Genomic DNA, 144,179 nt, shown 5'->3' on the forward strand with positions numbered 1-144,179 from the left:
TGAGATTATCTTTCTGAGAAGTGGGAAAAGCTTGATGGGCAAAGGTCAAGTATACAAAGCTTAATTTTGACAGCTGAAATTTTGTTTTAAGTTGGAATAAGCACTAAACCCAGAAACGTATTATTATGAATAGGAGTGGGTAGAGGGTAACCTCTTCTCACAGAAATGTTTCTCCCAAACACAGAAAAAGAAAAATGACAGTGGTTGTTTAATCAGCGTGTTTTGTTCAGAATGACATTCACACAAAATGTCTCCTCTGAAGTAACCTGGACCTCTGAAAATAAGTATATGTCATTTTATGTTATTGCAGTTACTTTTAACATTTCTCCAAAGCCACTCAAATTCAGTAGCACTAAGCTTTATATAAAAAGTTCATAAGTTGTTTAAATATTTTACTTTGTATCTATCAAGTGTGAGAGATAAATACATTTTCAGGGTAGTAACTTAAAAAAAAAGGACAACACTGTAATGTACTGCTGAAGTGTCTGACCTTTTCACAGCTTGAAGAAATTATTGACTTTGTCTGTCTATAACATAGAAAAAGAGTCTGACAACCTAAGGGCAGTAAATTAACTGTTAGGTATCCAACAACAGGTTATGCAATGTATGGCTATTTACTGATGTAAAAAATGGTTTATCTGTACATGCAACCATCCTTGACATAGCAGACTATCTCTGATTTTTGCCTCATGTTTTTGTCCTGACCATCATAAAATATTTGATTTTCTTTTAAATCACTGAGGATTAAATTCCATCAATAATGACAGACATTAGAGTTACATACTTTCTGTTGATCAGATAATGCAGAAAATTGATGTCAAACATGTTGTTGTATTAACTTTATAAGTGAATTAAAAAATTTCCCTGAATTTGTTCCCCAATAATTTTTGGCTTTGTCACAATTCTGGAACAAAGAAGTTGAGAGCTATGTGCTTGTGTATTCTTTTATATGGACATTACTTTTAAATTATAAATTTCTAAAAAGACAGGAACTATAGGAAGTATGACTGACTACTGTTTAAGGCTGGTGAACCTTAGCACTTGAAGACATCGGCAATTGAGAAAGACTGATTATGCACTACCTCTTGATGTTGAGATCCAATACTCATAGGATCATAGGCAGGACTGGCCTTAGGTCAGCTGGACCCTAGGCAAAAGGGCTCCACAATGCCCCCTCCCCACACCATCTGGTGCCTCCATCCCTATCTACTACACCAAATAAATACTGGAAAAGCGCCCCTGCTAGAGTGGCGCCCTAGGCGGCCGCCTAGTTGGCCTATGCCTAAGGCCGGCTATGATCATAGGATCATGGGGGGTTACTAGGCTAATGGCCCTGGGGCCCTTACAAGCCTAGTCAAGAGTTTATTCCCAAAAAGAACTCAGTCAGCACTTGTCACCGGAGGAAACCCGAGACAAATTTGTGGTTTCCCATCCACTCATCAAGTTTGCACTTGAACAGGGTCAGCAAAGTACTCTGTTTGACATGTATGGGAAGTCTATTCCAGAGACAGGACAGCCTCTGGGATACAAACCTGTCTCTCCAGCAGGTTTTGTTGATGTCACATATTAGATTCATTAGATTCAGGCCTTTCGGGTGGGTAATGGCAAGGAGTTAAACTTACAGATATGGAGCATCTCTGGTAGGGCAGGGTCTGAGATTGCCTTGCAGGCGTGACACAGATCACCTTTGAGCAATCTGTACAATACCGAGTAGAGTTATATTGATTTGAGCCTATCCACATAGGACAGGTGTTGGAGGTCATGGAGTCTCTTTGTGAGGCATTTCTGTGGCCTTTCCAGTTGGTGCAGATATTTGGAGAGGTACATACCAAACAGGGAGTTATACTCAATTATTAGTCTAATGAGGGAGGAGTACAGAAAGGTAATAACCTTCTTTTTCTGGACGCAATCCCTTTACTTATGAGATGAACCAATTAAAAGGCTTTCTGACCACTGCCGCTACATGATGGTCGAATGTGAGATTGTTATCAGCCTGAGTAGCCAGGTCTCTCACCACAGGTTGTGTGCTTAGGTGGTTGCCATTGATGTGGTAATCAGTAGGGGCCATGTTTCTGCTGAATGGTATGATGATACCTTTTTTCGCGTTTAGCTTGAGGCCATGACTTTGGCACCAGTCATTAGTTGCTGTGAGACCCTCTTGCAGTATGTTAACATCATTTGGGGAATTAATGACAGCACCCACCTTACAGTTGTCCTCAAACTTGGTCAGCCACAGGCCTTTTGTCTTTGCCTGAACCTCTGAGAACTAGATGCCAAACAGTAGGGGTCCCAGGACAGATCCCTGAGGAACTCCACTAGTGACAGGTCTGCTATTGGAGGTGGAGGTGCCTATTTTGACCTTGAGGGTCCTGTCGATGAGCCAGTTGGCCACCCACTTGATGAGATAGGGATTTATGTCAATTTATGTTAGCTTTTCAATGATGCCCAAGTGGGGGATTGTGTCAAAGGCCTTGACCAAGTCAAGGTAAAAGCTGTATATACTGACTTTGTGCTTAACCATCCATCTGTGTATGTGACTATCCTTCATTTTAGGACAGAATTGCTCAAAAAGTAGAGAAGATAGTGAGGAAAGTGTGGGTATCATAAAGGCCTTCTACAGTGGATGATGCCTGTTTTGTCTTGTTGCAGTCCTAAAAAGTCTGTCTAAAGAGGACCGCTTCTCAGAATGGGTTGTCCTGAATAGCATGTGTCACTTCCTCTGCTATTCCTTAAAGAGCTGAGACACTAAGATACAAAATTGAATGCACTCAACTGAAATTTCTTCACAAAACGTCACAGAATCTTGAAGACTAAGAAAAGATTACAGATTCTATAACTGATGGATCATCTTACATACAAAAGGTACTGATAAATATTGTAAGCTTTTTGCTCATGGCTTCTTCTAAGACATAAACCATTTTGTAGACTGAAATGGTGCACATGCATACAATGGCACCCATACTAACGTTGACCACTTTTATATTGGTCCAGGAAGTTTTAAAAATTATGCTGACAACAGAAATAAGGAACAACTCTTAATGTTTATACAGATGTGTTGTTATTCATGCTGAACATTATTGTGTCTCAGGTTCTTATAAAAGAACTATGTCTGCAGGAGATGGTACCACTGAAAATGTGATGGAACAAATGGGAATACTTTTGGCAGAATAGACAATGAATGCAACTATCAGAGTTTTAAATTATGTTGTTTATTTAAGTCTTTAATAAATAGTGGGACTCTGATTTATTTTGTCACAAGTAATCTTATACAATAGTGCTTTTAATTGTTTTCATTTAAACTTAACTCTGTGATTGGTTCTTCTATATTATAGATATATGCATTTCATGTTTGTCAGTTTGTCTGCTGAGATAACACAGTATGGCACACCACTCTCCACTCTTTGAATGCACCTTTTAGAGCCATTGCATTCCATTTGAATCTTATATTCCTCAGTATATTTTTAAAGATCATCATCATTTTCAGAACAAAGTTTGCGCATTTTAACTTCTTTTAATTTATTTTCTTCAAATGAATTCTCATGTCTTGACTTAATATCTAGCCTTTCTGATAAGGAAGTTCTTGCTCTGCCATCAAATTTTGTGTATTTTTAGAAAGTTTTGCTTTTTCAGCACTTTTATGTAATATTTCTCTGTTCTCTGCTTTGTCCTTTAAAATGCCTCTTTCTCTGAAAAAGGCTGCTGTGAGAATACATTACTACTTCCTTCTCTGAAAGATGCATTGAGAATTTGCTTCACCCAGGTTTTAATTGGCTTCACCAGGTGCCTATAGTGAGACAGTTAATGCTGCTGCTATGTATCCCTAATTTGCATGACACAGTGTTTACAATCCAGTCTTAGTTGCACATAAAGGGGTTGCATATATATTAGAAAGAGTTGTTTGGCAAAATATTTCTTTCTGATGCCTTTAGTCCAATTAAGTGCTGTTAGAATAGGATTACAAACATCATCTCAGCTCATTAGTACTTCATGCTGGTACTAGCTGATTTTGAATGCACCCATTGTGTTTAAATTCTCAAAATTTTCTAACAGTACTATATTTATTCTGAGAGCTCATAATTTTTAACTGGCAGTTTAGTGCAGGAGATTTGAACTGTGATCTGCTAATGTATTTTACCCAGCAGTCCTTGTTATTCATTTATTTATTTTTACTTATTTGTTGCTATTATTATTTGTTGTATTCCCTGAAGAGACCCTTTGCTTATTCATTTATACTATATACTGCACCCAAGTTATCCCTGAAAAGTTATTTCTGCCTAGACAGTTGGCATAGTTATCTAATAAAAAAAGTATAAAACAATTAAAAAGAAAAGTCTTTTTATGCCAGAAATATAACACTGAGTTTTACTGATAGCCGCCTAAAATATTTGCTCATTTGATCTTTTTATGGTGCAGCTCTTTTTCTTAACTGATCACTTCTAGTGGCTTGTAGATTATTGCTGTCTGTGCCCACCGTACAATTTGCAGTGGCCATTTTGTCCAGATGTATGCTTGTTTTATTTTTTTCATTTTCAAGAGCTTTTAGATTTAGTAACAACTGGTTCTTAATGTTCAGAAAGGCATCCCTATCATCCCTTTCTGTAATCAAGTTCTGCTTCTGTGCAATAATGATCTTCTCCAAACAGGCCTTCATTTCTTGTGTTTTCATTTTAAATGTTTCCAGTGCGAACTGGAGTCCAGTGTTACTGAGATTCAAATCATTTATTTCAGTGATCAGTTTCTGGTTTTTATTGACAACCACTTGCAAAGATGCATTGATTTTTTCTCTGTCCTTTTTAACTGTTTGCAATTCCAACACCAAGGTACTGACTATATGTTTTAATTCATTTCTTTCTATGATCAAACTTTTTTTTTCATCGGTTATCATCTGCAAATTTGTCTTCATATTTTCTTTTTGTAATTTAAATGTTTCTAACATTAACATCAGCTCATTGTTATGGTGCTGCAAACCATCCTTTTCCATGATTAGCTTTTCTTTTTCATTAATCATAGGCTGTAAGTATATGTCTGTTTCTTTCTTTCCTTCTGTTATTACTTGCAATGCCATATTTGTATTGCTGTTATTCTTTTTGAAATCATTCAATGCTTTGATCAGGCTTTCCTTTTCTTCAAGGATTATAAGCAAATGTGACTTCATGTCTTCTCTTTCTTTTTGAAATGATTTCTCCATCACCAGCAGCTCACTGTGTTTGTGTTGTAAATCATCCATTCCCACAATCAGTGCTTTTTTATCACCGATGCTTGTCTGTAACTGTCTTTGTAGCACTTCATTTTGTCTGTTAAGTGTTTCTACTATAAAAAACAGTTCAGAATTAGCATGTTGTAAGTTCTCTTTTTCGGCAATCAAACTGTGTTTTTCATCAGCAATTTTCTGTAAATGTGTCTTGATGCTTTCATTTTCATTTTTAAAAGATGCCAGTGAGAACAATAAGTTTTGTACATACTTTTCAACTTTTTCATTCTTTCTCTTCAGGGCTTCCATTTCTAATGACAGTTTGTTACAATCACGTTGCAACTTCTCCTTCTCCATAGTCAGAATTTGGTTTTCATTATGTTTTTCACAAACAACACTCTCTAATAAAGCACATAGTTTTTCTTTTTCTTTTTTAATCTTTTCTGTGTACAGCAGAAGTTCACAATATTTATGTAAAATGTATTGCTGTAAAATGTAGGAAAGTAAAAAAAAGGAAACACAAGGTTAAAGGGGCCATTGCATTTAGTGTGAATTAAAGGTAAACAGTATTTATATGCATAAATAAACCCTGCATAAAATGACACATATAACCACAGTAATTAAAAGGAGTGTATAACTGTAGTGTCATACTAGGGGATGGCTGTATTGTTGTGTACACTCCTTGCTGAAACATACATCAGTTTTGTGGAATTCAAAATAAAACGTTCTGTGAGCAGGTTATTTTGTTAGAAATGTTACTGCAATGGAATTGCTGCTTCCGTTTCAGGAAGAAGTTGCTGTTGAAAAACCTGACAAATACCATTTTATTGGGATAATTCACCTCTTTTAACCATAAGATAAATACTTTCATTGTGCCAATAATAGTTTTGTTGTATTTTTGAAAGTCTTCTTCAGTCAGATTTCCTGTGTCATTTAAAGAATAATTAACAGTATATGCTGTAGAGCTCATTAATGTTTTAGAAATCTGAAAAAAAATAATGCACATTATCTCTTTGTTCTTTTTTATTTTTGCTACTTTATTCTTTGGAAGTTTGTTATATTCTTACTGCAGTCTCTCCTTTTGAATTGTATTATCTAGCATTAAACCAGACCTCAATAATAAAAAAAGGTTCCATTATTTCATGAAGTCTGAAATGCTGATGTTTCAACTGGACAAAAAATCTGCTTCAGGAACTTTACCAAAAATTATTGCTTTGCAAGGCAGCAAGCCTCCATGTACCCTCTCATGTGGGCAAATCTTAATATAACTCCATGGTGGTACAACTGCAGAGAAAGGAAAAAGCTCCCAAACACTGCTACCTACTGAGGTAGTGATTTCCAACAGGAAAAAGTGATTTTGGAGTTTAATATTAGAGAACTGTATAAAATATGTTTATGAGTTTAACCATCATCAACTACACTTGACAGTAGTAAATGTCCTGACTGATAGAAAATACTGCATTTAAAAATGGTGGTGGTGGTGGTGGTGGTGGTGGTGGTGAGGGATCTTCTAAATAAGGCTACATGAGCTAACAGTATGAAATGCAGGGATATGACAATATATTGACATTTGTGCATGTTTGATTGCATCTATCAAAACTTTTTTCTGCTATAACATTTTACATGATAGAGGAAATCATCATGGCATGGTCCTTTTCCAGCTACCATTTAGCATATTTGCTATGCCAAAGCTGCACCAGTGGCCATTACTGGCTTTTAATACAAATGCACCCATGGTCAGCTTTTCTTTTTCATTAATCACAGCATTGAGAGAGCATGGTTTGCTCACACAAGCCCTGTAATATGCCACCAACAATATGTGAGTAGTTCATCAGGCTTTACTGAAGTGAAACCTGATTTTGCTGTGTCAAAACGGGTTCTAAGAAGCAAAAGGAAATCATTGCATTTCCTTCTCAATGTAACTGTTTGAATATATTTTTGTTGTCAACCTTTACATTTGCTTAGCAGAGCTGAGCTAGTCAATAGCATTAGAGTGTATAATACCTTTGTTAGTCATGGCACAGCCAGAATTAAACATTTAAGGTTAGGTCTGTGTGTTTATTGTGCTTTAAAACTTTCAGTGGAAGGTTTATGTTACACAGAGAATGCTTGCTCTTGTGGAGGGAGTGTGAGTTAAATGGGAAGTTCTAGTGCCTTGATTAAATTGACTTTTCTTGTATGGTACATTAAAGGCACTAATTTGTTATTTATGCAGTGTTATTTGACTGGTGAAAACAAAAGAGTCAAATGCAAAGTTTTGGCAAGCTAACATAGTGGTTTATGGCTCCTAGAGAGCAATAGTCTGATCAGAGATGAAGGTAATTAGCAAAACATTAAGCACTTTCTAAAATAGTAGGCAGCTTGAAGTACATTAGGCTACTACCAACACAAGTTCAATAACAATATTCCAAACGAATCCCTGGATACACTTGCAGATACCTATCATCTCCTTGGCTATCCAGAGTAGATCTGCAGGTTTCTGTTGATAAGTGTTGATACCAATATACATAATCTATTAAAAAAGCAGATGCTAGATCCCTGAAAGTCATGTCTGCCTCACTAGTGCACGTATTTTAAGCTATATAGTATCTATGGCACTGCCATTATGTTTGTGGATAAGACAAAGTGCACTTTCTTATCCAAGCACCAATGTATAACAGAAATGCAGACACACACAAGGCTGTAATTCTTGAGTGACTGAGTAATAAGGTTTCCTGAGGGAAGCCCAATCAAATAATTTTTGGATAAGAAGGCAGTCTGCAGTCTCTATCCAACAACATATGACCTACATCAAAACATAATGATGGTTTTATACCTACTCTTATAGGTTCATAGGTAGGTACTAGGCTATTGGCCCTAGGGCCTATATAAGCCTAGCCAAAAATGTACCCTGGCTTTCACCACCCAATAAAATTATTTTCCTGTGTCCCTGTCGAGCAGAGCCACAGAAGTAATCCCCGGGGTGAATTTCCCATTTCCCATCCAATCATCAAGATTTTTCTTAAAGAGTGCTAATGAGGAGCTCTGTTTGATATAGATAGGTAGTCTGTTCCAGAGTATGGGAAGTCTCTGGGACAGGAATCTATCCCTCCAGCATGTCCTGTATATTGTGGTGACAAGGTTTACGTCCCTAGAGCGTGTAGCTCGGAGGGATTGGGATTTCTTTAAGTGGAGCATGTCCAACAGTTCTGGGCTTGACATAGATTTGTATGTTAGGCAGAGATCGCCTCTGAGTAGGTGATATGCGACAGAGTAAAGCTGGAGTTTTTTGAGACGGTCTGCGTAGGGCATCTGTTTGAGGCCAGTAATCCTCTTTGTGAGGTATTTCTGTGGCCTTTCCAGTTGTTGTAGATGTCTTGTGAGGTACATACCAAAAGAGGCACTGTACTCTATAATGGGTCTAATGAGTGATGAGTAGAGGGGAACAATTACCTCTTTTTTTCTGAATGAGAAACCTTTTGTGATGAGGTGAGCCACGTAGAAGGATTTCCTGACCACTGTGACAATGTGATTATCAAAGGAGAGACTACTGTCCACCTGTGTCCCAAGATCTCTTATCACATTTTCAGCATTAAGTAGACTACCATCTATGTGGTAGTTCATGGGTACAGAGTTTTTACCAAAGGGGATGACAATACACTTTTTAGCATTGAGCTTCAGGCCATGGCTTTGACACTAGGCATCTGTCTCAGTCAGGCCCTTTTGTAGTATGTCCACTTCGTTAGGAGCTTCGATTATGGCTCCTAGTTTGCAGTCATCTGCAAACTTTGTTAGCCAAAGACCTTCTGTGTTAGCCTGTACTTCAGAGAAGTAGATACCAAACAGGAGAGGATCCAGGACTGAACCCTGTGGTACTCCACTTGTAACTGGTCTGAAGTCAGATTTGGAGTCTGCTACTTTCACAGTGTGGGTTCTGTCCATGACCCAGTTGGCAACCCATCTTGTGACATAGGGATTTATACCTAGTTTAGTGAGCTTATCTATAATTCCAGAGTGGGGGATGGTGTCAAAAGTCTTGGCGAGATCTAGATAAGCTGTGTGAACCACCTTACCCTCATCTATGATTTTGGTGACTGCTTCAAAGAAGTCAATCAGGTTTAGGAGACATGATCTGACTTTTACAAATCTGAACTGGGTAGGGTCCAGAGTTTGGAGATTACCAATGTCTTTGTTTATGAGTTCCATGATGATATGTTCCATGGCCTTGCAGACCAGGCTCATCAGACTAATGGGATGGTAGTTCCCGGGTCCGTCGTGGCTCCCCCTTTGTGGAGTGGGATAACTGTCGTGGTGTGCCAGTCAGTGGGCACAAAGCCTCAAGGAGGCTATGATTAAACATGGTACTTAGGTAGGGTACCAGTTCATTCTGTAGTTCATGTAGAATGCAGCCTGGGATATTGTCAGGTCCCATGGATGCTGTGTTTTTGGCTTTGGAGAGTGTGTTTTTTACCTGTGCAGCCATGATTACAGGAACTTTACATTCTTCCGGTATAGAGATGGGCCCTCTAGAGGGTGAGGGGGGGGGGATTACAGTTAGTACTGAACCTATCTGCCAGGATGTTGGCAATATCAGTTGGTTCTGTATATTTAGTGCCATTGTGCTGTAACTCAGAGCAGATCTGAGTGTTGCCATTGAGATTCTTGACATAGCTATAGAATGCTTTGTGGTTGTCTTTAGAGTCAGTGGCAATTTTGTTTTCATAACTAGTTTTGGAGGATTTTATGAGGGATTTCAGCTTCTTACTGAGGTTTACCAGGGAGTTCCTCCAGTCATGGGATTTTACTCTTTTTTGCAACAGTTTCTTTTTTCTGTTGTAGAGTTTGTTTATGGCAGAGGACCACCAGATTGGCTTCCTTTTTTGGGGGATAGCCTCTTGGTTCTGTTAGGGATAGCATGATCCATGCACTCGTGTAAGTGCTTATAAAGTGCATTTGTGTAGGATTCAGCAGTTGTACCTCTATTGTCTGTCTGCATGGGTGTCATGAAGTTTGCCACTTCTGTCTTAAGAAGTGTGAAGTTGACTTTGGAGAAGTTTTTTATGGTGGTTTCCCTAATTGGGGGTGGGGGCTGGATGTGGACGTCTAGGATGATTTGCTTGTGGTCAGATCTGACCAATGAGGAATTGCCCTCTGGTGTGGAACACTGGTTGCCCATGCTGGTAATGACCAGGTCTAGGATATTGCTACCGCTGGTGGGGGTGTGAATACATTGATCCAAGGCATTGGAATTTATGAATTCCAGAAAACATTGAGCAAAAGAGTTGGTACATGAGTAGTTTTCCCAGTTAATGGTGGGGTAGTTGAAATCGCCCATTACTAGGGTGTTGGGTTCTATCCTAATACTTTCCAGTGTATCAAGAAATGAGGAGTGGGAAGCCTGGGGGATGGTGGAGGGTCTGCTGTAAGCTACAATTTGGTTTGCGGTCTTGCCCAGAGTTAGTTGCACTTGGATAATTTTGGATGCATTATGCTGTGCAACTAGCCTGGAGGTGTGGATATCCTTAATGAATATAGACACACCTCCACCTTTAGTGCTTCGTTCTGGGTTAGGTGGCCAAAAGGTGTGGTATGAATTATAGCCTGGTAATGCAGGGGTGCTCTCTGGAGCTTTGAACCACGTCTCTGTCACTGCACAGATATCGATGTTCTCCATTTTAAGGAGTGCCTCGAGTGAGTGTATTTTGAGGTTTAGACTTCTAGCATTGAGTAGCATTACCCTCAGATTTTGCTTGCTTGTACCTGTTACGGTGGTGAATTTGTCATTTGAACCTTTCCTAAAAAGGCACTATAGGGGTGGCAGGAGCCTTAGCCAGTATCCGGAATCCCAAGGGTGACAGGTGCAGGCCATCTCTGGCAAAGCATCGTGGTCTGTCGATCATGTCATCCCAGGCAGACAAATACTGGATCCCCTTAGAATGACACCAGAAGCTTAGCCAATTGTTGAAGTCAGTCATGTTATCCTTGTACTGTGGTATCATTCTGGGTGATGGCAGGATGCTACTCAGGGCTAGGGTCATACCTGCCTGGGCTACAAGATTGGAGAGCTCCTCCATGTCTCTTTTCATGTAGTCCAGGGAGGTACATCTCAGGTCATTCACACCAACATGGACAATGACAGTGTCATATTTGTACTTGTTGTGGAGTGACCTGAGTGCATGCGTTATGTGGCGGATTCTGGCATCTGACAGGTAGCTGACAGTAACTTTCTCCTTGTTTAGCCTGGTGATCAGTCTGTTTAGCCTGGTGAGTGGAACATCAGTGTGCCTGACTATAGAGTCACCTATGACTAGAGTGTTGGGTATGTTGTTATGCCTTATGGGCTGTGGTTGAGTGGCACACTGAGTTTGTGGGCTATGTGTCATTTGGGTTGTGTTGGGGGGTGGAGTTTGCTTGCGTTTCTGCTTTGGAGGTCCCTGATGCTTGGGCAGGTTTTTATTGAGAGCCTCCGTGAATGTAGGTGTGTGTTTTGTGTTTCTATGTGTGTGTTTCGGTTGTGTAGGTTTTGAGGGACTATGTGATGAGTGTGGTGTGGTGCAAGTGTTTACCTTCTCCTCTTGACTGTCTAGTCCAGTCTTGGGTGAAGAGAGCTTTGGTTCCAGTCTGGCTATATAAGTGCATCTCTCACAGGTTGTAGTATTGGGTGGTAGGAGGAGAGGGTTGTCTGTGTACATGAGGCAATTGCTGCACTGCCCCAAGATGCCCAGATTCTTCAGGTAGACAGGAGAAATCACAGGGAGCTGACCCTTAGACATGCCTGGATAGGTGCTTATTTATTAAGTACTAAAAACTGCTTTCCTCTAGACAAGTGAGGAAAGTTGAGTGCTGTAGTAATTTGCAGCTTATTTAGTGCTTACAACGAGTTCTGAACAAGTGCTGAGTTCAAAGAAAGAGATTTGAGTGCTGAAACTAGAAAATTGGCTAGTTCTAAGAAACAACACTTAGCTAGAAGGCTTCCCTCCAACACAGAAAGGCTTGGGATCTCAAAAGCCTACAAACAGTCTAGACCACTTACAGGAAAGGTAGGAAACAAGCTTAATTTTTTTTCTTTCCCGACAGACTCTTTGCTGACAGACCTACAGAAGGCATGCCCATCATGTTGGGTTGGGTGTGTCCATGGAAAGATGATGCCTTAGAATAAATGGTTAATCACTTTTGTATTGTCTGCAACTCTGTGAGATTCCCATTGGATTATGGCTACTTTACATTTCTTCACATTAAAAAACAGTGTCTTTGGGCATATGCAGTAACTTTAGCAACATGAAGAAGACTCAACAAATGTGCTATGAAGATGACTGCAGTAACCACCTGCACATGGTCTATCATTAGACTACCACTGGATAACATTGGATGCAGAGCCACATGGTGAAACAGCTTTAGCAAGAGGAGTGTCAGGAACTGTGTGGAAAGGTGGCATCATCATGCGATGAGACAAAACTGTGTGGAGAGGTGCCATCCCTGTGAGAATAGACAAAACTGCATAGGGAAGTGCCATCACCATGAGAAGAGACAAAACTGTGTGGAGAGGTGTCATCCTCTTTGAGAATAGACAAAACTGTATAGGAAAGTGCCATCACCATGATAAGAGACAAAACTCTGTGGAGAGGTGTCATCCCCTGTGAGAACAGACAAAACTGTATAGGGAAGTGCCATCACCATGAGAAGAGACAAAACTGTGTGGAGAGGTGTCATCCTCTATGAGAATAGACAAAACTGTATAGGGAAGTGCCATCACCATGAGAAGAGACAAAACTGTGTGGAGAGGTGTCATCCCCTGTGAGAATAGACAAAACCATATAGGGAAGTGCCATCACCATGAGAAGAGACAAAACTATGTGGAGAGGTGTCATCCCCTGTGAGAATAGACAAAACTGTATAGGGAAGTGCCATCACCATGAGAAGAGACAAAACTGTGTGGAGAGGTGTCATCCCCTGTGAGAATAGACAAAACTGTATAGGGAAGTGCCATCACCATGAGAAGAGACAAAACTGTGTGGAAGGAGAGCATCATCATGAGAAGATACAGACCAATTTGAGGAAGTGGCATCTTCACGTAAAGACAGAGAGCTGTGTCGAAGGGCAGCACTAGTACTGTGTAATATATATGCCTTCAGCATACCCATGTTTTGATGTAAGTTCTGGCTTAGCAAAGTCGGCAACATTTTTTTACTTTTTTAGTTCCTTAGTTCTCAGTCTGTTGTGGACAGATTTTTTGAGACTGAGCTGCCACTTGTTACTGTCCCAAATGTTTTGCAAGCTTGTTAGCATTGGGTTTTAGTAATAGCTTTGGCTGCTTTCTGACACTGCAGTTTGTACCATTGTTTTTTATACTATAACTGAGACCATATGGGTTGTGCAATTTTCATCTGCCTTTTCTAAGAGAGAAGCCCACCCAAGGCTTCCATGGCCTTCCTGTAGATATTACATATAGAGGGCTATTTGGGTACTGGTTGTCCTGCCATATGAGCGAGTGGGTCTGTGGGGGACATACTTGGGGAGGGACTATGCAGTGTTGATGAACGATGGTCACATAAATAATTATTCTACAGCTTTCTACAATATCAGATTACATGCATTCAGTGATGTTACTCTACTATGTGGCAATGACCATGTCTACTGTTTGCAAAGCTATTTCCCGGATAAGCTCTCAGACCTTGTTCTAACTTTCAGTACCTAGTTTATAATACAAGAAGTAAAATAAAATGACACATTTATCTCAAAAATCCCCTGAATGAGAAAACAACTAACCACATCTAATTCTAACTTTCAGAAATGCTGACATCAGTAGTATGTTTTGTTATCATGTGTGAAATAGTCTAGTCCACCATCTTTGTCTGTACTAACATCAGCCATACTTAACTGCTTAGTATATCATTCTAAACAGCAGGGTTCAGTAAGGTCATTTATTAAAGACATTAAAATTTTTTTGCGTCTCAGGATACTTCTCTGTTGTATCAAGTGTTCTTCATATGTTAAGTGGTCTGAGCACTTATGATGCAGTTCCCATACAATAAAATGACAATATGGTGGCTCACCATGTTGACAGTTTGTGACTCCATTTTCTAGAACATGGACTGTGTAAAACACCTCGAAGGCAAGATGCAAAACTATACTCAGCGATATTCCATATCAGAAGTGTACCAATCTCAAGAGTCAGAATATTAAAGATTGACATGATCCCACAGATCACAAAGTGTAATGTACAGATTTCTGATTTGGGTCAGGTCAATGCCATTGGGGAAACTGTACTCACTGAATGTGGAGTCAACAAACAATTAAAAAACAGATGTAACTGCCTCATACTATGTATCTGAGAAAACAAGGTTATTGCTTAATATTCCATTTGTGCATGTGGAAAAAATGACATTCCAAGATCACAGAGAACACCAAGTAAAAGCTGAGGTTCCTACCTTTGGAAGGTTGTTTTTACTCAATTTGGACATGACCGCTTTCTCCAGGCTGGTCACTCCAGCATCTTGAGCTTGCATTTGGCTCTGCTGTTTGAGGTGTATGTCAGAACACTTATTTCTTGTGCAGCAAGTTGTTCCTGTTAACTGAAAAGATATAAAATGTGGAAACGTTTCAAATGAAAACTATGAAATTATTACTGAATGTTCCCTGTTTTTGTCTAGATGAGAATAAGACTTGCATTCTCAATTTCATGGGAGAGGAAGATTAGGTACAAGAGAAATTATAGCACAATACTAAGGGGAGGGCACTAGAATATCAGAGAAACTACAACTTTTCTAAAGGTGACATGTAAACACTGAGATGTGCAACATATAGAAGGTTGAGTTACATTTTTCAAAGTTAAGCATAAGCAATAATTTACTTTATTACTCTATATCTCCAAAATCCCATAAATCAGGCTTTGGAAAATGGGAAGTATCATGTCACAAAATATTTTTAAGTCTTTACTGTTTATTCCTGTGACAGTTTTGCATTTAAAATCTAACACTTTATTAACTTATCTGTTTGTTTGGCTAATTAACAGAGTTGTAGCAATGAATTCAAAGTGCTGAATTTCTTTTTATACTGCAAAACATACACCTAGTAATTTACCACAAATATTACTGCAGCTGACATTTACTGTTTCAGACCAACATAACAGCAGAAAACAAAAACAACTCAGATTATTCATAGACAAATCTAAGTCGGGAATGTTAAATTGACAGATTGTTCATAACTGTAGTTAGGAAACATGAATTTCACCATGAGAGTTAATTTCAGTAACCCTGTTTACTTTCTTTCCAAAATGTAAATGCCCTCTTCCCTTTAGAGTTTGTGGTGTAATGTTCTCCCAAAGCTTTGGCTAGTTTTAATTACTGCAGTAAACATTTTAAAGTTGTAATTTTGAATTAGTGAATGATGAATAGCTTTCTGTAAAATGTTGTAACAATGCCAATTCAAATGCACCTTCCAAACAAAATTAGGACCAATAAGGAAGGCTTTGAGAACACTTTTGGAACATCTTGATGGTGTTGGGGAAAGGGTGTAAAGGCTTCTGTCAGTAGACAATTACATGACTGAGCATACCAGAGAAATATAGGGTCACTGCAATCATTGCCAATATACCTGACTTTAGGAAAGACAAATGAGTGGCAGATGAAAACGCTAAGTAAGAATTATGAGCACTGTATACTGTACACTGCATTTATTTCATTTACATTTCTAAATACTCTACACTAATTTTTAGATAATATGTCCAGTGAATGTGGTCAAGGCCCAGCAAGAGTTAAACAGTCAAAACAGAATAAAAACAGGCAAATAAATGTGATAATGACACCAATGACTTTCTCAAGTTTATGAACAGGAATGGAAAGTCAGAGGGGCTGGCAGGGAAGGTAAGCAGAAAATCCGATGACCTTCCCCTTTTTCATAGGAGGAAGATGAGAAAGTCCTAAAGTGGACTTACCTCATAGCAGTGGGCAGAAAATAAACACTATTATTTTCAATTTCATGCAAGTGTGGATACATTGTGGGTGTACAGGTGTGCGTGCAAGAATGCACCAGCAAGGCACCACAGCATACAAAGCATGCTAGGATGATGACACACCTTCCAATGACCGCCCCGCCCATTACCTTCAAAACAGCCTATCACCAACAGATCAGAAAACCAAAGGAAGAGTAAGATGGTGTTTGGGGCGCTCTGGTTTCCTGCTCCCCTCCATTCACTGGAGATGCTGTCTGACATCAGATGGACAAACTAGGCTTTTTCTAGTATGTTATATCTACAGCTGGTGTGCTGAAAATAAGCAAGATTCTCTAAGGAAGGAGTAGAAGGCTTAGAAACTCAGATCAGTGGACTCCATGAACATGCTAATCCTGTGAAAAAATAATTAGGAAAACAGCCACGAGTTCTCCATAAGGCATCAAACTAGGTAAAATTCTGCATTTTTTAAATTTATTTATTTATTCTTTGAAGACCAGGTTAGTCCCACTAACTAGACTAGTGACCTCTTTTCAGGAGAGGCCTGAGATGGTATTTCTACTATGACAGGAATTTGGTTAGCTACTATATGTAGTCTTTTCGGTAGGTGCTGTGGGATCTTTTACATCTACAGGAGTTACCACCATCTCAGGCAGATGGGACCTCCGTTTATCATCTCATCCAAAGGACAACACAGTCAGGAGTGCAGCACCCCCTAATGCTGCACTGCAATACCAACAATGTGAAAAATAATCCAGTCCAGAAGAGTGGGAATAGAACTCATATCCTTCTGATCCTCCAGCACCAAAGACAATCATATTAACTGTTAAGCCTCTGAAGCATGATAGCTGCATACAGTTCTCTCTGACTTTAGCTTATTGCCTGTAGAACTACAGCATATTTTTAAATGTATTTATAGAAATATATTCCAGTAAACAATAATTGGAAAAGGTCTCACTTTTGCCAGTGATGGACTCTCTCCCCACTTCAGTCAATAAGTAAAGACAATCATACTAACTGTTAAGCCTCTGAAACATGATAGTTGCATACAGTTCTATCTGACTTTAGCTTATTGATTGTAGAACTACAGCATATTTTTAAATGTATTTATAGAAATATGTTCCAGTAAACAATAAATAGAAAAGGTCTCACTTTTGCCATTAATGAACTCTCGCCTGACTTCAGTCAATACGTATTATACTGCTTGGCATTGCTGATGTTCTTACAAGGTTCTGTCATTTTGTTTAAGGTTTAACTGCAACACTTTCTTCTACTTTGGCAAGCTTAATATCATACTTTTAGGTATCCCATTACTTGCTTGATCCTGTTCTATGGCAGATGGTGCATCCATCCATCCATCCATCTATCCGTCCATCCATCCATCCATCCATCCATCCATCCATCCATCCATCCATCCATCCATCCATCCATCCATCCATCCATCCATCCATCCATCCATCCATCCATCCATCCATTTCCCTATAACTTCCTATGTCTTTTTCAAAGCAGCAGGGATGCTGGTACCCCTGCAGCAGCCAGTGAGCACAATGCAATGAAACCTGTTAGAGCACATATTTTCATTCACTCGCACAGTATATGCACACCTAGATTCACCTACTGCATAATTTTGACAGGTGGAAGGGAACTGGACTACTCAGGGAAGAACTATACAGGCAAGCAAAAACTGAGGGTAATGCTACTTAATGCTAGAAGTCTAAATCTCAAAATGCACTCCCTCGAGGCACTCCTTAAAATGGAGAACATCGATATCTGTGCAGTGATTGAGACCTGGTAAAAGGCTCCAGAGAGCACCCCTGCATTACCCAGCTATAACTCATACCACACATTTTGGCCATCTAACCTGGACCAGAACACCAAAGGCGGAGGTGTGTCCATATTCATTAAGAATATACACACCTGCAGGCTAGTTGCTCAGCATAATGCATCAGAAGTTATCCAAGTGCAACTAAATCTGGGCAAAACTGCAATCCAAATGGTAGCTTACTAAAGCCCCCCCACCATGCCCCAGGATTTTCACTCCTCTTTTCTTGATATACTGGAAAACATTAGGGTTCAACCAAACACCTTAATAATGGGTGATTTCAACTACCCCACCATTAACTGGGAAAACTACTCATGTACCAACACCTTCGCTCAACACTTCCTGGAATTCATAAATTCCAATGCCCTGGATTAACTTAATCACACCCCCACCAGGGGCAAAAATATCCAAGACCTAGTTATTACCAACATGAGTGACCGGTGTTCCACACCTGAAGTCAACTCTTCATTGGTCAGATCCGGCCATAAGCTAATCACCCTAGATATCCACATCCCGCCCCCACCCCCCATTAAGGAAACCATGGTAAAAAATTTCTCCAAAGCTAACTTAATGCTTCTTAAGACAGAAGTGGTGAACTTCATGACAACCATGCAGATGGACAATACAGTTACGACTGCTGAATCCCACACAAATGCACTCTATAAGCACTTACACGAGTGCATGGATTGTACTACCCAAACAGAACCAAGATGCTATCCTTCAAAAAAAAGGAAGCTAATCTGGTGGTCCACTACCATAAACAAACTCTACAACACAAGGAAGAAACTGCTGCAAAACAGAATAAAATCCCATGAGTGGAGGAACTCCCTGGTCAGCCTCAGTAAGAAGCTGAGATCCCTTATAAGATCCTCCAAAGCTAGCTACGAAAACAAAATTGCCACTGATTCTAGGGACAACCACAAAGCATTCTATAGCTATGCCAAGAATCTCAATGGCAACAAACAGATCTGCTCTGAGTTACAGCACAATGGCACAAAAATTAAAGAACCAACTGATATTGCCAACATCGTGGCAGATAGGTTCAGTGCTAACTTTACCACCCCTCATCCCCTACAGGGTCCATATGTATACAGGAAGAATGCAGAGTCCTTGTAATCACAACTGCGTGGGTAAAAGCTGCACTCTCTAAAGCCAAAAACACAGCATCCATGAGACTGGACAACATCCCAGGTTGTATTTTACATGAACTTCAGAATGAATTGGTTCCCCACCTAAGCACCATGTTCAGTCATAGCCTCATGTCAGCTTTGTGCCCACTGAATGGTGCACAGCAATAGTTATCCCACTCCACAAAGTGGGAGCCTCCACTGATCCCGGGAACTATCGCCCTATTAGCCTGATGAGCCTGGTCTGTAAGGCCATGGAAAGTATCATCATGGAACTCATAAACAAAGACTTTGGTAACCTCCAATATCTGGACCCCACCCAGTTTGGGTTGGTGAAAGGCAGATCATGCCTCCTGAACCTGATCGATTTCTTTGAGGCAGTCACTAAAGCCATAGATGAGGGTAAGGTGGTTCACACAGCCTATCTTGACCTCACAAAGGCTTTCAACACCATCCCCCATTCTGGAATTATACCTAAACTCACTAAATTAGGTATAAATCCCTACATCACAAGATGGGTTGCCAACTGGCTCACTGATAGAACCCAAACTGTAAATGTTGCAGACTCCAAATCTGACAGGATTCAGTCCTGGGACCTCTCCAGTTTGGTGTCTACTTCTCTGAAGTACAGGCTAACACAAAAGGCCTTTGGCTAATGAAGTTCACAGATGACTGCAAACTAGGAGCCATAGTCAAGTCCCCAAATGATGTAGACATCCTAGAGAAGGGCCTCACTGAGACAGATGCCTGGTGTCAGAGCCATGGCCTCAAGCTCAGTGCCAAAAAGTGAGTTGTCATCCCCTTTGGTAAAAACTCTGTACTCATGAACTACCACATAGGCGGCAGTCTACTTAATGCCGAATGTGTGATAAAAGACCTTGGGACCCAGGTGGACAGTAGTCTCTTCTTTGATAATCACATCACCACAGTAGTCAGGAAATCCTTCTACGTGGCACACCTCATCACAAAAGGGTTCTCATCCAGGAAAAGGAAGTCATTGTTCCCTTCTACTTGACACTCATTAGACCCATTATAGAGTACAACGGTCCTTTTTGAATGTACCTCACAAGACATCTGCAGCAGCTGGAAAGGCCACAGAAGTACCTCACAAAGAGGATTACAGGTCTCAAATAGATGCCCTATACTGACCGTCTCAAAAAACTCCAGCTTTACTACATAGCATATCGCCTACTCAGAGGCGATCTCTGCCTAACATATAAAGCTATGTCAAACCCAGAGCTGTTGGACATGCTACACCTAAAGAAATCCCAATCCCTCCAAGTTACATGCTCTAGGGACCTAAACCTTGTCACCACAATAAACAGGACATGCTGGAGGGATAGATTCCTGGCCCAGAGACTTCCCATACTCTGGAACAAGCTACCCATCTATGTTAAGCAAAGTTCCTCATTAGCACTCTTCAAGAAAAATCTTGATGAGTGGATGGGAAATCGGAACTACATCCCGGGGATCACTTCTGTGGCTCTGCTCGACAGGGGCACAGGAAAATAACTTTCTTGGGTGGCATACACCAAGGAACCTCGTTGGCTAGGCTTACTTAGGCCCTTGGGCTGATAGCCTAGTACCTACCTACAAACCTATGAACCTATGTGGGGAGGATATAGAGGTTCTACACAGAGGGTACCCCAGTTGAAAATCAAACTAGAAAACTTTTACTGTGAGGCATCAACTCTACTTGCTGTGTCACTGTGCCATTTTGGTTTTATACTTTGTATTATAAAACACCTTTGAATTGTTTGTTATATTAGAGAGGCATCTGCCAATGCCTTATGTTGATATGTGGTATTAGAAGAATGTATCAGTAACAGAAATTATAACTCATCAACAAGTAGTGAAAGAATGGACCTCTGAAAAAAAAGATATGAATATTATATTTTATTTTTATTTCATTCAAAACATTTTATTGGATAACGTTTTGCTTGATGGTGTGGTCACTTGCCAAAATATAGCACTGGAGCTGTGATATCACTAGAGGACCTATGGCTCATCTTTCTTTTTAAATTACTGTGGTTGATATCTTACCTTAGGTTCTTAGGTTTTAAATAGGTATAACTGTAGCAACATATGTTTGAGTTGTGTAAGGCTTTGGAATTAGAACTCATGCCAAGCTATTCATGAAACCTCTCGCTCATTTCCTGTCTGTGTAGCTCTGAGAAAATTCAAGGTTTCTTTGCTGCAGCCACAGTTGCTGTTGTTGCTTGGAGCTCAAATTATTTATTAATGCTTTCGAATCATATATATATAGTGCTAGACATTTATTTCAAAGTACAACAGTTGGCAAACTTTTTCTCATTGTTTTGCTGATCTGCGGTTGTTGGGGTAGCCTTTGGACTTTGCATTTCAAAGACCATAGAAACCTCATCACATTACACAGTTGCTCAGTCAAGTGCAAATTTTTACTGCTATCACCATTAGTCAGGTCAAGGTGATATTGGACTAACTCTCCTACTAAAACTGTGCCCTAGAGCAACAAAATCAAGGCTTTCATCTAATAGCTCAGAAGCCTTTTAAACTGCATTGTTTCTTTTGCTTATCTCTCTCAGCAGATTTGGGTCTAAGTTGCCACTGACTGTTTTTTCTCTGTCACTTTGTCAAGTTTTTAACTCACTTTGTTCCCCTTCACCAACAATTGGGCTCACTCTTCTCCCCTAACCTATCCCCAATTCCCACCCACCCCCTCTTACTCTGCATTTATACCTCCATAGCAATACCCACATATTCTTCAAACCAATACCATCAGTTCCCTCTAGAAGAAAATCAATCAATAGAATTGCTTCCAAAAGTAACACCCACTCTTGTTTACCACCCAAGACTCTCTCTCAACCTGGTTTAATCCTTTGCCCCTGTAACTATTAAATTATATCTCCACAACCAAGCCAGTACCCTCCTAACACTTTCTAATTCTAATTTGCAACAAAGATAACACCTAAGTTAAATAAGATGATTTTACTCCACTACCTACCTTGCTCATAAGAGTAATTTCGTGGTGGTACAGCGGTAGCATTGTTACTTCACAGCAAGAGGTTCTCCTGTTCAATTCTCGGCTTGGCTTGGGAGTGCCTTCTGTGTGGAGTCTGCATGTCCTCCCCGCAGTTGGGTAGCGTTCGAAATACATGTGTGGGTAAATGGGCGTGCCTTCGTTGAAGGTTGGGCATCGAGCTGGCACCTCGGCGTTTTGTAAAAATCTACTGCCAATCATTAGCAGATTGGAGTTCCGCTGTGGCGACCCCTTACCAGGAAAAAGCCTAAAAGACAAACAACAACCTACCTAGCTCATAAGGAAGTTGATCCTTAAACTAAAAACTACTTTCATAGCTGTAGACCAGCTACAATCACACTAGCTAAAAATGGCTGCAGAAGTAATAGCCTTCCCTGTGTCTATACTACTTAATAGGTTCATAGCAGAAAGACATTTCCCATTACTGCGGAAAAAATCCTACATCATACCACTGCACAAGGGTGGCACATCTACAGAGTTTAATTACTACAGACCGATAGCAATTCTCTCCCCCCTCTCCAAAATATTAGAAAAATCCATCCATATGTAGCTGATGCAATACCTAACCTCAAATAATTTGTTCTCAGAAACACAACATGTCTTTAGACTCCAGCACAGCAAAGTACTGCTCTACTACATTTTACCAGTATAATAAACCAACATAGAAACAATGATCTGCTTGTGTCTACCATGTCCTTAAACTTATCAAAGGCATTTGATACTGCCTCGCACCATCAACTGGTCATTCAACTCACCTCAGTAGGACTTTCATAATACTCCTTGTTGTGGTTTCTTAGTTACCTATCTGGAAGGCAACAAGCCGTCAAATGGCAATAAACCTACTCATCCTTTCAGCCAGTTACTCCAGGTGTCCTTCAGAGCTCTATCCTGGGTCCTGTTCTATATATTTAATATAATATATTTATTTATTTTATATATAATATATTTATTAATGACCTCAACACCTCGACTCACTGTGTTAGTTCAGTTCAGTATACAGATGACTCAACATTAATATGTGCAGCATCAACAATAAATAAGCTCCAAGATATTACCAAAATATCTTTCTCCTCTAAGAATCAAACCACCTCCTCAACCCCAATAAAACTAAGTTAATGCTTTTTACCTCAAAACATTACCAAAATCAAAAGCAATCTTTTTACCATAAAGTCAGTAAATAATACTGTCATTGAAACTGTAAATCAGAGTAAGCTTCTAGGCATTGTAATAGATGACAGTCTGAAATATGCACTTTCTTGTCTGTTTGAAATGTTGCAGAGAAACAGCTTATTTGTTTATGTATTTATTGTCTTTGTTTACCAGGGAAAGTCCAGCTGGGTAATATCCATTTTCAGTGTGTGATCCCCAGGCAGATATTACCATGGAGCTTGTGCTCAGGCATGCACTCCCCATTCCTTGCCCTGAAAAGAGGTGAACAGGCTTATGATTTGTCCTTCTTTTCCTCCCCACCCCCAACAGGCACCTAAGCCATTCATCATACTGAGGTCTCCTTTGTTGTAGTCAGGTAATTCTTGCTCTGCTTCACTGGAGTGGACATTAAAGTCATACAAACACCTTTAAAAACATTAATGTTATACAGCATCAGCTAAAATAAACATAATTCAAACCACACACTGAATAATGCAGGGTCTTGTCTGCAATCTAACTGACTCACAAGTAAATCAGTTTGTTTTCACTGAAGACATTGGAGAAAATACATAGCACTAAATAGAAATTAGATGCAATTCACTTACTAGTGGTACAGAATCACCAGTGCTGAGATTGCTTCTTACAGTTTCCAGAATACTACATGGACTTTTGTCTTTAGAATGAAGTGGAAAGGAGTTTAGAGGTCTAGTCTCATCTCTTGATGCAGTTTTTGGCTCTGTGCAAGTAAAGAAAGGAGGATTTTAGAAGACTGTGTAATAATGCACGTCTATCTAATCTGTGTCAACCAGGATGTTCCATCTTGACTGAGTCTGCTTACATGAAATAATGCTCTATAAACTCAGTTCAAATAAAAAAAAAAAATCAGAATACATATTAGCCAAAAGATAAGATATTCAGTGATATCATATAACAATAATACTGACTGTACTGATATTAGTGTTATGATTAATGTACTGCTGAGACAAATTTATATATTTATTAGCAAGTGTAAACAGATATGTGATCCAAACATTGTGTAAGGAACATGTTAAGAGCTATTTACAACTTTTACCACAGAATAGTCAGATTATGCAAAATGTTAATTCAAGGAACTGGGAAAAAGGGCAGAAACAGGATGGGAGGCTCTGGAAGGGAACATTGAAGGGAAAGAGAGCAAAGGGAGTGAACAGCAACGGGAGCAGATGACAGAAAAGGAAAGAAAGAATGAGAAAAAAGAAACAGGAAGAAGGTGAAGATGGAGGTGAAGGAAATTAGAGGAAGGGCCACAGCTGGAAGGATGAAGAAGGGAGGTCATTTAGGCAGGAGGGAGGGAGGTCATTTAGGCAGGAGGGAGGGAGGGGAGAATATTCAAACAGAAGGAAAAGCTGGGAGCATGGAGAAAAATTAATGATAGAATGTAAATCATGTGATGCAACAGTTACAGGCTATTTTTCAGAAGGATTAAGTTGAAGGCCTTCTTGAAGGTTAGCTTGGAAGAATTTTGGTTGTTTAATTTTAGAGAGCTTGTTCTATATCTTTCTTTAAACATGAATAAAAAAGCTGAGTCATGAAGATGGCACATGTGTCAAGGAGACAACAGAGTTAAGACTGCAAGACTGGATATACCATTCCAGACCTTTATTGAGTCCTAACTAAAGAATAACCAGATTTAAATGATGGTGGAGTTCAAGGCAGTAGGCTGTATGCAGAGCAGAGCTTCACAGTGGTGAAACCTGACGCCATCCCAGTTGCAGATTTCCGAGTTTTGTTGTAGCTTTGTTTTAACTTATTAGTGGTGGTTGTGGTTGTGATAGGTCCCTACTCCAGGCCAGCAATCAAGGAGACTCAAACCTCAACACTGACTCCGGGGAGAGGGATGGTCACTAAGACAAAATATGGATTCATACAGATTTTCAATTGTAACTCCCTGTACCAAGCACAATTGGAAGAGGGACACAGAGCTCCAGACCTGGGGCTGGACTCTCCTTCTCTCTCCAGACCCACCTAAAACTGTACAGTGACCACTTTGGAGCTCTGTGTCCCTGTTCCAAGTAGCTGACACACACATTTGGATATTTGAGTTTCACATACTGTACACACACACACACACACACACACAGACACACACACACACACACACACACACACACACACACACACACACACACACACACACACACACACACACACACACACACACACACACACACACACACATCTACATGCAAATGAGGGGGATTTTTCCACCAATTACACACTTACACAGAAACACACCCGTCACTATGAGTCCAGTCAAGCCAACTGACTAGCTTATGCCCCACACCCACTATAGGATTTAAAAACTACTGCTTGATCAGAAAAAGTCTTGCAATTAATAAATGCTCTCATCACGATTACTTTCAATAAAGATCTGAAAAATCTGAAAAATAAAATTTGTGTCCAAGCATATTTCTTTTTAATTTTGCCTTTTCATCATGAAGGTGAATCTTTTGTAAACAAACAAAAGGCTACATATAACTGATGCCATTATGGCATAAGCATTTACTGACATAATTTTTGGCAAAATGGCAGGAGTGTTTAAAGTAGACTATACAAAGATGAAAACATGATGAGCAAGATTGAAAGAATTTAAAGCAGCACTTAGAATTCAGTGTGGTTGGTATTCTTTTATATATATATATATATATATATATATATATATATATATATATATATATATATACATATATACATCAAATAGTCACCTGGAATGTAGAAACCCAGAGCTTAGAAATCCAAACCTAGTGGGTTATCATAGTAGTCCACCAAGACAAAACTAAAAGTGGAAGTAGGATATGACAGATAGTAGACGTCAGATGAAAGATAATGCCCAGACATTCAATTCTGAATGAGGAGCATAAGCTTCCTGAGTACAAGTTTAAAAGAAAACTCCACAGCAAAGAAGACTCCTTTTTCAGATCTTTATTAAAAGTAATTGTGACAAACGAGTTTATCAATTACAAGACTTCTTCAGATCAAACAGTAGTTTTTAAATCCTATAGTGGGGGTGGGGCATAAGCTAGTCAGTTGACTTGACTGGACTCATAGTGAGGATGTGTGTTTCTGTGTAAGTTTGTGATTGGTATTAAACATTCACCTCATTTGCATGTAGGTGTGTGTGTGTGTGTGTGTGTGTGTGTGTGTGTGTGTGTGTGTGTGTGTGTGTGTGTGTGTGTGTGTGTCATTGGTCGAAGAAATTCATGTAATTTTCATGTACAGTCCTGGACTGTCCTCTGTCCCTAGTACCCCTTGTTTTTAAAAGCTTTAATAATTGCACACTAAAATATAGATTTGTTTCAAGTCATTATTTATGAAAAATCATCAGTTTCTTTCTTTTCTCTTCTTACAGAAAGTAAGCAAGGAGATAAGTCTTTTATGGAGCAATAGGGATTGGTTGGTGCCCTTTTTACAGGGCATCTCACATCAGAATGTTCCAATAATATTTGTGCTATGAGGATTGTGCTGTCTTTTACTGGGCTCTCATAGTCATAGTACTAGAGTTTGAATGGGAGAGAGGTGTTTTCTGTGACATTAAATGCTGACAGAACGAACACTTTACCTCATTGCTAGTGAGCTCCTTCAGATCTCTCTGACGGTAAGCTAATTTAGTAATTGGATAATAAACCAGAAACAAGAATCAAGCAAGTAAACATTCAATTGAAAAACACAGGTGAAAAATAGAAAATTATTCTACGCCAAATCCTTTTCAGTAGACAAAAAATCCCAATTCCTTTACAGTTAGTCAAGTGTGTCCCTGTAGTTAGCTGGCTGGTGCCTACAGGTGGTGGTTCAGGATGCTACAAAAGTGTATGTCCTGGCTTGTTGGAAACCCTACCTATCAGTTCCTTGGATGCTATGGTCACTTCCCTCCATTTGTGGTTGTGTGCCACCCAAGCAACATGTTCATTGAATCTATATTTGGGTAAAAAGCTAGCATATTTGTAAGTAGAGATTTGGAGAAGAGATATTTGAAGCTGAGATTAATAGCTATGGCCCTGATACTAAATTGGACCATGTCAAAAAATAATGCAATTCTATAACATATTACATAATAACAACTACAAAAAAATACTCCTTGAAGGTCTTGTGGCCGAGGCACTAGAGATAATACATTTCTTTTATTTCCTTGGATCTTTAGCCAGTTGTTTATTTATAACATGTTATATGCATTTCTTCTGTATATATTTTATATATTTATATTTACTTATATTTATATATTTATATTTTATACGTTGTGGTGTACAGCACATTCTCTATATTGGGGTGTAATGGGCATTGTTATCTGGAAATTACAACTACTATTTATAATGTACATGTATCCATATTATTTATTTAAATAGGAGATATGCTGTTACTCACTATTAACATGATTCGCCATAGGTGTGAGTGTGCATGCGTGTGTATGGTATGGAAGTACAATCATGGCGGGCTAGCCACCTGGTGGAGAGAGCATTGACTCTAGATGATGGTCATGCCAACCTTATGTGCAAAAATGGGAAAAAGGGAATTGTGGATGGATGGATGGATGGATGGATGGATGGATGGATGGATGGATGGATGCATGGATGGATGGATGGATGGATATGCATGCTATTTTAGCACCTTAACAGATTTAACATATTTACAAAATTAATATTTTTATAGGTAGAAATCTTTAACTACAATGCAGATTTCTTATATGCATTTGCAAATATATCTACAATGGTATGCAAGGGATATACACCTATATTCTTGCTACAAGTACATGCTATATCTTTTATACCTACAGTAGTATTTCCTTGTATTTCTTGCTGGACTATATAGCTGTGCATCTATATCTATATCTATATCTATATCTATATCTATATCTATATCTATATATATATATATATATGTATCTGTATCTATCTAAATCTATTTGCTTTATACAGTTAATTCTAGTGATATTAAGGGTGCTGTGAGACATTAGAATATTTTTCATGTTTATCCTGAAGTTGTATATATTATTTACGGTGGCACAGTGGACAGAGGCTAGTGCTGTCACGTCACAGCAAGAGGTTCTCCTGTTTGATTCTCAGCTGGGGTACCTTCTGTGCATAGCCTGCATGCTCTCCCTGTGTTCCTGTTGGTTTCCTCTGGGTGCTCCTGTTTCCTCCCACATTCCCAAGACATTCAGTAGGTGGATTGGACACTCAAAATTGGTGAGTGTGCACATGTGCGTGTGTAGTATGTGAAAACAACAGGGCTAGCCACCTGGAGGTGTGATCCTTGGCTCTAGATGATTGTCACTGTTGAAATGATACTCTGACCCCATGTGGAAATATGTAAAAAGAAGTTCTGGATGGATGGATATATTACAAAACAGATACTGGAACATGGAGTCTAGCTCCTTTGTCCAGTACCTAAAAAATGGACTTCATCCTGTAACTTAATTTGCATTAGTACTACCATTATATATATCACAAATTACAAACAGTTAAGCAATTAATAGTCAAATCACATACTCATTAAACATTGAAAGTGCCAGTGTTATATTTCAGTGCCCTGGATTTTAAAGCTGGTTTAATAGAAATGTTATACCTCATATCATGCGTTCCGGCCCCAAAATCTGGACCGAACCACAAAAGGAGGGGGAGTATCCATATTCATAAAGGATACCCACACCTCCAGGTTAGTGGCAACAGCATCGGAGACCATCCAGGTGCAATTAACCATAGGTAAAACTGCCCTACAGTTTGTAACATGCTACAGACCACCTTCTCAAACTCAGGAAACCCACACAGCCTTCCTGAAGACACTGGAAAGTATGAATGTCTCTCCAAACACCATCATATTGGGTGACTTCAACTACCCAAACATAGACTGGGAACATTACTCAAGCCCCAACACCCTAGCCCAAAGGTTCCTGGAGTTCATAAACTCAAATGCTATGGAACAACTAGTCACCATTCCCACAAGAGGAGAAAATATACTAGACCTGATCATCACAAACATGGGGACAAAATGCTCCACACCAGAAGTATATCCCTCATTGGTGAGATCAGACCATAAATTAATCTCACTGGAGATCCACATCCCGCCCCACCCCAGCAAAAGACCACAGTGAAGAACTTCTCAAAAGCAAACTTCACACTTCTTAAGACTGGAGTGGTATCCTTCAAGGCCCCGAGCCAGTGGAAACCACAACCCACGCTGCTGAAACCCTTACAAATGCCTTCTACGAGCACCTCCAGGAATGTATGGATCAAGCAATCCCTAATAAAATCAAGACCCTTTCCACCAAAGGCAGGTGCCCAGTCTGGTGGACCCCAGCCATAAACAAACTCTACAACAAGAGGAGAAAGCTACTACATGACAGAGCAAAATCCCTAAAAGGGAAGGCATCTCTGATCAATACTAGCAAAAACTACGATCACTCATAAAATCATCCAAGGCCAACTTTGAGAGAAAAATCGCTAATGACACAAAAGACAATCATAAGGCCTTCTTTAGCTATGTTAGAAACCTGGGTGGAAACTCCCAGATATGCTCAGAATTAGTCCAAAATGACAAAAAAATCACTGAACCCACAGACATTGCCAACATACTGGCAGACAGACTCCCCCCCAAAAGGAGAAATATCTATCCCACCAGAGTCTAGCCTCCCAAACATCTCAGATGCCCAGGTGAGAGCTGCTCTCTCTAAAGCAAAAAACACAGCATCAATGGGACCGGACGGTGTCCCCGGCTGTGTGCTACACAAACTCAATGAGGAACTAAACCCACACATAAGGCTGCTGTTTAATCTTAGCCTTACTACAGGATCACGTGCCAGAGAATGGCGTACGGCAACTGTGGTCTCACTCCACAAAGGCGGTGCTTCTACGGACCCTGGAAATTACCACCCCATAAGCTTGACGAGCCTTGTCTGCAAAGCTATGGAGAGGATCATAATGGAACTCATAAATAAAGACATTGGGGACCTACAGACACTGGATCCTACCCAATTTGGCTTTGTCAAGGGCAGATCCTGCCTCTTGAACTTGGTCGACTTTCAAACAGTCACTAAGGCCATTGATGAGGGTAAGGCAGTTCACACAGCCTACCTTGACCTAGCAAAAGCGTTACACAATACCCCACTCGGGCATCATAGAAAAGCTCACCAGCTTAGATGTAAACCCATATGTCACAAGATGGGTTGCAAACTGGCTCAAGGACAGAACACACAGGGTTAGAGTTGCTGGTGCCATGTCAGACTCTAAGCCGGTCGCGGTGTCCCACAGGGCTCAGTCCTGGACCCCTCTTGTTCGGCATTTATTTTTCTGAAGTGCAGGCAAACATAGGGGATTGTGGCTGACAAAATTTGCAGATGACTGCAAACTGGGCACCATAATTGACACTCCATCAGACACAGACATCCTCCAGAGAGGTCTCATAGAAATGGATAACTGGTGCCAGAGCCATGGCCTTAAGCTAAATGCCAAAAATGTATAGTCATACCCTTTGGGAAAAACAAGGTAACCTAATTACCACATAGGTGGTAATCCATTAAACACGGAAGAAGTTATCAGGGACCTGGGGACCCAAGTTGACAGTAACCTCTCTTTTGACACTCACATTGGCAAAGTGGTTAGGAAGACCTTCTACATTGCCCACCTGATCATGAAGGGATTCACATCCAGATCAGGAGAGGTCATTGTACCCCTGTACTCTTCACTTATCAGACCAATGATTGAGTACAACGCCCCATTCAGAATGTACCTTACCCGACACCTGCAGCAGTTGGAAAGACCCCAAAAGTTCCTCACCAAAAGGATAAAGGCTCAAACATATGTCATCGATGCCCGACTGAAGAAACTCCAGCTCTATTCAGTCGCATACCGTCTGCTCAGAGGTGATCTGTGCCTGACATACAAGGCCATGTCCAACCCGGAATTAATGGACATGCTCCACCTCAAATAATCCAAATCCACCAGAGCCACGAGAGCAAGAGACTTAAACCTCAACACGGATATAAATAGGACGTGCTGGAGGGACAGATTCATCACCCAGAGACTCCCTACACTATGGAACAGAATCCCAGTCCATGTGAGGCAGAGCCCCTCACTGACTCTGTTCAAGAGAAATCTTGACGAGTGGATGGGAGATCGTAGGTTTACCCCGGGAATCATCTCTGTATCACTGCTGGACAGAGGCACAGCAAACTAATGGGTATAGTATTCTCATCCTAAGGGGTGGTGAAAGCCACACACACTCTGGCTAGGCTTATAAATGCCCTAGGGCAGATAGCCTAGTATGAACCTATGAACCTATGAACCTATGAACTTCATTTAAATCAGGACATAAACTAGCAGTCAATTCAGTCTGCCAATGTAATTCCTTTACATCCAGTACTAAATCTAAATCACCTCCCCATTTATCTAAGACTTAATTGAATATGAAAAATAAAACCTTTTTGTATCCAATATACTGTGTGCTATGTGTGTAACACATTATAGACTTATTTTCTCTTTATAGAATATAAATGCTCTTTAATCCTCTCCTGTATTTTTCCTACTAGTTTTTCCTACATATAATGAGCTTCAACAACCACATAAAGACACATATATTACATTTTGGGACTTACATGTACAACTGTTCTGAGCCCCTTACATTCTTCCAGAAATTATATACAAAACATAGGGGCTACTACTCATACACCTACATAATTTACATGTAACACAAGAAAATGTGCCCTTATTATTTGTGGTAATAACCAAATGAAGAAGAAAGAGTTGACTGGGGGCTTCAAAAAGCCCACCATGAAACAGTAAAACAGAATAAACAGATGAATATAAAAAAGTAACAGTCAATCAAGAAACTGCAATACACAAGAACCAAATGACACTAAAAATCTACCAGACCTTTCCTCTTGTCAGAAATCCACCAACATATTTTCCCTAAAACCAATACCTACCAACTATATTAAATCTCTGCTTTGCAAACTAAAACTCTGCTCTACAACTGCTGATAATCTACCTCCAGCAGCAGAAAATCTATGCCCTCCCAATCTCTATACTGATAAATCGTTCCATCTCTAAATCAAAAGTTCCCTCCATCTGCAAAGAATTCTATACCCTACGTATACACAAAGGAAGAAACTCCACAGAAATCTCCAATTTCAGACTCATAGCCATCCTACAATCTCTTTCTAAAATATTAGAAAAATGCATGCATAACCAAGTCATGGAACACATACTTCAAGAAAATTTGCTCACCGTCACACAGCATGGCTTTCTTCCACAACACAGCACCACAATCACCCTCCTATCCTTTATTAATGCTATTTCTGTGTCCAGAGATAACAATAAATTATTGTTATGCCTATTCCTAGATCTCTCAAAAGCATTTGATACAGTCTGTCATTCCCTTCTCCTGGAAAAAGTCAGTAATCTTAATTTCACCATCTCTATCATAGCCTGGTTTACTAGTTACCTCACAGACTGACTACAATTGGTAAAATGTCTCTCTGCTCTCTCTCCTCCTCTCCCTAACAAAATGGGTGTCCCCCAAGGATCTAGTCTTGGTCCATTACTCTTCAGTATCTTTAATAATCTTCTCCATACCTCTTGCCCTCACTCATCCCTTGTCAAGTATGCTGATGACTCGACAGTCATCACCATAGCAGACTGACTGTGACTTAAATTCTATTATCCAGAAATCATTCAACTCCACTGAAACTTGGCTCTCTAACAATCAGCTAATTCTGAACCCCCCAAAAACAAACTCTTACTTTTTCTTCCCAAAAACCTAAATAACTTTAAATCCACTTTTGCTATCCACTCCCTAAATAAAACTCCTATTATAGTTGAACACAGCACAAAACTTCTCGGAGTCATGATTGATGACCAACTGAAATTCGATTTACATGTTAATAATTTAGAGAAGGTTGGGTGCCAGGCTGGCAACTCGACAGCGTAAAACTCCACTGCCAATCAGGAGCGGACAGGTGATCCACTGTGGTGACCCCTAATCGGGAAAAGCTGAAAGAAGAAGAAGATGTTAATAATTTAGATTCTGATGAAGTCCAACTTAAATGGATGAAAGTGCTTAATCTTTGTTATTGAAGTTTACTTATTTTAGTGGACATGGTTTTATTTTACATAGAACTCCTTGGCTCCTTGTGCAATCATATTTTGTGTTTATTAGTCTTCATTTATAGCACTATACCAACAGCTACCAGTAGTAATTGTATTAAGAAAACCCATCAAAACTTGGCCTCTCATATAGAAATAAAAAATTCTTATCTAACAAAGCTGAAGTCTCCCTCTCTCATGCCTATCTCTTACCAAGCCTATTGTACAGCTCTCAGATCCTCCCCAACCACCAAACCTTTCTCTCTCTCTTAACTATGCTTGAGAATACCTGTAACAAAGTGGCCAGATTTGCTGCAAATCAGACCTATAGATCTCATCACTGTCTCTCTTTAAACACCTAAACTGGCTCGAATTATCCCACCAGATTCTCCTCTCTCAGCTTCAGATTTTCCACCCCATCTTGTATCAACCATCTTTCTGTCCAAACAAAATATGAACTAACTATAATGACTATTTTTTAGGCTTTATGTTCATGGTGGTTTGGTGTGAGTATTATTGTAAATTAATTTTCCTTTAGTGAGGTTATTTTATTTTATTTTAATTTTAATATTAGGTAAGAATTTGATGTAACAGGAAATGTAGTTTGTCCATCACTATAAATAAAGCACTGGAAATTTGTTTTTTATTCTGATGAAGTCTCTATTATGAGATGAAAGTGTTCCATCAATAAATTCATTTTTGGTATACTTATATTTGAAGTTTGTCAAGCTTATGTTGGAAGCCATTACCAAGGCATTTATTAGATCATTGGTTCTTTTGTGTGGCTTTTGGTCAGCCAACATCTTTTCTGGTTAATTTTGTGTGTGTCTGTGTGTGTGTGTGTGTGTGTGTGTGTGTGTGTGTGTGTGTGTGTGTGTGTGTGTGTGTGTGTGTGTGTGTGCGCGCGTGTGTGTGGCTGCTGGTGTTATGGCAACCTACTATGGGGAAAATAATGTGATGTTCTCCAAGCAAAAAGGGCAGTTATTAGGGAACTTATTAAACTAATCAATCTCTTTTCACAAAATAATACATTATGAGAAACTGCAATAGGTGATTATGCTGGACAAAAAGAGGAAACTGGTATACCAATTCCCTGCTTTTAAATCCCTAATGAGCTTCAAGAAGAGCCCTTTTCTCAGTGACAGGTAATTGGCTAACAGTTTACATCTATTCAATGGACAGGCAATGTGAGAGTTTCACCATCCAACAACAATGGAGTCATTTTATTTATGGAATTGTCTGACAGTAGTTGGAACAGCATATTTTCTAAATATCATTAAATGGATATTAAGACTTGGTTAAATGATTTTGATATTCATGGAGCCAATGCTGGTTCATATCAAAGTATGTTACATAAACTCAAAAATAAGATGCTAAAATACAGGGCTCTTATATTAGATAATGCAGTCCTGAAAGAGAGTATTGTTAAAAAACAAGTCCCTAGGGTACTTAGAACTTGTAAGTATCCTAATGATGTTGAGCTGGGCTCTGATTTCCACAGAGAACTGATTGAGATTTTTAACAAGTGTGGACTTGATATCATGAAAGCAATTATTAAGAACAATGAGAAGGTGTTGGATACTTTATATAATGAGATTATAGTTTTGAATACTTCTGTATAAAATGATTTATCGCTTACTTTAAATGAACATAAAAAAATGTTACTGTTTTAAAGGGGATGAAAAAAATGGAAATAGGTAAACTGCATTGAGACAGGCAAGAATGTTTTGAAGGTAGGCCTACCTGCATCAAATATAAGGTTCTTAAGGGTGACCCTTATGGTAACACTTTTATTAATTCTGATAATTTTGAATACAATGGGCCTGCCTTGGGTAATAATATTTGTAGGCAAATTGATACTAATGGTAAACCCCAGGTTTGTGAATCAATATTTAACCTCCAAGATCCTTTAGAGCTCCCCCCTGAGGAGATCAAACAGCTTGAAGAATTGGCAGATGACCGGGAACAAATACATATGGAGTATGAGAGAAGATTCAGGATTCCCCAAGGGGAGGGGTCAGAGAAGGAGAAGGACAAACTGAATCTCACAACTGACCACCATATTGGTGGTCAGCTGTCTGATGAGATAAACATAGATGGGGTTGTTTCTTCTTTTAATCATTTTAAAGTGTTGAATTACAGTAGTTTGTAATTAAATTTGAACCACTTTTCTATCTTTCAAAAAGCGTTCACTTTTGTTCCCACTGCCAGAACTGAAATAAGTGAGGTCCTTATCGATATTAAATTGTTTTTGCAGAAGATTAATATAGAACTCATATATGACAACAATGGGAAAGGTGAACTAATTTCTTTATTTTGGAAGAACAGCATATTTAATCCCCCTTTACACCCCAAGCTCTCCAATTTTGAAGCATTAGTCGAGATATTAGACAATATGCTATGAAAAAGAAATTGAGGGTTTCCAATTTAAACCCTGAAGAGAGGAAAGTATTGAGGGAAATTAGTGCAAAGACATCAGGTTTATGAAACTGGATAAGGGGGGTAGGGTGGTTATTATGGAATACTGGAATTATGCAGCTAAAATCTGGGATTGTTAAATAATGATTCTAAGTATATCCAGGTTTCAAGGAATGAAATACATATGGCTTATAGGAAATTTTATATGATTTTAGAAGATGATTTCTTGCAAGGTATTACAGATAAGAACTTCTATGATTTCCTTATGGTACCAAAACCAATCATTCCATCTATTTTTGGTATATCTGAGATATGCAAAAAATGTTATGGATCTGCCTTTTAGATCTATAGTAGCTGCTGCTGATTCCAAAACCCACCACCTTGCTGTGTTTGTGAATAGGAAACTCAAACCATTTCCTGGATTATACAATGATATATTAGTAGATTCATAAGACTATTTGGGTGAGGTAGCCAAGGATTTTTTTCAAATCCATTATCTGTTGGTAACCATCAATCCCACAAATAAACAAATAAATAAAAAGTGTATAGGATGAAATAAGACAGATAGAACATATAGGAATTTTATTAGTAGGTAAGCGCTTTCACACCCATTTAAAGGTGCTTCATCAGACCATTTAAAATCACCAAATAAATCCTTATATAATACAAGCTCATCTGTTACAGCATCAATTCAACCAATCACAGAAAAGTATCATACATAAGTAATATTTAATGTTGATTACTTACATTTCTAAAAACAACATGGAATTCAATCAAATAAAAACTGTCAAAGCATAAACAATCAATAAAACAAGATGAATCATAAACAAATAAAAGTACAAAATATAAAGATACAAAAGTGTCTGAACATTTCATTAAAACAGTCATGGAATCTATCTAATTGGTCGTGCTTGTAAATATGGTTTTAAAGACACATTTACATTAAGCCCAGAGGACTTATCTGCATGTAGTCTAATAATCCACCAGGTTTCACATTGCTCCAAAAAATTATTAAGGTCACCCAAGCATGGATTAGTATTATTAATACCAATAACCAAAAAAACAAAGGAATGATCAGCTCCTTTATCAGTGACATGTTTCACTAGAGCACTTCTTTCAGCATCCTTATTTCTAATGGCATTTAAATGTTCCCTTATGCATTCACATAGTGTATGAACAGTTTTTCCAACATAAAATGAGGAACAAGAATTACATAAAGCAAGATAGACCACACATGGAGTATTACAAGTGGCAGATATGACAAATTCGAACCACTCTTTAGTTACTAGATGGCAAGAATTAAAACTTCTTAGCAATACGTGACAGTAATTACACCTACCACAAGGTAATGTTCCAACTTGATGCTTAGAATCCCCCCTGTTACTTTAATAGCAAAGAAGACGCTTCAAGTTCTTCTTGTTCTTAAACTGAAACCTGGGCTTGGCACCAACTACTTTCTTTATTTTTTCATCAGAAGAGAGAATGAACCAATTTTGTTCAGTTATATGTTTAATTTTTTATTTATTGATTTATTTGGGGGACTGTTTGTGTGTTTTAGGACATTTATCCAGTGAGTTGTATCACTTTACTTGTTCTACAATTGGCAACTATCAATGTCAAAAGTTGTTTTCTGTTATTCCTCACTCTCTTGGATTACAATGGTGTGAAAATGTTTTAACTGGGTGTGAATTTTTGAACACCAGTATTTAAAATTGGTAATAAAATGTTTAGAATTGGTATTGGCCAATAATTTGATGTATTTTGATGGGGAGTATTATAAACAAATGAGTGGGGTAGCCATGGGGACCACTTGTGCCCCTTTGATTTCCAATACTGTGTTATTATGCTGGGAGAAAATTTTTGTGTTCAGATCTGAATACTTTAGATCCATTGTCCTGTATCTGCATTTTTTGGATGATATTTTTGTAATATGTAATGGGAACAAAGGATGAACTGGATGAATGTATTGGTTATATTAACACTACAACTGATTTCTTGAAATTTATCTGTAACATTGGATGTGATGAAATTCACTACTTCGATGTTATCTTGATTAAGAATTTGAACAATAGTAGGTTCATATCCAAGCTTTACAGAAAAGAGAATTTTTCAGATTTTTATTTGTTTAATAGTAACCATCCGTTCCATCAGAAGAGGAATATAGTAAAGGGGCAGATGGTTTGAGCTGCCTGCTTGATGTCTATATATGAAGATCTTGTGGCGGAGAGTTAAGTTATATTGAAGTGCTTTTCCTGGAACAAGGTTACACCGAATATAAATTATAATGAGTGAAGTTGGGATGGAAGAAATCAACTATAATAGGTCCCTCACATTGAAATTTAATCAGGACACAGTTAATATTCAAAACATTGTTGCAAAATATTGGGATCTTTTTTCAAACATTCCCAACAGTTAAAATATTCTTTCTAACCCACTAGTCTTCTGTTACAAAAGGGGACATAATATTAAGAATATTTTGGAAAAAGACACCAAAGAGAAATTGGCTATTAACTGTCATAGGAACAAAGGAACATGCAAATGTGGCATGTGCAACCAGTGTAAAGATATAGCTCATTGTGAGGAACTGGTACGTCCTAGTATTGGGATTACCCTTAAGACCAACAGGCATTTTAATTGCACTTTCAGAGGGGTTGTGTACCTAGCTTGTTGTCATGGGAAAACCGAAAAAACTTTAAAAGCTAGGATTTATGATCACTGTTATGAAACCAAGAAGATGGTTGAAACCAACATTTTATATTGTCAGAACTGTGCACACAGTAGTTTCCTTTTTTTGGGTATTGGAATGGGTTGACCCTAACCCATGTGGTGGGCAATGGGAGACGTTTGAATATTGGAAACTATTCTGGCAGTTACTCCTGAATGCACATGTTCACCCAGGTCTTAATAGTCAATTTTCCCTAGGTCCAGTTTTGAAAATGAGAGCAGCTAAATTGTAATTTTATGATTGCTTTAATTTGCAACAATATTAAAGTCTACATGAACACGCACACATAAGTATGAATTAGCATAAATTATTTCATTTGTTAGATTCATAACCTTTTATTAACAAAAAAAATATGAACTAATTATAATGACTTTTTTAGGCATTAAGTGTATGGTGGTTTGGTGTGATTATTATTGTAAATTAATTTTTATTTAGTGTGGTTATTTTATTTTATTTTAATGATATTAGGTAAGAATTTGATGTAACAGGAAATGATACAGTTTGTACATCATTATAAATAAAGTGTTGGACATTCATTTGTTATTCTGATGAAGTCTCTATTATGAGACAAAAGTGTTCAATCAATAAATTCACTTTTGGATATACTTGTATTTGAAGTTTGTCAAGTTTAGGTGGGAAGCCAGTGCCGAGGCATTTTTTAGATTGTTGGTTCTTTTGTGTGGTTTTCGGTTAGTCAACAGCTTTTCAGGTTAACTACTCGTTTAAAATTTTAGAAGCGTTTGCATTTCCAGAACAGCTTATTGGAATATTAAAAGAACTGGATACAGACTTCAATGCATATGTTAAAATTGGATCTTACATTTCTCAAGGATTCACTTTAAACAAAGGCACAAAGCAAGGATGTCCCTTGTCCCTCTATTATTTGCATTAGATATCGAAGCCTTAGCTAATAGTATAAGAAGCAATGAAAAAAACTGATGGATTCTCAATTAACAGAGATTGTCAAGCTAAAATACAGCTTTTTGCAGATGATATTTTACTGACTCTGGGGGATTTAAATTATTGAAATGAAGAAATAGAAGAGAAAATTGACAAGTTTTAAGACGTATTGTTGCTGAAATTTAATAATAATAAAACTGAAACTTTAGTGTTAAATAAATTACTAGATAGTAAGTTTAAAGATAAATCTAAGGAGGGGCTGACACAGGCAAACACTGGTGTCAGAGCCATGGACTAAAACTAAATGCCAAGAAATGCGTAATAGTATCCTTTGTGAAGTCATCCATCCCTCGTAACTATCATATTGACAAAACACCCCTTAGAGCTGACCCAGTAGTCAGGGACTTAGGGACACACACATAGATAGCAATCTAGCCTTTGACCATCATGTGTCTACAGTGGTGAGGAAATCATTCTATGTTGAGCAACTTATAAACAAAGGTATGGCATCTAAGTCCAAGGAAATCATTGTTCCATTGCATTTGGCATTCATCAGACCTATCATTGAGTACAATGCCCCTTTCGGTATGCACCTAACCAGGCATATCCAACAACTGGAACATCCACAGAGGTTCCTCACTAAAAGAATACAGGGTATAAGTAAAATGTATTATGCAGACTGCCTCAAGGCCCTATCTCTGTGTTCTGTCTCCTACAGGCTTTTGAGGGGTGATCTACACTTGGCATACAGGATATTGTCAGACCTCACTCTGATGAACCTCCTGCATATCCACAAAACAGATATCACCAGAATTACCCATTCTAAAGACATAAACCTTGTCTGTGATATAAATAAGACCTGCTGGAGAGATAGGCATGTATCACAGAGACTATCAAGTCTATGGAATAGGCTCCCCATCCATGTAAAGCAGAGTTCCTCCCTAACCCTGCTCAAGTGCAACTTGGACAATTTGATGAGAAACCAGAAATTCATCCCTGGTTTGGCACCTATGTCTCTAATGGACACAGGTAACCTGTAAATGGTTAATCTCCCAGGCCCATGCTTATACTTATCAAGGGTATCAGAACTTGTCAAAGATTTGGGATGCATGGCTAGGCTTAAAAAGGCCCTTGTGGTCATTAGCTTAGTAAACACCTATGAACCAATTAAGATGTGAGTAAGATTATTGATAGCAATTTTGAAAAAATAATTGAAGAATTATTTCTTATTAAAAAATGGAATACATATATATATATATATATATATATATATATATATATATATATTGCATTCAATAGCTTTAACATCTAGCAAAAACTTTTTAAAGAAAATGAATAAATGTTAACTTCATTCTTACAGTATTGTAAAAAGACGAGAAATGCTTACAGAAATCACGTAAGATTATGGGAGTATGGTGGTTTTTAGCTTCCCAGATGTAGAATCTTATTCTATTGCTGCAAATTTTAACTCCATTATACCCTGAATAGCCTCAACTTACACTAGTCAATGGAAAATCATCCAAGAGCAGATTATACTAAATTCTTATAAGTTTATTAAATATGATAAAATAGAAATACATAACAATCCTTTCATCTGGTTAATAACATTTACCTTAAAATGAAATTAATTTCAATGTTCAGACTGCATATATGAAATCAATTCTTAAAACAGTTAATTTTTTTTTAAAACTCTATTAATATCAAAATGGAAATTTTTGTACTTTCCCATTGCACACACCTCTAGATTTAAGGAAGCTCAGAACAATGTTAAAATTAATTTACTAATGAGGAATGGATTAGTATTATGGTCTGATTGCTTTGAAAAATGAAAAGCTAAGTCTCCACAATATTTAATAAAAGAATATAAGTTAGATGAATCTGCTAACCAGTTAATATTATCCATCAGTAAGAAACTAAATGAATTTGTACTGTAGATAATATGAGTGAAAATGAACAGAACACTACCCCCCATTATATGAATATATGAATGCTATCATTAAAGTTAGATTGAACTACAAGTGAAGCTTGACCAAATTATATAAGTTAATTATAAACTATAATAATAATTTTGATAGAAATTCTGGAACTTTTTAGATAGTAGTGGATTGAGTGATTCAACACATGGTAAGAATACAACTTTGTTACTTAAGTAATTTAGTCAAACTTCTTCAGGTATGAACTAGAAAGTTTTATGTGGAAATATATACATAGAATGTAAATCTCTAAATTTAGTAAAATGACTCCCTCTGTTTGTTGGAGACATAGTAAAGATGTAAAAGCAGATTGGACATAATTGTTTATGGATTGTGAAAGATTAAATGTATATTGGGAAGAGATAAGTATGTTTTTTTAAAGGGATGTGGTCTGATAATTGTTTTTTTTAACTAGATCAGTAATACTAATGAATGTTCAACTTCTGTATCAGTAAAAGCCAAACAGCAAAAATAAATAAATAAATAAATTAAAAAAAATGTTGGGCTGTCTTGGCAGTTGCTAGAAAAGTTATTACAAAAAACTGGAAATCAAACTCAGTTGCTACATTCAAATAATTTTTAAATTTAACAGCAATACTATGTAAAACTGAAAAAGAAGTGATCAGAATACAATGTCTAAATCATAGTAAGGCTTTTAGTGGTTGTGATAACCTTGAAATATTGCTATTGAAATACCAAGACGCCTAATGTGAAAACTGTATAAGATTACCCTGATGATTGCATGTATTCCTATCACTGTATAACAATATGTGATGTTGAATTTCTTCCTTTCTGTGTATATATAGTAAATATGTTAAATTAATAAAAAAAATATTATAAAAAAAGAAATGGGTAGCAGAACTTCATTATGGTACAGATATTTGCTGAAACAATGGACTGGGGAATAGATTGCATAAGTATAAAATTACCAGATGTGCTCATCTGGAAAAATTGAGGGATCATGGGAACACTGGCAATGACATGATAAATGTGTTATACTTTGTTTTTGATAAATACACCTAAGTTTTCTGTATGACTATGTTCCCAGTACATCACCATCACTGTTCAAGTTGTGAGGAGATAGTTTTTAAATTAGCCATCCACAAAGCCATCCCTAACACCAAAATTGTGCAATATGCTGATGATTCCACATTGATATGCTCTGCCTCTAACCTAACAGACCTCCAAGTCCTAACTCAAAGTGCCTTCTCAACCACTGAAAACTGGATGTTACAAAATCATCTCTCCCTAAATGCTAACAAAACTAAGATCCTCCTTTTCTCCCCCTCCAAATCCTCCTCCCTTGATAAAAACTCATTTCACATTACCAGCCTTAGTAACTCCTCTATCAAGATTGTACCCCCCACCAAACTTCTAGGTGTTACAATCGATGATCAACTAAAATTTAATACCCATATCCAGCTAAACATCAAAAAAACACACATAAAACTAGGTTTACTGTATAGAAACAACCACTTCCTCTCTCCTCATTTCAGACTAACCCTTGCCTCTACCTACCTCCTTCCCTCCCTCTTATATGGAGCCCCCCTGCTCACTAATCTTTCATCCACACTTACCACCAAATTGGAACTATGCTACAATAAAATCTCTAGATTTGCCACAAACACCAAATCCTCTTCCCATCACTGCTCCTCCCTTAACTCTCTAAACTGGCTCGAACTTTCCAATCAACTTAACTTTATCCAAATCACCACAGCCTTCAAACTATTGTTACACCCTTCTGACTGCCCTGCTCTTTCTAATATTCTACAACCTTACACCCCCCTTAGACCACTTAGATCTTCTCATCTAAACCTGATCACAGTTCAAAAACCCCAGCGCCCAGCAGGTCAGCTTCTCTTGTCCTTTACCCTGGCTAAAAAATGGAATGCCCTACCCTCATCACTAAGGACATGTACCAACCTTAATAACTTCAAAACCCAACTTCATTCCTACCTCTATCTAAACAGAATCTGCAACTGCACTCTTCAGTCTACAACTCATAAACAGTCTTCTCCCTTTACTTCAGGCTAACCTCCTCCTATTTCACCTTCCTATTCCTTTCTAAAAATGATTTAGCTTAGGGAACAAAACAGTAAAACTTGTATTTTCTTTATGCAAGCCTTTTTTTCCCCCTTAACAATAATTGAAATTGTTTAGTGTTTATTCTTTTGTAACTACCTGTTATCTATAATACATACTGTATATGACTTTGCATGTAAATAGAAACTGTTTTTGAAATGAAAACAATTTAAATTGTTGTATTTCCTTGTTGGAGCTTTTCTCCCCGGGCCTCCACTGAAAACGGGCCCCCAATCCCAGTGGACCTCCCCGGTAATCAAACTGAAATAAATAAATAAATAAATATTATAAAATGTCTAGGACATGAAGATGGGCCTACAATAGTAATAAAAGTTAAGGTGTGGATGATAATGAGGTCACAAAAAATTGCTGTTAGCATGTTTAGTAGTGAAGGAGTAGGGATGGGACACGCTTTTTTTTCACCTAAGAATGTAGAATATTACAAGACCTAAGTGCAATTTGGTCTTTTTGTGTAGAAGTTGCAGTCTATGGCATTAGCTTTTTCTTTCAAATACAGTAGTGTAAACTGAATTCTAGGACCATACTTATTTAGTTTTTAATCAGTTCTAAAATGAAGCACAATGTAGCTGAATAAAAAGTGCAATCCTTTCTTACCATTGGATGCATGAGATTGTACTGTACCACAGGTAACCTTTTCAGTATTTCTAGAAGCCATAACTTCTGAAAGTCCAGACATTCTTCTCCTTCTTGACAATAACAAATACTTCTCTCAACCAAATTTGTTTTTATCAGTCGTCACAACTCTTTAATTCAACCCTGTGGGAAAGAAACTTAGGCATTACAGGAAATAATTATGAAACTCCAACAAAGCAATGCATTATTAACAACATGCACAGCACATAAAAAAATGTTCCCATCACTGGAGTTCCTATAAAGGCTTCTTCTTTTTCATATTTAATTTTTGAAAAAAGGTTATACATATATATATATATATATATATATATATATATATATATATATATCAAGGAACTGAGTGTAAGAATTATCACTTACACCACTAAAAAGTTTTTTTTTTGTTTTTAATTTTAGTATTCCCATTCTTGTTTATGTCTACAGTTTTAATTTGGGGCTAAAAAGAGGATTTAACTATTTTCAGCAGGAGACATCAGGTACAACAGAGGTCCTACCAATTTATTTGCTATTATATGTAGAAGGCTTATATTTTTGTTGCACTTTTATCTGCTAACAGAAGGCTTACATTTTTGCAGTTTTGTTGCACTTCTATCTGTGAACAACCTCATCTCTCATGTGCCAAGATACATATTTAAACAAAGAAAAGATATTTTGACAGCAAAACTAGAGTAAAATGTATAAAGCCCAGTGAAAACTTGAAGTAATAACAGAAAATGTACTTCAGAATTATATAGGAAATGTCTGAAAATACTTGACAAGCACTTTCTAATACCAGATGATGTGAGAGCCACCCTGAATTCTGATTATCAGGAAAACACTTGACAGGTGGCATGCCAAATTTTAGCATTGTTCACAGTCAGACAAAGGGGATGCAACTGAATGAGTTCTCATTGTCTGATGTATAGATCCTTCTTAAAGATGAGAGAATACCCAACAAATGAGGAAAACAAATCATTGAAGATCCTGAAGACTGAGTAATCTATTTTATGCTTACATTAAGAAATGACTTTCCAAACTATTTAATGTAAGATCAAGAATTATGCAGAAAGGGTACTTTCTGACACAGTGTGCTGCTATTGCTGTGGAACAAACTTGTCTTCTGGATATCTTACCAGCTGCTCAAGTTCTAGTTTCTGATGATGCTGTTCTTCTGGTTTCTAACCTCTGTGATATCACTGGCCAGGAGCTGGATTAGTTAACATCCTGATACTGTGTTTTTTCTGCATTTCGTCTTGGTTGATTATTCATTATTTAAATTTTGTGCCTGACAGCTTAGGGCTCATTCCTGACCTTTTGTCAATGTCTCTGTGGAGTTCCCATGTTTTCTCTCTCTTTTTGTCAGTTTTTATGCATATATTACATTTTCCTGTCAGAAAACTACTTATAGACTGGCTATTTTAAAGTGTTAAATTTTTCATATAGAATGTATTTACCCTTGTCTTGTCATCCAATCCATGGCAAAGGGGTGGAGGCAAACAATGACTACATAACTTGTTAGGTAAACAAAATGTATAAATTATGTCAGCAAAATTTTTCTTTTGAACTTTTTTTAAAAAAGCTGTTTAAGGTTGAATCTTCTGGTATTTAAGTCCTAACTTTGAGAGGGTTTCTGTCTATACAGACTGAGCTGAGTGGAGGAGGGGCATTGACTACAACTCTGATCTGAGATATATAACAATAAGTATCCTGTTTTTTTGTTTTTGTGTTTTTTGCTTATTTTTACTAGTTATTGCTTCTAGCAATTTATATATGTTGTTGTGTCTTTCGGCTTTTCCCGGTTTGGGGTCGCCACAGCGGAACACCGGTCTGCTAATGATAGGCAGTAGATTTTTACGTGCCGAGTTGCCAGCCCTGATGCACAACCTTTCCCATTCATGCATGTCTCCACACAGAAGATGCTCTAGCTGAGAATCGAACAGGACAACGTCTTACTGTGAGGCCACAATGCTACCACAGCACCACCACCGCAGTTTATATATAGCACTTTTTATTGCCTGGTGCATACTTTTACTGTATTTTATTGCTATTAACTAATCTGCACGGTTAAACTAAAATTGTCTGCCTTACAGGGCCTGATAAATAAGGTTTTTACTGTCACACTGTTTGTAAAGCTTTTTTAGCTAGTTTCACTGTGCGAAAGTTTTAACGGAAATTATCTCTACTTGTTAAGCACCTATTTGTTTGTTCTGATTTCCTGCCAAGGAGTGTATCATATACCTGATTTGTCTGCAGTTAAAAGCATTCTGTAGAGCCTTTTTGCTCCTTTTTCTGTTTAAAACTTTCATTTTGTGGCTCACTGCTGTTCTGCTGTGATAAACATTTCTGTAGTGTTTACTGTCTAAAAGAGTGTAGGCTAGGAGCTTTAGTATTGTTCCCCACCCTCTCTCCCTGTTGTTGTCTTGCTGTTATACTTGGTGGCTTTGCAGTTGCCTGCCCCTACTCCTCCCAGTCTAGTGTCATTTGCTCATTCTACCTAATACAGAGAGAACATTTGAGAAGGCCAACCCACTTTGTTTCCTAACCTTGAATTATCTTCTGTTTCTCCTCTCTCCCTTTCCTTTACAAAAAAAAAAAAAAAAACTTTGCTAGAATATCCCTGTGTTCTGCTCAACTGTAACAAATAATTTACACTTGTTTCCTGCCTTTCCTGTAACTAGTCTAGTTCAGATACAGATTTGCTATATCCAGGACTGTTTGTAAGTGTCTGAGCACCCCAAGCCTGTCTGTGTTGGAGGGAAGCCTGCTAGCTTATCAGTGGGAGTGTTAAGCACTAGGTAACCTATCTACCACATAAGGAGTGGTTTCTGGCCCAGAAATTGTAGTTATTGGCCAGTTGGGCAGTTTTTTCATCTCTCTCTCTCTCAACTTCCTGATTTAAAAGCCCACATTTGCACTTGTTTCCCCCTTCCTGTAACTAGTCTTGTCCAGATACAGATTTGATATATCCAGAACTGTTTGTAAGCTCCTGAGGCCCCCAAGCCTTTCTGTGTTGGAGGGAAGCCTTCTAGCTTATCAGTGGGAGTGGTAAGCATTAGGTAACCTATCTACCACATAAGGAATGGTTCTGGCCCAGCAATTGTAGTTATTGGCCAGTTGGGCAGTTTTTTCATCTCTCTCTCTCTCTCAACTTCCTGATTTAAAAGCCCACATTTGCACTTGTTTCCCCCTTCCTGTAACTAGTATTGCCCAGATACAGATTTGATATATCCAGAACTGTTTGTAAGCTCCTGAGGCCCCCAAGCCTTTCTGTGTTGGAGGGAAGCCTTCTAGCTTATCAGTGGGAGTGGTAAGCATTAGGTAACCTATCTACCACATAAGGAATGGTTCTGGCCCAGCAATTGTAGTTATTGGCCATTTGGGCAGTTTTTCCATCTCCCTCAACCTTCTGATTTAAAAGCCCACATTTGCACTTGTTTCTTTCCTGTAACTAGTCTAGTTCAGATACAGATTCTTAGTTTTAGCACTTGAATTTGCTTATTCGTGCTCAGCACTTGTTCAGAACTTGTTGTAAGCACTAAATAAGCTACAAATTACTATAGCACTCAACCTTCCTCATTACATAGAGGAAAACAGTTTTTGTACTTACTTTCCTAACTTGCTTAGAGAAAAACAGCTCTTGTACTCACTTTCCTGACTTGTCTAGAGGAAAATAGTTTTTAATTCAGGCATGTCCAAGGGTTAGCTCCCAGTGTTCTCTCCTGTCTATCCGATGAATCTGGGCATCTTGGGGCAATGTAGCAATTGCCTCATGTACACAGACAATCCTCTCCTCCTACCACCCAACACTACAACCTGTGAGAGATGCAGTTATCTATCCAAACTGGAGGTAAAGCTCTCTCCAACCAAGACTGAACTTGACAGACAAAAGGAGAAGGTAAACACTTGCACCATGCCACACTCATCACATAGTCCCACAAAACCTACATCACCAAAATCCACACATAGAAACACAAAAACATTTATGGAGGCTCTCAATAATAATCTACTCAAGCAACAGAGACCTCCAAAGCAGAAATGCAAGCAACCTCCACCCCCCAACACAACCCAAATGACACAGAGCCCACAGACTCAGTGTGCCACTCAACCACAGCCCTTAAGGCAAAACAACGTACCCAACACACTAGTCATAGGTGACTCTATAGTTAGGCACACTGATGTCCCACTCAACAGGCTAAACAAGGAGAAGGTTACTGTCAGCTGCCTGTCGGGGTGCCAGGATCCACCACATAACCCAAGCACTCAGGTCACTCCACAGCAAGTACAAATATGGCTCTGTCATTGTCCATGTTGGTGTGAATGACCTGAGATTACCTCCCTGGACTACATGAAAAAAGACATGGAAGAGCTTGCTGATCTTGTAGCCCAGGCAGGTATGACCCTAGCCCTGAGTAGTATTCTGCCATTGCCCAGAATGATACTGTAGTACAAGACAAAATGATTGACTTCAACAATTGGCTAAGCTTCAGGTGTCATTCTAAGGGGATCCGGTATCTGTCTGCCTGGGACGACATGGTCAACAGACCACGATGCTTTGGCAGAGATGGCCTGCACCTGTCACCCCTGGGATTCCGAATACTGGCTAAGGCTCGTGCCACCCCTATAGTGCCTTTTTTAGGCAAGGTTCAAATGACAAATTCACCACTGTAACAGGAACAGGCAAGCAAAAACTGAGGGTAATGTTATTCAATGTTAGAAGTCTAAATCTCAAAATCCTCGAGGCACTCCTTAAAATGGAGAACATCGATATCTGTGTAGTGACTGAGACCTGGTTCAAGGTGCCAGAGAGCACCCCTGCATTACCAGACTATAACTCATACCACACTTTTTGGCCACCTAACCCGGACCGGAACACCAAAGGTGAAGGTGTATCCATATTCATTAAGGATATCCACACTTCCAGGCTAGTTGCTCAGCATAATGCATCTGAGGTTATCCAAGTGCAACTAACTCTGGGCAGAACTGCAATCCAAACTGTAGCTTGCTACAGAACCCCCACCATGCCCCAGGATTCCCACTCCTCTTTTCTTGATATACTGGAAAATATTAGGGTTCAACCAAACATCCTAATAATGGGTGATTTCAACTACCCCACCATTAACTGGGAAAACTACTCATGTACCAACTCTTTCACTCAATGCTTTCTGGAATTCATAAATTCCAATGCCCTGGATCAACTTATCCACACCCCCAACAGGGGCAACAATATCCTAGACCTAGTCATTACCAGCATGAGTGACCGATGTTCCACACCTGAAGTCAACTCCTTGTTGGTCAGATCCGACCATAAGTTAATCACCCTAGAGATCCACAAACTGCCCCATCCCCCATTAAGGAAACCATGGTAAAAAATTTCTCCAAAGCCAAGTTCATGCTTATTAAGACAAAAGTGGCGAACTTCATGACACCCATGCAAATGGACAATACAGTTACGACTGCTGAATCCTACACAAATGCACTCTATAAGCACTTACACGAGTGCATGGGTCGTACTATCCCAAAGAGAACCAAGATGCTATCCTCCAAAAAAAGTAAGCCAATCTGGTGGTCCCCTGCCATAAATAAACTCTACAACAGAAGGAAAAAACTGTTGAAAAAGACAGTAAAATCCCATGAGTGGAGGAGCTCCCTGGTCAGCCTCAGTAAAAAGCTGAGATCCCTTATAAGAGCCTCCAAAGCTAGCTACAAAAACAAAATTGCCACTGATTCTAGCAACAACCACAAAGCATTCTATAGCTATGTCAAGAATCTCAATGGCAACACCCAGATCTGCTCTGAGTTACAGCACAACGGCACGAAAATTACAGAACCAACTGATATTGCCTACATCCTGGCAGATAGGTTCAGTGCTAACTTTACCCCCCTCTCACCCCCTAAAGGGCCCATATCTATACAGGAAGAATGCAGAGTCCCTGTAATCACAACTACACAGGTAAAAGCTGCACTCTCTAAAGTCAAAAACACAGCATCCATGGGACCAGACAACATCCCAAGCTGCGTTTTACATGAACTTCAGAATGAACTGGCTCCCCACCTAAGCACCATGTTTAATCATAGCCTCATGTCAGGCTTTGTGCCCACTGAATGGTGAACAGCAACAGTTATCTCACTCCACAAAGGGGGAGCCACCTCTGATCCCATGAACTATCACCCTATTAGCCTGACGAGTCTGGTCTGTAAGGCCATGAAAAGTATAATCATGGAAATCATAAACAAAGACATTTGTAACCTCCATACTCTGGACACCACCCAGTTCGGGTTTGTGAAAGGCAGATCATGCCTCCTGAACCTGATAACTTCTTTCAGGCAGTCACCAAACCCATAGACGAGGGTAAGGTGGTTCACACAGCTTATCTTGACCTCACCAAGGCTTTCGACACCATCCCCCATTCTGGAATTATAGCTAAACTCACTAAACTAGGTATAAATCCCTATGTCACAAGATGGGTTGCCAACTGGCTCACTGACAGAACCCACACTGTAAAAGTTGCAGACTCCAAATCTGACTTCAAACCAGTGACAAGTGGAGTACCACAGGGTTCAGTCCTGGGACCGCTCCTGTTTGGTGTCTACTTCTCTGAAGTACAGGCTAACACAGAAGACCTTTGGCTAATGAAGATTGCAGATGACTGCAAACTAGGAGCTACAGTTGAGTCCTCAAAATGATGTGGACATCCTATAGAAGGGCTTCAATGCAACAGATGCCTGGTGTCAGAGCCATGGCCTCAAGCCAAAAAGTGCATTGTCATTCCCTTTGGTAAAAACTCTGTACCCATGAACTACCACATAGGCGGCATTCTACTTGACGCCAAATGTGTGATAAGAGACCTTGGGACTCAGGTGGACAGTAGTCTTTCCTTTGATAATCACATCACCACAGTAGTCAGGAAATCCTTCTACATGGCACACCTCATCACAAAAGGGTTCTCATCCAGGAAAAAAGAGGTCATTGTTCCCAACTACTCAACACTCATTAGACCCATTGTAGAGTACAGTACCCCTTTTGGAATGTACCTCATAAGACATCTGCAGCAGCTGGAAAGGCCACAAAAGTACCTCACAAAGAGGATTACTGGCCTCAAACAGATGCCCTACACTGACCGTCTCAAAAAACTCCAGCTTTACTCCGTAGCATATCGCCTACTCTGAGGTGATCTCTGCCTAACATATAAAGCTATGTCAAACTCAGAGCTGTTGGACATGCTACACCTAAAGAAATCCCAATCCATCCGAGCTACATGCTACATGCTCTAGGGACCTAAACCTTGTCACCACAATAAACAGGACATGCTGGAGGGATGGATTTCTGTCCCAGAGACTTCCCATACTCTGGAACAAGCTACCCATCTATGTCAACAAAGTTCCTCATTAGCACTCTTCAAGAAAAATCTTGATGAGTGGATGGGAAATGGGAAATACACCCTGGGGATTACTTCTGTGGCTCTGCTCAACAGGGGCATGAGAAAATAACTTTCTTGGGTGGCATAAGCCAGGGAACCTTGTTGGCTAGGCTTACTTTGGCCCTTGGGCCGATAGCCTAGTACCTACCTATGAACTTATGATAAATACTAATGTAGGACAGCATGTGCTGTAATAAGAAACAGTGAATAAAATTGCAACATGGTCCTCCACTCCCTGCACTACACATATAAACACTTTTAAAGGAAAATGTCATAGATGTATCCACTTTGGAGAATGTAAAACCTAAGAAAAGCCAAACCTTTGCTGTCTCTTTCTGCCAGATCCATTTTGATATCTACATATACACTGTTTCTCTTTCACAGTTACTTGACATGCTAGTGTTAATTTTGTTTAAAGCAGCAAATGAGGAAATATGCCAACATTTTGCTAATTCAAAAGTTATTTTCTAAAGTTCTTATTGTTTTATATGATCAGTATATCTGCTGAAACTACTAGACCACATTAAACTGATAATATACAGAGTCCTTTAAAAAGATTATGAATAAATATTTGTATGGTATATACCGTAAATGCAACTTTTATATTTTTTCTTGAATCCAGTTCTTGTTTATATCTACAGTTTTAATATAGGGCCCAAACTATAAGTATTTTCAAACAGAAGACATCAAGTACAACTGAGGACAGACCTATTCTTTTAATATTACAAGGCTCAGATTTTTTGCAGCTTTGTTGTACTTCTGCATAGGTAGAAGCAAGAAGGTTTCTGGGTTGATTAAAATAACATAATTGTCTGATAACAGTCTCAATTCTCATGTGCTGAGTTAAATATTGAAACAACAGACTACTGTGAATGCAAAATTAGAGTGAAAGTAAGAATACCGAGTGAAAGTTGAAGTAATTTGAGAAAATGTACTTCTGAAATGTGTAGGAAATGACTGAAATACTTGACAAGCATTCCCCAAAACCAAGTTTCATGACAGCCACCCTGAATTCCTGACTGTCAGGAAAATACTTGACAACTGCCATACCAAATTTTTAGCATTGTTGACATTCAGATACATGGGATGCAACCAAACAAGTTTTCAGTGTCTTACATATAAATCTTTCTTAAACCTATGGATACATACAAGGGAGCCCGCAGGATTTTTTGCAGGGGGGTGCAAACCCAAGCCCCGCCCATGCAGCCCCACCCCCTCTGCTGCCCCACCCACTCAGCCCCCCCCGCCCACACAGCCATTCCAGTGTCCCATTACTTGGCTATTTCTCCCCATTTGTCATAGACACTGTTCAAATCTCTCAGTATGCATACTGTTTTATGCTTTACTTCTACAATGATTACAGATATCTGGATTTCATTTACAACTTATTTCAAATTTTATAGCACAAACACTGACAGACATTTACTAAACCTAAACAAAGCAATAGTCTTACAATGAAAACAGACTTAGCATTAAAACTTCTGTACCTTTGAAACCCACATTCACTGAAACAGCATCAAAACCCACATTCAACGAACATGCATCTGGCCAGTGGCAGGGTAAGTTTACCTTTGGCGGTTTCAAATCATAGGCTCCTTGCACACATTTTAGAAACATGCAAGAGTTCTTTGATTCACCTTCCTGATTTAATTATACTAAATAATAATTGAATTATATCCCTTGTATAATACAGCACCACTTGTTAGAGTGTGTTTTAAAGTTATAGCTCTGAGCATCTTTCCTTTAAGCAATGAAACAAATCATATGAACCAATAATGACAGCCTGCCCAATTCAGAACATTTCAACCATAAAGGAACACTCAAACTTCTGTCATACAATCCACCAGTATCAATCAATATGCAGAATCTCTGCAGAAGTATAAGTCATCTGAATAATTCCACATTAAAGAGATCTGAAACCAATGAAGAGGTTGTTGCTAGAAAAAACTTTTATATTTCAGTGTTTCATTTACAAATTCAGTGCCTGTTGCCCTTGACGAATAAATTGCATGTGCTACATTAAAATAAATGGTAAGTTGGTATATTGCAATAGGGAATGGGTGGCAGGCTGAAAAACAGGTTCACAGTTATTAGGTGTCTCATCCAAAGGAGGACATACTAAGAACTGCAGTACCATACCTCCTTAAAATACAAATGTACATGCTGTATGAATAGAACGCAATTATGCTACCTGCTGTGCTAACACTGCTTTAAAATTCTATACCACAATAATGATACCATTTGCTAAACAAAACAGTTGCACCTAAATTCCACCTGTTAGAGCTAACTAGGGCATTTCTCTGACTCCGTCGCACACACACACACACACACACACACACACACACACACACACACACACACACACACACCTCAACTTTAGTGCAAGAAATACATAAATAGATTTTTCAAAGTTACAACTGTAAACTCTGTGTGACCATGGTGTGTTTGTTTTGACAGAAAGGTATAAGGGAACTCATGGCTATGTATTTAGTTGAATCTCTCTGTACTGAAGTACTCCCTACCATGATGCTGCTTAAATAGTGTGTTTGCATTCAGAAACTTTTACGTTTTTTATACTGAATTTTATAGCTACATGAATTAGAAAATAACCAATTTCCTTTTCAGAGCCTAAGCTAAACAGTCCACTCCTTACAAGCACTGCTTCCCTGGAAAACATCTATATATGCATCAAAAAGACCTAGTTCAAGACCGATGACAGCACTCCGTTAATGCAGGATTTCAATACCTGCCACAAGTTCAGGCCTACCACCTTAGATGAAAGGGTGATGATGTCTACATATTCTCAAAGAACATTTCATCTCCAGACTTGCTAGGTGAGATAATGATGGAATTCCTCTGCATCCAGCTTAGCATCAACAAAACTCCGTACTGTGTCATACCTAACTATAGGTCCCCTCTATGTACCCCATCAGTCCATATCTCCTAACTGATATGGTGTCCCTATGCATTAAGCCAACACCATTATTCTAGGAGACTTCAATCACCCTCCGGGTTTAAATGTCTTATACCTAACTAAAGTTGTCCCTTACTACATGAAAAAAGACATGGAAGAGCTTGCTGATCTTGTAGCCCAGGCAGGTATGACCTTAGCCCTGAGTAGTATTCTGCCATTGCCCAGAATGATACTGTAGTACAAGACAAAATGATTGACTTCAACAATTGGCTAAGCTTCTGGTGTCATTGTAAGGGGATCCGGTATCTGTCTGCCTGGAACGACATGGTCAACAGACCACGATGCTTTGGCAGAGATGGCCTGCACCTGTCACCCCTGGGATTCCGAATACTGGCTAAGGCTCATGCCACCCCTATAGTGCCTTTTTTAGGCAATGTTCAAATGACAAATTCACCACTGTAACAGAAACAGGCAAGCAAAAACTGAGGGTAATGTTATTCAATGTTAGAAGTCTAAATCTCAAAATTCTCGAGGCACTCCTTAAAATGGAGAACATCGATATCTGTGTAGTGACTGAGACCTGGTTCAAGGTTCCAGAGAGCACCCCTGCATTACCAGACTATAACTCATACCACACTTTTTGGCCACCTAACCCAGACTGGAACACCAAAGGTGAAGGTGTATCCATATTCATTAAGGATATCCACACTTCCAGGCTAGTTGCTCAGCATAATGCATCTGAGGTTATCCAAGTGCAACTAACTCTGGGCAGAACTGCAATCCAAACTGTAGCTTGCTACAGAACCCCCACCATGCCCCAGGATTCCCACTCCTCTTTTCTTGATATACTGGAAAATATTAGGGTTCAACCAAACATCCTAATAATGGGTGATTTCAACTACCCCACCATTAACTGGGAAAACTACTCATGTACCAACTCTTTCACTCAATGCTTTCTGGAATTCATAAATTCCAATGCCCTGGATCAACTTATCCACACCCCCAACAGGGGCAACAATATCCTAGACCTAGTCATTACCAGCATGAGTGACCGATGTTCCACACCTGAAGTCAACTCCTTGTTGGTCAGATCCGACCATAAGCTAATCACCCTAGAGATCCACAAACTGCCCCACCCCCCATTAAGGAAACCATGGTAAAAAATTTCTCCAAAGCCAAGTTCATGCTTATTAAGACAAAAGTGGTGAACTTCATGACACCCATGCAGATGGACAATACAGTTACGACTGCTGAATCCTACACAAATGCACTCTATAAGCACTTACACGAGTGCATGGGTCTTGCTATCCCAAAGAGAACCAAGATGCTATCCTCCAAAAAAAGTAAGCCAATCTGGTGGTCCCCTGCCATAAACAAACTCTACAACAGAAGGAAAAAACTGTTGAAAAAGAGAGTAAAATCCCATGAGTGGAGGAGCTCCCTGGTCAGCCTCAGTAAAAAGCTGAGATCCCTTATAAGAGCCTCCAAAGCTAGCTACAAAAACAAAATTGCCACTGATTCTAAGGACAACCACAAAGCATTCTATAGCTATGTCAGGAATCGCAATGGCAACACCCAGATCTGCTCTGAGTTACAGCACAACTGCACGAAAATTACAGAACCAACTGATATTGCCAACATCCTGGCAGATAGGTTCAGTTCTAACTTTACCCCATCTCACCCCCTAAAGGGCCCTTATCTATACAGGAAGAATGCAGAGTCCCTGAAATCACAATTACACAGGTAAAGGCTGCACTCTCTAAAGCCAAAAACACAAGCATCCATGGGACCAGACAACATCCCAAGCTGCGTTTTACATGAACTTCAGAATGAACTGGCTCCCCACCTAAGCACCATGTTCAATCATAGCCTCACATCAGGCTTTCTGCCCACTGAATGGTGAACAGCAACAGTTATCTCACTCCACAAAGGGGGAGCCACCTCTGATCCCATGAACTATCACCCTATTAGCCTGACGAGTCTGGTCTGTAAGGCCATGAAAAGTATCATCATGGAAATCATAAACAAAGACATTGGTAACCTCCATACTCTGGACACCACCCAGTTCGGGTTTGTGAAAGGCAGATCATGCCTCCTGAACCTGATAACTTCTTTCAGGCAGTCACCAAAGCCATAGACGAGGGTAAGGTGGTTCACACAGCTTATCTTGACTTCACCAAGGCTTTCGACACCATCCCCCATTCTGGAATTATAGCTAAACTCACTAAACTAGGTATAAATCCCTATGTCACAAGATGGGTTGCCAACTGGCTCACTGACAGAACCCACACTGTAAAAGTTGCAGACTCCAAATCTGACTTCAAACCAGTGACAAGTGGAGTACCACAGGGTTCAGTCCTGGGACCGCTCCTGTTTGGTGTCTACTTCTCTGAAGTACATGCTAACACAGAAGGCCTTTGGCTAATGAAGATTGCAGATGACTGCAAACTAGGAGCTACAGTTGAGTCCTCAAAATGATGTGGACATCCTATAGAAGGGCTTCAATGTAACAGATGCCTGGTGTCAGAGCCATGGCCTCAAGCCAAAACATGCATTGTCATCCCCTTTGGTAAAAACTCTGTACCCATGAACTACCACATAGGCGGCATTCTACTTGACGCCAAATGTGTGATAAGAGACCTTGGGACCCAGGTGGACAGTAGTCTTTCCTTTGATAATCACATCACCACAGTAGTCAGGAAATCCTTCTACATGGCACACCTCATCACAAAAGGGTTCTCATCCAGGAAAAAAGAGGTCATTGTTCCCAACTACTCAACACTCATTAGACCCATTATAGAGTACAGTACCCCTTTTGGAATGTACCTCATAAGACATCTGCAGCAGCTGGAAAGGCCACAAAAGTACCTCACAAAGAAGATGACTGGCCTCAAACAGATGCCCTACACTGACCGTCTCAAAAAACTCCAGCTTTACTCCGTAGCATATCGCCTACTCTGAGGTGATCTCTGCCTAACATATAAAGCTATGTCAAACTCAGAGCTGTTGGACATGCTACAGCTAAAGAAATCCCAATCCATCTGAGCTACATGCTACATGCTCTAGGGACCTAAACCTTGTCACCACAATAAACAGGACATGCTGGAGGGATGGATTTCTGTCCCAGAGACTTCCCATACTCTGGAACAAGCTACCCATCTATGTCAAGCAAAGTTCCACATTAGCACTCTTCAAGAAAAATCTTGATGAGTGGATGGGAAATGGGAAATACACCCTGGGGATTACTTCTGTGGCTCTGCTCAACAGGGGCATGAGAAAATAACTTTCTTGGGTGGCATAAGCCAGGGAACCTTGTTGGCTAGGCTTACTTTGGCCCTTGGGCCGATAGCCTAGTACCTACCTATGAACTTATGATAAATATTAATGTAGGACAGCATGTGCTGTAATAAGAAACAGTGAATAAAATTGCAACATGGTCCTCCACTCCCTGCACTACACATATAAACACTTTTAAAGGAAAATGTCATAGATGTATCCACTTTGGAGAATGTAAAACCTAAGAAAAGCCAAACCTTTGCTGTCTCTTTCTGCCAGATCCATTTTGATATCTACATATACACTGTTTCTCTTTCACAGTTACTTGACATGCTAGTGTTAATTTTGTTTAAAGCAGCAAATGAGGAAATATGCCAACATTTTGCTAATTCAAAAGTTATTTTCTAAAGTTCTTATTGTTTTATATGATCAGTATATCTGCTGAAACTACTAGACCACATTAAACTGATAATATACAGAGTCCTTTAAAAAGATTATGAATAAATATTTGTATGGTATATACCGTAAATGCAACTTTTATATTTTTTCTTGAATCCAGTTCTTGTTTATATCTACAGTTTTAATATAGGGCCCAAACTATAAGTATTTTCAAACAGAAGACATCAAGTATAACTGAGGACAGACCTATTCTTTTAATATTACAAGGCTCAGATTTTTTGCAGCTTTGTTGTACTTCTGCATAGGTAGAAGCAAGAAGGTTTCTGGGTTGATTAAAATAACATAATTGTCTGATAACAGTCTCAATTCTCATGTGCTGAGTTAAATATTGAAACAACAGACTATTGTGAATGCAAAATTAGAGTGAAAGTAAGAATACCGAGTGAAAGTTGAAGTAATTTGAGAAAATGTACTTCTGAAATGTGTAGGAAATGACTGAAATACTTGACAAGCATTCCTCAAAACCAAGTTTCATGACAGCCACCCTGAATTCCTGACTGTCAGGAAAATACTTGACAACTGCCATACCAAATTTTTAGCATTGTTGACATTCAGATACATGGGATGCAGCCAAACAAGTTTTCAGTGTCTTACATATAAATCTTTCTTAAACCTATGGATACGTAACAGATGTCTCATATTACTGTATGTTACTTTCAGAAGTAACAGCACATATACTATCTCTGTAATGCTGTTTTGAGCAGATCTGAGATTCACACAAGAGAAACTATATTACTTGTTAAATGGGAAGAAAAAAGCAAGGAAAATCCTAAAGACTGAGTAGTATGTTTTATATTTACCTTAAGAATTAACTTTCCAACAAGTATTTAACGTCAGATCAAGAATTCTCTACAAAATTTTACTTCAGACACAGAGCTTTGGATCCAAAGATTTGAAGGCCTTACCAACTACTGAGGTTCTAGAATCTAATGATGCTGCTGTTCCAGTTTTTGGCTTCTGTGATATAACTGGCAATGAACCAGGTTACTTAGCAACCTGAAACTGCTGTATTCAGCATTGTTCCTTAACTGTGAAGAAAGAAAGGCAAAACTTTCAGTGAATGGGTTAGTTTGTAATTTCTGTGGCCTTAGTCGAGCAAAAGAGGCTGGGACTAAAGCATTCTTTCATTCATAGGATCATAGGATCATAGGAGGTTACTAGGCTAATGGTCCTGGGGCCCTTACAAGCCTAGCCAAGAGTTTATCCCCAAAATGAAACCTCAGTCAGCACCTGTCATCCCTGTCAATAAGGGACAAGGTGGAACCCCTGGGATGAATTTGTGGTTTCCCATCCACTCATCAAGGTTGCTCTTGAAGACAGTCAGCAAGGTGCTCTGTTTGACGTGTGTGGGAAGTCTAGTCCAGAGACAGGGCAGCCTCTAGGAGACAAACCTGTCTCTCCAGCAGGTTTTGTTGATGTCACATATTAGATTTAGGCCTTTTGAGTTGGTAGTGCATGAGGAGTTACACTTACAGATATGGAGCATCTCTAGTAGGGCAAGATCCAAGATTGCCTTGTAGGCGAGACACAGATTATCCCTGAGCAATCTGTACAGTACCGAGTAGAGTCATAGTGATTGGAGCCTGTCTGCATAGGACATGTGATGGAGGCCATGGATTCTCTTTGTGAGTAATTTCAGTGGCCTTTCCAGATGGTGCAGATGTTTGGAGAGGTACATCCCAAAAACAGGGCGTTATACTCAATTATTGGTCTAATGAGGGAGGAGTATAGAGAGGTAATAACCTCCTATTCTTTTGGATGCAATCCCTTTACTTATGAGATGAACCAAGTAAAAGGCTTTTCTGACCACAGCTACATAATGGTCGAATGTGAGATTGTTGTCAACCTGTCTCACCACAGGTTGTGTGCTTAGGGAGTTGCCATTGATGTGCTAATCAGTAGAGGTTGTGTGTTTGCTGAATGGCATGATGATACATTTCTTTGCATTTAGCTTGAGGCCATGACTTTGGCACCAGTCATTAGTTGCTCTGAGACCCTTGTGCAGTATGTTAACATCATTTGAGGAGTCAATGACAGCACCCAACTTACAGCTGTCCACAAACTTGGTCAGCCTCAGGCCTTTTGTCTTTGCCTGGACCTCTGAGAAATAGATGCCAAACAGTAGGGGTCCCAGGACAGATCCCTGGGGAACTCCACTAGTGATAGGTCTGCTACCAGAGGTGGAGGTGCCTATTTTGTCTTTGAGGGTCCTGTCGGTGAGCCAGTTGGCCACCCACTTGATGAGATAGGAATTTATGTCAAGTTGTGTTAGCTTTACAATAATGCCTGAGTGACGGATTGAGTCAAAGGCTTTGGCCAAGTCAGTGTAAGCTGTGTGTACTGACTTTCCCTCATCCAGGGCCTTGGTAAAAGTCTCAAAGATGTCAACCAGGTTCAAGAGGCAAGATATGCCCTTGATGAATCTGAACTGGGTGGGGTCAAGTGCTTGGAGATTGCCTATGTCCTTGTTTATGAGATCCATAATAATACGCTCCATGGCTTTACAAATCAGACTTGTCAAGCAGATGGGGCGATAGTTTCCAGTGTCAGTAGTAGCACCACCTTTGTGCAAAGGGATGAAAATGGCACTTCTCCACTCTGCTGGAATGAAGCCTGTACTTAGGTTGTGGTTAAATAGGGTGCTCAATGGCAAAGCCAGTTCTTGCTGGAGATGGTGCAGAATACATCCTGGTATACTTACTATCAGGTCCCATGGAATCTGTGTTCTTTGCCTTGGATAGGGCATGTAACACTTGATTTACAGAGATGTGAGGTGTGGGACAAGTATCAGGGATGTTGAAAGGTCCTTTGGGAGGGGACAGGGGGTGAAGTTTGCACTGAACCTATCTGCTAGCAGGTTGGCTAAGTCAGCAGGATCAGTATAAGTGATACTATTAGGTACTAATTCAGAACTCACCTGGGCTTTGCAACGGGGGTTCCTGATGTAACTGAAGAAGACTTTATGGTTTCCCTTTGTTATGGAGGCTAGTTTCGATTCATAATTGGCACTGGAGTTTTTTTCACTAGTGATCTAATTTGCTTGTTGAGGCTAAGGAGGGAGTTTTTCCAATTTGGAATTTGTTCCTTTTTACCCTTGGACAACAGTTTATTCCTTTTGTTGTAAAGTCTGTTGATAGAGGATGTCCACTAAACAGGTTTGTATTTCCTTAAAGAGCAGGTATAGTTCTATTGTGTATGGCTGAATCCATGCAGTTGTGCAGGTGTTTGTATACTGAGTTGGTGTACTGTTCAGCATAGTTGTCTGCATCCTCTAAGTATGAAGCTACAGATACCCTCCCTTAGGAGGTTGTAGTCAGCTTTTGAGACATTTTTTAGCTTGATTATGGCTGCGGGGAGGAAGGTTGGGTGGGAAAGAAACTTCAAATGAGACAGTCCGATGAGATGATCTCACCAGGGAAGAACATACTATGGGACTGGTGCAGCAGCCACCCATGTTGGTGAGAACTAGGTCCAGAATGTTATCTCCCCTTGTGGGGGATGAGACAAGCTGGTCTAATGCGTTAGAACTGATGAAGTTGGGGAATCATTGAGAGAGTGCATTAGTGCAAGAATGGTTTACCCAGTCTATGGTGGTGTAGTTGAAGTCACCAAGGATCAAGGTGTTAGTGGGCATCTTGATGGAGTCAAGTAGATCCAGGTAAGAGGAGTGGGTGTCTTGAGTCATGAAGGGGGGGTCTATAGCTAGCTATAACTTGGATTGGGTGTCTTGCCAACTGTCAGTTGTACCTGGACTAGTTCCAGTGTGTCATGTTGGCAAACCAGTCTGGAGGTGTACCTGTTCTTGATGAAGATAGAGACTCCACCACCATTATTCTTCCCAACCTCATTTTGGGGTTGGAATGTGTGGAATGAGGTATAGCCTGGTAAGGCAAGGGTGCTCTCTGCAGCCCTGAACCAAGTTTCTGTGACCGTACAAACATCAGCAAGTTCCAGTGCAAGGAGGGCCTCCAGTGAGTCTATTTTCAGGTTAAGGCTCCTAGAATTAAGCAGCATGACCTTCAATTTGCTTTTTGACAGATCTTTTATGTTGGAAGGTTTGTCTTTGGGACATTCCCTAAAAAATGCAGAATGAGGAAGGTGAGAGCCTTGGCCAGGATCCAGAAACCCACTGGTGACAGATGAAGGCCATCTCTGGCAAAACATTGAGACCTGCTGACCATGTCATGCCAGGCAGACAGATACTAGATCCCCTAGGAATGACACCCGAAACTATGCCAATTGTTGAAATTAATTATTTTTTGTTGGTATCATGGTATCATTCTTGGTGAAGGTAGGATGCTGCTTAGGGCTAGGGTCATACCTGCCTGGAACACATACTCTGAGAGTTCAATCGCGTCTGTCTTCATATTGACCAGGAAGGTACATCTCAAGTCATTCACACCAACATATACAATAACAGAGTCATACTCATACTTGTTGTGGAGAGACTTAAGTGCATGCATGATGTGGAGGATTCTGACAGCAGACAGACAACTGGCCGTGACTTGTCCAGACTGGTGAGGGGGACATCAACGTGTCTCACAACTGAGTCACCAATGACTACTGTGTTTGGTTTGTTATTATGTCTTGTGGGCTGTAATGGTTTATTGTTTTGCCTTATGGGCTGTGTTTGTGAGACACTGGTGTGTTGTCTGCTGTGCATGATGTGTTTGGTGTTGTATGTGGAATGTTTGTGAGTGTGTTTTGGAGGTCTCTGCTGTTTACGTAAGTTTTTATTGAAGACTTCTGCATAGGTGTGTGTGTGTTGTGCTTAGTTATGTAATGTGAGTGGTATGGTGTTTGTGCTGGCAATCTTCTCTTTGTCAGGAGTACTGACTGTGGCATGAGACAGCATGGACTCCAGGTTACTGATGTACATGCATTTCTTGCAGGTAGAAGAATTATGTGCTAGGAGAAGAGGACTGTCAGTAAACATGCTACACTGTCTCAATATGCCCATGCTGACTAGGCTACAGGAGAAACTGATGGGAATTGTCCAGACATAGTGTTCCAAATGCTTTGGAGGACTTATGGAGAGATGGTTTTGATAAGGGTTTGTCCACAAGAGTGAAGACAGCAAGAACCTTCTTAAATGTAAAGTAACTGGCCTGAAGCACAAGTGCTAAAACCAAAGCTAAAATTTATTCTTGTAGATTCATGGGATAATGGCCACTGTAGCCTTTTTAAGCTTAGCCATGAATCTCAAATCTCTGACAAGTTTTGATACTCTTGGTAGTGCAAGCACAGGTTTCAGAGAGATGAAATATTTACATGCAGAGGCTTAGGAGATGAACCATTTACAGGCTGCCTGTGTCCATTAGAAACATAGGTGCTAACTGCTAATCCAGGGGTGAATTTACAGTTCCTGTTTCAGGTATCTAAGTTACACTTGAATTGGGTTAGGGAGGAGCACTGCTTCACTTGAATGAGGACCTTATTCCAGAGAAGGAGTAGTCCCTGGGATACATTCTTGTCTCTCCAGCAGGTCCTATTTATATCACAGGCAGGGTTTATCATGGGTTATTCTGGTGCTGTTTGCTTTGTAGATATGCAGGTGGTCCATTAGAGTGGGGTCTGAAGATGGCCTTTATGCCAGACACAATACAATGATATGGCAGAGGACATGTTATTTATGCTGTGTTCTATTAGTGAAGAACCTCTGTAGACATTCCAGATGGGGGTGTTGTATTCAATAATAGGTCTAATGAATGCCAGATACAGTGGAACAATGACCTCTTTGGACCCAAATGTTATACCTTTGTGTTTAAGTTGCCCAGAATAGAATGATTTCTTCACTACTGTACACTTGTGGTGGTCAAAGTCTAGCTTGCTATGTACATGTGTCCCCAAGTGCCTTGCCACTGGGTCTGCTCTTAGGAGTGTGTTGTCAATATGGTAGTTACCAGTGTGGCCGACTTTCCAAAGATACTATTATACTTTTCTTGGCATTTTATTTTAGTCCAAGGTTCTGACAGCAATTATTTGTCTGTGACAGCCCTTCTTGAGAACATTAGTGTTGGGGGAGAGGGTCCTTCTATGACTGCTATTAATCTGTAATCATCTGCAAATCTGAAAAGTCAGAGGCCCTTAATATTGGTCTTGACTTCAGAGAAGTGGAGTCCAAAAAGAAGTGATCTGAGGACTGATCCCTGAAGGGTTCTGCTGATGTCTGGCATCTTTGTAGAGGTGGACTCCACAATTTTAACTTCCAGGATCCTGTCTGTGAGCCAGACTTCTTCTCCTGACTACTGGAATAGGGAAACAGCTGACATCTCTGTAAACAGGACTTGATTATTCTAAGGAGAAACAAAAATAGCTGGAGCAAATAACATATGTGAAAGGCAGTAGTAGGTCCATAAAGACTTCCTATTCCTTTCGCTTTCAGCCTTTCAATGCCAAATATAATGTGAATCACAACTTGACTAAAGTATCCACCCTTCACACCAGTACCACATCCTAGCAGACTGGATTTCCAGTGCTGTCAGAAGTCTTAAACCATTATGGGTAGCTAAATATACCTTATTTTGTTTCGTAATGGTGTGTTATTAACTGTCCATTTTTTAGCTCAGATGTCTTGTCTGTTTTCTGGTTCAGAAAATTCTAATCTAAAGCAACATATATCAAAGAAACTTCCAAATCCAGCTTGTTAAATTGAAATTCTACTCTCTTGAGGTAACGGGAGATGGATCCATGTATTGTTCCCTTTGTAAACATCTTACAACTGCAGGGTATAGAACTAGTCATTAAAGTGCAATCATACATCTTTCAGTTTTTCTTTTTTATTGAGTTGGGCTGTGCTTGTAAAACATGAAGAATTCCTGAGACTCAAAATCCTTATGACAAATGAAGATGGAATGGTCCTACCTGGGTAGGCAGTACAGTGTCTCATTGTTTGGAATCTGTGCCTCACGTCTCCACAGTTCATTCCTAACCTCTCATCATTCTCTGTGTATTGTCATTTGTCAGACTGTACTCCCCATGTCTGCACAGATTTTCTGTAATCATTTTCCACCCACCTCTCAAAACTCACTAACTGGTCAGCTGTTCTAAACTTCCCTGTATACTGCATTTACTCTTGCTCCTGCAGACTGGGTTGCAGCAGAAAAGAGTGAGAGATGAGCCAGTTCCCTTAATCAGTATAGAAGTGAATAACTTAAATTAAAATTAACATTAAAGGTGCTGCTAGGAAAACTGCTAATCTTCAGCTATGCATTCTGCATTAAGAAAAGCAGTAATTAGAAATTTTACACAACCCTGCCATTAAAAATCATATGAGTTACTAGAATTTACTAGAAAGGCTCACCCAGACTCTGCTACACTTTGCTGTGAGGGAAAGGTTAGTTTGCTTTTTATTTATTGTATTACTTTATTGCCTTTTTCTATTTTGAATACTGTGATTTGTTTTATTTACCTTGTGTGTTACTTGTATTCTGCTTTTAACTGCATATTAAAACTTGAAAAGAGACCACAGCTCTGTCTCTTATGAATCAGGCAGAAATTAGTACAGGTCAATAGAACAGGTCAGTTAAGGTTAATCATCTGTGAACTGAGGGGATGAAGCTAGGCACTAAACCTTCTATTTAAGGGGTAAAATAAAACATTTCAGAGCTTTACTAGAAATGCTCACTCAGTCTCTGCTACACTTTGCTGTGAGGGAAAGGTTAGTTTGCTTTTTATTTATTGTATTACTTTATTGCCTTTTTCTATTTTGAATACTGTGATTTGTTTTATTTACCTTGTGTTTTACTTGTATTCTGCTTTTAACTGCATATTAAAACTTGAAAAGAGACCACAGCTCTGACTCTTGTGAGTTAGGCAGAAATTAGTACAGGTCAATAGAACAGGTCAGTTAAAATTAATCATCTGTGAACTGAGGGGGTGGCGCTAGGAACTAAACCTTCTATTTAAGGGGTAAAATAAAACATTTCAGGGCTTTACTAGAAAGGTTCACCCAGACTCTGCTACACTTTGCTGTGAGGGAAAGGTTTGTTTGCTTTTTATTTATTGTATTACTTTATTGCCTTTTTCTGTTTTGAATACTGTCTTCTTCTTTTGGCTTTTCCCGGTTAGGGGTTGCCACAGTGGATCACTGGTCCGCATATAATGGCAGTGGAGTTTTTATGGTGTGGAGTTGCCAGCCTGGCACCCAACCTTGTACTGAAGGCACACACATACATGCACTCACGCCTAGGGCCAATTTAGAATGTCCAATCCACCTGCAATATGTGTTTGGGATGTGGGAGGAAACCCACGCGACCACAGGGAAGACATACAGACTCCACACAGAAGGCACCATAGCTGAAGATCGAACAGGAGAACCTCTTGCTGTGAGGCAGCAATGCTAACTGCTGCACCACCACAGCCGCCCTTCTATTTTGAATACTGTGATTTATTTTATTTACCTTGTGTTTTACGTGTACTCTGCTTTTAACTGCATATTAAAACTTGAAAAGAGACCACAGCTCTGTCTCTTGTGAATCAGGCAGAAATTTTTTTCCCCACCCTCCCATCCGGTTATTGTAGTGTTCTTAAACACCACTGTCTTTCTAGTTGCCTTCCCCTTATGTTAATTTGACCATATATCTCATTTCCTCTCTGTTTTTACTAGCTTGTGTGAGTAAGCACAAAATTATCATTTTGTGAAATCACTCCCCTTCAACTATTTAAATTTATTGGCCAATATTCAACTATTGATAAATTTATTTATCTATGGTATGCCATAGAACCAGAATACAAAAGTGACCACCCCTTTCAATCTATCTTGCTGTTTTAAAAATAGTGACTGTCCACTAAAACTTAACTTTTTAGAAAGGTAAAACTTAAGTTACCTACTTTCACATCTAACTCCTCTAGTGCACACTGCAGTGTTTAGGATAAACCATTTTTTTCATCTTATCTTTAAGCATCCCTGTGACTAGCACTTGCTTTAAAACCTGCTGGAAAGCACTAGGAAGTCTTAAACTGATACAAGCACTCAACTCTCCTGGTTAATAAGGAGAAATTAATTGTAGGCACTAAACAGCCTATAATTGTAAAGTACATTGCTTAGGTAAGGGAAAACAGCTCTTGTACTTTACAAAAAAAAGCACCAAACCAGGCATGTCTAAGGATCAGAATCCAGTGATTTCTCTGTCCACTGGGTGAATCTGAGCATTCTGGGGCAATGCAGCAATTGCCTCATGTACACAGACAACCCTCTCCTCCTACCACCCAACACTACAATCTGCGAGAGATGCACTTATATAACCAAAATGGAAGCAAAGCTCTCTCCACCCAAGATGGTGCTAGACAGTCAAGAGGAGAAGGTTAACACCTGCACTACACATCAAGCAACACAAAGCCCTTCTAAACCCACACCACCAACACCCACACATAGCAACACTAAACCCACATATGCGGAGGTCCTTAACAGTAACCTGCCCAAGCAACAAGGACCTCTGAAGCTGAAATGCAAACAAACACCAATCACAACCAAAGTGTCACATAGCTCACAACACCAGTGTGCCGCCCAACTACAGCCCCTGAGGCAAGACAACATACCCAACACTTTAGTCATAGGTGACTCTATAGTCAGGCACACTGATGTCCCAATCACCAGGCTGAACAAGGAGAAAATTACAGTTAGCTGCCTGTCTGGTGCCAGGATCTGCCACATAACGCATGCACTCAAGTCACTCCACAACTACAAATATGACTCTGTCATTGTTCATGTTGGAGTGAATGACTTGAGACATACCTCCCTGGACTACATGAAAAGGGACACGGAAGAGCTCTCGGATCATATGGCCCAGGCAGGTATGACCCTAGCCCTGAGTAGAATCCAGCTTTCACCCAGAATGATACCACAGTATAAGGACAAAATGATTGACTTCAACAAATGGCTAAACTTCTGGTGTCATTCAAAGGGGATCCAGTATCTGTCTGCCTGGGATGACATGATCGACAGACCACAATGCTTTGCCAGAGATGGTCTGTATCTGTCACCCCTGGGATTTAGGTTACTGGCTAAGGCCCTTGCCACCCCTATAGTGCCTTTTTAGACAAGGTTCAAAGGACAAAACCACCACCATAACAGGTATAAGCATGCAAAATCTGAAGGTAATGCTACTCAATGCTAGATGTCTTAACCTCAAAATGCACTCTCTCATGGCACTCCTAAAAATGTAGAACGTCAATATCTGTGCAGTAACTGAGACCTGGTTCAAGGCTCCAGAGAGCACCCCTGCAATACCAGGCTACAACCCTTACCACACTTTTCAGCCATCAAACCAGGACAGAAACACTAAAGGTGGAGGAGTGTCCATATTCACCAAGGATATTCACAACACCAGGCTAGTTTCCCAACACAATGTGTCTGAAATTCTCCAGGTGCAACTAACACTAGGTAAGACTGCAATCCAAATTGTAGCTTGCTACAGATCCCCACCATGACCCAAGATTCTCACTACACCTTTCTAAACATACTGGAAAATATTAAGATATAACCAAACACCCTAATACTCGGTGATTCCGACACCCTTGATCAATTAATACTTAATCCCACCAGGGGATCCAATATCCTAGACCTGGTCATTACCAACATGGGAAATCGATGCTCCACACCTATGGTCACCCCCTCTTTGGTCAGGTCTGACCATAAGCTAATCACCCTTGACATCCACATCCCACCCTCACCCCCCAGTAAGGAAACCTCCATAAAAACTTCTCCAAAGCCAACTTCATGCTACTCAAGTCAGAAGTGACAAACTTCATGACAACCATACAGACGGGAACTGAAAGTTCGACTGCTGAATCCTACACTAAGGCACTGTACGAGCACATCCACTCATGCATGAATCGTGCCATCCCCAATAGAGCCAAGACACTCTCTTCCAAAAAAAGGAAGTCAATCTGATGGTCCCTTGCCATAAACAAATTTTACAACAAAGGGAAGAAACTGTTGCAGAAAAGAGGAAAATCCCAGGATGCAAAAAACTCCCTTACAAGCCTCAGTAAGAAGCTGAGATCCCTCATAAAATCCTCCAAAGCTAGTTACGAAAATAAAATTGCCAAAGATTCCAAAGACAACCACAAGGCATTCTATAGCTATGTCAAGAATCTAAATGGCAATGTTCAGATCTGCTCTGACCTACAACAGAATGGCATTAAATATACTGATCCCAAGGATATTGCCAATATCCTGGCAGATAGATTCAGTGCAAACTTTACCCCCCTCTCACCCCCTAAAGGGCCCATCTCAATATTGAAAGATTACCAAATTCCAGTAATAATGGCCACACAGGTAAAAAACGCACTCTCCAAAGCTAAGAATACAGCATCCATGGGACCAGATGACATCCCAGGCTGTGTACTACATGAACTACAAAATGAACTGGAACCTAACTTAAGTGTCATGTTTAATCATAGCCTCACCTCAGCCTTCATGCCCATTGAGTGGCTCACAGCTACAGTTATCCCACTCCACAAGGGGGATCCACCTTGGATCCCGGGAACTACTGCCCCATCAGTCTGATGAGCCTGATCTGCAAGGCCATGGAACGTATTATCATGGAACTTATAAACAAAGACATTGGCAACCTTCAAACACCTGACCCCATGCAGTTTGGGTTCGTGAAGGGATGAGCGTTTCTCCTGAACCTGATTGACTTCTTCGAATCAGTCTCCAGAGCTGTGGACAAGCGTAAGGTGGTCCACACAGCCTATCTGGACCTTGACAAGGCCTTCAACACCATCCCCCAGTCTGGAATCATAGATAAATTTACTAAGCTGGGCATTAATCCCTATGTCACTCGATGGGTTGCCAACTGGCTTACTGAAAGGACCCACACTGTAAAAGTAGCCGACTCCAAATCCAGCTCCAGACAAGTGACACATGGAGTACCTCAGGGTTCAGTCCTAGGACTGCTCTTTGTTAGAAAAATATGTATTAATATGTGTTTGCTTAATGACAAATTAGTAATCAAAGGGTTTTTAATATGCTTTTCATTCTATTTCTTATGCACTGTGATTTATATAAATTGAGTTTCATATGAGGCCAAAAATAATCTTTATTGAAACTGCAGCATGCTTACTGAAACTTGCAAGTTGCCCTCTGACCTAGTAACTGCTAGCACAGCAATATTCTTGTTTATGCCTTGTGGAAATGTACTTGAGAAGCAGGTGTTAATCTGCTAGGTCAGAAGCATATAAATAGACAATATACAATTGAATAAATGTAATGATTCCAGACAGACAGCCTTGTTCAGATGATGGGAACCTCTGCAGCTGCAGTAGTTAAGAGATAAGTTAGACAAAGGCTTTTTAGAGAAATGAACTGCTAGCATTGTGTTTGATTTAGCTATAGTATCTTGAATGTAACATAACAAGTATCTAACTGAAAGTAACCAAGGCCATGTTGTTTTCCTCAGGATGTTTCACATAAAAATTGTTTAAATCAGCAGAAAATCATGGGAAAGATGGTCAGCAGATGATGACCAAAAGGTGGTAATTCGTTACGTCAGCATGGTAGGACAGGATTAATTTGATAACCTATAAAAATGAATGCATTTCCTGTTTCTGGTTAGACAAACTCTGTATTAGCACGTTTTTGTCTCCTTGCTGCAAGATTAAAGTGCCTTAACCTGAACCAACCGTGTTTTGATCATTTTTAAAGTATATTTTTTCCTTTGACAGATTGGTCCTTCGAGCCGGATTACGTATCTCTCGCTCTGGACCTAGGTCAGAATTGGGCCCGGTGGCATGCATACCAAATCGGCTCTTCTGCTTTGAAAGACCTCCGACTAAATTGTCGTTTGAAAGAGTCCGGCCACTGTTTCTGATCTGGGATTGGAGGACGAGTCAATGATCCGGTGGATCAACTCACGGAGGGTCAGGTAAGGAAGAATTACCTTATTTTTGTTTCAAGATCAGGGACTAGTTACAGAATTATTCTTTTTTTGTCAGGTAAATTGCTTATGCAAATTAGAGACAGAAGAAGGTATTACTGTTTTTTGTCATAGATCAGGGAAACAGAATAGGTAGATAGTTATTCTAGATAAACTGTGAAAAAGGTGTAGATTTGTGGTACCACGTGATAGAAAGGGTTACGTAACAATTTACAGCTTAGCTAAGATACCAATGGGAAATCAGTGCACAAAAAGCTCCCGGGACACGCCCCTAACTGAAGACGCGAAGTATATGCAATTACAGCGTTCCGATAATGTTAAATATTATACCAAATGGGTCGATAAGTACAAATTTGAGGGTAATTTAGATAAACTCGCACTTATGAAACTTGTAAAACAGTTAAAAATAGACGCGAAAGGCAAATTAAAAAAGCAGAGACAATTAGGAGTCCCTCAGGTGCACAGGTGGCTTGAGGAAGCAAATCGTAGGGAGCAAAGAATTAAAAATTCAAAAACGATGTTTTTAGACAAAGAAGATAATAATTTAGTAATAGCGATGGCCCCTCCTTCACCCCCTCCACTTCCGTTACCAGAATATGAAGCGAGTGGACGTGCTGATCCACCTCCATTATACTCAGCTGTCCCTGCAAAAAGCACAACCGTTTGTCAGGGATCCCATCGAGACCAGGTCTCGAACACACGACTTGAGGAGGGAAATTAAATTAAATGAGTTAAATAGAGCATCACAAGCTATGAGCAAAGAAGAGATATGTCTGCTCATAGAAGTACCGAATCCTCAGGCAGGACAGGATCCGACTCTTTTAGTTTATAGACCGTGGACACCGGAAGATCTCAGGAAAGCCACAGAAGGTATTCCCCACCCAAAAGTAAATTTTAGGAAGTTTTTAAAAGATTTACAAGGTATGAGATTAAGTTACCATTTGAATGGAGAGAAAATAGAAAAAGTAGTTAGACAAATTGTAGGTCCAGATTGGCACATGATTTGTGGCAGCTAGAATCCTCGTGATGCACAACTTAGACCACTCCCACATACTGACGCAGAACTAGATGGCAGAGTAAAAGGTCTGACAGACCGAATCTCTGAAAAGTGGAAGCCTAGGGCTGATTGGACTTGTATTAATCAATGCATACAGCAGGAAAAAGAAACAGTAGATGGGTACTTTGCCAGATTATTAGAATGCTTTAACAATCATAGTGGCATGACAGTTCCTGAAAACCAAGCGAATGATTCCCCGTATGAACAACAATTGAAAAACGCATTTTTGAAAGGGTGCATTGCACCTATTAGTAGCTTCATTATGAAGCATATGATAGATCATCGAACAAGTAGGTTACAAGCCTTACTTGAATATGCTAGACATGCAGAAAGACATTTTAATAGTAAAAAGAAAAAGAAAACCCAAGTATTTTCAGCAGAAGATGGGTCAGAAGTATTTGTAGTACAAACTGGGGAAAAAGGGTAAGATAAATACCCAGGGAAATAAACAATCTGACAAACGATCAGAAGATTTCGAAGAAAGAAAGAAAAAGGGTGAGTGTTTTAAGTGCAGGAAAAAAGGACATTTAGCAAGGGATTGCAGGCTAAATAAGAAGGCGACTACAGAAAATAAGGAGGATGAGGAATGACTATATGATAGTCAGGAATCATTGAGTGAAAGTGAGCAGGAAAAGGTAAGTGTAAACGTGATAGCAGGAGAAGAGGATGTGACACAAGGGGTAGAGGATGTATATGAATACACAGACGTAGAAGGAAATGAAATTTTGGACCTAGCTCTTTTGAGCTTAGACCTTTACTTAGCAGATACAAAACTGGAAGTGACGCTTCTGGTGGAAGGGAGGGAAGTTAAATTTTTGTGTGACTCATGGGCTTCATGGACCCTGATACACCCTTCCAAACTATCGGAAGATACAGAATCACCAGACTATAAACTAGTGAAAGCAGCTAACGGACAGCTATATCGGGAGCCACTCTCCCATGACATTACAATAATAGACCCTGTTTCAGGGATGACTCAGAAAAGTAAAATTGTAGTTTCTGCAAAATGCCCAGTGAATCTTTTGGGTAGAGATTTAATGCAGATATTTGGCATAGCAGTAGTTCCAACCATGCAGGGTATGGAAGCACAGCGACAAATGGATACTTTTGTAGTGCGACCGGAGGGTGAAATGTATTATTGGTACAGCCAGGACTTGGTTACGACTGGTCCAGGGGCAGTAACCAAAGAACTAATGAATGTAGCTATCAGCAAGTTCCCCTCCCTCGACATTGACAAACAGCATTTGTTGCATTGTACTCTATATTACTGTAATAGACCAGGACCTGATAAAGAATATGAGCAAGAATTGTTTCAGAACCATGCAAATAGGCTGGTATTGCGAAATTTGTACTGGGATGCAGAAGGGAACAGTGTAGCAAGCTGTTCATTGCCCCAGGAATTTTTGACACTCTACAAATCTAATCGACTGCCCCATGATAGTTTGACTAAGAATAAAACTTTAAAATGGGCAGACTTAGGTGAGAAAGTCACAAGGTGGGAAAAACAGACAGAAGTAGAACTCTCAGAACAAGGAGTACAGAAACAGAAATTGAATTGGATCACACAGACACACCCAGCTGTACACTCACAGGCTAGTGAGGATAGCGGAGTATTACTATTATTAGAAGAAGAGGAAAAAGCCTTGCAAGACATACCAGGCATTCTCTGGTCAGCAGGGAAATCAGATGTAGGACTAATACAAACAGCAAAACCAGTTACCATAACGCCAAAGTCAGCTTTTAGACCCCAGAAAAGACAGTATCCCTTGAGAAAGGATGCAAAAGTAGGAATCAAACCTATCATAGCAGCCTTACTCAAGGAAGGAGTCTTAATAGAATCCCCTGATTCACCATGTAACACACCTTTATTTCCTGTCAAGAAGGCAAATGGAAAATGGCGTATGGTCCAAGACTTACAAGCAGTGAACAATGCAGTTATACCTAGAGCACCAACGATGCCAGATCCACACACCTTACTGAATGATTTAAAGCCAGAACAGAAATATTTTTCAGTGGAAGACATAAGTAATGCATTTTTCTCGATACCGATACACCCTGACAGCCAATATTGGTTTGCATTTACATTTCAGGGAAAGCGGTACACATATACCAAATTACCGCAGGGGTATTGTAAAAGTCCAACGATATTTGTACAAGAAATGGCAAGCAACCTGGTGGGATTTATCCTACCGAAAGGTAGTCAAATTCTACTTTATGTAGGCGACATTCTGCTGGCAGTCCCCACCCAGCAAGAATGCAAAGAAGACATTATAGCTTTGTTACAATTTTTAGCTACTCAAGGTCACAAAGTAAACAAAGACAAGTTACAGCTTTGGAAAAAACAAGTTAAATACTTAGGGTATGTAATATCCAAAGAAGGTAGAATATTAGATGAAGACAGAAAAACAGCGATTTTACAAGCACCTAGACCAACTACCAAGAAGGAAATGATGTCCTTCCTGGGAACTACTAATTTTTGTCGGAGTTGGATACCAAACTATGCTTTGGAATCTGCTTCACTAGCTGATTTAATATTTAAAAAGTCGATGGCTGCACAGGATTTATTACAATGGACACCTAAAGCAGAAGCAGCTTTCTGTAAGCTGAAACAATTGATAGCATCATCCTTAGTTTTAGGATTACCAAACTATAACAAACAGTTTATTCAAACTGTAGATTGTAAGCAAGGTTATATGACATCAGTGTTGACACAACAACATGGGGACAAACAACGCCCCATAGCTTATTATTCATCACAGTTAGATTCAGTGGTGCGGTCTTTGCCCCACTGTGCACAAGCAGTAGTTGCAGCTGCAATGGAAGTGCAGGCTTCAGCCTCAGTAGTATTATTCCACCCTCTCACATTGAGAGTGCCTCAAGCAGTCGCAATTATTTTACTGCAAGAAAAAGTAGCATATCTTTCTCCAGCTAGGCATCTTTCCTGTATGACCATTCTGTTGGGCCAACCTCATATGACAATTGAACGATGCACAACTTTGAATCCGCCAACTTTGCTTCCAACCCCTGTAGATGGCAAACCACACTGCTGCCTGCAGGAGATTGAGCAAAAGACACTACCTAGACAAGACCTTATGGATGTTCCCTTGGATGATGCCGAGGTGACATGCTATGTGGATGGCTCGTGCAGGAGGGGTCCTACAGGACAGAACCTAGTGGGGTATGCAGTTGTTTCTGATACTGAAACTTTAAAAGCAAAATCTTTGCCGCACAACTTATCTGCACAAGCAGCAAAATTAATTGCCCTAACGAGGGCATGTACCTTAGTAAAAGGTAAGAAAGTGAACATTTATACTGACAGCCAGTATGCTTTTTCTACTGTACATGTTTTTGCGCAACAGTGAAAAAATAGAGGAATAATAACATCTACTGGTAAACCGATTAATCATGTGCAACTTATTTTAGACTTGTTATATTCAATTCAGTTACCTAAAAAAGTAGCTATTTGCAAATGCATAGCTCATACAAAACAACAGGATAGAATTTCTAAAGGTAATGCATGGGCTGATACAGCTGCAAAGCAGGCAGCTTCAGCCACAGAAACTTTTCTTTTGAGTGAGGAATTACAACCCTCAGAGACTTTAGATTTAGAAATGTTAAAAACAATGCAGACACTTACTACAAATCTTGAGAAACAAAAGTGGATAAAACGAGGAGCAATCCTCAAAAAGGGACTGTACATCTCCAAGGAAAAGAAACCAATTTTGCTATCTAATTTATTTAGATATGCAGCGTTGTTGAGCCATGGGCAGAGCCATGTCTCAACAGGGGGGATGGTACAGTTAGTGAATCGAGTGTTTACAACCTATGGGTTTACAAACTATACAAAAAAATTTTGTGCAGTATGCCATGTTTGTAACAAGCATCATGCACAAGGGGCATTGAAGCCTAAGCGAGGGAATTTTCCAACACCACCATATCCATTCCATACCATTTGTATGGACTTCATAGAATTGAATAAATGTGAGAATAAGAAATACTGCCTAGTTATTATAGACATGTTTTCCAAATGGGTAGAAGCGTTTCTAACTAAAAACCCAGATGCAGCTACGGTTGCAAAGGTCCTTGTTAAAGAAATTATACCCAGATTTGGGATACCGGAAAAGATTTATAGTGATAACGGGACACATTTCGTGAACCAAACAATCCAGCAACTTAGTCGTTACTTCGGAATATCGTTAAAGAATCACTGTGCGTATCACCCCCAATCTGCAGGACTAGTAGAGCGGCATAATGGGGTACTGAAGAACAGACTTAGGAAATTGATAGAAGAAACACAGAAAAATTGGGTGCACTGTTTGCCTTAGGCACTGTTGAGTATGAGAACTGTTCCAAATGTAAAGGCATTAACTCCTTTTGAAACTTTGTTTGGGAGGGCATATTATACACCTCAGTGAAAACCTCTCATGTCTACAGAGCAGGAGGCTGACAGTTCACTTGCAGGATATATGAGGAGATTTTTGAATAACAAACTTTTGCAGTTAAATTCTGTTTCAGATAAAGAGCAACCAAAATCAGAAGCACCAGTAGCCCCTGGCACTTGGGTCTGGGTGAAGATTATGAAACGGAAGAATTGGAGCTCTCCGAAGTGGGAAGGTCCGTACCAGGTACTGCTGTCAACACCCACCACAGTCAAAATCGCAGAACGAGATTCTTGGATCCATTTGACACACTGTAAATTGGTTAAAAACTTTAAACTGGACAAAAACTTTGTTACTGTTGCACAACAAGAACAAAATGGCCAGATACAGAGTGAGTAGAGACACTGAACAATTTCAAAAAATTTGTATGATTGTTTTTGTTGCAATATTAATCACACTGTTCTTTTTGCTGTGGCCATACTTTTTTCCTGCCACAAAGGTTGAACTGATTAAACGTAATGAACCAAACATAGACTGGCATCCGAACTTTAACACTTATCAGGCAATTACACGTGTATACGCAGAGACTTTCAATGTTTCAAACTGCTGGGTCTGTACGGCCATACCAACAGCATACGGGGGGTTGTTAATGACTGCTATCCCCCTAGGGGTCAATGAGACCTGGGAAAATCAGTTTTTTGGCACAGTTGCTATTAAAGAACAAGATAAGGTCGCACTGTATTTGCCTGTGACACAAAAAGGAATTGTATGTTTTTATAAAAATGACTCCATCCAAGTTGGGTGGAGTAAATGTAATGTTACTGTACAGTACAAATGTTATAGAAAACCAAATGATTTGAGTGAATCTTGTAGTACAGATTATGACTCATTTTTGAAATCTATGCATAAAACTCTTGATCAGGTACAGCACAATCCTGTACTTTTCAAACAGTTATCAGTGATAGATAAGAAAATGGTTCATGCAGGGCAGTCATTTCGTAACAAAGTAATGACAAAAGTAGAGGACTGTTATTTTGTATGTGGGAAAAAGGCATATAAATGGTTACCTGAGAATTGGTCTGGCAGTTATTTTTTGGGATACCTGGTTCCGGCCATCTGACACACTGCAGCCTTGCCTCAAGGGAGTATTCAAAATACTCGAGACGTAACCAAAAAGACTGTTAAAAAAATGGAGAATCCAGTGGGACGAATCAAAGCAGGGTGGAAAAACCATCGTAATGTGGGAACCAAACTTGTGCACATGGACTTGAGCGATGCTGTTATATCCTGGGCAGGTATATCACCCATGTATGGCGGAGTCAAATAAATATGGGAACTGTGAAAACTGTCTAAACTTCTCAAAATAATGAGTAATGCAACTTTTTCTGCCCTTGAATTGATAACTGATGAACTGAATGCCATGAGAACTGTAGTGCTTCAAAACCGAATGGCTCTTGACTTCACCCTAGCGGCGAGAGGTGGGACTTGCACTTTAATCAAAGAAGACTGCTGTGCCTTTATTCCTGACCACCAGCATGAGATAAACGATCATCTCGAGGTGATTCAGCAAGTGTTGGCCATGACCAAACCAGGCCCAAACCCTCTGACAGAGTTTTTTCAGAATGCCTTTGGGGGGTGGGGTTCCATCTTTATGAACATACTGATTGCTATTGGGGTAGGTTTACTCCTAATAGGAGCTTGTATTTGTTGTGGAATCCTCTGCACGAAGAAACTAATTAAGTAATTCATAGATATATCCATATCTGAAACTATGTATCAAAGTACTGAATTTGAAGAGCTGCTAGAATGTGAGACACTTTCATAAAAGTTTAAACTAAATGACTTTCTTAACTGCAAATCCTAAATGGAAGAGGTTAGGAAAAGAAGCAAACTGTTTATCCTTTTTTTAAAAATAGAATAAAAAGTATTAACAGGAGGGAGATGTTCGAAAAATATGTATTAATATGTGTTTGTTTAATGACAAATTAATAATCAAAGTGTTTTTAATATGCTTTTCATTCTATTTCTTATGCACTGTGATTTATATAAATTGAGTTTCATATGAAGCCAAAAATAATCCTTATTGAAACTGCAGCATGCTTACTGAAACTTGCAAGTTGCCCTCTGACCTAGTAACTGCTAGCACAGCAATATTCTTGTTTATGCCTTGTGGAAATGTACTTGATTAGCAGGTGTTAATCTGCTAGGTCAGAAGCATATAAATAGACAATATACCATTGAATAAATGTAATGATTCCAGACAGACAGCCTTGTTCAGAGGATGGGAACCTCTGCAGCTGCAGTAGTTTAGAGATAAGTTAGACAAAGGCTTTTTAGAGAAATGAACTGCTAGCATTGTGTTTGATTTAGCTATAGTATCTTGAATGTAACATAACAAGTATCTAACTGAAAGTAAACAATGCCATGTTGTTTTCCTCAGGATGTTTCACATAAAAAATGTTTAAATCAGCAGAAAGATGGACAGCAGATGATGACCAAAAGGTGGTAATTCGTTACGTCAGCATGGTAGGACAGGATTAATTTGATAACCTATAAAAATGAATGCATTTCCTGTTTCTGGTTAGACAAACTCTGTATTAGCCCATTTTTGTCTCCTTGCTGCAAGATTAAAGTGCCTTAACCTGAACCTACCATGTTTTGATAATTTTTAAAGTATATTTTTTCCTTTGACACTCTTGTTTGGCATCTACTTCTCTGAATTACAGGCCAACACTAAGAGACTCTGGCTAACAAAGTTCGCAGATGACTGCAAATGGGGAGTCATTACTGAATTCCCAAATGATGTGGATATTCTACAAAAGGGCCTTACAGAAACAGATGCTTGGTGCCAGAGCCATGGGATTAAGCTCAATGCCAAGAAATGTATAGTTATCCCCTTTGGGAAAAAACATGTACCCATGAATTACCACATAGGTGGCAGTACACTAAACACCAAAAGTGTGATAAAAGACTTAGGGACACAGGTGGACAGTGGTCTCACCTTCGATAACCACATCACCACAACAGTCAGGAAATCCTTCTATGTGGCACACCTCATCACTAAGGGCTTTTCATCCAGAAAAAAGGAGGTCATTGTCCCACTGTACTCATCCCTCATTAGACCCATTATAGAATACAATGCCTCGTTTAGTATGTACCTCTTGGGACATCTGCAACAACTGGAAAGGCCACAGAAATACCTCACTAAAAGAATCACAGGCCTAAAGCAGATGCACTATGCTGACCGTCTAAAAAAATCCACCTATACTCTGTCGCATATCGTCTACTCAGAGATGATCTCTGCTTAACATACAAGGCCATGTCAAACCCAGAGCTGTTGGACATGCTACACTTAAAGAAATCCCAGTCCCTCAGAGACACATGCTCCAGGGATCTAAACCTTGTCATCACAATGAACAAAACATGCTGGAGGGATAGGGTCCTGACCAGAGACTCCCCAGACTCTGAAATAGGCTGCCCAAACATGTCAAGCAGAGCGCCTCTTTGGCCCTCTTCAAAAGGAACCTTGATGATTGGAAGGGAGATGGGAAATTCACCATGGGGATCACGTCAGTCGCCCTGCTAGATGGGTCCAGGGAAGTAAATACTGTGGGAAGAAATAGCCAGGAAATTGTTATGGCTTGGCTTGTATAGGCCTTAGGGCCAATAGCCTAGTACCAACCTATGAACCTATGAATTGTAGGGGACTTTCCACATTTCTGTATCACTCATTGTTTGATATATGAGACATCAGCAGTCAGAGTTTATCCTCTTGGACTGTAATGTGTGTCTGGCTTCACAGTACAGGTGTTATGGACTGACTACTCTTCAGATGACCAAGGATCAATGTTTTGTCCTGGCTTTGTAGGATGTAGCTGATCAACAATGGAAATAAGCAGCAGAGATCAGACAATAAAAATACAGCACTCTAAGAAAGCATTTAGTTGAATGCATCAGTTGAAAATATTGTTCATAGGTATAAAAATGTATCCCACAAGTTTTTTGAGCCTTATAGGTTATTTTATGGGGTATATGTAAGCTAGGGTATGATAGACTGTCTCTGTCTATTAGAGACAGAGGTGGTAGACTTCCGGTGAATTCCCAATTTCTCATCCACTGGTCCAGCTTAAACTTGAATAAGGTTAGGGAAGAGCTCTTCTTCACATGGATGGGAAGCCTGTTTTAGAGGAGGGGAATTCGCTGAGACACATACCTGTCCCTCCAACATGTCCTATTTATGTCACAAGCAAGGTTCAAACCCCTAGAGCAAGTAGTTCTGATGCTACTGGTTTTGTGGATGTGCAAAAGATCCATAAGAGCTGGATCCAGGATGCCTTGTATGACAGGCACAGATCATCTCTCAACAGTCTGTAGGAAACTGAGTATAGAGATAGGGCTTTGAGGCAATCTGCACTGGACATGTTGTTTACACCCTGCATTCTTTTTTAATGAGTAATGTCTGTGGACATTATATTTATAGCATGTGCCTGGTCAGGTACATATCAAAGGGGGCATTGTACTCAGTGATGGGTCTAATGAGGACTGAATACAGAAGAATGATGACATCCTTGGACCAAGGTGCTATGCCCTTGCTTATAAGTTGAGCAACATAGAATGATTTTCTTACTACCTAAGACACATGTTGGTCAAAAGCTAGGTTACTATCAACATATGTTTCCAAATCCCTGACTAATGAGTCCACCCTTAGGGGTGTCATATCAATGAGGTATTTTCCTAGGGTGGCTAACTTTCCAAAGGGTGCTATTATGCATTTCTTGGCACTGAGTTTCAAGCCATGGCTTAGCACAAATTCTTTATTTGTGTTAGTCCATCCAGTAAGATGTTAGTGGTTTGGGGGTATTCACTGACTGCTCTGAGTTGGTAGTCATCCGCAAACCTGGTTAGCCAGTAGCCTTTGACATTAGCTTTGACTTCCGAGAAGTAAATGCCAGAAGGAGTGGGCCTAGCAAAAAGAGTCCTGAAGGACTGTGCTTGTGACTGGTCTCTTTGTGGTGGTGGTCTCCCCACAAAATAAATAAATAAAAATAAAGCGGCACCCTGTGTGGTAGCATCTATTTTGGATCCCTACAGAAACGTGCACTATTTGTCTTGCTTTTCATCAGAAAAAACAGGGAAAAAAAACAGATTTAAGGCAAGAAATGAAGGTATGACTCACAACAATCTTGAGAATCTTCTGGAAATCCAATCTTAAATCTCACTGTGCTGCATGCTTGATGAACTGGTAGCAGAGAGGTCTGTAAACTCAAACACACGCCAGGAACTCTTCCAGCTTGGAATCTCAATGGAACATGGTAAAAATTGCAGAAACCTGTCAAACCTGTCTAAACAGTTGACAATCGGACATGGGAAGCATATTAAAAGGAAAAGATGTGAAAGATCAAGAAAGAGAGGCTCTAGAACAGGAATTAAGGGCAGACTGAAAAGAAATCCATACAGGCCTGCATTTCCTTCCATGCTGCTGGCAAATGTATGCTCACTGGAGAGAAAGACAGGCTATTTACGGATGGATCTTTCCAGACTCTAAGGGAAGAAATAGTTGTTTACTTCTCTTCACTGAAACTTGGACGAACTCCAGTATAAATGATAGTACAAGATATGTGGAGGGGATGTCATTATTTCCTGCTGACAGAAATCAGTCTCTCTGTGGTAAATCTCATGGAGGGGGAGTTTGTGTGTATATCAACAGCAGCTGGTATACAAACTGTGAAATAATCGCCTCTCATTGCTCAGAGAACATTGAGTTCATGTCAGTAAAATACAGACCCTTCTACTTGCCTAGGGAATTCAAACCAGTGAGCGCAACAGCTGTTTACATCCCCCCAGTGCTAATACCAATGTGGCATTGAATATTCTGCGCCTGTCAATAAATGACCTCCAGAATAAGAACCCTGAGCTTGCCCATATAATTGCAAGTGATTTCATTCAAGCTGACTTGAAATATATATTACTCCATTACCATCAACATGTGAACTTTGCAACATTTGCAACAAAACCAAGTTTCATGACAGCCCCCCTGAATTCCAGACTGTCAGGAAAATACTTGACAACTGCCATACCAAATTTTTAGCATTGTTGACATTCAGATACATGGGATGCAGCCAAACAAGTTTTCAGTGTCTTACATATAAATGTTTCTTTAACCTATGAATACATAACAAATGTCTCACTTACAGAAGTAACAGCACATATACTATCCCTGTAATTCTGTTTTGAGCAGATCTGAGATTCACACAAGAAAAACTATATTACTTGTTAAATGGGAAGAAAAAAAGCAAGTAAAATCCTAAAGACTGAGTAGTATGTTTTATATTTACCTTAAGAATTAACTTTCCAACAAGTATTTAATGTCAGATCAAGAATTTTCTACAAAATTTTTCTTCAGACACAGTCCTGTGGATCCAAAGATTTGAAGGCCTTACCAACTACTGAGGTTCTACAGTCTGATGATGCTGTTGTTCCAGTTTTTGGCTTCTATGATATAACTGGCAATGAACCAGGTTACTTAGCAACCAGAAACTGCTGTATTCAGCATTGTTACTTAATACTTAATTGTGAAGAAAGAAAGGCAACACTTTGAGTTAAATGGGTTAGTTGGTAATTTCTGTGGCCTTAGTCGAGCAAAAGAGGCTGGGACTAATGTGTTCTTTCATTCTTATAGATTCATGGGTGTATACTAAGCTAATGACCACTGTAGCCTTTTTATGCTTAGTCATGAATCTCAAATCTCTGACACGTTCTGATACCCTTGGTAGTGTAAGCACAAGCTTCAGATATATGAAACATTTGCATAGGGCAGGAGAGATAGAGATGATTTACAGGCTGCTGCCTGTGCTAACATAGAACATAGGTGCTAACTGCTAATCCAGGTGAATTTTTACAGTTCCTGTTCAGGGTATCCAAGTGGAGGAAGACTGAACTGGGGAGGGAAGAAGTGCTTTGCTGAATGGAAAGGAGTAGTCTCTGGGATACATTCTGTCATCTCTTGAGATCATTTATATCACAGGCAGGGTTTATATTTATTTATTCTAGTGTTGTTTGCATGGGTTTCTCTTGCTGCTGTTGCTTTGAGATGCATCAGAGTGGGCCTTTATGTCAGAGAGAATACATGAGAATACAATTAATTATATGGCTTACAGACATGTTATGCTGTATTAGTTATGTTTAGAACCTCAAACATGTTTTGAATTCGGTATTCTGTGGAATTCAATTTTTAATGATTATTGTATTATAATAATTATACACCGAATGATGACCTGATAATATACCTCCTTTTATACCTTGGTTATATGAGAGAATATACCTCACTACTGCGGCTACTACTAATAGAATGATTTCACCACAGTTTACATGCTGTGTCCCCAAAGCCTTGCTGTATACATGTTGCTTGTCTATGTGTGTGTTGCTGGTTGTTACCATGGTAGTTACCTTCCAAGTGGTGTGTTTAGTTACCAGTGTAGTGGCATTTAGTTTTACTTTTTATTTTAAATAATATATTTAGTTTTTTCAGAAGGCTTCTTTCCAACCATGTGTCGGGGCAGGGATTCTGATTGCTCATAACAGTGTCGGGGAGGCAAATCTGAAAAGTTGGAGGGCATTGGTCTTGACTTCATCTGAAAAGTGTTCTAGGCCATTGAGGAGTCTGACTTTCAGAAAAGTGTAGTTCTAAAACCACTAATGTCTGGCATCATTGGGAGAAACAAAAATAGCTGAGCAAAATAACATATGTGAGGCAGGTAGTAGTCCATCCAGGGCTATTATTTCTTCCTCCAGCTCAATGCTGCTGGATATAATGTATGCCACAACTAAACTATCCACCCTTCACACCACAGTACCACATCCCACAGACTGGATTTCCCAGTGCTGTCAGAAGTCTCCAGTGCTTATGCTAAATTAAACCATTATTTCTTTCTTCTTTTTGTTGTTATTACTTTCCACATTTCTGTATCACTCATTGTTTGATATATGAGACATCAGCAGTCAGAGTTTATCCTCTTGGACTGTAATGTGTGGCTGGCTTTACAGTACAGGTGTTATGGACTGACTACTCTTCAGATGACCAAGGATCAATGTTTTGCCCTGGCTTTGTAGGATGTAGCTGATCAACAATGGAAATAAGCAGCAGAGATCAGACAATAAAAATACAGCACTCTAAGAAAGCATTTAGTTTAATGCATCAGTTGAAAAGATTGTTCATAGGTATAAAAATGTATCCCGCAAGTTTTTTGAGCCTTATAGTTTATTTTAAGGGGTGTATGTAAGCTAGGGTATGATAGGCTGTCTCTGTCTATTAGAGACAGAGGTGGTAGACTTCCGGTGAATTCCCAATTTCTCATCCACTGGTCCAGCTTAAACCTGAATAGGGTTAGGGAAGAACTCTTCTTCACATGGATGGGAAGTCTGTTTCAGAGGAGGGGAATTCCCTGAGACACATACCTGTCCCTCCAACATGTCTTATTTATGTCACAAGCAAGGTTCAAACCCCTAGAGCAAGTAGTTCTGATGCTATTGGTTTTGTGGATGTGCAAAAGATCCATAAGAGCTGGATCCAGGATGCCTTGTATGACAGGCACAGATCATCTCTCAGCAATCTCTAGGAAACTGAGTATAGAGATAGGGCTTTGAGGCAATCTGCACTGCACATGTTGTTTCCACCCTGCATACTTTTTGTGAGTAACCTCTGTGGACATTCCATTTGTAGCATGTACCTGGTCAGGTACATACAAAAGAGTGCATTGTACTCAGTGATGGGTCTAATGAGGAATGAATACAGAGGCATGATGACATCCTTGCACCAAGGTGCTATGCCATTACTTATAAGTTGGGAAACATGGAATGATTTTCTTACTACCTTAGACACATGTTGGTCAAAAGCTATATTACTATCAACATATGTCTCTAAATCCCTGACTAATGGGTCCACTCTTAGGGGTATGGTATCAAGGTATTTTCCTATGGTGTCTAACTTTCCGAAGGGTACTATTATGCATTTCTTGGCATTGAGTTTTAAGCCGCAGCTTGGCACAAATCCTTTATTTGTGTTAGTCCCGCCAATAGCATGTTAGTGGTTTGGGGGGATTCACTGACTGTTCTGAGTTGGTAGTCATCCGCAAACCTGATTAGCCCGTGGCCTTTGACATTAGCTTTGACTTCTGAGATGTAAATGCCAAAAGGATTGGGCCTAGCGTAAAGAGTCCTGATGGACTGCACTTGTGACTGGCCTCTTTGTGGTGGTGCTCCCCACAAAAAAAAAAAAAACAGCGGCACCCTGTGTGGCAGCATCTACTTTGGATCTCTATGGAAAAGTACACTATTTGTCTTGTTTTTCAACAAAAACAACAGAATAAATATAGTTAAGGGCAAGAAATTAAGGTATGACTTACTATAATGCTGAGAATCGTCTGGAAATCTGATCTCAAATCTTGTTTTGCTGCATGCTTGATGAACTGCTAGCAGAGAGACCTGTAAACTCAAACACACACCAGGAACTCCTGTAGCTTGGAATCTCACTGGAGCATGGTAAAAACTGCAGAAACCTGTCAAACTTGTCTAACCAGGGAAGCATATTAAAAGGAAAAGATGTGAAAGATCAAGAAAGAGAGGCTCTAGAACAGGAATTAAGGGCAGACTGAAAAGAAATCCACACAGGCCTGCACTTCCTTCCATGCTGCTGGACAATGTATTCTCATTGTAGAGCAAAATGGACTATTTAAAAATGGATCTCTCTTCTCAATCTAAGGCGAGAAATATTTGTTTACTTGTGTTCATTGAAACTTGGCTGAACTCCAGTATAAATGATAGTAGAATATACAGAGAGGGGATGTCATCATTTCCTGCTGGCAGAAATCAGTTTCTCTGTGGCAAATCTCATGGAGGGGTATTTGTGTGTATATCAACAACTGGTGTACAAATTGAAATAATTGCCTCTCACTGCTCAGAGAAATTGAGTTCATGTCACTGAAATGCAGACCCTTTTACTTGCCTAGGGAATTCAATGGAGTGAGCGTAACAGCTGTTTACATCCCCCCAGTGCTAATACTGATGTGGCATTGAGCATTCTATGCCTGTCAATAAATGACTTCCAGAATAAGAACCCTGAGTTTGCCCGTATAATTACAGGTAATTTCAATCAAGCTGATTTGAAATCCATATTACCCCATTACCATCAAAATGTGAACTTTGCAACAAGAGGGGAGAAGACACTGGATAAGGTGTACACAAATGTAAAACTGGCCTGCAAAGAAGTACCTTATCCACATCTGGGCAACTCAGACCATCTGGCCATCATGCTGCTTCCTGCATACACACCACTGCTGAAAAGGGGCAAACCTACGACCAGACTAGTAAGGATATTGCCTGAGGGAGCAGTCTTGGCACTACAGGACTGCTTTGAATGTACAAACTGGTTAGTGTTTAATGTTGCAGTTGTAAAGAACCACCATATTGACCCGGAGGAGTATACAGACTCTGTAATGGGCCTATATTACAAAATATGTTGATGACGTAACAGTCATCAAATGTATCACCATGCATGCTAATCAGTAACCCTGGCTATCTGTTGAGGTATATGAGCTCCTAAAGGCACAAAATGCTGCATTTAAATCGAAAGACAAGGATGTCCTAAGACAGGCAGAGCAAATATAAGTAGAGGTATAAAGGAGGCTAACAGGACCTACAGACGTAATATTCAGGGACACTTCTCTGACCAAAGGGACTCCAGACATGTCTGGCAAGGCATTCAAGCCATAACTGACTACAGGCCTGCATCCTCCCCATGTGATGACAACACATAATTTCTGAACAAATTAAACACCTACTTCAGCAGATTGGATATGGACAACAACACTGTGCCAGATAAGTTCACTGTCAAGCAGGGTGAGAAGGCGCTATGTCTTAGAACATCTGGCATTCTGAAGACCCTGAGGCGAGTAAACCCAAGAAAAGCAGCTGGCCCTGATAATATTATGGGAAGGGTTCTAAGAGACTGTGCTACCTAACTGTCCACTGTACTGAAAGATATATTCAACACATCCCTGCAACTAGCCATTGTACCCAGTTGCTTCGAAAATATAACTATCATTCCCTTACCCAAAAAATTCCAACTGACAAGGCTAAATGGTTAATGGCCAGTTGCTCTTACATCAACAGTAATGAAGTGTTTTGAGCTGTTGATAAAGAACCATATATCTTCAAGCCTACCTGTTTCAGTGGATACATTACAGTTGGCTTATAGATCTAACCATTGCATGGCTGATGCAATAACAATAGCACTTCATGAATCCTTGGCACATCTCTCTAATTATTCGCCTATTGCCATTATCTCATGCCTAGCAAAAATCTTAGAGAAATGTATCCATAAGCAGCTCCTAGACCACCTCACTACAAATAATGTCTTATCTAGTTCACAGCACAGCTTCTGTCCAAAACACAGTACCTCTACAGCCCTCATAAGTTTCACTAACTACATCAACCTCCTCAAAAACAATGGATTACTAGTCTCTACTATATTCCTTGATATGTCCAAAGCTTTTGCTATGTTATCCCACCAGCTACTACTCAACACTCTAGCCTCCTTCAGCCTTAACTCTACAGCTCTCAATTGGTTCTTTAGCTATCTTACTAATCAACAACAGGCTACTAAATGGGATAAACTCTCCACACTCCTCCCAGTTTCCATTGGGGTTCCTCAGGGTTATATCCTTGGCCCTCTCCTTTTTATTATATTTACAAATAGTCTAAACACTGCCACTGCTTATTCAATATGCAGATGACACTACTCTTAATTGCTTTGCTCCCACACCCCAAGAACTCCAGGATAAACTGTAAAAATCATTTCTAGATATTGAACATTACCTAAATGAACTTCAACTTATCCTAAACCCAAACAAAACAAAATTAATGATCTTCTCCAATGGGAAATACAAAGCAACCCCACCTCCTCTCTCCATCTACTCCACTAATGGCACTATAATAGAACCAGTTAACCAAACAAAACTACTTGGTGTCACACTAGACAGCAACCTAACATTCCATAAACACAGATCACTCGCAACTAAAAAACTTCACATTAAACTTGGTGTAGTATATAGGGCCAAACCTCACCTCACTCAAAATGCCAGACTAGCCACAGCCAGATCCCACCTCCTGTCTACTCTCCATTACTGTTCTCAAATTTTCACTAACCTGCACATGTCTGATTTACATCTACTTGATTCCTGCTGTAATAAAATAGCAAAATTTGCTGCTAATATACTCAAAGGACCCATCATTGCCTTGCTCTTCAAAAATTACACTGGCTTGAATTTCCCAATCTGTTGTTGCTCAGTCAACTCACCACTGCCCACTCCATTATCCACAAACCTGAAAACTGCCCTGCACTTTCCAACCTAGTGCAACTAAATACCAACCCCAGGACCCTTAGATCATCCAATAAACTTATACTCAAGTTTCAAAGTCCCATAATTACTTTGGTGACTCTCTCTTTTCCTATAAAGTAGCCAGACAGTTGAACCTATTACCCCAGAATATCTTAAAAAACACGGATCGTCATAGCTTCAAAAAAACTCCTAAAGGAATGCCTTACTCAACAATGGCTATGCTCCTATAATACTCCTGGCTAGTTTCTTATGCCATAAATCAACTGTTTCTTTTCTGCTCTTCTCTTTGTCTTACTTCTACCAAATGAAAATACCACAATGGTTTATTTTAGTTATGTATCTAATGAATTTCATATTACTGTCTGTAGTAAGGCTTAGGAAATGTAATGCTTTCTGTTTACATTCTCTTTTTGTAAATTATGTTTGTAGGCAACTGTTAAACTTTTTGTATATTCTTTGTAGATCTTTGTAAAATTGTTGTAATCTTTTTTGTACTATTGTTATGGAGCTTTTCTCCCCAGGTCTCCACTGAAAATAGGCTACTTGCCCAGCCGGACACTACCCGGTTAACAAACGTAAAATAAATAAATAAAATAAAACAAGTCTAGACAACAAGAATTGCTATGTCAGAATGCTGTTCATTGATTTTAGTTCTGCTTTTAACACTGTCCTCCCCAAGAATCTGATATCGAAACTGATCCAGCTGGGCATCAATACCCCCCTATGTAACTGGATACCGGACTTTCTCATCAACAGTCTCCAAATAGTATAAGTGGGGAATAACAGTTCAATCAGTATTACATTGAGCATGGGTGTCCCTCAGGCTGCATCCTGAGTCCTCTGTTGTTCACCTTGTTGACACACGACTGCATGGGCAAGCATGAATACAACAAAGTCATCAAGTTCCCTGATAATACCACCGTCATTGGTCTGGTCAGAAATGGTGAGGAAACCGCCTACAGGGATGAAGGGGAGCATCTGATAGGCTGGTGCAACAGCAATGTCATCAAGTTCACAGATGATACCACCGTCATAGGTCTTGTCAGAAATGGTGAGGAAACCGCCTACAGGGATGAAGGGGAGCATCTGATAGGCTGGTGCAACAGCAATGTCATCAAGTTCACTGATGACACCACCGTCATAGGTCTTGTCAGAAATGGTGAGGAAACCGCCTACAGGGATGAAGGGGAGCATCTGATAGGCTGGTGCAACAGCAATGATCTGGCCTTAAATGTAAGCAAGACCAAAGAATTAATAGTGGACTTCAGGAAAACTCAGGAGATACATCAATCTCTGGAAATTAAGTGGGTGGCAGTAGAAAGAGTCAAAAACACCAAGTTCCTGGGGGTGCATATCTCAGATGACCTATCCTGGTTGACTTGTATTAGCCACACAGTGAAAAAGGCACAACAACGGCTGCACTTCCTATGGAAATTGAGGAAGGCAAACCTGTCTTAGTCCATCCTAAAAGCCTTCTACAGGGGGACCACCGGGAACATCCTCTCAAATAACATCATAGTTTGGTATGGTAACTGCAAAGCATCTGACCACAAGGATCGCCTGAGGGTAGTGAGGGCAGCAGAAAAAGTCATTGGTTCCTCGCTCCCATCCATGGATGATCTGCATGAGACTCGGTGTGTGGGAAGGGCTAGGAAGATAATCAACGATCCCACTCACCCTGCCCATGGCAAGTACTTCCTCCTTTCCTTGGGCAGGTGGTATCACAGCTTACAGTGCAAAACATCTAGACTGACCAGGAGCTTCTTCCCTCTGTCCATAAGGCTGCTGAATTTGAATGCCAGGCATGACAGCAAATAGATCAATATGCCACTTGCTATGAAGTATCAACTATAGTAATCACTCTGGCAAATTACTTCAATAACAGGTCCAGTTAGCCTGATTTCTTATGTTAGTATATCTGAATGTGCAATAGTCAGGAATGAGTCACCACTTTATACATGTGCAATATGAACATCAGAATAATCATACTACAACTGATGAAGTGAAATATTCTAAGCAATCACAATGTGAAGTCATAGTCATGCAATACCTACTAGTATAATATTGTCTAATGTCTTCCTGTCCAATTGTGGTAATTTATTGTGTTTTTAATATTTTAATTATTACTGTATGTACATTAGCCTTACTGTCCTTCAAATTATGTGTTCATTGTTATGTCTTGCACGAGGATTAAAGCAACATAATTTCATTCAGCTTGCACTGCTGTGTATATCTGATAGACAATCAAGTTTACTTTGACTTTGGCTATCCTAACTTCTTGGGTCCTATCTGAGAGCCAGATAACTATCCAGCATGTAACTTGCGGGTTAATGCTTAATTTTCTGAATTTGTTTACAATGCTTGAGTGGGGAATTTCATCAAATGCCTTAGCCAGGTCAAAGTAGGCAGTATGCACTATTTTGCCCTCATCCATTAACTTGGTGACCTTTCCGCAAAAAGTCCATATGTGTTATTTTGCCCTCATCCATTGACTTGGTGACCTTTTCGCAAAAAGTCCATATGCACTATTTTGCCCTCATGCATTGATTTGGTGACCTTTTTGCAAAACATCCACTAGGCTAAGTAAACATGGCCTGCCTTTGATGAAGTTAAACTGGGTTGGATTCAGTGTTTGAAGATTTCTTATGTCATTATTAATCATATCCATGATAATTCTTTCCATGGCTTTGAATATGAGACTAGTTAGACATAGAGGACTGTAGTTCCCAGGGTAAAATTGATGGACCACCCTTGGTGCAGATGGATGATTGATGCAGTTCTGCATTCACATGGTAGAAATTTGGTCTGGAGGCTGTGGTTAAATAGTGACTCCAGAGGTCCAGATAGGTCATGCTTCAGGTTATTTAGGAGACATGGTTCCAACACAGCACACCTTTAATAGCACGAGAAAACATGAAACAACAGGGTAAGTGCTTTCACGGATGTCCTCCGCTTCATCAGACCATACAGTAACAAAGGACCTAGTAATAGGGCTATTTAAATGTTAATCGGGTTAAATTTGCTTGTTAGCCTACACTTTTTTTTATTGGCTGTTTAACATTTAAATAGCCCTATTACTAGGTCCTTTGTTATTATATGGTCTGATGAAGTGGAGGACATCCGTGAAAGCGCTTACCTTGTTGATTTGTGTTTTCTCGTACTATTAAAGGTGTGCTGTGTTGGAACCATTTTGCCTTTTTGCTTCTTCACTTATTTTTGCTGCTGTTGGTTCCTTTGTCGGTTCAGATGTTTGTTATACTTTTTCTTATTTAGGAGACATCTTGGGATATTATAGGGGTCCATTGATGTGGTATTCTTAGCCTTAGACAGCTAACCTGCTCCCTCATAATAGTTGGGGGGTTATGTTTGATTACTTTGGGGATAACAAAGGGGGTGTAAAATTGAAGCTGAATTGATAAAATAACCAGCTACCAAAACTCCGAACTCTAAGAGAATACTACTGAAGTCTTTATTTTTACTGCAAGAAGAGGGCAGAAACTGTGAAATAATTTGTAGGTGATGATATTTTATGTAATTTGGAGAGTGTCAATGGAGCTTAAAAGTCAGCAGTGGTAAGTAAAAGGATCAACTAAAGTGATATATGATATATCCTTTGGAGAGTTTTTAACAGAATAAGAGTATTGAGTTAACTAAAGCTGCTACAGGAAGATTGTACTTTTGCTCTGCTATAAATGCATTCTTAGCTTTTGAGGCATGAGGATCAAAGGAATAAGCCTGTGGATTTTGTAGGCTTGTTTTGGTTGAGTCGATATTTTAGTAATAGTAAGGGAAACATGCTGATGGAATATAAGAAAGGACACTCCCGAGAGAGGTCTCCATATTTGTACATCTATATTCAATTAATTAATATATTCCATAGGTAAATAAGGTGCAGGTAAAAGGTGGCTGTTACTTTATGTGGTGTGCCAAATAGAATGGCTTTAGTTTTGGAGGCAGTGATTAAAGGCCATCACCTGCAAACTACATAAAATTTGATTACATAGTGCCACATACTGTATCAGTATAATGCTTTTTTTAAACTGAACTGCAACATCACCCGGGAAAAAAATACATTATTTGTAACATGAAAATCAAATCAGTCTGTTGGTCAATCAATCAATAAACTAATTAATCAGTAAAAGTCTTCAAGACCAGCTAACATATTCCATGCTTACCCTAAGAAATTACTTTCTGGCATATTTAGTAACAAACCTAGAATTATGTGTGACTTTCCCTCAGTGCTGTTATGCCTCTGAGACTTAACCTATCTCGACTACTTTAGCACATGCTGGAGTACTTGATTATGATGTGGATGGTGATGGTTAGTAAGATCCAACCCCATACAATTTGCAAGCTTCACTTCTGGATTGATATCCTACCTTTCAGTGCACAACTGAAAAACAACATAACCACTGTGACCATCTGAAAGTGCCCATGTTATTGTAGTATCTCTATAGTTTTTCAGGTACATTTGCTGAAGTTTCAGATACCCTTGTAGTCTCTTCCATTTCCCATTAATAGATACTTCATGGTGGAGGTTATATTGCATGTTGCTTGCCTTATGTACAGTATCTGTTCCAATGTTATCCACAAATGATCCAGCCTGTTATAACTCTGGTTACCACTATGGGGTTGTGATGCTGACATTAATTGTACAAATAGTTCAGTTTTCTAAATAGCTTATGCCATGAACTAAGTAAAGGTATAAAACAACATATACTCATATGCCAAGAAATTCTTGTATGCCTTTGGCACTGACTGGAATCAATCATTTATCCATGTTACTGAGCAATGACTATATGTAGTCACTGTAACCACTTATATAATCATCAATGAAAGCATTACAGGTGGGTGGAAAGAACAGATTCATGAAATCTAGCTTTGTTTTATCTTTGTCTAACAGGCCCCTCAAACTCTTCAATATGGATAGTGGCATATGTCCTTCAGAGCAGCACTGTGAGAATTGCACTACTTGTGTGCTGTACCTGTGTTTAGTATGACATTAGCAGGCTTATCTTCTGTGTCAGACATGGGGCAACTAGAAATACTATGTAGTGAACTTCAGTAGTCTATCTGTGTACCACCAGAAACAATCGTTTGCCCTCACCAGGATGTGTTACTGACAGTGAATCACTCATCATTCTGAGTGTGTCTTAAATTCTTTTTTATTGCAGCGGGTGAAATGATAACTATGAAAAATGGAAAACTGATGGTCAGCATTCAAGGTGGAAAACAGCGCATAAAAGAAAAAAGAAGGTGTCAAATGTCTACAAATAATAATACGCTGCAGTGTTGCCTTAATTAACGCTGAACAGCCCAGCTCACATGCCAGTACATCTGTACATGATTATAAAAGCAAACCATTATCTGTTAGCTGGGCGATTATGCTGTCTGGTGATGTTGCTGGTGCACTGCATCCTGAAGTGCAAAGAAACTGCAAAACTGTTTGGACAAAGCAAAGAGATGGTCATCACAGTGTAAATTCTATGCTAGACCAAGGCAACTGTGCACATGGAGAGAGCTGAGATTCACAGTATGCCACAGCAGCATAGATCGCATTATCAAATGAAATGTGTACCATAAACTAGATATGCAGGAATACATTTTGCAATGGAGCCAGTGTATTTCCTCACAAATATGCAAAACAAGTGACTCAATAAAGTCATAAGCAAGTATCTTTATTTATCCTTTTGTTGACTGGGTTAGTCCCACTAGGCTATTGGCCTCTGTACAGTGGAGACTCGAGGTGATATTTATACTTTTAGGGGAAATTTGACTAGGGCACTGGGGAACTTCCCCTACACTTTTCAGTAGCTGCTGTGATATCTTTTCCATGCATCTGAGCTACTACTAACTCAATCAGATGGGGCCTTGGTTTAACATCTCATTCAAAGGACAACACACTTAGGAGTACAGCATTTCCTTATGCTGCACACTGCAGTGCCAGGTATGAGTCTACCTGGTGCAGGAATAGAAGTATCACGTCTAACATGAAGCTCCAGCCCCCACCCTCCCCATTGCATGTGCATACATGCACAAGAATACATATGCACATATACACACGTGAAGCCAACTTAGTGCAATGTACATGCTATTCTAGCTAAGAGTAGATGCACATAGGGTATGTAAGGCCCTAAACATGCTAAGACTTAACAGCACAACATGTCACAGCAATGCAGCAATGGCACTGTGATACAAAGTGAAAGCCACAGCACAGCTAGCCAGAAGCATACTTTGTGATGGATCCAAAGTAACATGAAGTGGATCTAAAATACTGCCTAGCAGACTTATGCCAGATATAGGAATCCAGAACCTGAACAGTGTACTAAAGCCAAACCAAACAGTTTGGAACATAACAAAATGGACAGTGTCTCATAATATGCACCACTGATAACAGTATATCCAATATTTATTTATTTATTATTTATTTATTTATTTATTTAACATTTGTTATCCAGGATAGTCCAACTGGACAGCAAATATCTGTTTTCAGTGGAGTCCTGGGGAGAAAAGCTCCAAAACATAGTAAAAGAAGAAGCACGCAAGTTACGTTACATAAAATACAAAGTTACAAATTGAATAGAGATGAGAAAAAAATAAGACAGTACATAGATAGAAAATGTACAGGTGAATGCCACAGTAGAAAGATATATCAGTTAGCAGCATTGTGTATTCCTGTATTGGATAAAAGATGACATTTATGTCAAGAATATACATATCAGATAGCAACATTTCCCATTCCTGGATAGATGAACAGATGACTTTTTGTGCAATATTTACAGTGACAACATAGAGGCAGTCAGATATGTGTAATATAGCATGAGCAGTATATAATACGTTTATATAGCAACCCTGCTAGAGCATGCACTTGTGTTGTTCATAGATATCCCTATAGTTGTATGTGGCTTTTTGGAGGTTTGCTGCAATTGCATAAATGGTTGTAGTAGAGATATGCTTTAAGGAGAATCTTAAAGGAGGATGTACATTTTAGAAGTCTAAGGTCAGGAGGGAGATTGTTCCAGGTCTTGGCAATTTCATTGGCAAAGAAAGATCCCCCAGAGTTGTTTTTGCATGAGCTGGTTTCAATTAAGGCTTTGTTGCTGGAGCGTAGTAATCTATTAGAATTGTGGAAGTTAAGAAGGCCGTTCAGGGCAGGGTTTTTTTCAGGGTAGTACAGTATTTGGTGGGCTAAGTTGAGTTGGTGATACGTTAGTAGGTTGCAGAATTCTAGCCAATGCAGGGTTTGTAGGGCATAGCAATGGTGGGAACGTGGTTTGGCAATGGCGGCAAATCTAGTGATTTTGTTATAGCAGGTGGAAAGTTTATTCAAGTCAGTTTTATTTAGATTTATTAGTGAGGGAGAAGCAGATAGAAGTGTGAATAGGAGGTGAGTGCTGGCTATGGCAACAGGAGATTCTGAGGTTAGATACCTTTTGCATCTGTAGAGGGAGCTACATTTTTTGTGGACTTTAGAGATGGTTGTTGATATGTGTTTATTAAATTTGAGCTGTTGGTCAAAGGTAATTCCTAGGAGTTTTGCGTCTGAGACAGGGGTGAATTGGGTCTTGTTGATGGGGAATATCAAAAAGGAGATGCTGTTGGACTTGGTTGGATGGAACAGCACGAGTTGGGTTTTTTGGAGGTTTAGTATCAGTTATGAGTTATTTTGCCAGTTCTCAATTTCAGTAAAGGCTAATTGAGCTTTTTGTTGTAAAAGTTGGATGTTGGGTGCAGAGCATATGAGGGTCGTGTCATCAGCATATTGGACTATATCGACTTTTGTGGTAGCGAGGTGGAGTTGGTTGGTGAAGATATTAAAGAGAAGTGGGCCGAGGATTGAAACTTTGGGTACACGTAGGGTGACTGGGAGTGGGGGGAATAGAGAGTTAATCCATTTGAAAGACTGATGTTGGTTGTCCAAGTAGCTCTTGAACCAGAGCAAAGTGGGGGTGTCGAAGATGAGGTCAGAGAGACAGGTTAGAAGTTTCTTGTGAAATACCATGTCAAATGCTTTGGATAAATCAAAGAAGGTAGCTGAGACTAGTTTACCTTGGTTCCTCTAGGAGTTTATATGTTGGTGAATCTGAGTAGGGCAGTGCAGGTACTGTGGAATGGGCAGAAGCCATGTTGGGTTGAGAAGAGAAGGTTATTGGAGATGAGGTGGGTGGTGATGTATGCACCTCTCTAGAATCTTTGAGAGGGGTGAAAGAATTGCTATTGGATTATAGAGAGGTCAGTAGAGGGGCCGCCTTTGTGTAGGGGAATAATGAATGAGGTTTTCCACAAAGATGGCATGGTGTTTTCAGCAATGGATCTGTTAATTAGTAATGAAATAGGGTAGGCTATGACTGTGGATGCAAGCTGTAGGTATTCAGCGGGGACGTTGCCAGCAGCGAGGGTGGTAGGTTTGAGTTAGTTAAACATTTTTGTTTAGAGGATGTTTGCACCAGCTTGAGTGAGAAGGGTATGATGTTTTGTTGGGTCTTAGGGGTTGGGGGGATGTTGGTGGGGGAAGAATCATTTATGTGTTTTAGTATGGAGTAGGTGAAGTAGTTGTTAAAGCTGCAGGCTATGTCGAGATCTGTGCCAGTTGTATTGGAGGGTGGTGTGGTGGATTTGCCGGGCTGGAGGATACTATTTATTGTTGCCCAGAATTTCTGAGGGTTGGAATTATATTTCTTTTTCTAGGGACATTTAGTAATTTTACTTATCCAGCTTTACTAGTTTTTTGGCTTTATTCTGAAGTTCAAGAAAGGTTTGCCTAGTTGTGGGTGTTTTTTGATTGCTCCAGGTTTTCCAGTCTTTGTCCCTTTTTGGAGTAAGATTCTTGTGGGTTTTTTGGTGCCAGGGGGTGGGGTTACTGCGTACCCTAATTGTTTTTATGGGGGCTAGTTGGTTGGGGATGTTTAGAAATGTGGAATTGAAGTATTCAATTGCTCTGTCTAGTGGGAGGGTTTTAATGGGAGACCATTCACAATATTTTAAGGCCCTGAGGAAGTCCTGTTTGGGGAAGTTTTTGTGGGAGCAGGTTTGTAGGAGGGAGGGGGATCTGTTGGCTTTTAGCCTATGTCTAAGGATAAAGGTGGGGTTGTTGTCACTGAGAGCATTGGTCATTGTGCCACATAGGTGAGCAGTATTGGGTTGATTGGTGAGGATCAAGTCTAATGCGGATTCCCTTTTTATGACCTTGTCTATATGTGTGGGGGAATGAATGAGTTGCGTGAAGTTATATAGATTAATATGGCAGGTGGGAGTTAGAGAGTGGATAAAGCTCCAGTCTGTGTTTACATCATGGTTTCCTGGGGAAGACAGTGGGAAAAACAGTGGAGTATAATTTCTAGGATTGGTAGGTTCTCGCCTGGGGGTATATAGATGCCAATTAAGTTAAAGTGTTTGTTTTGATTTAATGAAAGTTTTGCGAGTAAGGTTTCAACGTTTTTGAAATCTTGGGTATCTGTATGTAGGAATTCAACTTTTAAGTTCGTTTTATGAACTAGTTCTATTCCACCATCTCTTTTGTGTACCCGGTCAGACTGGAGAATATTGTAACGAGGTGGTGTTATGGAATTGTCCCTGATATGTGGTTTAAGCCACATTTCAGTGATGACTATGGTATCTGGGTTATATAAGAGATGGTGGAATGAAGCTCTTCTGTTTTGTTCATTATACTGCAGATATTTAGATTTAGAGTTAGTAAATTGTTGGGGTTTTGTTTGGAAGAAAGGTAGGAATTATTATTGTTATTGGTGGGGGTTACAGGGCCAGGGTTAGAGTGAATATCACCACCTAGTAATAGTTGAGTAGATATGGATATTATAGTTCTGAGATACAGTAATATTAGGAAGTGGTATTGGAAATTTTGTTGTTTTTTGGATGAAGTGGAAAGATATTTAGGGGGGATAGGATGGATAGGAGCTTGGTAGTTGGATGTTGGGAGTATGCTTGTAAGCCTAGGGGGGTTTATATTGCTGTATGATAGGGTGGGTGATTTTAGGATGCTATAGTGGGTGGTTGGGAGATGATAACTGGTGCTGAAGGTGGCTATGGTGAGACATGAGTAGAGAGGTTAGTGACAGAAGAGTAGTAAGTTGATGGGGGTGGGGTAAAAGAGGCATATTGGAGTAGTAATCGGTAGAAGAGGGAAGTTATTGTATTAGAAGAGGGTGTGGAGTGGACGGGGAGAGCTGGTTGATGAGAGTGTTGGAATAGGAAGGGCCAGAGCAGAGTGATGGAGGGTGTGGGAGGTGTTGGGGTTGGAGATGTTATTTGGAGAGTAGGTAATGGATTGGTAAATTTTATTGGCTGGAGGGAGTGGCACAGAGGGTCAGCTGATTAGTGGAATGAATAAATGTAGAAGTAGCGGGGGTGGGTGGCAATTGGGGGTAGTGTAGGAGAGCAGAGTGAGCCCGAGTGAAGCAAGGATGAATGGAGTGGGGCTACACCAGGTACACAGAATTGGTACCAAATAAAAACAATTAATGAATGAACAGTAATCGGTCTGGTAAGTAAGTCAGTCTTATCTGCACCAAGGGTCTGAGGACTGAGATACTGATTATTCATGGTGGTAAGCTGAATTAGTGAGGGGTAAGGGGTTAGGAGCATGATTTACCTGGTGAGAAATGGCACCCTGCACTGAATTACCTTTTTGGTTCTGAGCCGGTAACTCAACAGGTGTGAATAGATATCAGGTAGGTAGAAGGAACGGCTAGAACCATTCTACTGGTATCTGTTGCAGGTGTGGGATACCTGGGAATTTTACTGCCACCTAGTGGAATAAAGACTGATTTACAGAAGGCTTTGGGATTGGAATGGGGTGGAAATGGTTGTTTTGCTGTGGGTCAGTGAGCTAGGTTGCGAGTGTGCGATCCTGTAGTTGCTTTTACAGCAATCAGCACAACAACTTTACATTGGTAGACTGCCAACAGTTAGTGGGGCAACTTTAATTAGATTTTAACCTATGTTGTTCCCTTATTGAAGGGTTCCTTATGGCTGATGGCCTTTCTATTGGAAGCGCCCATCAGGAGAAATGAGCGCTGGAAGGGGAAATTATGCGTTGGGGACCTCTGCCTATATTTAGACTGGCTGAAAAAATAAAAGGGAGAAATTTACTACATTAGTAAGTGATACTGGGTTTGGATTCAAATTACAAGTTTAAAAAACAGAATTAGGAGCAGGAGTAGTTAGGGATTTATATTATTCTACTAGCGGCTATAAAGCACATTGGTTCAGCTTGATATAAGAACAAAAGATATGCCCCAGCAAATTCAAAATCAGGGAGACAGAAAAAAAACAGGCACGCTGATGAAATGGGTAGCGGGCAACTGGGGATCTTGGGGAACAACTAGTGGGATGGAGGAAGGCTCTGACTACATAGCTAGAACCAGCTCCTGCTGGAGTGAGAGATATCTTATACAACACAGGAGAATGGTACTTTGTTTATTAATATTAATATACATTAATAATCTTAAGACACAATAATACATTAATAATGCATTAAAAATACATTCAAAATCTTAAGACACAAACCATCTACAGCGACCTTTAGATATGGTGGCTCACAGTGATCAGTTATGCAGAAGATAAATATTCAAATAAGAGGCCTTCTAGTTGAGAATTGCATAGGTACATTTTTACTTAATTTATTTGTTATTTGGGGAGAAGTGGATTGGTCTGAAGTTCATTTTCAACCACAACTCATGCCAAAGACAGAAAAATCAAAGCAAAGATTCACATCTTATGCAGGCAGTGAATAAAGGAGATGCTAAAACAGAGAGCACATGTTTACTGCTATTTTGATTATGGAGATAATATTGTACAGTAACAACAGATAAAACTGAGATTATTTTAATTTGCTTTACGTTAATTCTTTTCATAGGATCATAGTATATCCCAAATAACAGAGGCCCCCAAGACCGAACCTTGGGGTACACCGCTTGTTACAAGTCTACTGCTTGAGGTGGCTTCCCCTATTTTGACTATGTGGGTTCTATCAGTGAGCCAGGTTGCTACCCATCTGGTAACACATGGATTGATGCCTAGTTGAGAGAGTTTATCTATTATGCCCGAGTGGGGAATAGTGTCAAAGGCTTTGGCCAGGTCAAGGTAGGCAGTCTGCATCATCTTCCCCTCATCCATGGCTTTGGTGACTGTCTCAAAGAAGTCGACCAAATTTAGCAGACACAATCTCCCCTTGATGAAGCCAAACAGTGTGGGATCAAGGTTGCCAATGTCCTTGTTAATGAGGTCCATGATAATCCATTCCATGACCTTGCAGATCAGGCTAGTTAGGCTGATGGATCTATAATTTCCCAGATCTGTGGATGTTCCACAATGGCTGTCCTCCACTCAGCTGGGGTGAAGCCAGTACTCAGGCTTTGGTTGAATAGGGTGCATATTAAAAACTTTGTGAACCCACATTATTCAGGGTCTGACCTTAAACACCACACTTATTTAAGAAAAGTGCCCTTTTAAAGCTAACCAGCATGGGAGGCTGTCTCAGTCATGTGGCAAGTGGATTCCAGAGGTGTGGCATATGATGACAAAAAGAAAAAATGTTGGACTATTCTGCGTTCTCTCTAGCAACCTCGAACAAACCCAAGGAAAAGGAATGTGAAGATCTTTAGGGGTTGTAAGGGATCAGGAATGGTGTCAGATAGAGGGCAGTCATGTTGTGCAGGGTTAAATAATACCATAAGGGAAACTCACAGATAATTTGTGACTCAATGTGGGGGTTCTACAGAGTCAGCATAATATGTTGGCACTATAAAGTATTAGTAAGCAATGGGGATGTAGAATTCTACATGAGCTGTAAGTAATCATTGGTGTGTCTGGAAACGCTTGATAAAGGGAACTGTAATAATCAAGATGAGATGAGACCAAGGCATCACCAGCACTTCAAGGCTCTGAAGTGGAAGTTCTTGATATGCGAGATGTTTTACAGAAGCATGCATGATTACTAGACAGCTGATAACACCTGGTCCTCAAGTGTCAAACTGTTGTCAACAACACCACCACAATTCTTTAGCTTTTTGACAAACGCCAGTTTGTTTCTACCATATATGATGATGAGATTCAAAATTAGGAAGTTTGACTGCCTAAGAATGGCACTTAAACATAAAATTATTTTTAACATTAAGAAATACCTTATAGCTCATTTTGGAAATAACAGGATGTACCCATATGCTAGCAACAAATGCAGACGTGGCCCTGTAGATCATTACAAAAACCTGGGATATTTGTGGATGACACATTTATCTTCAGATGTAATACAAACTCACTTGTCAGATGGTATTTGTATACTTCCAGAAAAACTTAATTCCAGTCTTCTCAAGGCAAATATTAGTTTTACCGTCTATAAGTCAGTTTCTAGTAAGATATGTTACTAGATACAGAGCTGTGATCGGCACGTTTTTTTTGCACATAAGTAATAAGTCTGAAAAGGCTGTAGAGATATTTCTACCAGGCTTATTAGCAGCATTAGGACTTGGTGGTATTATGAATGTCTGGGACACTTGCAACTGTATTCTCTTTAGTACAGACTATTCAAGGTGATTTGTTACTGGACAATGAATCCATTAATATGAAGGGATGCTGAAAAGTGCTAATCCCGATCAAGAAGGGAATGATGTTGAGCCTTGAAACTTACAAGTTATTCAACATATTCTCCCTCCATGAAGTTCAACACACTTGGCACATTGTGTCTGAAGTCTCTGAAACCCAGCCAAATTAAGGGATGCTACTGTTATCCTTCATGGGACACCACCTTGAGACTAGAAATCATGGTAAACTCTTTAAGCTAAAGTTTGCAGACATAGGCATTGAATCTAATGTTGGCTTTGCCATAATGCCAAAATACCAAATGCCCTCCCAAAATCTAATAGATAATCAAAGTCAGTACATAAGTACAAACTAAAATTGGACAATTTAGTGAGTGATTTAAGGTTTAAACCTAAAATTCCAACATGCAACCCTTTTTGTGATATACAAAACTTGTATTTCCATTATAGTGTAACATTGTTACCTCACATTGACTATTACAGTGTCTAAGATAATTTTCGATGTACATTTAAATGTATGTAATGTGCCTTAAAAGAAGTGGCAGTCTATTCCAGACTGTGTTAACATATACAGGGTAGCAACTGTTACCATATTTCACGGCGAACTGGATGCCACATCTAAGAAATCATACTGATGTGTGAGTATACAGATAAGGCCGGCCATTTAGTTGAGTACAAAATAATATAGATACATTTTACTGATATAAATGTCAGCTGGTGCTTAAATTCTAGCCATTTTAGATGGCAGAGAGTATTGGTGCTGGAAGTTGAAGGATGGGGATGGAAAACAAAAGGGCACTAAGTAAAAAGGCATTACAGTAGAGAGTTGATAAAAGAGGGAATATCATCTAATTGTATACTAACAGCTGTAAAGTCTACAATCTGTATGCTACTACTCTGTAATATCTCTCTTATAAATTTTTCTTCTCTCTGTAAACTTATGGAGTTTTTCTCCACTGAAAATGGACACTTGTTGTCCAGTTGGACTATCCTGGCAAACAAATGTTAAATAAATAAATAAACTAATTTGGGCCTGGGTAGTTCAGATAATCAAACTGTTCCTAGGTTCATAGGTAGATACTAGGCTATCTGCCCTAGGGCATTTATAAGCCTAGCCAGAGTGTATTTGGCTTCCACCTCACTATTAGATTAGTCTATAGTGCCCCTGTAAAGTAGGTCACAGAAGGTACCCTTTTAAGATTAGTTTACTGTGCCTCTGTCTAGCAGGAACACAGGAAAGATCCCAGGGGTGAATTTGCAATTTCTCATCCACGCGTCCAAATTTCGCTTGAAGAGGGTCAGCGAGGGGCTATGTCTAACATGAATTGGGATTCTATTCCAGAGTGAGGGGAGCCTCTGGGAAATGAATCTGTCCCTCCAGCATGTCCTATTTATTTTTGTGCTGAGGTTTAGGTCCCTGGAGCGTGTAGCTCTAAGGGACTTGGATTTTTTGAGGTGGAGAACGTCCATTAATTCTGGGTTTGACATGGCTTTGTACGTCAGGCATAGATCGCCTCTGAGTAGGCAGTAAGCAACTGAGTAGAGCTGGAGTTTCTTTAGTCGAGCTGCATAGGACATCAGTTTGTAGCCCATGATCCTCTTGGTGAGGTACTTTTGGGGTCTCTCCAGTTGCTGCAGGTGTCAGGTAAGGTACATCCCAAAAGGGGCATTGTATTCAATTATGGGCCTGATGAGTGACGAGTAGAGGGGCACAATGACCTCTCTTGATCTAGATGCAAACCCTTTCGTGATAAGGTGGGCTATATAGAAGGTCTTTCTAGCCACTTTGGCAATGTGATTATCAAAGGAGAGATTACTATCTACGTTGGTCCCCAAATCTCTAATTACTTCTTCCAGATTAATGGATTACCACCTATGTGGTAATTTGTGGGCACCTTGTTTTTCCCAAAGGGGATGACTATGCACTTTTTAGCATTTAGCTTGAGGCCGTGGCTCTGGCACCAAGCATCCGTCTCTGTGAGACCCTTTTGGAGGATGCTTATGTAAGCTGGAGATTCGATTATGGCCCCCAGTTTGAAGTCATCTGCAAACTTTGTCAGCCATAATCCCCCCATGTTAGCCTGAACCTCAGACAAGTATATACCGAACAAGAGAGGTCCCAGAACTGAGCCCTGTGGGATGCCACTTGTAACTGGTTTGGATTCGGACATGGCACCTGCGATTCTGACCATGTGGGTTCTATCGCTGAGCCAGTTTGCAACCCATCTTGTGATATAGGGGTTGATATTTAAGCTGGTAAGCTTATTTATGATGCCCGAGTGGGGTATTGTGTCAAAGGCTTTTGCGAGGTCCAGGTAGGCTGTGTGGACTACCTTGCCCTCATCTATGGCTTTGGCAACTGTTTCAAAGAAATCAACTAGGTTTAAGAGGCAAGATCTGCCCTTAACAAAGCCGAATTGGGTAGGGTCCAGTGTCTGGAGGCTCTCAATGTCTTTGTTTATGAGTTCCATGATAATACGCTCCATAGCTTTACAGACCAGACTAGTCAGGCTTATGGGGCAATAGTTTCCGGGGTCCGTTGTGGCACCACCTTTGTGGAGTGGGACCACTGTAGCTGTACACCATTCTTTGGGTACATATCCTGTAGTAAGGCTAAGTTTGAACAGTGACTTAATGTGAGGGTTCAGTTCTTCTTGGAGCTCATGTAAGACACAGCCTGGGACACCGTCCGCTCCCATAGATGCTGTGTTTTTTGCTTTGGAGTGGGCAGCTTTCACCTGTGCATCTGTGATGTCAGGGAGGTTACATTCAGTTGGGATAGGCATTTGCTCCTTTGGGGGGGAAGGGGGGGAGAAGTTTGAGCTGAATCTGTCTGCCAGGATGTTGGCTATGTCTGTAGGTTTGGTATATTTTGTACCGTTATGCAACAATTCAGAGCATATCTGGGAGTTTCCGCCCATGTTTCTGACATAACTAAAGAAGGCATTGTGATTATCTTTAGTGTCTAGGGCAATTTTTCTTTTGAAACTGGCCTTTGATGATTTTATGAGGGATTGATGTTTCTTGCTAATGCTGATCAGAGATGCCTTCCCTTTTTGGGATTTTGCTCTGTCATGTAGTAGCTTCCTCCTTCTGTTGTATAGCTTATTTATGGCCGGGGTCCACCAGACTGGTCTCCTGTTTTTGGAGGAGTGAGTCTTGGTTTTATTTGGGATAGCACGGTCCATGCATTCCTGCAGGCGCTCATAGAATGCATTTGTAAAAGATTCTGCGGATTGGGCTGTATTATCCTCTGGCCCAGGGGCTTTGAAGGATTCCACCTCAGTCTTGAGAAGTGCAAAGTTGGCTTTTGAGAAATTCTTTACAGTGATTTCCTTGGCTGGGGGTGGGGACGGGATATGGATGTCCAGGGAAATTTGTTTATGGTCTGATCTTACCAATGAGAGGTTTACCTCTGGTGTGGAACATAGAGTCCCTATGTTGGTGATGACCAGGTCCAATATGTTGTTCCCTCTTGTGGGAGTGGTGACCAGTTGTTTCATTGCATTAGAGTTTATAAATTCAAGGAACCATTGGGCGAGGGTGTATGGGCTTGAGTAGTTTTCACAGTCAATGTTTGGGTAGTTGAAGTCACCCAATAACATAGTGTTTGGAGAGACCTTCATATTCTCCAGTGTTCTCAGGAATGCCAAGTGGGGTTCCTGTAATAGGGAGGGTGTTCTGTAGCAGGCTACAAACTGAAAGGCAGTTTTGCCCGCTGTTAGTTGCACATGGATGTTTTCCGATGCTTCGTGCAGTGCCACTAACCTGGAGGTGTAGGTATCTTTGATGAATATAGATACTCCCCCTCCTTTTGTGCTTCAGTCCGAGTTTTGGGGCCGAAACGAATGGTATGAGTTATAACCTGGTAGTGCTGGGGTGCTCTCAGGAGCCTTGAACCAGGTTTCTGTTACTGCACAGACATCGATTTTCTCCATACTGAGGAGAGTCTCGAGTGCATGCATCTTGAGGTTTAGACTTCTGGCAGATAATCAAACATATAATTGAACTGGATAAAAAACTTCTAAGATCTTGCTTGTTCTGCACACAGGGAATACGTTTTTCAACAATTCAGCGATTCCAGTGGACAATAAAGAATATTTTTCACACTGAGCAGGCTACAAGCTCAAAAAACACACACAAGTGAATACATATGTTTATATATTCAAATTTAATGATTTTTCCTACCCGAACACTTTGGAAGGCTGCATTCAGATGATTGACATTTTGGATAATCGATGTTCAGATAATTGACTCTTTACTGTATTCCACCTATCTGTTACCATAACAGAAGCATATATTTGATATGAGCTATTAATTGTTCATTTGGAGTTAATATTAGAATGACTGCACATAGATCTTATACTAAATTACAAATTATTTTAATATTTTTTTAAATACATTTATTGAATTATCACTTATGACATAGGCACATTTGCATTTATATAAAAGTAATCAAACGGTATTAACAAGTTAAGATTAACAAACATTTTACTTCACATATATTGCTATATATCATATAACCTAAGCAACATTATATAAATTATTCAATTCCCATTCCTTTTTTTAAACAAGAAACTTCTTTATTAAACCATTAGTTCCGACATAAGCAATCATACGTTTTTATAAAAGAAAACAAACCACACCGACACAATCCTAGTTGCAAGCATTTTACATCACAAACCATACTGACGCACTCCCAGTTGCAAACATTATACATCATTTATAATCTACCCAAACATTTTCAGTCAAATATTACATGGCTCATTAAAGTCTTGCCTTCTTTTAAACCTCATTCCACCCCTGTATATATTGTTCCCACAATTCCCATTTTTCCTATGTAGCTTGCTCCTGCCTTTTTCTAAAGATCTCAGTTCCAGTTGTTTTATCTGTTACTATATTAACTACTTCTACTATAGTTGGTTTAGATTTTGATTTCCATTTTCTAGTAATTGCTTTTCTGGCAGCTACCATAATTAGGCACAGCAAGGCCTTACCATGTCTAGGCAATTCCAATTCTGTATCATAGTTCAGAAAAAACACCTCCCTTGTCACACCAATCGGCCAACCCAGCATCTCTGACAGTGCATCCCGCAGGGAATCCTTAAAGTCCGCCAACTCTCTGTACTCCCAGAAAATATGTTCCCAATTACCTCTTTCTTCCCTATCACACCTCCAACATTTTGCTATCTAACTGATGAAAAATTATCTGCAATCTGCTTGGGATATAAAAAATATCTATGTAAACATTTCCAAGCAAAAATCCTAAATCTTCACAAATTATTTTAATGTTGATGTTGATTAATTAACTTCAATGAATTCATGATTACTCAGTGAATCCTTTTATTGTAGTAGTCCAAAGCAACTGTACTGAGAACCATTTTCAGTTAAATGAAAACAAAATTAACCCCCAATACCATCCTCACTTATATTTACTAACTACATGGTCACAAAACAGTGGGAAAAAGGGCAAACCTATAGATTTTTAAAAGTGATTTTCAGTATAACCATTTCAGAATATTGGAACCTGAACACATTACTATTCTACTAGTCACATTCCTGCAGTAGCACTACTCTTACCCATATACACTACTGTGAATTCATCAATTTCTTTACCTTATTTCAAATGCTGCACAAGACACATGCTTTCACTTAAATGCATGAGCTTTGAGTGTACCATTCATACAGATGGTCTGTTATTCAGAAACTTAGATGACTACAGGAAAGGCTATGGAAGGGATTAGCTAGCAATTGGAGTAAAATAAATGTGTCCTTCAGGTGAGTCATTAAACTGAGGTCCCTTCTGCTTGAGTTGATGGTAGCTAACACAGATGTAAAAAAAATCCCATGTTACTTACTGAAAAAAAGAAGGGGGAAGTTCCATGGTACCCTGTGCAGATTTCCCCTAGTTAGTATGAATATTTCCTTGAGACTCCCTAAAAAAGAGGGTACCCATCTAGTGTGACTAAAGTGGAGAACAAAGAGTAAATGAAATAAATAAAATACAGTGTGGTAACTGAGGTCATTTGGGCATCGGATTAGTCAGATTACATACTGGTGAGTTTCAGTTATACTTCCTATATAAGGAACAGCTCTGTGGATTCAGGTTTTTCTGACCATACTCCTAATAGCCCACTGTACTCTTTATATTGTGAAGCTGAAAATGCCCAAACTTTACAAGACGCAAGTTTTGGTATATCCAACTCTGCAGTATAAAGCGTGCAGTCAGAACAATGGTCAGACATAGGCTGAAACCACAGAGCTTTGTCTGTCATGTCCTGCTATGCAGAAACAGAGGCTGAGGATAATAAGGGATATTTTTTGACTGCTTGCTAGCCTGTCATGAAATATGTAACCAGACTATAATTTCTGATACGCAACTGCAATGCCCCCCTGGTGGACAAATTTAGTGACAACTTAATAAAACCCACAGGTTTAACACAATACTGCTGTAAATTATTGATGACCCAATATTACAGGAAAAATTATATCCTAAGCAATAAAAATGTTAAAAACACTAGCATGGTGGGACCTCAGGGTATTCCTGGAAATTTCCCATATAGTATAAGTGACATTTTGCTGGAAGCCCCTACTTCTTCCTGTTAATACATTTATTATAGCTAGACATGTTTTGATGGTAACGCATCAGGTCATAACCACAATGGTCTTCACGTATGAGGAAGGAACTACTTGAGAACCAGTCACGTGTCTATCAGTCCTACTTATATTCTCTTCAGAGTTATGAATTAGGTGGTAACTGACCTTATTCTAAAAGATATTGGCTAACATAATCTAACAGACTCAGATCAATGTAATTCTATTAACAGCAGATCTTCTTCTACTAAATCTAGCGGCATGTTTTGAAAATTAATGGACAGACACTGAAGTTAGGCAATGAAATAAGCATTTAAAGTGGTAACAATGGCAGTGGACACAATACTGACAACATTCGCTGTACGCTTAGACTCACAAATGAATCTGACACAATCTGTCATAAGGACATAATAAATAAACTTATTCACCTTAGTGTCATGAGTTAAGTAGTTCAGTCTGTAAATGACTGGTTGAAGGGGAGAACACAAAACTAAAACCAACAGATTACCATATCTGGGTCTTCTGATGTGCCCAGTGGAGTCTCTCAGGTTGAGCATTGTGACAACTCCTATTTTTTTCTGTTTTGCATATGACAGGGATGGAACTGCTGTTAGCAAAATGTGGTGATGATTGTAAATTGGTAAATATAATTACCTCAACAAAGGATGGACAAATACCTCAACAAAGGATGGAAAAATACTTCAAATTAGTTTGAACATAACCAGTACTTGGTACAATATCTAATGTCTGATTCTAAATTCCAGTAAATATATTATTATCAAATGTGGGATAAATTATGCATACTTTGCTTAAACATTAATGGACAGATAATAAAGGTATGCAATGACACATATGAATTACTGCTGAAAATAAACTAAGCTATGATCAGTGTGCGACACCGACAGCTAAAGTCAGAAAGGTTTACTTCAGCACTCCTTGTGCTTAAAAGTATATTCGGAAGATTGCAGGAAGTCATTGCACCTCTATATACTTATATATATGTTCATCAGGACTGCAACAGAATATAACGCTGCATTCTGTAACCTAAATATGGCCACCTGAAACAGCCTGTGTAAACTCAGAAATTCCTAATCAATAAAACAGAGGGACAGAAAAACATGAATTACTCAAGGTATGTGAAGTATCTGTGTTCTCTGTGACCTACATTCTTCTTACAGGGTTACAGTGGACCTGTGTTTGTAAAATAAGGCCATGTCCAGTTTGAATATTCAGAAACCCACAGCAAGGACCTATAAGGTAAGGTGTAACTTAAAATTAACATAAGTAATGGATAGACATGGCTGAGAGGAATAGTCATCAGATTTTATCCATGGAAAACTGCAAGGCTAAATCCCCTGACCAGTGCCTAAAGTAGTGGCAATACTTGCAATTAACTCATTTAAGTAAGGGTTTTGTCTCTCTCTCTCTCTCGGCTTGCTGTAGGCTTGAGGAAATGGTGGGTTGGGATAATAAGAATTGTAGCCCTAAGCCCCACTTGCTTACACTGTTTTAACATGCTCTAAAGATGATTACAGCTTCACTATCTTTGTCAAAAACGAAGCACCCAGGAAAAATTGCTGCACAACCCTATTCCTTATAGCATTTGGAAGAACACATTGGCTTGATCTCGATGTTGGGGATTCTCCCACTTCTCATACTTTGCTCATTTAAAAACAAAAAAACATTTTTTGGCAAAAATGTCCAAAATCAGATTAGGAGGTCATGCTAAATGCTGGAGGTGTGGTGAAGACAATGCCAGCTACCTTTATCTACTTATAGAATACTCTGAGCCACTACCAATATGGTTAGCAGTAAAGGACACAGTGAACATGCCTTACAGAAGGCACTACCCCCTTTGATGAATCATTTGTTTAGTGTCCTTAGTATTATGCTATCTAATAAATACTGCGGTGGTGGTGCTGCGGTAGCATTGTCGCCTCACAGTAAGACGTTGTCCTGTTCGATTCTCAGCTAGAGTGTCTTCTGTGTGGAGACATGCGTGAATGGGTGTACCTTCGTTGAAGGATGTGCATCAGGGCTGGCAACTTGGCACATAAAAATCTACTGCCAATCATTAGTGGACAGGAGTTCTGCTGTGGCGACCCCTAACCGGGAAAAGCTGAAAGACAAAAAAAAAAGTATTATGCTATCTAATCTGGGCCAGACATTAACTGAGTAAAGATGGCTCCTGCACCTGATTTGCATGATATCAGCTATAGCATTTAAATAAAGGAAAAACATCATGAAGGACTTGTGTTGCCACATTAACAAACTGTGCCATCCCTACCAAAATAACTGCAATTTAAAAGTTTTTAATAATCTAAGGCACATTTTCTTGTTTATGTGGTCACTCAACCACTAATGCATTATTTTTTTAATTTCTACTCTGTTTGAGATGTCAATTCTTAGTTGTTGTGCTTGTTTATTGAGCAAGTCTATCCTCAGTTGTTGTTCCATGACTTGACTAACAGTCTTATCTATTGATTTCATTAAAACTGAATAAAGTTTTTGTTGTAAAAAAAAAAAAACTACAGAAGCATGACCCCCTTGCATTGGGCACTTCTGCTTCTAACACACACACACACACACACACACACACACACACACACACACACACACACACACACACACACACACACACACACACGTAAACATTTATTTCCCAAAGACTTCAAAAAAATTGGAATAAGTTAGCTCTTGAAGTGAAGTTACCCCTTGGATCCTGTTCTGCATAAGCATGAACCCTGAACCAGATATACTACATACAAGAATTACTTGCAGTAATGGCTAGATTGACTAAGTAAAGCTTCCCTGTAACCAAAATTGTTTCTTGCCATACATCTGCTAAAATAATTTTAACAGTTATGTCTAGATCTGACAGCTAAGAACCAGATTTATATAGATTTGGTAGCTGTCAAAGCTACAAGTGCTGTTTTTTATGGACTGGATCACTAAAGGCTTTGAAAGTATGATCTGGACAAGCACTCAGGTGATTTGGAGTATCAAGACTATTCCATATGATGTAGCTATTGTCTTTTATTTTGAAATCAATTTCTGTATGGCATTTTTCTTACCTATTGTACAAAGGCATATACAATAATTTTAATGATGTTTTGTGACATGTGCATTGCCTTATTCCTAGATGTAGTCTCTTAATAAGACTTGGAATGGAACATGTGATCTTAGGGTCAGGCATAGTAGTTTGATTGTTGCAAGAGTTCACTTCAATTAACTTCACACCCAACACAACGCATTACCTCTGCAAAAAATTAGTTCCTCTTGCTTGCATTTGATTATTTCATTATATATTTCTTGAAATAATATTGTAATACTAACCAACAGGAGGGAAGTGGCTAATCTGAATCTAAATTTGTATTTTTTATTTGGCATCATTATTAATGTCTGTCAAGCTTGCCAAATTCCTTTAAAAGGACAGCCACCTCACTTATACTAAAGACGGAATCTCTCCATTTATGACAGTGGAGCCTTTGCTATTCTTAGTGTGAACCCCAGAGTAAATCAACCACATACTAGAATTACCAAGTTACCAGCATGTCTAACTCAAATGATTGTCACATTGAGATGATCAGAACTGCTGTTATACTAGAATCTGCTCAAATTAATTTGAATGCATTCTAACTTCACTCATAAGACTAGTTAAAAAGTGCCTGCTGCAGTGTTGATTCATGTCTTTTCTACCTAAAATCACATTTTTTGTTGCATTTCTTTTAGATTTGTCATTATGTATTATCATTTTCCTACTGGCCTTCTGATTGTTCTTCCAAAACATGTTTGATATGTTATTGACCAAACTCTGCATCGCACTGAATTAGCTATCATTTTAATAGCATACCTTTGTTACCTTTAACTCAAATATGAAGTTACTGTTCATGATGACCCTTTAGCAGAATGTTGCCATAGTTCTAAAGTTTGCCAATATAAAGAAATGTTGTCAATATAAAATTAATAGTATGATCACCAGTGCCTCATTAATATAATGTATATCAGCATAGTCAAAAGTAATTTCTTACAGTAGGTGAGCCCCCTTTGTGGCCGCTAATCTCTGCACCTTAATATTGCAGCTACTGTTTAGCCTGCTTTTGATGGCCATGCTGTTTTACAGTAGCAGTAATTACCTTACCAATTAATAACTGAGGTAGGAATTTCTCTGTGTTTAATACTTTAGGCCTGGCTCAGGGATGCGTTAAAATGGGTCTACTTCATTTGACCTAAATCTCATTTGACTGACACCCATTTGACTGGCACCCAATTGACCTAAATTTCATTTGACTGACATTTAAGACATAGACTTGTTGTGGGTTTTCCTTCACCTGTGACTTGCTTGTGATAAAAGGAATTACTGTAACTTAAAGTGCTGACTGTTAGAATTCCAATAGTCATGTAGAAAGTAGTGTTGTAGTGTTTCTGAAGTGGGTTTGTCTCTACTTTTTTTATGGGAAATATCCAATTTGGTAAATGTTTTGTGCATTCCCAGCAGTAGTGGCAGAGTGTAGAGTACTGTAATGCAACTTAAAGGTATATGCTCCCCCCTTTCACCACTGTAGTGTGATCCTGGAGTTAGTATATATAATTAGGGGGGGGCACAGCCTTCACATTGGGGGTGTGGGGGCATAGCCCTCCATCTAGTTTGGTTGTACATTCTCCTGTTTCTGTTAAGAGGGTAAGTGAGTAGTTTTTAAGGTTTGGAAAGGGTTAGTTATTGGTGTTCTAAATGTGCTTCTCTATGGCTTAAGATTCAGTATGTTGAAATTCAGCATTGTAAGCTGTCAGAGAAATGGGAGTCAGTCAAATACATTTTCAATCAAATGAAATTTGGGTCAATTGAGTGTCAGTCAAATTGGTGTCAGTCAAATGAGATTTAGGTAAAATGAAATAGACCCGTTAAAATTACTTTTTTAAATACCAGGTATGGATATGGACGTTGTTAAAGCTGGAAGTGCTACTTTTATAATAGGGATCATTAAGCACTATAAAATTGTGGTCTGAGTAAGCTCTCAAGAGGTGTAGGGTATGTGATTCAGATCCTGGCTCGTGTGGCCAGGTACTCTTCGTCTATGTTGTGTTGTAGTAGGGCTTGGCATCTATCTCCTGGGATAAAGTGTTTCTCACTCTGTTCTGTTTACTCTTGACTTCTGGGGTTAGATGCTAATCAGTTGTGTTTAAATATTTTTCCCAATCTTTCGAATGCATCTACCATAAATACTTGTGTGGTCAGACAGAAGATACCTATTATTACTTTCCCACCCTCTATTTAATGTTTATTAGACCACTGATCAATATTCATACCTTGTTCCCCCCTAGCAGTCCTTAGTTAAAGCTTTATGAAAGCAGTGGCCTTGTTTATCTACTCTTAACTTCTGGGCCTTGTAGGCCTTGTTTTTCTACTATTTTATCTACTTAGAGTTACAAATGTGGTTGTGTAGATTACTGGTTCATAGGTTCATAGTTATCCTGAGTTGCCCCAATTGTCGGTGGTTAGGTGAGTAAAGTTCACAAAGGTAAGGGTCTGTGGTACTTAATACCAAATTCCTCTGTCCAGGAGGGAGATAGACACTACCCCACGAGTGAATTTGCAGTCACCCATCCATTGATCTAGGTTGCATTTGAAGAGGGTCAGGGAGTGCCTCTGTTACATGTAAATTGGAAGCTTGTTCCAGAGAAGTGGCAGTCTCTGGTAGATGTATTTATCTCTCCAGCATGATCTGTTCATGTCAGAGGCTAGGTTAAGATCCCTGAAGCAAGTGACCCCAGTGCAGTTTGATTTAAGAATGTGTAGCATTTCTATCAGTGCAAGGTTAGAGAGTGCCCCATAAGCCAGGCACAGGTCATCCCTTAGCAACTTGTAGGAGACAGAATACAGTGACAGGGCTTTCAGTCTTTCCACATAAGACTTGTTTTGTGTACCCTGTAATTTCTTGGTGAGAAACCTCTACTGTCTCTCCAATTGTTGCAGATGTGTGGTGAGGTACATGTAAAAGGGAGCATTGTACTCAATTATTGGTCTGATGAGGGCAGAGTATAATGGAATTATAACATCCTTAGATCTAGATGTGATGACTTTACTTATAATCCATATTGAAGGATTGCCTTACCACTGTGGATCTGTGATGGTCAAAGTTCAGATTGCTACCAACCTGAGTACTTCAAGGTCACATACCACTGGATCTACACTTAGGGCGGGTGCTGTCTATAATGTAATTAGCTGGGATGTCAGCTTTCCCAAAGGGAACAATAATGCTTTTTTTTTGCATTTAGCTTTAATGTGTGACTTTGACACCAATCATTAGTCTGCATTAACCCTGTCTGCAGTACATTAACATCACTGGGGGATTCAATTATTGCCCAGCACAGAACCCTGTGGTACACCACTGGTGACTGGTCTTTTGCTAGAGGTGAGTCACCCACTTTGACAGTATGTTTCCTATCAGTGAGCCATTTGGCTACCCATTTGGCAATGTAGGGGTTAATTCCCAATAGGGAGAGTTTCTCTATAATACCTGAGTGGGGGAGTGTGTCAAATGCCTTGGCCAGGCCAATATAGGTGGTTTGAAAATAGGGAAGAGGGGGCTGGAATTTATTGGATAAAATTGGAAAAGGAACCAAGATGTTGGAAGCAAATAACTGGAGAGGGAAAGGTAACAGAATGGGAAGAGGCCAAGAATGTATTTGAACTACAGGTTAGAGATTGCCTTCCCTATCAAGGATTGATATCAGAGTATAGGAAAAGAGAAAGAAATATGGGGTTCCTAAATGAAAGACCAGCAGTGGTCGAGTTTTTAGGAGAATTTAGAACAGAAGCTGCCATTAACAAAGGAATAATTAGTAGAGCATATAAAATATTGCATAATAATTATAAGAATCAATCAGAGGAGGTTAGAAAAGATTGGGGAGAGAGATTGTCTGCATTAACCCTGCCTGAAGTACATTAACATAATTGGGGGATTCAATGATTGCCCAATTCACAAAGAAACAATGGGAGATATAGATATGTCTCCCAAATATGTAACAAAATCTAGAAGATTGACGATTTTTGCTTGGAAATGTTTACATAGATATTTTTATACCCCAAATATACTCCAGAGAATTTTTCCTCAGGTAGACAGCAAATGTTGGAGGTGTGACAGAGAGGAAAGAGGTACTTGGGAACATGTTTTCTGGGAGTGCAGTGGGTTGGCAGACATTAAGGATTCCCTGTGGGATGCACTATCATAGATGAAGGGTGGGTGGATTGATGTGATGAGGGAGATCATTTTTCTGAGCTATGATACAGAATCGGAATTGCTTAGACATGGTAAGGCCTCACTGTCTCTAATTATAGTGGCCGCCAAAAAAGCAATTACTAGAAAATGGAAATCAAAATCTAAACCAACTATATTAGGAGTAGTGAGTATAGTAACAGAGATAAAACAACTAGAACTGAGATCTTTAGAAAAGTGTAGGAGCAAACTACACAGGAAAAAAATGAAAATTGTGGGAACAATACATACAGGGGAGGAATGAGGTTTAATAGAAGGCAGACCTTAAATGAGCTATGTAGTGTTTGACTGAAAATGATTGGGTAGATTATAAGTGATATATAATGTTTGCAACTGGGAGTGTGTCAGTATGGTTTGTGATGTAAAATGCTTGCAACTAGGATTATTTTGGTGTGGTTTGTTTTCATTTATATAAATGTTTGACTTCTTATGTCAGAAGTGATGGTTTAATAAAGATGTTTCTTGTTTTAAAAAAAGGGGGCAGGACTGAATAATTTATGTAATGTTGCTTAGGTTGTATGATATATAGCAATATATGTGAAGTATAATGTTTATTAATATTAATTTAATACAGTTTGATTATTTTTGTATAAATGTAAAATTGCTTATGTCACAAGTGATAATTCAATAAATGTGTGTTGAAAAAATAAATAGGTAGTTTGCACTGTCTTTCCCATGTCCAGGACCTTGGTGATTTTCTTGAAGAAGTCAACCCTTTTTAACATGTATGATCTACTTTTAATGAATTCAAACTGAGTTGGGTTGTTAACTTCTTCAAGGTTCTTCTACAAGGTCAGTAATAGAACTGAATCTTTCCCATTCCCTTCGGAAAACCACTCTAACCTTTTGATTAATACCATTATATTCCAATACTAACGCTTGTTGATAATTATTATAGGTTTCATTATTATCCCCCTCCCCCTGTCTTACTTCCTGATTATCATTTGTTACTCCTTTTATGGGTCTATATTTGTCCTTTCTACCATTTTCTATCTTCTTTCTGATAATATTAACGAATGCATTAGGGTATCCTTTTTCTAAAAACATTTCCTCTAGAAAATTACATTCCTGAATAAAGTCCCTATCTAAACTAGTCATGCGGCATCCCCTCACAAATTGTCCCTTTACTATGTTCTTTTTACAGTGTAGGGGATGAGCACTGTTGTAATGGAGAAAAGAGTTACAATAGGTGGATTTCCTATAAATTTTAGATTCAAAATGCTTTTCCACCTTAAAAATTTCCACATCTAAATATTGAAGAACATCCTCTGACATATTATATGTAAATTTAAGGAAATTGGTGGTATTACTTATATAATTCATAAACTCTTTAAAAATTTCATAGCCACCTGTCCAAAAAATTACAATGTCATCCAGGAATCTTCTATATAAAGTCCAATAACTCTTATACTTGGAATTGATGATGTATTTCTCCTCCCATTTAGCCAATACCAAATTTGCAAAGGATGGCGCACAAGCCGCACCCATAGAGACACCTTGAATTTGTTGAAAGTATTCACCATTAAAAATTAAGAAATTATTTTTAAGGACCATTTCCATAAACCCTATACAAGCCACTTTTTCATTATGTGTTAATTTATTATCCTGAAATAACATCTCTTCAAACATAGTCATGCCTGTATCATATGGTATACATGAAAATAAGTCTACAATGTCAATAGTGACAAAAATTAGATTATCCATATAAAATTCAGGCTTAATTTCTCTTAATAGATCCCATGAATCTTTCAGGATAACTTCATTATTAACCCATACATGCTTCACCTTTATATCCACAAATTTAGCTAATGGATATGTTTTGGAGCCATCGGCTGAAACTATAGGTCTTAGGGGTGGGTTCTCAACATTTTTATGGATTTTAGGTATGCCAAAAATTATAGGCATCCTAGGCTTTACTACATTCAAATAATTATATATTTTGTTATCAATGACACCTTCATATAGCATATCTCTAAGAGAAATATCTATTTTATGATAAGCTAAATTCACTTCATTAATTGAAACACAAGCATATCTCACCTCATCCCTTAAAATTTCATTCATCTTTCCTTCATAAGTAATGTTATCCATTATAACTACCCCCCACCTTTATCAGGTTTCATAATTCTAATTTCTGTATTATTTTTTAACTCATTCATAATCTCATTCTCTTCTTTATTAAGATTATTTTTATATCCAATTTTCTTATACCCATTCCTAACTTCTCTTTCCAAAACTCTTTCAAAATTCCTTATTTGAGGATGTAGTGGGGGTTAAAAATAGTTTTACGTATCAAACCCTGATTGTTATTACTACTAATTTTCATATTATTTTTGGAAAAAAGCATTTCTAAATTTATTTTTCTCAAAAAGAGTTTGATATCCATTATTGTTTTAGTCAAATCTCCTTGTTTGTAGGGAATAAATTTCAAACCCTTACTAAGAAGAAGAAAATGTCCCTTGGACAAGGGAATATTACTAAAATTATATATAGAAAAATTCTTGTAAGTATTCTTGTGTCCATCTACTTCTATTTCTCCAGTATTGTTGTATGAATTAGATGGGTGTGGGGTGTATCCTATTAATACCTTCCCCTCCCCCTTCTCCCCCCCTCTTCTGAAAATTTCCATACTGATGTGGCTGCCAATGAACATAATTTTCTTCCCTTTCTAATGGTAGGAATTCTTGATTGTAATCATGTTCAAACCAATTGTATGCATTCTCATCATTTTTATATTCTTTGTTTTCTTTTTTATCATTATATCCATAGAAATCCCGTTTCACATATGGGGGTTTTCGATAGCTCACTTTATTTTCATAATCTAACATATCCCTCTTTAACTTGTTCATTTTCCTACTCATCAAATCACTACATTTCACATCTATATCACTTCTTACTTTATAATATTTTTCCTTCTCTTCCTTGATCCCAAAAATGAGATCTTCTTTAATATAACCATCTAACTTATCAATTTCTCCCTTTAAACCTTCTTGTTTTCTACCATTTTCTTTAATAATATGTCTTAAAACATCAAGACCACAGTTATTAAAAACTTCTAACAGTTCATTGTGAAAGACTGAGCCCATTTGTACATTATTATGGTATTTCCATACCCTTAGCCCTTTCGGAACTATATTTTTGTTAATACATTCCATTAAGTAAGCATTCTCTATACAGAGCGATTTGTATTTAAACATTAGCTTAGCCATTTTATCAAGTTTCACAGAATAAGAATCACCACTAGACAGTCCACGTGGGCCCCCAGTATCGAACTGAAAACAATATTTATTATTTAACCACTCATTAATGTCCTTCTCTGGAGAGGTAGAAACAGTATCTGTGAGGCCCTGGAAATGCCTCGGTGCATTAATTTCACTTGATGTATTCGCTTGCTTAGGCAACACGTTCATAGTTTCATTATTTCCATGTATAAATATATTGGGTGTGTCCGCTGGATTAAACATATCCAAATTCGGTTCAGAACAACCTCCACGATCTCCCTTATCGCCTATAAGCTCCCTTTTCCTCTTTAATTTGGGACCAGCTGACCCTTCGGTTTCGCTTCCTGTCGCTTTCAAACCATCAGAGCGACTTCCCATTAAGGAATGACAGAGCGGCGTAAGTAAATCGATGAGCTCGGTTAGTTGGCCAATCAACTTTCGAGACTGACCCAACTCATCCTGTCCTTTATTCAGTAAAGGCGGAACCTCCTCCATAGCCCGTTCCAAATAACCAAGAACAACGAAGACAAACGGAAAAGCACCAAAAGTCACTAATAAAGAATAAGTGCTTTGAGCTAGGATGGAGATATAAACTTATTTCCAAAAGTTTAAAACACAGCTTTATTCGCACACTCAAAACTGCATAAACGCTTTTCAACAAACACTCGCGTTTTCATCCATACTACTTGGACTTCATCAGATACAATAAATTAAAACCAATTACACTTTATATAACTTAATAAATTCAAATAAACCAATAAAATTCCTTCAAACCATCAAATGATTATACTTAATGAAATGACATCATGGGCTCATAAATATTCATAAATATTGAAATTAAATAATAATACTACATAACTTTTGTTTCAATTATCATAAAACCATTTAAGCACTCTAAAAACTTTAATTCAATAAATAAATAAATACATAATTCCTAAAACTTATATACAAATAAAGTGCATGAAGTGATGACAATAGAACCATATTTCCTTATTCATGAGTTTAGGGTATAGCACCATCTGGTGTCTATTAATAAAAGTGCAAGTGTCACAATTTCGAAGCCCTTAACTTTAAAAGTGGTAGTATAGAAACATGTTCATTTAGCCCAGGTGGCTTAGCTGCTTCCAAAGTTATTTATTATCCCCCTCCCCCTGTCTTACTTCCTGATTATCATTTGTTACTCCTTTTATGGGTCTATATATGTCCTTTCTACCATTTTCTATCTCCTTTCTGATAATATTAACAAATGCATTAGGGTATCCTTTTTCTAAAAACATTTCCTCTAGAAAATTACATTCCTGAATAAAGTCCCTATCTAAACTAGTCATGCGGCATCCCCTCACAAATTGTCCCTTTACTATGTTCTTTTTACAGTGTAGGGGATGAGCACTGTTGTAATGGAGAAAAGAGTTACAATAGGTGGATTTCCTATAAATTTTAGATTCAAAATGCTTTTCCACCTTAAAAATTTCCACATCTAAATATTGAAGAACATCCTCTGACATATTATATGTAAATTTAAGGAAATTGGTGGTATTACTTATATAATTCATAAACTCTTTAAAAATTTCATAGGAAGTAAGACAGGGGGAGGGGGATAATAATGAAACCTATAATAATTATCAACAAGCGTTAGTATTGGAATATAATGGTATTAATCAAAAGGTTAGAGAGGTTTTCCGAAGGGAATGGGAAAGATTCAGTTCTATTACTGACCTTGAAGAAGTTAACAAATCTAACCCGAGAGTAGTATATAAAAATTCATACTGCCTTAGGAATATATTAGAAAACAAAAGTAGTGGGATAGATTGTCCACATGAAGGTACAGTTCTCTTTGGGAACAGGAAAAAACAAGGAACGTATAAATGTGGAAGATGTAACCAATGTGAATATATTAGTAATAGCAGTGAAATATATTTAGAAAGTAGAGAAAAATGGTTGAAAAGTAAATTATACTATAACTGTGACACCAAAGGTTTAATATATTTAGCAGTATGTCAAAAATGTAAATCATTCTATGTGGGGAAAACTGAAAGGACATTAAGAAGAAGAATATATGAACATATGTATGAGATTAATAGAGCTAAAGATAGTAATGCATTATATAAACATACTAGAGAATGTGAAGGTTTCAGATTTTTATTTTTTGTATTAGAACAAATCAAGAAAGATATAAGGGGAGGCCTTTGGGAAGAACAAGTGGAGTATAGGGAGCTGTGGTGGCAAATAACTTTGGAAGCAGCTAAGCCACCTGGGCTAAATGAACATGTTTCTATACTACCACTTTTAAAGTTAAGGGCTTCGAAATTGTGACACTTGCACTTTTATTAATAGACACCAGATGGTGCTATACCCTAAACTCATGAATAAGGAAATATGGTTCTATTGTCATCACTTCATGCACTTTATTTGTATATAAGTTTTAGGAATTATGTATTTATTTATTTATTGAATTAAAGTTTTTAGAGTGCTTAAATGGTTTTATGATAATTGAAACAAAAGTTATGTAGTATTATTATTTAATTTCAATATTTATGAATATTTATGAGCCCATGATGTCATTTCATTAAGTATAATCATTTGATGGTTTGAAGGAATTTTATTGGTTTATTTGAATTTATTAAGTTATATAAGGTGTAATTGGTTTTAATTTATTGTATCTGATGAAGTCCAAGTAGTATGGACGAAAACGCGAGTGTTTGTTGAAAAGCGTTTATGCAGTTTTGAGTGTGCGAATAAAGCTGTGTTTTAAACTTTTGGAAATAAGTTTATATCTCCATCCTAGCTCAAAGCACTTATTCTTTATTTATGAATAATATGAGATAATATAAAATTCAAATCACAATGAGATGAAGGACTTTTATAAAGTGGTTTCAACAACAAATACCTTTTAAAAAGGTCTTACAAAGCTGAGAATGCTCCAAAGTTCCCCCAGATCCAAGAGTGGACTGCTCCGAAACAACAAATGGAGCAGAGAGTTTAGGAATCTTCTCTGCCGGGTCCGAAGATTTTGTCAGCACTGGAGATATTTTCTTTGGTTTGTCAGAAGATGAAGTGGAACCTGATTTTGGAGATTCACTTCATATTGCCAAAATGCTGAAATATCGAATTTCAGCATTTCGACAGTGTAAAGCTGAAACCATCACAACATCGACACTTCACAATCATGAAACTACATCGAACACACAGCATACAGCACACAACACACAAACCATAGCAACCACACCTCAAAACAATTCAATACAACAAAACACCACACAGACACACATCTACACTACACAAATGCAGGGGGGCAGGCCCCCCTACTTATATATACTTACTATGAGATTGCATAAACAGTAAATAAAAAAAAAAAATTAAAAAAAATCACACACAGCCAACACACACACTCATACCTCCACCTCTCTACCCTAACCCACTCGTACAAGTTATAAAAACACACAAGCACACTCACTCACCTTAAACTGCAGACACCATCCCAGCCAAACACTTCCGTAAGATAATGTAAATGCATAAGCACAAATTTGACATAGTCCTATTCACGCTTATGCACTTTCGTTATTTTGAAATTTCGGCTTCATGGACACGAATTGCTGAAATTCAATATTTCAGCAATTTATGATTATGAAGTGAAACTATATATATATATATATATATATATATATATATATATATATATATATATATCATATCCAGCCATAAGCAAACTTTACAATAAAAGGAGGAGACTTATACAAAAAAAGGCCAAATCTCAAGTAGAAAAATCATCCCTGATCAGCATTAGTAAGAAATTGAGGGCCCTCATCAAGTCAACTAAAGCTAATTTTGAAAAGAAAGTTGCCAAGGATGCCAAGGATAACCATAAGGCCTTCTATGGCTACATCAAAAACCTAAATGGCAACGCTCAGGTCTGTTCTGAGCTAGTACAAAATGGAACAAAATACACTGATCCTTCTGACATTGCCAACATCTTGGCTGAAAGGTTCAGTGCAAATCCCCCCCCCCACCACCACCTACAGGGCCTATTACCTTTCTAGGGGATTGTGTAAGTCCAATTATTACTGATATGTTGGTTAACAAGGCTCTATCTAAAGCTAAAAACACTGCCTCCATGGGACCAGATGGTGTCCCAGGCTGTGTCATACGCGAGCTCCAAAAGGAATTAACCCCGCATCTTAATACCCTGTTCAGTCTCAGCCTCTCCACAGGATATGTGCCCATAGAATGGTGCACGACAATGGTGGTCCCGCTACACAAGGGTGGGGCCACAACTGACCCTGGGAACTACCAAACAATAAGCCTGACCAGTCTGATCTGTAAGGCTATGGAGCGAATCATTATGGAACTCATAAATGGAGAGATTGGGAACCTCCAGTCGCTGGACCCCACACAGTTCGGCTTCGTCAAGGGCAGATCATGCCTCCTGAACCTGGTGGATTTCTTTGAGACAGTTACTCAGGCTATAGATAAGGGAAAGGAGATACACATGGCTTACCTTGACCTTGCTAAAGCATTTGACACCATTCCCCATTCAGGTATTATTGATAAGCTCACCAGCCTGGGCATAAACCCTTACGTTACAAGATGGATCACAAACTGGCTCACAGACAGATCCCATAAAGTAAGAGTAGTGGGATCTATGTCCGAATCCAGACCAGTAACGAGTGGTGTGCCTCAGGGCTCTGTCCTGGGGCCCCTACTGTTTGGCATATACTTCTCAGAAGTACAGGCAAGCACGGAATGGCTGTGGCTGACTAAGTTTGCGGACGACTGCAACTGGGTGCTATAATAGAGTCTCCGGCCGACATGGAGATCCTCCAGAAGGGCCTAAATGAGACTGATGCATGGTGTCAAAGCCATGGTCTCAAGCTAAATGCAAAAAAATGTGTAGTACTCCCCTTTGGAAAAAACAGAGTAACTGCAAACTACAACATAGGAGGTAATCCCCTGAAATCTGAAGAAGAAATAAGGGATCTGGGGACCCATGTAGATAGTCAGCTTTCCTTTGATAACCATGTTGCCAAAGTGGTTAGAAAATCCTTCTATGTGACCCATCTGATCACGAAAGGGTTTGCATCAAGATCTAAGGATGTAATGGTGCCCCTCTACTCTTCCCTCATCAGACCCATTATTGAGTACAATGCACCAATTGGAATGTACCTGGCTAGACATCTCCAGCAGCTGGAGAGACCACAAAGGTACCTAACCAAGAGGATTACTGGCCTCAAACAGTTGCCCTATGCAGCACGATTGAAAAAGCTAAGACTGTTCTCTGTTACATACTGCTTTCTCAGAGGCGATCTCTGTCTAATGTACAGAGCCATGTCCAACCTAGAATTGGTGAACATGCTCCATCTTAGCTAAACCAAATCTACTCGAGCTACATGCTCTAGGGATATAAACCTCAACACAACAATGAATAGAACATGCTGGAGGGATAGATTCCCTTCACAGAGACTTCCCTTACTATGGAACAGGATCCCGATCTACATAACACAAAGCCCCTCACTCTCACTCTTCAAGATGAACCTTGATGAGTGGATGGGTAACAGAAAGTTCACACCAGGGATCACACCAACAGCACTACTAGATAGGGGCCAAGGGTACTAGCTGCTAGTACAAGGGTCTAGGGAACTACTAAAGGGGCGGTGAATACTGCACAACGTGGCTGGGCTAATATATGCCTTCGGGCAGATAGCCTAGTACCAACCTATGAACCTATGAACCTATGAACATATATATATATATATATATATATATATATATATATATATATATATATATATATATATACCAGAAAGGCAGATAAAAAAATACAAACAAATAAAAAAGGACTCTCTAATCAATAAGGAAGTTAAAAACATTTTTGAAACTGACATTAGAATGTACAGGAAAGGTACAACAAACTTTAACTATCTGTCTAACAAGGAAGCAAAGTTTGCAAAATATAGAGAAATTAAGGATATTATACAAAAAACTTTCACTTAGCCCAGAGACAGCAAAGGACTATGTCTCCAGCGAAGCAGCAAATGAAATCTGAGGTAATGGAGAGGTGCATTCTGGGAAGGGTAGAATACCCAAGAACTTACTTGGAGGTCACAAGCTTCTGCATAAGGCTGAGATGGATCCAATGGATCGAATCTAACCCATATGGGAGAATAAAGGCAAGACTAACAACAACACATCTTTTTAAAAAACTCCAATGGCAATGCTTTAGCTATGAGGCCTATTTTAAGCTATAGATACTGCCCTGAGGTTTACAAATCCTGAAAATGCCGATGTTTGGAAACACATATTTTGATCTATTAAGGAAATGGCAGCTTCTAAATCTAAAAATGAATCATGAATATATGCTACTCATGAATTACTTTTTTGAACATGTGAAGCAAGAATTAAGACAAGAAGTTAATGAGTTGCATAGGAATATAATTGAACACAGCCAGTTTCATATAATGTGGAAAGAATATGATGCTGTTTTAGATAAAGTGGTGATTTTTGAGCAACAACTCATTGCTACCCAGAACTACAAGTTACAAAAGGATAAGAATGAATTTAAAACGAGTAATGTTTTCTTTTGGCCTAAAAATAAAAAAATGGATCAGAAATGTAATATAGAATCAGATGAACAGACCACTGATTTTAGTAATACACCTTCTATGAATTAATTTGGTTCAACATAATAATAATATATCATCATCCTCTAAACAATACCATGACAGTTGCTGACCACACCATTTCAGAATTAGATTCTGTTGAATATCCTGCTTTATTGATGGATACCCGGCTTTCTATGCAACAACTGTGAGACAAAAGCAGAGGTTAGTCAAATGCAGGAGGACAAGGAAGAGAGCACATGAGACCAATAACAAGCAAACAATCAAAAACAAACTTTGAAGTAGAACATAATAATTCCTGTTATATATCATCTAATAAAGATAAAGCTGTTTTGAGTAAGTGGATGCCTTTTGTATCAGCTGCAAATGGGAAGTGATCTGACTATTTAACTGATATTAGATTATTTAATTGCTGACTGAATTTAAAGTTGTTATTGCCTAATAATGAACAATTCACCAACACTGTCTTAAAGAAATCAAGCACATTTGTTCCAATATTTAACATCACGGTTCAAGCCCTTAGAATGCTTGTGAATGTGATCACTATGAACTTTTTTCTCACACTGAAAAACATCAGTTTTTTAATTTATCTCAAGGTGAAAAAATTGCTTTAGATTCTTTGCTACAAAATACTGACATAATAATAAATTGTGCTGACAAGGGTAGTGCAGTGGTCAGTGTGGAAAATGAATTTAATTTTAAAGCTATTTTTGAGTTATTAAATGATACAGCTACCTATATACACAAAACTGTCAGTCAATTTAAGAATTTACTACAGTAGACCAACGATGATGTGGATACATTGCATTTAGGTGGCCAGATACATCTGGATTTGCTAAATTGCTTTTGTATTTCAAAACCTGTTTCATCACTTTACTGTGGCTTACCAAAAGTTCAAAGGAATGAAAACCATTTCCCGATGAGACCTATTGTCTCGTCAAGGGGTTGGATTACACAAACTATATCTATATATTTGGAGCATACATTAAAATATTATCTACAATTCTCACATAGCTCTATTAAAGATAGTCAAGATTTTTTTATGACAGCTTTATGACTGGTATTCAAATAATACTGAAAATATTTTTAAGAAGGTTACACTTGATATGAATTCACATTTTACTGCTATACCTAATGATACTGGAATAGAATATACTAGGGAATTCTTAGTAGAGAGCTTACTACTGGACAACACATCCATAAATACTATTTGTGATTTATTATCTGTCACTTTGATGAGTTTTTGTTTATTTAAACAACATTATTTACAAATTAAAGGGATAGCCATGGGTATACCAGTGACTAACACCTACACTAATTTAGTATTAACTAGATGGGAGAACTGTCATATATATATATATATATATATATATATATATATATATATATATATATATATATATATATATACTTCCAAGAATGCATTTTTATCTTATTATTTTATAAAAGGTTTGTAGATGATATACTTATTATATGGGATCATAATTTAAGAGAATTTGATGATTTTTGGAATGTCTAACATCAATGACCACATTCCTGAAATTTAAGTATGAAATCTCTGACACTTTAAATAATTTTTAAGATATTGAAATAGAATGCCAACAAAATGGACAAATTAGGACTAACATTTATAAGAACGAAACACAGAAAAATACATATTTACATTGTACTAGTACGCATCCTCCACATATTCTAATAACATTATTAAAGGGCAGATGTTGCAAACTTCTAGACTAACAGCAGATGAAGATGTATGTAACACTAATATAGATTTGTTAAAGAATGACTTGGAGGCACATGGTTATGATAACAGACAACTTATTCCAGAGAAAAGCTTGACAATATGATCCAGAGATGATAAAAACAAACCTTTTTTTCTGACCAAAATTCTTTATATAGTGATCAACAGCATTTGTCTGATATAAGCATTAGACTTACTTATAATAGACATATACGGCAGGTGAAGGATTAATAGACAATGATATATATTACAGTTAAATGAGCAATTGAAACATTTTATTTCGTCATATCCTTCTTTTGGTTACAAGCGCTCCCAAAATTTGTAACGGGTGCTATGTTATAAAGAAGATAAAAATCTGTCTGATAGAAATTAGATCAAGTGTTGAAGAGGTACTTTCTGTTGCACTGCATGTATTTATTGTAAATACATTAGTAAAAATAAGTTATTTAAAAATCATATAACTGGTAAAATATTTTATATAAAGGTTTTACTAATTGTGACTCTATGAATATGATATATTTCGCCATCTGTGATATCTGCCAAGCTTTCTATGTAAGTGAGACCAATCAAAAACTCAAGGAATGCATATGTGACAATGCATCAGATATTAGGAGACAAATGATGACAAATACTTTACTTAAACATATATCAGCTACTGATTAAATATGTTAATTTAAACTTACAGCATTGTAATCAATATTAAATGATAGAAGAGGTAGTTATATAGTAGCATGTATGGAATGTCCAAAATATTGTTGAATAAATTTATTGAGAGCAGATACATATCCTGGCTTGAATGGTGTTTCAAGCACAAAACCTAACAAAAGCAATTGCTTGGCTACTTTTTATGATTAGTTTATAGGACTGTATTTTAGAGAAATTTTAATGATTTGATAATTAAGAAATAACTGATGACATGGTGTGTTATATTGAAGATTTACTCATGGTTGGTGTGGTTTAATGATGAGGATGAAGCCCAAGTGATTAAATAAAGCCAGCCATGGGTAAATTTCAATATACCACAACCACGGAGTCAGTTATTGCTGTTATGCAATGGCATTATTTAAGGAAAAAAGACTTACTTTTCTTAAATAATGTCTTTGTATAATGCCTCTGTGCTGCCCTTCCATGGTTTTGCAGTATCCTTGGTCTTTTTCTAATGTACTGCGCATGCGTATGGGACTTGTATTCCCATGCTTACGCAGTACATCAGTGCTGTAAAAAGGAAGCAAAGGAGAAAGGAAGATCTCTGCGTTTTTTGTTTTTTTTATTGAAAAGCAAAAAAAAAAAAGAAACCGGGAGACTTTTAATGAATGAGGGAGAGCCGGGACAGACAAAATAAAAGGATAATCAGGTAAGTTTCTACAGTTTTGCAGAACCTACTTGATTACCCTTTTATTTTTTGTCTATGCCATCTCTCGTTCATTTCAGGTCTTTAATTTTCATTTTTTGTTTGTTTTAAAAAAACAAAAGTTAAATAATTTGTGAGATATACTAATGGGAAAAAGTCTGGGTGACCGGACCTTTTCCCATTGGTATATTCTCGGATTTACAATGGGCATGCTGGTTGGGCTGGCCAATCAGCATGCTTGTTTTTGAATATTAATAGCCAGTCATTGTATAATTACATTTATTAAATTTTACCATGTTATTGTGTTTTTATACCTTTAATTATTTTGAGATGTGATGATCATGTCCTGTGTATGGGTCTATATCACCATATTGAATGATGATAATGCTGAACGCCGAAAATATTGAAAGTTCACGAGAACTAACTTGTGTTTTTGGAGTTGCGGTACAATGAGGATTGGTATACTTGCCCTTTCGTCACTGTAGTGAGACCTCGGAGTTGGGATATATATTTAGCAGGGGGTGTGGGGGGCACAGTTCCCCACAATAGCAAGTTCGTTCTCGTGAACTTTCGATATTTACGAAGTTCGGCATTATCACCATTCGATATGGTGATATAGACCTGTTGTGTATGTATGTATGTATGTATGTATAGTATTAAAGATGAAATGAAAATATTCGTTACACTCCTGACAAAACATTTTGTGAAAGCTTAAGTGCTTGTGTTATGATTCTGTACCAATTAAAATGCATTAAATTGTTTATTATTCTTGGTGTTGACTGAATTTGCCATTGGATTATCATTTTTTGGTTACAACTCATCTTTATCTGCTGAGCAATACTTTGTATCCACTAGTTTGATCACCCTGAAAACATTGTGTGAAGCTCTGGAATCAAGTGAGGTATCCATGACAAAAGAATGGCATGCCATGTGACTTGTAAATACCATTCTTTGCCTATAACATCAGAACCTGAGAGGAAATATAGACGGAAAACAGCTGTCACTTGTTTGGCATTTATTTCATAAACATGGAATTTTGCTGGGCTGATAATTCATTCACATAATAAAAATATGTTATTGTATCACTAAGAAAAGTCTAAATTTTATGTCATTTGGGGTATTAATAGATTATTTTGAATAAGGGCTTTCAAATTGTGTATCCTAAGTTTGGTACTATTTATAGAAGACAGGCATTTGTTATTTCTGGTTGGACATACCTGGGCAAGTACAAACTGCAATATAAAGCAACTGATCTTTAGTGAAACAAGTGACACTCAACCCTAAACTATTCAGTCAGTTCTATGCATCGTCTCCAAAATGTTACTCAAGAATCTTTGCATGAAGTTAGAAAATGGGTAATAGGCTCAATTCACTGCTGAAAGCAAATAAATGTAAATTACTTGTTTTCAATCCCAGTTTCTAGTCAACAAAATATTTCAGATTTCAGAATAACATCATAAGAACAAATTGCAATACAAATAGTATCAGAAACAAAACAACTGGCTGTAATCCATATATCTATCTACAACCCATTTTTCCCATGTTTGCACATGAGGTCTGGGTGTCACTTCAACTGTGAAAATCATCTGTAGCCAAATTCAAATCTGAAGTGCATATATACTGTAATATCAAAAACAAAATTAGGCATGCTATATGAGTCAAAATGTTTAACTAAAGAAACGACTTCAGTCAGCAAAGACAACGCTTCTTCTGAGCCTACTATATTTATGTACTATATTAACTATTGTTAATAAATCTAACCTATACAAATTGGAGCAATCTTATAATAAAATATACAAATTTGCTGGTAGTCTTCCTAAGCGATCACGATTTGTACAGAGCTACAGACAAATATCTGGATTGAATTACATTATAGTATTTAGTACTCTCAGATCAAGTTCTAAACCAATCAAATAAATACCTGGTAAAGCACAGTTAGAGTGTAAGCTCATTGGAAGAAAGCTGCAATGGCATAGAAACACAGGAGGTGATACTGCTTTTAATATTGGTTAAGAACAGAACATCACAGAAATAAAGAACTCTTGAGAGTCCATCTTTTTTATCAGGCCACAGCTGACATTTTGTATAAGGCACCCTGAAATGTATCCAGGATACCTGAGACAACATTACCAATCTGCAGCACCATGGAATGAAGACTTCATCATCGCTGATCTGGAATCCATTTCTCCACACTATCCACCACATCTTCATTTTCTGATTGGAAGCAATGATTCAGCCTGGAGTTCATTATTATCAAAAAATCATTCTGTTCAGCTGTTCACCATCATGTTAAGAACAATGAGTTTGCTCTAGTGCAGACACCCCTTATAGCATAAATTTATTTATTTTATATATTAAATCTAAACTGCCCTCTGTCTGCCCAGACTACAGGCCATTGTTCCTGGACACCTTAAGAATTTTTTTATTTATTTAGCTTTTGTTTACTGATTTGTCTGACTGGGTTTAGTTAAAAATCCCTTTTCAGTAGAGAAAATCTCCAACATATTACAGATATTTTTAAAGAGACATTCAGTTATATATGAACAGACATTAAGTAATATACATTAACAATTGCATATACATTGTTAATTAGTTTGACTGGGAGATGCTAGTAAATCTATTCAGATGTTGAAGAAAACTAGTAGTGATTCATATGTTTCTGACTGTAGTGAAATGGTTTGACAATATGACAAGCTGAAGATAATTTATTTATCCTGGAGCATTTATCCTGGAGGCATGCAGAAACAGATCGATTGTTTTGATAAGTAAAGCTCTAGTTATGATTTAAATGTGTTTACATTATGAATAAATTTCACTTGCAGTGGGACATTGTTCCATGGTCTACCTACACTGTTTGAATATAGAGCATTACCTGTAGTATTAGATGATTTGGTTATAGTGATTAGTGACATTTTTCTATAGAGCAAAATTCTTTTGAAGTAGTAGCATTGTATTAAGTTGTTAAGGTATGGCCAGTTTTCTGGCTTATAGAGAAGTCTTTGTTTTGTAGTTATCATAGAAAGAACTAGATGATGCGCAGTTCTAGCCAGCTGAATTATGTGAGGTTTAGGCAATGATGTGTTCTATTGTTATAGTTTACTGCAGATTTTGCTACCTTATTATAACATTGTCCAGGTTTGGACAGTTGTGGGACATGAAGGCTAATGAAGATTGGGGTAGCATAGAGGAGAGATGGCAGTGAAAAGTAGAGGCTATGCGTCTACTGACTATGTCAGTGAGGGAGGTTTTACTCTGTATAAAGTACCTAGTTTTTGACAATTTTTTTTTTTTATTAACCACGTGTGATATATGTTGGTTGAATTTCAACTGGTCATCTATGATGACACCCAGTAATTTAATGTTGTTTATTTGGTGCATCAGAGACAATAACAGCGCTGTTTCAATAGATATGTGTATTGGAATAAAGAACAGAAATTTATTTATTTTTTAGGGTCTAGTAGTAATTGTGAATTATCTGGCCATGTTTCAACTAAGTGGAGTTTAGAGAGATATTTGGCAGAGCATGTTAAGGTCAGGTTATAAATATATTGAAACAGAATAGCATTTTTGTAGTCGTGTAGAAGCCATTGGTGAATATGTTGAAAAATATTGGCCTTAGTATAGATCAGTATGGGATGCCAATAGTTATTAGCAAGAAAGTAGAATAAACTTGTTTTCCATTTCACTGCTTGTCCTTTGTTTGAGAGGTAGTTGCAGATCCATTGCAGTGAAGAGCTGGCGAGCCTTAAGGATGACTATTTATGTAAGACTTTTTGGTGGAAGCCAGTATCAAATGCTTTTGATAAATTTAGGAAGATAGTGGAGACTAAGTTTCTGGTATTTCTGTGGATGTTGACAGCATTAACAAAATTCAGCAAAGGAGAAGTTGTGCTGTGATGATTGAAACTGTGTTGAGATGAAGACAGAAGCAGGTTATCTATCAGATAGTTGAGAAGTTGTATATGAATACACTTTCCAATATTTTTGATACAGAAGATAAATGGCAATTAATCTGTAGTTTGAAAGATCTGTGTTGATTCCACCCTTGTACAGTGGAATAATGAATGCTTTTTTCCCCATAGCGAGGGGGCATTATTTTTAGATATGGATTGATTTATCAGAATTTTCAATAACTATGCAATAGATTCAGCTGCAACTTTAAGATATTTGCCAGGTAGGTTGTCAGGGGCAGTTGTAGTAGGATTTACATTCTTGAGGTATGGTATCTGTGGGAAATGGTTGGAAGGAGAAATGTTGAGGGAGGTTATTTGACAGAGTAGCTTGATTATTCACATGGTTGGCTAATGACTGGGTATTTAATTGGTTGGGCATGATATCATTTTGTTTCTATGTATTTTGGTGTTGACTGCATAGTTTGTCCTTGATTTAAAATACAACGACAAATTTGAACCAAGAACAAAAAGAGTCCACGACCAAACCGGCTGCCAAATAATCCTTCACTTTATTGGAACACGAAACACAATAAATCTCACTGTAAAAACCGTAAATCAAGTGCTTTCGCCTGATCGAATATCAGGCTTTATCAAGACAAATTTTACATTGGATGTGCCTACCTTTAAATACTATTGTCTATTAAGTCTTAATTAAATAATTACTATTAATCAATCCGTAATCGGATTTTAAAGTGCTAGTGCATTTCTTTACAGCTTTAATCAAAACATTGGTTACTGTAAGTTCCTTCTTACAAAGCGCATAATAGAGCTTAGATAAGAATAAAAATAAACTATATAATAATCAAAACATCAGACTTATTAAAACATTAATGCAATAAAAATAAATACAGTAAAAATACTACTCGTGTACTTGTAATGCTTGAATGCACACCGATGAATTAAGCCTTTTAAAAAAACAAATAGCTGGTAGTGCATAAAAAACATCCGTTACATTTGTATACGGCAGGATACCACAAAAAACGTCAAAATTGTTTAACCAAATAATACAGTAAAAATACACAAATCGTGTCCCCTTTTGTAAATGTTTAAAATTGCTGACATCCATCTATCCATTTCAAAGTACAATATGTAATAAAATATTGTACATTACAACTATTGTAGTTAAAAACTTAAATTGATTAATTAAATAAACATAATAAATAAATTTAAACCATCTAAAAATGTCTATTTGTAAGCAATGCCAATCTAAAGTGCAAATATCCATAAAAACATGTTTATGTGTGCTCGAGAGAAAAAAGCTATCATAACCTAGCTCGCCTAATTTTTAACACACTTTTGATGCTAATTGCATCATTCATTCCTGGGGGTTTTGTAGCATTTAATCTAATCTGCCAGAGTAGTTCCTTGTATTCTAAGGAAGCCTCCCATTCACCACCTCTAGGGTTCTGTGGAACTTGTTCTAGGATAAGGAATTTTAAGGACATAGTAGGGCACGTTGCTAGGTGCTTATAAAATGCATTGGATTCTTTTTTGTTTTTAATCTCATATAAATGTTCGTAAATCCTTCTACGCAGAGTCCTTTCTGTCTTTCCTACATAAAATCCAGAACAGCTCTCACAAAAACCCAAGTAAACTAAACCTTTTGTGGCACAATTATAGTACTCAATAGGGTTAATTCTAAAACTTCTGGAAGCAATGTAATATTTACTATCATTGTAAATGTAGTTGCATTGCTTACAGGCTCCACATTTGTATGTTCCAACTTTGGATTTACTAGTGAGGGAAGTCCTTATTTCCTGTCTTTCAAATAGACCTTTTAAATTAACATTTCTACTACTGACAAACGTAGGTTGTGGTGCTGTAAATTTTTTAATTTCTTCATTAGATTTTAAAATAGGCCAATATTTTGAAATAAGACCCCTAAATTTTACTGAATCACTATTAAAGGTGTGTACAAATGTGCTGTGGGTATCTTTCTCTTCTTTAGCATTTACAACTATAGTGTCATTAAAACCATTGCCCTACAATGATGTAAATTTACTTGTCTTTAGCTTGTTAACTTCATTAAATACTTTATCAAATAACCATTTGGGATAGTTCCTTTCCAAGAACATGTTTTCCAAAACCTGTGCTTCTTTCATAAACAATTCTGCTGTGCTACACATCCTCACTGCTCTAATCAATTGGCCTTTCAAAATTCCTCTCTTTTGTGCTATGGGGTGTCCACTATCAAAGTGAAGAAACGAGTTGGAAAATGAAGGCTTCCTATAAACAGTTGATTCGAAGCTACGTGTGTCCAGATTTTTTACAAGTGAAACATCCAAATAATTAATTGTGGTCTCACTAATATTATGTGTAAATTTTAAAAAATTTGTTGTTGAATTAATATATACAAAGAAATCTTGAAATTCTTGCAATGAACCATTCCAAAAGACACAAATGTCATCCAAGAACCGCTGGTAATGTGCAATGTTCTTAGCCCATACAGAATTGAAAATGTATTTCGTTTCCCACATGTGTAACACAATGTTGGCATACGCCGAAGCACATGGCATGCCCATTGCCACACCCTTCGTTTGTCTAAACAATTCACCGTTAAAAAATATATAATTATTGTTTAAAATTACTTCCATAAACTCAACCATCAACCTGTTAATATTCGCATTAAATTCACCTGACTTCACTAAAAACTCATTGAATAATTCTAAACCTACTAGGTGTGGAATACTTGGGAACAGTTCAACAACATCAATGGTGGCAAGATATTTGGTTTGTTCGTATAATTCCGTTTTAACATTTTTCAAAAACTCCCAAGAATCCTTGCAAATAAATTTTAAAGATTTAACAATGTTTTTCAAGGAAATATCAATAAACTTACCAAGAGGTTCAGTTATACCCCCACCCCCGGCCACAATCGGTCTAAACTTCAAAGAGTTCAACCCTTTGTGAACCTTAGGTATACCAAAAATAGTAGGGGTGACTGGTTTGCTAACAAGTAGAAAATTATGTAATTTTTCATTTATAGCCCCTTGCATTAAACAATCATACAACATGTACCTAATTTTAGAATATGCAATGTTTACTTCATTAACCGAAGCAATGGAGTATTGTTCAGAATCATGCAGGATGTCAAACATTGCTGCTTCATAGTTACAACTGTACATTAAAACAACCCCACCCCCTTTATCAGGTTTCATTATTCTTATCTTATCAGCTTTTAACATATTAATAAGTTGGAAACATTCTGACGATAAGTTCTGTAGTTTTAAAGTGTTATCCCTGAAATTATTCCTGATGTCCCCTTCAACTAATTCTTCAAATGTTTTCACTACTGGGTGCAGGGGAGGGTTGAACGTACTAGCTCTAGAAAATTTCTCCTGTAAATGTTCCTGTCCTTTAAACCAAACGTTTAAATTGAGTTTCCTAGTAAACAATTTTAATTCTAAAATTGTTTTGGTGACATCCAGGGGTTGTAGGGGCACAAACTGAAAACCTTTGGTGAATAACTCAAAGTGTGTGTTGCAAATGTCAATGTCCGTAAAATTAACAATTCTAAAATTACCCTTAGTAGCAATTGAGTAAGGTAATTCAACTGTGTCAAAAACATCCACAGTGAAAGAAATTGTTTGATCTTCCCCATTGTCCGCTACTACCTCTGTTGGTTTCCCCAATTCCTTTGCTGGTAGAAGGGACCTCTGTTGTTGGTCCTGCCTGGGGGAAATTGAAAAACCTGCTGTTCATTTCTATTATTTGAATTAAATTTCTGAGCCAACCTTTCACTTCTACGGGGCCCTTCTGCTGGTGATTCAATGTTATTTACATTATCTACCCTACTAAATCTGTTACTAATATTGTTATTAGTCTTATAAGTTGGTTGAAATGCAACACCATTTTTATATTCATTAAGGTCCCTTTCTAGTTTTCTCACCTTTCGGTTAACAATCTTAATACAATGTTGATCCACTTCATGAAAAACATGGTCATAGTCATTTTTGACCTGTGCAAAGTTTGTATCAGACACCACATCATTATTTAATTTGTTCAAGTCTACTAAAAGTACACCAAGTTTAGATTCATAGTCTTTTACCATCAACTTAATCATCTCAAGTCCTGTTTTATTAAAAAGTTCAGTCAAATCCTTAAAAAGCACTGATCCTGGTGTTGCATTATTGGGAAACTTGGTACACCGAAGGCCTTTTGGGACCCTTTGCACTCGCAAGCACTCAGTTAAATAGTCCACTTCAAGCTGCATTGACTTATATGCGTATAATTTATCACTAAATAACTTAAAATTATCTACGGTTGGCTCGTTGTAAACATCATGATGAAAAACAGTACCTGCATTAAAAGCAAACTGCCTGGATGTCCAAGCATTAAAGTTAAAAGATGTTGGTGTAGTGACCTCTATCCTACCCATTGAGGTAGAGGGACGATTGTTTAATCCGTCTCCAGTTCCTTTTTGCGTTACTGGTTTTGTAGCAGTGAACGTTGGTTGCTTTTTTTCATTAACGTTAGTAACATTTTTGCCTTTTTCAACTCCTATTTGTTGGTTACAAGGAATATCACTCGAATCCGATTGCCTTAAAGAAGCAGTAAGTTGTGTTAACAGGTTCAAAACCTGGCGAAATTCTTCTCGCGTTACAGGCACGTCATCCGGCACATCCTTCAGCACGCAAGGTGTTGTGTCCAAGTCGGACTGGCTGCCTTTTTCAGTCATGGTCAAACAAAGCTCCAAAATACAATGACAAATTTGAACCAAGAACAAAAAGAGTCCACGACCAAACCGGCTGCCAAATAATCCTTCACTTTATTGGAACATGAAACACAATAAATCTCACTGTAAAAACCGTAAATCAAGCGCTTTCCCCTGATCGAATATCAGGCTTTATCAAGACAAATTTTACATTGGATGTGCCTACCTTTAAATACTATTGTCTATTAAGTCTTAATTAAATAATTACTATTAATCAATCCGTAATCGGATTTTAAAGTGCTAGTGCATTTCTTTACAGCTTTATTCAAAACATTGGTTACTGTAAGTTCCTTCTTACAAAGCGCATAATAGAGCTTAGATAAGAATAAAAATAAACTATATAATAATCAAAACATCAGACTTATTAAAACATTAATGCAATAAAAATAAATACAGTAAAAATACTACTCGTGTACTTGTAATGCTTGAATGCACACCGATGAATTAAGCCTTTTAAAAAAACAAATAGCTGGTAGTGCATAAAAATCATCCGTTACATTTGTATACGGCAGGATACCACAAAAAACGTCAAAATTGTTTAACCAAATAATACAGTAAAAATACACAAATCGTTTCCCCTTTTGTAAATGTTTAAAATTGCTGACATCCATCTATCCATTTCAAAGTACAATATGTAATAAAATATTGTACATTACAACTATTGTAGTTAAAAACTTAAATTGATTAATTAAATAAACATAATAAATAAATTTAAACCATCTAAAAATGTCTATTTGTAAGCAATGCCAATCTAAAGTGCAAATATCCATAAAAACATGTTTATGTGTGCTCGAGAGAAAAAAGCTATCATAACCTAGCTCACCTAACTTTTCTCTCGAGCACACATAAACATGTTTTTATGGATATTTGCACTTTAGATTGGCATTGCTTACAAATAGACATTTTTAGATGGTTTAAATTTATTTATTATGTTTATTTAATTAATCAATTTAAGTTTTTAACTACAATAGTTGTAATGTACAATATTTTATTACATATTGTACTTTGAAATGGATAGATGGATGTCAGCAATTTTAAACATTTACAAAAGGGGACACGATTTGTGTATTTTTACTGTATTATTTGGTTAAACAATTTTGACGTTTTTTGGTATCCCGTCAGATATAAATGTAACGGATGTTTTTTATGCACTACCAGCTATTTGTTTTTTTAAAAGGCTTAATTCATCGGTGTGCATTCAAGCATTACAAGTACACGAGTAGTATTTTTACTGTATTTATTTTTATTGCATTAATGTTTTAATAAGTCTGATGTTTTGATTATTATATAGTTTATTTTTATTCTTATCTAAGCTCTATTATGCGCTTTGTAAGAAGGAACTTACAGTAACCAATGTTTTGATTAAAGCTGTAAAGAAATGCACTAGCACTTTAAATCCGACACGGATTGATTAATAGTAATTATTTAATTAAGACTTAATAGACAATAGTATTTAAAGGTAGGCACATCCAATGTAAAATTTGTCTTGATAAAGCCTGATATTCGATCAGGTGAAAGCGCTTGATTTACGGTTTTTACAGTGAGATTTATTGTGTTTCGTGTTCCAATAAAGTGAAGGATTATTTGGCAGCCGGTTTGGTCGTGGACTCTTTTTGTTCTTGTCCTTGATTTAACACTTTACTGATTGAGGCCCAGAACAGTTTTGGATTAGCATGTATGTTTTTATTGGTTAAGTAATAGGCTTTCTTATATTTTGTAATACATTGTTTTGTTAGGTTTCTTAGCTGTTTATATGCTAGTAAGGTAGGACCTGTTTTATTTTTTGCCTAGACCTTCCATGCGTCATCTCTTTGTTTCATAAATTGTTTAGTTGCTACAGATAGCCATAGGGCAGGGTTGCCTTTTACTCTTTTTATTCAGGGGAGGGTAGTGTTTTTAGAACACCTAGGAAGATTTTATTGAACTGACTGACATTATCATCTATGAGGTGAGTCTTTAGTGACTCCCAGTTAAGGAGATGTACTGCATTAATAAAACTGTCTTCATGAAAAGTGGTAAGTTTTATTATTAGGCTGCAATGATGTGTTTGGGGCTCTTTCTTTGGTACTTATGGTGTATATTGGTGAATAATACTTAGGCCATCTGACAGAGTTCCACTGGATGATATTTTATTTGGATGGAGACGATGTTATGATCTTATTCAGGATTCATTGTCTGGCTAATGCTTTGTAATATCTAATTGGTATGGTTATAAGCTGGGTGAACTTGTATATTATTGATTAAATTTTCAGAGTGCATGGTTTGTCAATTTTATGGTTTCATGAAGGATTTTTGAGGAGGCCCAGCAGATATCTTCCAGTGTTTTAACATTGCTACTTGGGGGGTCTGTATATACCTATGACTGTGATTGTTTTGTGAGGGTTTACTTTTAGCATGGCAAGTAGGATTTCTGAGTTAGAGAAAGTTGTCAGGATGTGGGGGGAGGAGAGATATCCTGTATGTTTTTGTGGAAAACAGCAACACTACTGGCATCTTTGTTGGCTATTTTGATTCTGATAATGTTATTGCCCAGTGCGGCAGTTTCATCATTTTTTTATTTCCTGGAAGAGCCACGTTTCTGTAGTAATTATGATGTCTGAAGTGCATATTGCTACCCATGCATGCACTTTAGGGAGTTTGTTACAAATACTTAATAAGTTGGTAGGGTATATATGAAGGTCAGAGAGGGGACTGTGGGTGAGACTGCAGCTATAAATGAGCTGATGAGGATATACTGTCTGGTGCCTGAATAAATGGAGTTGGACCTGAGTTTGGGTGGATGTCACTGCTAAGTTTTGTTGTTATGGTTATGAGAGATGATGGCATGAGTACATGCATTTTTGCTTCAATTTGTATTTTATACCCCACTCTGTGAGTAAGTGACTTTTGCGTTGGATGACTCTACTTGAAGACTAGGATGGACAAGTGCTGACAGACATAGATAAGGTATGGTTGAGAAATGGGGGTTCAGTGAGAGATGGGGTTAAAAAGTATTTTGCTTGGAAGAAACAACACAAGAGTTTGGTTGGAATTATGAGGTCAGTGGATGTTGGTAGGATTTAAGTAAGAGATGATGTGCTAGTATGAGGAATATGTTTCTGCAGTGTAAGAAATAGAGGAGTTTCAAGAACAGAGGATGTAGTTAAAATATAAAGTAGGGAGGTTTTATTTGGGAAAAATAGAAGTTAAATTGTAGACTAGACTGTGTTTAGTCTGTAGACTTATAGGTGAATTTGAGATGTGTGATTGAGAGTGTAGGTCTGGGGAATATTGATATAAATGAGGATGAATTTGTGGGGTGAGGGTTCTGATAACAATGTAGAATGGGTATGGGTAAGGAAGGGTAGTAAAGCAAAAAGTACTGATTTAGTTTTGTATGGCTGTAGAGAGACTGAGGGTAGAGCAGTGAATACAGTCTAGAGAGGTAAGGGGAAGAAGGTGAGAGATACTATACAGAAAGAGATGAGAGATAAATATAAATCTGATTGTAGTATATGAGAGAAGATCACAGGGATGAATGGAAGAGGGCATTCTGCTCATGAATGACTTAGAGGTATTTTTAAGGAAGGTCTCAGGTGTTCTGCTCATGAATGACTTACAGGTAATGTTAAGTTGGGTCTTAGCAGGAGTCAATATATTGTATTATGCAATGACTTCCCATTAATATTTGAAAATGTGCATGCTGATTGGCCAGCCCATCCAGCGTGCCCGTTGCAAATCCCACAATATACCAACGGAAAAAGGTCCAGTCACCCAGACGTCTTTCCATTGGTATATTGTTTAAATTTTATTTTTATTTCTTAAGGTTCAATTCCTATTGGAAGCTTTTCATTACTTTTATTGTTTTACAATTTTATTTGTTTATCTTTTATTAGCATATTTACTGGGGTAATAGAATGCTATATTTAATTATATTATATTAAACGGACTGGTTTTATTATATTGTTTACATTTTTTTAAAATATCCATGATATATAATATATTTTTGAACTCGAATACTGCTGCTATCTGATTTTGTTTTAGGACATACTGTTGCTTTAAACTTTTTAAGTCTGTTTTAGGATATGATGTCATCCTTACAGGGTTTAAAACAAACTGGGCTGTTTTAAAATTTGTATCTGATGAAGTCTATGTAATTTTGGAATATTGAGATGAAAGCTCTTATATATTTTATTATTTATTAAATAAAAAACGTGTTTGGTGGTTTTAAGAAGTGGTCTGCCTCCTCTACACTCATTTTTGTGGATAATAGCAATAGCCAATTCTGTGGTTGTGGTATGATGAAATTTACCCACTGTTGGCTTTATTTAATCACTCGGTCTTCGCCCTTGTGATTAAACCACATCAATCATGGGTAAATCTTCAATATACCATACCACGTTGTTGGTTATTCCTTAATTAAATGTCAATAAGTAAAAAATAAATAAATATTGTAAAGCAGTATGGGAGGGGGAGAGGCTGTTGGAATGATGTTAAATGATAAATGAAAATAGGTGAATAGAAAGAAGATTGTTTCTGTGATAGACGTTAAGCTGTTTTGGTAGGTATAAGGAGTGGGTGTCACTAGTGACAGATTATGTGGGAAGTATAATAGCAGAGTAAGGTGGGAGGGATGGGAATGTGGGATACAGTAGAGAAGTGACATGAAGCCGAGTATAGCAAAGGCAGAGTGTAGCAGGCTTTCCACCCTCAGGAAATTTATTACCGAAAGAAATCAGTTTATAGCTTGTGCTCAGCAATTAGCAAGAAGGGGTTTTCTTTCATGTGCTGAATGTGGATACCAAGAAGCTAGGGATATGCAGTAACTGGCTTACACAATATAATCTAATGGTTAAGTGAAAGGACAAGTGGCCAGTTTGGTACATGGTCCTTACAGTGCAAGGACCACTCCTTTGGGGCGAATGTCACAACCACTTTACAGCACAGGGCAGGCATCTATCTGAGTAGTTAAAGTTAATATACAGCAGAGTTCCTCATGTTAAACTTGCTTACTCTGAGCAGAAATAAGAGTCCAGAGGCAAGAATGGCATACATAAATTTCTACTACATTAAATACATCACAGTTCCTTTAGAAAACATTATTTGACAGCAGCACAATTACGTATTTACATATAATTCAAAACCTGCAGTAGGATAGTTATGATTTTGAACTGATTCAGGGAAACAAGAAGAAACAACTATTTGTGTCTGACTCCAGAATGGACCAAGCAGACTTTAAATCTGTCTTAACAGTCTTTTCACAAAAATAATGTTTGGGGGATTGCACAGATATGTTGAAAGCATTTGCATTCAGGTAATTTAGGAACAAGAATCCAGTATAAAGTATAAAGAAATCTGATCACAAACATCACTTAAAATTGACAGCACATAGAAAATAATCTTAATATTTGAGTCCTGGCAGAAGTTTAAAGTTCACCCTGTGCAGGAAAATGTCTTTATATAAAAACTGTACATATATATCTTCCTTGGAAGCAACAGCCTTGCTTACAAACAAGGTTGGCAAAAGCACACACTACATCCTTCACACATACTGTTCACCACACACATAGACCTTCTTATGTTGAGGCACTTAAAAAAAAAAAAAAAAACTCTTCAAATCTTAAAGACCTCCTAACCTGCCCTCAGCAATCAGTAAAGCCAACACCAAAATCAACACCTAACACTGCACATAAGCCTACACCCAATGATCCCCAAGAACAAAGCCGGTAAGATAAGCAAACACTTTACCTAGTACTCTTGTCATAGGGGATTCCAGTATATGACACACAGATACTCCTCTCAACAGGCTGGACAAGAAGAAGATAAGGGTTAGTTGCCTATCTGGGATCTCCAGTATCACACACACACACACACACACACACACACACACACACACACACACACACACACACACACACACACACACACACACACACACACACACACTCCAGTCACTATACTACAGTTACCAACATGATTCTATCATAGCTCATGTTGTTGTAAATGACTTGAGGCATACCTCACTGGACTATATGAAAAGAGACATTATTGATCTGTCTGAATATGTGTAACAGACAGGTACGTGCCTTGCACTGAGCAGCATTCTACCTTCACCAAGGATGATACCACAGTTTGAACATAAAATGATTGATTTTGATAATTGGCTTAGTTTTGGGGTCAATTTAGGGAATCCAATATTTATCAGAATGGGCGAATATTGTTAACAGACCACTTTGATTTGCCATAGATGGTCTGCACCTGTCTCACATGGGCTTTTGGATAGTGGCTAAAACTTTATCCATTAACCTACAGCCTTTTT

General features: G+C 38.5%; 1 long non-coding RNA gene across 1 annotated transcript; it reads right to left on the minus strand.

Moving 5' to 3' along the window:
* Nucleotides 1-14,598: 14,598 nt before the first annotated feature.
* LOC122813216 lies at nucleotides 14,599-81,948 on the minus strand. Its single transcript, XR_006366650.1, has 3 exons — nucleotides 81,642-81,948; nucleotides 44,061-44,222; nucleotides 14,599-14,742 (listed from the first exon to the last, which is right to left on the minus strand). It is a non-coding gene; the product is annotated as an uncharacterized LOC122813216 (long non-coding RNA).
* Between the last annotated feature and the right edge of the window lie 62,231 nt (nucleotides 81,949-144,179).

The sequence above is a fragment of the Protopterus annectens genome, chromosome 1.part1 (assembly GCF_019279795.1).
Source record: "Protopterus annectens isolate FY-2018-M chromosome 1.part1, PAN1.0, whole genome shotgun sequence".
NCBI classification, from domain to species: domain Eukaryota; kingdom Metazoa; phylum Chordata; order Ceratodontiformes; family Protopteridae; genus Protopterus; species Protopterus annectens.